This window comes from Vanessa tameamea, chromosome 25, assembly GCF_037043105.1.
Source record: "Vanessa tameamea isolate UH-Manoa-2023 chromosome 25, ilVanTame1 primary haplotype, whole genome shotgun sequence".
Lineage (NCBI taxonomy): Eukaryota > Metazoa > Arthropoda > Insecta > Lepidoptera > Nymphalidae > Vanessa > Vanessa tameamea.
In genome coordinates this window covers 3,231,872-3,353,767 of record NC_087333.1, presented here as the reverse complement: position 1 = coordinate 3,353,767, position 121,896 = coordinate 3,231,872, and the positions used below count along the sequence as shown (strand labels likewise).

The window sequence follows — 121,896 nt, the reverse complement described above, 5'->3', positions numbered from 1 at the left end:
AAAATAGGAGAACTTATAGTATTTTTATGTTATGAAACGATCAGTCGCAACAATAGATTTTTTTAAGTTCTTAAAACGATACCAAATAAGTACTATTTATTCATAAGTATACTTGGTTAGCTAAACAACAAAAGAAATATTGGAAAATTTAAAGACGACAATCAGACAGCATTTTTGAAGTATCCGATGATCGCTGGTCAGAAATATTTGGTCCAAGAAAGCATTCTCTTTTTTAAAAGAAAGGTCAGTTATATCATCTCAAAGTTTATCATCGGAACTATTTATCTAGAATATCTTTCTTGCAAGTAATTTAACTATCAAGAAAAAACTTATTCATAAATAAGAAAGTATTGTAAGAATTGAAAGAAACGAAAACAGCTTAAAATTAGTTCTAAATGTAGGTACACAGAAATCCTTTAAGGATTGTTTTTTTAAATGATCCCCAATAGGATAATAGGCATAGAATTTCAACAAGTTTCTTTTAATACATTAAATTTTATCAAACACATTCGCAATTACAATTTCCTTTGTTCTTAGTAGCCGTCGTTCTTCATTCTTCATTGCTGATAGTCCAGCTTCAAAAGCCATCGTTGTTTTTGGCTTTATCATTGTCTTTGGCTTTTCTAATAACAGTTGATATAGGGCAGCAAATCTATGTTTCCAAGTTATAGAGTTTTCTCTTAAAAGTATGACAGAATAAAGTGAGTACTTCTTGGAAACAAGAAGTCTATATTAATTTAATGTTGAGTCATAGTTGCTTCAAGATGGCTCTATTCAATTTGTCGTATGCAACAAATCAATCTTCAACACTGTATGGTGTTGAAGATTGATTTTTTGCATCCGAACAAAATCTGTTTCATCCGCCCGATATATAAATCGTGAGATTTTATGGAAACTTTAGATTTTTTTTTTCATTTTTAAACCTTTTTCATAAAATGATACGTATCGGCAGTTTGCGATCGTGTTTTAAAATGAACTGAATACGATTTTACAACACGTGTAAGTTCTCACATGACTTCGATTTCGATATGTCGTTTATGCAGATTTTCTGGAGAAGTTCCCGAGCGATGCTGAGTGATATGTGTGTGCGGGAACTAGCTAGTTTCGACGGTTTGGCGTCCTGTGATCAAAGAAAATATGATTTCCAATACACATATGTTTAAGTGTTTTCTTATATAATGAGAAAACTTATTCCTTCAGATAAATATTTTCTAAAAATTACGAAACTGAACGATCAACTGTCTTCTTAAATGTTTGGACGTAAATTTATTTATTTTATGTATAAGTTGTTTTCGGATCAATTTTTATTTAAAAAGGTTTTCCCTGGTATTGGTATAATGTCATCTCCTAATGAGTTTCGTTTAAAAAACTAACATTATGAAGTGTGTTTTTGTCCATTGCACTGAATTCACGTACTTTAGTTTTTTTTTATGAACTTTAAATTCATCAAATGTAAAATACATAATAAAATATAATATATTTATAAGGTACTGATAAATTAATTATAACAAAATCAAAATATTCTTTATTCAATTAGCCTCATAAAAGCACTTTTGAATCGACACGTTACAGTATCGAATTAAATTTAAAAGCTACTAAACAAGACAATACTATATATACATAAACAGTGTATATATTGAACGTGTCAAAATTTACTAAAGCAAATATTAATTTCCATCATTGTGGTGACCTTGAGAGTATCGTGGGAGGAAACATTTACAAACAAAGGCTTACGTCAAGCTTTTGACAGAAGCTCTTTCGTTAATTTTAATGAAATTCGATCAAGTTTGATTTAATTAATCGAACAAATGGAACGCCTATTTATTCAGAGAATGCTTTTCATGAATTTCGTTAATTTAATTAAAAATATTTAATAAAATTTTATGAAGTGTTGCCTTCAAATTTAATAAAGGAAATATAAACAATATATATATATATATATATATATATATATGATTTGTATCGATGCTCCATTATAAGGAATTACAAATAATTAATATAGGGGGTATATTTCTTTCTCTTTCTATCTCTATTTCTTTCCTCTACCTTAAGGTTACCTGGAAGAGATCGCTGTTTTAGCGATAAGGCCGTCTCTTGTGTGTGACGTGATCTTTCCTGGATGTGACTAAAGTATGTGTTTATTGGTATACAATAAAGAGTATTTTGATTTGATTAATATTTACAGGATTATTGTCAGGATCGAACCTGCTAATTTTTACATCGCTAGACACCGCTTAAACTATTTCGCCATAAGTTGATATGGCTTTGTGCAGGTCACACACCTATAATTATTCTATTGCCAAAAATTAATACTCATATTATTGTGCTTCGAGTTGTAGAGTAAACTGGTATTTGGAACATCTTAGATTCCGTGTTTTGCGGTGCGTTGATGGTGTGAAGAGTAATTTTGTTCTGATCTCTCTTTCTGTCACCAATGATTTGACAATCAAAAGAAAAAGACGCACCATTGCTAACGCCGTATATTTCTTAAGATTATTAAAATAAAATTTTATGGAGGTTTTTTTTTAAATGTTAACTGCTTAAAATTTTACTATATTGTAATACACAAACGTACATATTTCACAAAGGCAAGTTTAATCCTAGAAGCATTCTTTATTAGCCAAGTTACGGACGTACAAGAGGTTTGTAACTGTTCAAAAAAATAAGAATTCCTACTTTGTATAATTTACTAGAAATAAAACCTCATTTTTAAATCTACATTTTTACTAAAAAAAAAAATACCTAGACGGGTACTCCCCTTTTAACTATCTCATTCATCCTTTGCATTTGCTAAAAGAGTGCTGAAATATATTTTCAACGTCAAAAACACACTTTTAGGAACAGACATAAAGGCACATTTATTTCACTTGATATGAAAATAAATGGATATATTTCTGTACGTTAGAAAACCAAAAAAAATAACCAAAAAGAACTAAATGAATTCAGTATTTATTTTCGGATTAAACTAACTTACTTTAATTCATAAATTATATTATTGTAGTATCGTAACGTAATTTCGTAGGAACTCGACGTGATTTCAAATGTAATTTTAACTTTAAAAAGATCAACTACAATAATATATTGCTCCATAAAACTTATAAATTTAAACCTCAATAGAGATCTGTTTTATTAATTCATAGCTAAGGTTTCTGTTATATGAGTTATTTACTAGTAGTAGTTTTATTTTTACTGCCGGCTCTCAGATCCTAACTCTCCTTGAGAAAGCTTTTGCTAGGGGATTGTCCCGATACGGGTGGTTTAGGTGTATACGTGCCAAATGTTTCTGCTTAACAAAAAATCCCTTAGTCGACACGATATCTAGAATTTGTTATGATGTGACTACATTCTCCTATGCTGGAAGCTCTTTACACAGTTAAAATAGAATTTAGTTATTATATGTTACCTAAGGTACGTAACTCAATAATAATTGATTGACGTATTTTCGATAAAATAATACAAGTTTAATAGTAAATATTAATATTCAATAAAGCTTTTTTATTTAATCATACCATTTTGTTCATATATCATATTTAGAAATAGACATATTTAGATGACACCAGTAAACAATTGTGCATTTCAATCTCATTTTGCCTTTAAAAAGTATTTAAACTACTAATTTTGCAACATGAGTGAACATTTAGCAAAATATATTTAAAACTATTTAAAATAAATTTATTTTTTAAGCACGATCACGATCCGTAATATTCAAGAGTCCACGTTAAAAAAGATCAAAGGGGAAAACCTTTTTTCGTAATTTTTTTCTACCTTTCATACGTCTAATGAGATTAATAGGAAGATATTCACCTGTTTCCCACTTTTCTTTGCATGTTTTTTATCACGGCTCTCTTTCAATCGTATCTGTTTCAGGATGCCGACAAGCAGCTCGTCTACATTATGCTGGATTCCAGATGATGTCTCAATGAATTTGCAGTCCTTTGTCGTCGCCAGAGCTTTGCCCTCTGCAACAATAAGCCTAATATAATAACACGGTAGACCGTAAATTAACTTTTCGAGAATTTTATTTTTTGTAATGATTGTTTTATCGTATCGTATTTAATTAATATTTAGTCTTCAATTGATATTTCAGTTCTCTCGTGTAACTTATTTTTTTTATTTTTACTTTTAATTTTCTTGTTTATTTTAGAAAGCTAACGAATGTTTAATGTGTGGTCATTGATCTGAACACAAAATCTGATATCTAAACACAATACTTCCTACAGCATTGTTGGGTAGACTAGTATGAATCTACAGCCATGCAAATATTTACTATAAGGAATTAGCTAGATACTACTTCATATTCATCGGCCACTAACCATGAAGTGGTTCATTTAAACTATGCTAACTTTGGTCATGAATAATTGTAATGATACATAAATTTAAATTCTACCAAATATAAATGCAAATCACTCACCATTTGTAGAAACTTGTCTGGCTCTCGCCAAATCAGCCTTATTACCGACGAGGACCACAGTTCTGTCCACTGTGAATTGCTCTCTGGCCAAGTAGGATAGAAGTTCTCCAGCTCTGACGAAGGAACTCTTGGCAACAACGGAGTATACCACCACGCACGCGTGCGGCTCATACGTCGATAGACAATTTTCAACCTATGAGAAATATATGGTATTTTTGTACCTTATTATTGAATAATTATTAGCGTGAAATATTTTAACTTTTACTCCAATATATGTAATTATATTTTATTTAATATGTTATGTTAAATATATTTATTTTAATGTTTGAAATGTCACATCTTTATTGATATTGCAAGTTCATAGGATCTTATGTGAATAATCTTTTCCTTTCGTAGGGTTTAGAGTTAAGGAATATTCTTACACTTCCACTTACATATTCTTACTTATATTCTACACATTTTATTCTTCGTAATGCACGTTTTAAGGGACGATAATGAAATAGAGATGGCCCAGTGGTTAGGACACGTGCATCTTAACCGATGATTTCGAGTTCAAACCCAGGCAAGCACCACTGAATTTTCATGTGCTTAATTTGTGTTTATAATTCATCTCGTGCTCGGCGGTGAAGGAAAACATCGTGAGGAAACCTGCATGTGTCTAATTTCAACGAAATTCTGCCACATGTGTATTCCACCAACCCGCATTGGAGCAGCGTGGTGGAATATGCTCCAAACTTTCTCCTCAAATGGAGAGGAGGCCATAGCCCAGTAGTGGGAAATTTACAGGCTGCTTATGTTATGTTATGGTAATGAAATAGAATTAATTGTTGTTAAGTACAAATTGCCTGAACGTGAAACAAATAAACCCAATGCGTATATTTTTACTTTAATATTACATTCTTATTCTGTATGTATGCTGTTCTCAAAGGATATTTATGTTCTAAATTTAAATTATTTGGAAACATTATTCAATTTGTTTATTTTTTTATAAAAATATAAGCAAAGGGAAAATATAACACGTATAACTGTAACGAAAAAGGATTTACTTGAAATATTATATTTTAACTGTAAATATACTCTTTTAACTTCTACCATAATAAATATTGATTTAAATTTACCCGGAAATGTAATGTTATTTTTATGAATACAATTTTAAATCAACCTTTTAAGTCAACGCAATCAAATGTATATCACTCTGACTCGCAAGGGAATTAATTCGTTATGATATTCATTGGTAATACAGAAACCTCCGTGCGAGAGTCTGACTCGCACTTGCCGAGTTTTTTTTACATGAATTTTATTAATAGTCCATAGGACATCACCGATACTTATAACCTGTATATTTTAGGGTAATGAAGTTGTAATTAAAAATAATAATAAAGTTTATGTAGTTATTTATAAAGAAGTTTCTAGATCAATGCCTCCAAGTTGCAGACAATCGTTAGACAAGGATAGCTAATTTATTATCCTTGGCTTGTATCGACGATGTGAAATTTTAGATTTATCCCATTATTAAAGCAATTGTCTTTTAATGTATGTATAAAATAAAAAAGAGGTTTAGGGTATACGTGGGGGTCGAAGAAATCTTGAAGATTTCGTATGATGTATTAAACTATTAAATGCCATGAAACTAAGAATTATGATAGCGTTCATCATAAACCATCAAAAATAATTATCACATGAATCTATATTATATTTCGTACGCTTCATTCTTTGATATAAATATATACTGTAGTCCTTTTATTGTGCTGGCAACTTCGCACGGTTTTTTAGGGATAAAAGTAACTAATTTGACTTTTTCCCTTTCTACCACATAGCATGCTGCGCACGAGTTTGTCATTCTTTTATCGTGCGAGGCAACGAAAACACGGTTACCTGAAAACTTTATTTAAATAATAGTAAAATGCCTAAACGAAGTGCTGAAGAAAAAATTAATTACTATAATGCAAAAATCGAAAAGTTGAAAACTAAGCGAACGGATAAAAAATATCATCGTGTGATAACGTATTCTTCGTCGGATTCAGAAATAAACCTAGGTAAGTTTATTTATTACTAAGTTGTTAGTGAAGTGAGATATTTTAAAACATTTCAACAAACCAGCGTCAGTAAGATTTCCTGGGAGTTAACTGCGAGTTAACACGACGGTTAAGCAGACGTTCAAAAAAAGCATAAGCCTGAGGGTTGACTGCGAGTCAACACGAAGGTGTAACTTTGAAGTTAAAACGTTGAAAGTGTTAAATAATTAATTAGAGAAAAATTGTTCCTTTCTTTCCATCTACCCTATGAATATTTATTTTTAATATTTTTCTTCCTTTGTCGAATAGAAAACGAAACCGAGGGCAATGGTACGTCGCCATTATGTGAATTCGAACTTCGTTCACCTACACCAGCACCGTCACTGCCTGTGCAGACTTCACATAGACACCGTTCGCCGACGTCACCTCATGTACAACCGGAACTAGACATAAATCAAGAGCCTGAACCCGAACTCGACTCTGAGTTACTAGAGGCCTTGGGTGATGCTTCTGAAGAGAGCTTATGGCCCCAAGATTCATTATAAGTTAGCACAACGATGGCTTCCGATCCTTAAAAAAGGCTTACCCTCTGAAACAAAAGAAAGACTTTTAAAAGAATATACCATACCTGATAACTGTAGGTTGTTGAAAGCACCGATTGTGAACCCAGAGCTTACAGCGGCGGTTACAGAAATTGTAAAGAATCGAGACAAGAAGATTCAAATCGAGCAAGATCAACTAGGTCTGGGCATAGCCGCGGTTAACCGGGCGATGACATTACTTTTGTCTCATGACGAAAAGGTTCAAGCAATAAAAATATTATCAGACGGGTGCAGAATCCTTACTGATCTCCATTATGTTCAAACACAAGTAAGAACAAAACTTATTACTCGGGGTCTGGACAAATCTTTTCTTGCTGTTATACAGGATCAAAATCGAGACGAGACTTTATTTGGTAAGGATTTACCTGAAAAAATAAAAGCTTCTAAGGCGATCGAACGACAGGGGCTTCAGATTAAAAAAGCCCCAACCACGAAGTCATCAACATCCAGCGCTCCTATTCAGTCGGCAGGGCTCCGTAATCGCTACCAGGGAAACTGGTCAGGTTATACTTTATAGCCCTCCCGCCCGAAGCCCAAAATTAAAATTTTGAGTAAATAATTGTATCTAAAAAGAATAACAAACTCGAGCGCAGCATGCTATGTGGTAGAAAGGGAAAAAGTCAAATTAGTTACTTTTATCCCTAAAAAACCGTGCGAAGTTGCCAGCACAATAAAAGGACTACAGTATATATTTATATCTTCGAATGAAGCGTACTCATATAATATCGATCGAACTTCACTTTGTAAGTTCGTTTGATCATATAATATGATTAACTTACTATCTAACCAATCTGATAATTGTAATAAAAATATCGGTTTGAATTTTTTTTTTTTTAAATCTTCTATTATACCTGGGAGTTTAGTCAACAGATTGACTAATCACCCCCGTACAAGCAAAACACAATATCATAACACAATAATCACGGTTTGAAATTAAGATGTTAAGTCTATCATTTGTAACCTTAATTTAATCACTTATATATTTAATCATTTCTATACGTTGGATTACGGTTATGGATGTTTTTTTTTATTATTTGTAATTAGATCATTTATATAAGGGATCTCCTTGGTTGCCGTTTGTGCCCTAGAAGTATTTATATTCAACGCGACTTCTCTATTGTCGAAGTAAAATATGAAGTTTTTTGTATGAAGGAATATTACAATCAAAACTCCCTCGTGATACATTAGATGACGCTGAGTGTCGAAGAATTCAATAAGTTTTATATCCTATGGTTTGGTATTAAAAGGTACTGATGCTAAACTTATACGAATACGATATATGAATACATACGCGATTCGATATTTCTCCTATTCCTCGAAACAAGAAAACACTCATCAGTCACTCAAACACAATCAGGGTCATTACCCTTTAACCGAGTGTCTGTCTATGACCTATTTATTACAAACACAAACTAAACGACACACGTCATTCGTAATCCGTAAGTTATAATGAAAACAATGGATGGCGCTTTAGTGCTGTCAGATCGTTTCCTTTGTCGAGATAGATTTTGAAAAGAAAAATATATTTTTATACATTAAACTAACATTTTTTTATATTATTTATTTTCTAATTTATTTAAATAATTGTCATTCGTATGATTCCACAAGGGGTTCGATTTTTGAAAAAAATATATTCTCATCAAACGATGTTCCTTAGTGAGATATCTTATGCTTGTTCGTTTATACGTGTATTGGTGGGCGTGTACGTTAGTATGTATGTTCTTTCTCTAAAGCAAATTATTCTATAAATCTATATATATATATATATTATTAAAACCACTATAAAACATTAACAATAATATTATATAATTACGATTGAACCACATTGTTTCATTTCTTACCGACATCTCAGTGCTGGGATGGTCAATAAATATGAGCTCTGATTCTTCGCCATCCAACAGCACCGACACAGATTTCTCGCCGAACTCGTCATCTGAAACAACAACATTATCAAAATATGATCGAAAAAATCGACACTGTGTTAATAATTACGTATCAAGGAAAGACAAATGTGTGAAATGAAGGTGTCGTTAAAATCACCGCATATATGATATCAGTTCTACAGTATTTCGATTATTTTCCGTAACAGTCTCCTAGAACTAATCGTTATAGGTCTACACTTATAGCGATTATTGTTAGCAGGCTAATTTTCCAAACCGATTTGCAAGCACATTACAGCTTGTATCAATGAAATTGCGCTTGATCTTTTTCTGCTCGTGTTATCTTTGATTTCATGTGCATGCATGTGTTATTAAATGTACTAGGTATAAACGTATTCTTTAACTAGTTTATTATTTTCTAGCACCAATGAGAACAAAATCTTTGACGATTTTTAAAGGCACAACAAATAGACGGAATTACCAAGAGCGGATATGGCTTAGTGGAATCTTAACCAAACATTATCAATTCAATACACGATACAGACTCAGAATTTACATATGTTTAATTCATAATTATAATTCATTTTAAAAGGCGTAAGTAACCGTGCCTGTCTTTGGCGTAATTCTACCTTGTGTGTATATAATCCTTCTCAACCAATTTCACTCACCTTTGTGCTAGTTTACCTCACTGAAAATCACTTGTGAATTGACAAAGACATCGTGGATAAACATAAAAAAAAATCTGGGCATATATAGGTACAGCGGAAAGGTTTTCATGCAAACTTTTGAGTAATTTAAGAATATATATATTTTTTTTAATATATTGCCGTAGAGTTATTTATATACGACCTCCGTGCCTTTGATATATCTCATTTAAGTTATTTTAACATGTATGTTTTTATTGCCAGCCATCACAAAATAAATGTTTGGGATTGCAAAATTGATACTGAGGCCCTCTTCATTGTTTGATTGAATGAATGACTGAAAGATTGAAATAATTTTGAAATCGAACCGTAGTCAATAGATAGAACAACGTTTCCAATTAATTGATAGTTCCTCATTATCAACAAGTCAATACTAATCATGCGAACTTCCGCTCACTAATTACAAGATTGGAACAATTTTGAGCGTTTGATCCGAAATTACCAGAACGTAACACTCGTATAATTGTTTGCATATAGTTTTGGCTATATGCAAACAACCATAATTATGCTATATCGTTCAATAGTATATTCGAATTGACATATGGGGAAAATGCGTGCTATACATGTATAATGTTATTAAACAATACCGCGGATTCCAAAGTCCTGGGTTCAAGCCCGGGTCTGACAAATAAAAAATATTGTGTTCAATGGGTTGTTTTTGATTGTGAGGATTTCAGCACAGAAAGTTAACTCGTAGACACATAATTGTGATATAAATAATATGTGTAATGGTTTGTGGAAGCCCGTTTGGGTAGGTGGGTATCAAACATACTACTGCTAAACAGCAATACTATTGGTGTGATCCAGTTTATAGGGTGAGTGAGCGCAACTACACGCACAACTTCTTAGTTCCGAAGTTTGGTGGTTTGATTAATATTCCTAACATGATCTGCTGATGTTCAGTAAAAATATAAAATAACGCCACAATTTATAAAAATAAAATGTAAAAAAAGGCACGGGCAACTGTGAGCCTGTGGATGTTGTAAAGTAAATAAAAAAATATATATATTCCTAACAGTCAATTGCTATGGGCGGTTCTGGTCACTTACCATCAGGTGACCAATTTGACCGTCAGCTAGCTATATCATAACAAAGGAAAGGCAAAACTCTGTAACAACATGATTATGAATATGCTATGTTTTATTAACTACTAGCGAGCCGCCCCGGTTTCGCATGGGAACAATTTATTAATACACCAAAGTATTCAGGAATAATATAGTTACCGCCTACACACAAGCGAACATATTTGATCTCTTTATAATATGAATTCAGATAATTAAGACACCATTGAATTTGTTGTAATTTTATATTCTATAGGTGGTTTCAAAAGCAAAATATAAAAAAATAAAACAATCATGTTCAAAAAGGGTATTAACATAAACTGTCGAACATTATATGTAGTATATAAAGTGGCATTTGTATACCCACAGCCGCTTGCCGCTTACCCACGTCATGAATTAAAGCTCTCAGTTTTTCCGAGCGTTAATAATAAATGAAATATAAAGAAGAATTCAATTTATTCTCGTCATTTCATTTATTTTAGAAGCAAACAGTTCAAGATATAATATATAAAAATAATCCTATCTTGTATCACATTTCGTGTTTTACAATAATATAAAATGGCCAAGTATAGTAATTACAGATACTATAATTAAACTTTTAAAATATGATTCACAATGTTTATAGGCGAAGGTGAAAATAAATAAAAAAAAAAAACTGGCGAAATATTTAATTATTTTCAAACATACAAAAACCATTGACTTTTCGTGAAATACTACGCAGGCAGTCTAAGCTGTACATTCGACATCAGCAGAGTGTTTTCTCTTAACCACTAATTGGGTATTCTACTTGCTGCTAATGAGATACTTATAATATATGTATTTGTGTGTGTATAATTTTATCACGCATGTATAATTGTATACACCATATATACGAGTGTGAGTAGTTTTATTATACGTATACACAGACACATAAATCATGAAATATGATTTATTGTATAATTTTATTCGTATCGTGTAAACGGTATTATTATTAAAATTAAAACAGAGCAACAAAGCTGTGAGCCGTGATGTGACACATATTTCATACGACTGGATAAATTCTCTCTTTAAAAGTTTTAGAGTTTATTCCATCACGCGACTCCAGTTAGATAATGGATATACATCGAACACATGCAGGTTTACTCACGACGTTTTCCTTTGCTGAGCACGAGATCAATTATAAAGACTTATAAAATAAGCACGTGAAAAATCAACGGGGCTTATCGGGGTTTGAACTCGCAATCATCAGCTCAGATTAAGTGTTTAGTGACGGAGCCATTTGGGCTAGATCTAATTGATCAGTATATTATATTAATGACATATTGATGAAAATTAATATATAGAATAAAGATCAACATAAAACCCTTATACGTTTAATACTAATATATACACCACATGCCAATAAAGCTCTTAGTAGCAAATTACACAAAACCGATGTGAATTATATACCTAATCTATTCATAATATATATAATGGATGGAGTAATTTCCATTGATGAAAATTGGTGAGCCGTGTGAAAATCTGTTCCGTAGCTTCTGAGTTTAGTCTACAGACAGACAAATGCGGGACTTTATTTTGTAATATGTATATACATATAATATTTTGTAATATTATCTAAGCAAAGTTTTCAAGTCTACTCAATACTTTAAAAGAGAAATACATTATAAGTTTTCATCTCGACTGAAGTACTTTTACCTTCATTAGGTCGGAGTTCACTTCAAGGGTCCTAAAAAACTTCGTTTTATCGAATAATGATAAATTCATGTTTTTCTCAGAAATGCGTATCTGTTATTTTTACCGGTAGTAGCTGTGTGCCTATCTGAATAGATATAATTAAAACTAAATAAACCATATTCAAATAGACTTTAACAATCTCAATTATCAAACGATATCAAGATAAAATTCATGAGTACGTTGTTTTCGTTACTTAAGTCAACATAGCATCGAATTATTTAGTGATAATTTCTTAACGAAAAATACCATTGATTTTTTCCTGACCCGATGCAAACCCGAGGCTTTTATGACGTATTTTTGGTACTGTATGTGGTAGCAATGTGTGTGTAAAATACTGAAAATATAAATCTATATCTAAACTCAATTTATCGACACGCTATGAAAACACAATTGACATATTGTACAGTTATGCTAAACGGCTCTGTTCCATTACGTTGTAAATATGCATAAAGTTGCCATCACTATTATCTAACGTATATTCGCATTTACCTAAAGAGACATTTGACATGTGTGACAAGGATGCCTGTGTGTGTGACAGTATGTTTATGTGTGGGTAACTGATACGGATAAAAAACAATTGAAATACACTATCCTTATCAAAACAAATATTATAAATGTGAAAGTAACTCTGTCTGTTATCTCTCCACGCTTAAACTGCTGAACCGATTTAGATGAAATTTTCTATGAAAACAGATTGAGTAAGGATGTGAAAAGGAAATCGAAGTTTGTATGGGGAATTAATCCACATATGTATGTATGAGAGTAAAATGGGGTAAGGGTTTATTATAATTATTATTTGATGTCATATCCTATATGAGCCGAGATGGCCCAGCGGTTAGAACGCGTGCATCTTAACCGATGACTTCGGGTTCAAACCCAGGCAAGGACCACTGAATTTTCATGTTATTAATTTGTGTTTATAATTCATCTCCTACTCGGCGGTGAAGGAAAACATCGTGTGGAAACCTGAATGTGTCTAATTTCAACGAAATTCTGCCACACGTTTATTCCACCAACCCGCATTGGTGCAGCGTGGTGGAATATGCTCCAAACCTTCTCCTCAAAGGGAGAGGAGGCCTGAGCCCAGCCGTGGAAAATTTACGGGCTGTTAATGTATGTATGTCATATCCTAAGTTACATAGAAAAAAAGTCTAAGATTTAGTTGATTAGTAATTTAGATGTCGAATAAGTTTAAGTTACTGATGACCACCATTTGATTCATTGTAAATGATTTATGTTCTTTTATGCACAAATCAAGACACAAGGGAAATAACAGCTTGGACGTGAGGACAATGCATCGACATAATTAAAAAAGTTATTAAAATAAATGTTTATGTCGCTATGTTATATACAGACGGAGGCAAGGAATACGAAGACGGACTTATTATGAAACACGAAAATATAACATCTATTATCTGAAATAAACACAGAAAACATCAGATCTAAAGCAATCATTCGATCGCAGTATCAATAAAAATATTGACATGCACGCACTAACGTTCTACTGTAGTCTGTTAGATTTTGTAAAATAAAGTATAATGCTGGCACACCAGAAATTGATCAAACAAAAAAAAAAATCAAATATATTTTGTTTTATTACTCAGTCCATACTCACTTGAAAGATTAACATACATTTAATATATTTAGTCAGATTCTGACCACGGTATTGATGTGTATGTCAAAACGTCACGCGAAATAATTTAAAAAAAGAAACTGATGTCATGAAGTTTTATCGATAATATTCAAGCCAAAATAAAACATAGGTTTCAAAACGAATTTCATGCATAAATAAACATCTTAACATAACACAAATGCTACTACTGTCTACATGTGTCAGTTAAACATAAACATTCAAAAGGAAACTGAACTTACCGCGTTTAGCTTCACCAGATAGCAAGTAAAAAGAAGTAATGTTATTTACAAAAGAGCAATAGCCAGCCAAATACAAGATACAACTAAACACTAAGATTGTTTTACATATTTATAATATTTCCATTGTGTTATTTAATCTGTCACAATTTCAGCATAGTTTACTAGTCTTAAAATAAAACCAGGAATATTATATCATGCATATAGAATACAATAACAATTTAAAAAAACGTAATTTTATTTAAAATACATTTAAAATTAAAGCTTTTTTAGATTTAACTTATAATTAAATCAGACAAAACTTTATATATTTCATAAGTCGTAAATAAAAAACACGCATACTAAATAGCTATTCATTTTATTAACTTAAAATGTTTCATAGACTTTGTGCGCGAACAAATGTAATCCAAATTTTACTAAAGCATTAAAACACTAGGTAAGGATTACTGTATGTCACTTAACACGTTCTATAGGGTAATATGAATTAAGAAATTTACTTTGCCTTTTTTTATAACAATTAAAAAAAATAAAGATACATAGGTAATTATATTTCTCGATAGTAGATTTAGAGCCTTAGACCACATACAAATCAGTCATGTTACCGCAATAAACCAGTACTCCATCAAAATCAAAACATACGTAATTTAAGTTACCTACGTAGCATCTTTGACCTTCATTAGATAGGATTATATCAAATGCAAAGCTACAACGGGTTCGTTATTTAAATTTTGCAAAGAAGAAACGGCGAGAAACACACTAGTTATTCTTTCCCATGTAATGGCTCTGTTCCAGTTACAAAGTTGAATAACCAGTGTAATTACTGGAACCAGACACATAAACGCTGTAAGGAGAGATTTTTCCTTCTTATACGAGCGAGAGAGATCTCTCGGGTGGCCCATTTATTTGTTTCCCTTCTAAATAATAATAGAATCAGGGGTCAATTAAAGAAGAATTGATTATAAATATCATTGAACAAGAGTCAATGGCGCAATTTAAGGGTCACCTAGCGATGTAAAAAGTCGCAGATTCGATCCTGACCTCTTGGGCCATTGTCGTCCCCATTCCTAGCATAAGCTTTAAGCTCAATTAAGGGGTAAATAGGAATGTCAGTAATTCCCAAAAAAGGGTCATTGCTTTTATTATTTTTACTAGCTTACGTGTTATTACGGGTCTAAGCATGAATGACACAAAGGAAAGATAAAATACACGGAAGTCGACAATGCGGTAAGCTAAATTCCATTAATAAATGATTGTATTTTGTTCGTTATATTTCATTTAAAAAGATTTAATGTAACATTAACGACGCTCGGTAAAATATGCTGGTAATATATTGATGTCCTGCTCTAATTCTTGATTTGGTAACATATGTGAAAAAGATGACTGTATTTTTAGCCTAATGGAATTCAGCTTGAATACAAGGTGCACATGTTTTTTTATGTAATCAAATTATATTATATTACATCATTATATAGTATAGTCGCTGCGCTTTTAAATTATCTTTTATGAAAAGATTAACCAGGAAAGAATGATGTTTTGAATACCAGCGAATTTTTTTTCGGAACTTTGGAAGTAACATTAAAGTGTATTTATGCAGTTTTTAACACTATTTTCTTAGAAATAATAGAAATATTTATTAAGAATTTATAGTGAAAAATTTAGAAGAGCAATTAGCAAATCTCACAATCTAATAAGTACTAGAACGATGGCTTCGTTGAAATTGTTAAGTTCAAAAATTATTTTGTGTTCAAGTACTTTTAAAAAAGAACATGTGAAATTAAGTGCTTATGAAAACGTATAGTGCATAACATCTTAAGTGCTTATGCATGTTTATGTAAATCTTGAAGATCACTGCATACAAAACAGAGATCAGCTTACTATCACGGACTTTCGAGTTTGTTTACCTTTCGTCTCGTTTGAAAGTGCTAGTTGTCACGCCATGTATTAAAACGATGTCTCGTTTCATTTCAAGCATTGACGGACGGATTAAAAATTACTCATATGTATATTTGGCTTTATTAACAAAGCCAATCGTAGCTAGAAAGTTATATGCGTTAATCGTTTGATTACGTCACTAAGTTCTAATATAAATTGATCTAGATTTATGGTTCTTAGATTCTTATTGAATTTCCTGTGTGAAGAACTTAAATAATAGTCAAAATAATTTAGTTATGATGTCAGTTTGATGATATTCAATTAAAAAATCTTGGCATTTTAGTCATTCAAGTTATTGAAGTCATAGTTACTATTTTGATATTAATCTCTGGATCTACAGAAAACTTAACGTTAAAAAACGAACATTGAAATATCGCATGTTATATATTAAGTGTATAGTTTTTTTTTATAAGTCGAACTGTCAATTTTATCGAGGTTAATGACCGCAATGGTTACGTTACGGTTACGCAAAACTGTTACGAAACATTAAACAATGACACCGTAATCAGTGATTTTGGTAATGAGGTGGATTTAACTGGTAAGTCAAAATCGATAATAATTTTAATTCTGGTGATGATGATGGACATTCTTCATCATGTCCAGACAACTGCACAGGGGATATAATGTAAATTGCGTATATCATCAATTTACAGGTACTCCATCTATTCCTTCATTAGTTATAACATTACATTAACATAAATACCAATTATTTACGGTACGCACACAAATAACTTCTGTCGTGCGTTTTGATTGGTCAAAATATTTGGTGACCTTTTTTCAGCCAGTTAAGAATTCTATTGAATTGACCTTACCTAATCAAAGGATAATAAGTGAATTTTACATAAAAGTAATTAATTTAAACGAATGTGTGCAATTACATTGGAACCAATTAGCTCTGTATGCAATTAAGACGATTTACAAAGCTCATCATTTTTTTGATATCATCTTTTTTATTAGTGTTCCTGAAAAAGGTAGATGAGGTACCCGATGGTAAGTGGACACGACCGTATAGTACACGTATCATAGACAAGACACAAGAAATACTAACCATCCCTCCCTCACATAGTCAATGAGAGAACTATAATGTTATATTCCCTGTGCATTTACATCGGCTCACTAACCCTTTGAAGCGGATCACAAAAATACTAAGTAAGCTTGAAGGTGAAACATGTGTGGTTGCTACCCAGACCCGTCTTGTACTGATTGGTCATAAACAACCCAGGAATTGACAAATCACATTCTTTACAATGTTCAATGCTCAATGTTCTTTACAATGTACAAATGATCAATTTTTATTATTATTTTATAATTATTATTACTAATATTATAAATACGATATCTGTTTGGATGTATAATCTAAATATAATTTGACACAGGGTTTTTTATACAGACAATTTTTTTTTATTCTTGACACAGATCATACTCTATATTATAATAGCACTTTTTAAGCCCTGCACCCAACCTCCGAGTTATTCATGAATTAATAATAATCAAATGATTATTTTTTAGATTTTTAGATTATTAGAGCCGAGATGGCCCAGTGGTTAGAACGCGTGCATCTTAACCGATGATTTCGGGTTCAAACCCAGGCAGGCACCACTGAATTTTCATGTGCTTAATTTGCGTTTATAATTCATCTCGTGCTCGGCGGTGAAGGAAAACATCGTGAGGAAACCTGCATGTGTCTAATTTCAACGAAATTCTGCCACATGTGTATTCCGCCAACCCGCATTGGAGCAGCGTGGTGGAATATGATCCAAACCTTCTCCCCAAAGGGAGAGGAGGCCTTTAGCCCAGCAGTGGGAAATTTACAGGCTGCTAATGCATAATAAATGATTATTAATGCTGTTTAAATGAAAATTTAAGTAAAAAAATCTTAGCATCGACGTCTATAAATTCCTTATTCTAGTTTTATATGCAATTAAAATAAATATAAAACCATTAAATTAATCATATTTGAGTTTTCAATGATGAAGTTATCAAATTTTCTTAGAAACCAAACTATATTAAATATGTTTGTAAAGTATACGCTTGTGTTTATAATTAATTTTCAAGCGCTACGTCAAACCTACGTGAGCTCTACAACTGCTACGTCAATGCTACGCAGGGTTGACAGAGTTTATAATTAAATGCAAATTGTGAATTTATCACATCTACTCGTAGGTTTGACCTTTTTAGTTTTTTAGATTATGTATTGAAATGCTTATTGATACCTAATTGCAGGCCTAATGCCTGTATCAATAAGCATTAGATAGTAGAATAAATTAAAGTATTTCTTTATATACATATATTTATTTCAAGTACATATAAAAACGCGCCTCGTTTTAACCTATGTATAATAGCATAATATATATTAATTCAACTTTTATTACATAGATTAAACAGTTAAAATTTAAATAACAACCAAATTATTTGGATCAAACCGCATTGTAGCAGCGTAGTGGAATTAGCTCCAAACCTTATCTTCAAATAGCTCTTTAGTTTGTTTTGTTTTTATGCGTGAATAATTTTTCTAAGAGCGCCAAATCGACATTTGATTACAACTTTGGAACTTTTATTTATAATGCTATTAAAACTTTGAGTGTGTGTAAGCCATTGTAATTATATGCACAAGAGAAATTCCATCATAGCTTCAAACGACGTGAGGAATGCTTCAAGTATGCCCAGAGATATTGAATTTCAGGAAGCATACCTTACATTTCCAATGTGCTACCAACCCTAAGTATTAGGTTTTATATATTCAATAACATTAATTACACTAGCTCACTCAAACAGTACACTAGAAAATAGCAATAATCTTAATATAATAATAAGTTAGACAATTTGCATTCGACGAATGTCTTCGCTTTTTCATTTTCGTCTTCATTATTCAATTCAATACGTCAATTACGTGATAAATCGAATGAATATGTCATTTCCATATATTTCCAACCTTTCCCGTCTAAAAGTGAAATCGACAATCGCTATGTGATTCGACTAGGCCCGCTTATCGATGATTGATGTCTAAAAGTAAAAAGGTAACCGAGATATATATTAAAAAAAAGAACTGTCAGAATAATTTCATTCAACTTTACTTATAGAACCTTTGTACTCAAATTCGACCTTGAAATCATAAAGAAAATTAACGTAATTTTTATTCTATTGTTGTGTATTTATGTAATCTAATAAGTGTACTGCTTCTTAGTCGATTCGATTTTGAAAGTTTCGAAGTAGACCGGAATTTGATGAACATGCTTGTTGTACTTAGTATAACTATCTAAACAATGAAACATTATTTATCTCAAACAACAGTTTCAGAAATTAAACAGGCAAACTACCAAACTTGAACAACAATTGATGCCATATTAAGTAACTAGTTAATTAGGTAATAATTATTATTTATATATATATTATAATAATCTCGGTTGTTTTACATAATTTACGTAGATGGACGCCCAGCTCATGGTAAGTGGTCACCAAAACTCTTCGATATTGACACTGTAAGAACTATTAACCATTCCTTACATTGCCAATGCGCCACCAAGCATGATGAACCATTTATCCTTGTTTTTTTTATATATATATTCTAGGTGGCAAATGAGCAGGAGGGTCACCTGATGGAAAGTAATTACCTTCCCCATTTATTTGTAACTCCAGTGAGCTTGCAGGCGGGGGCTTTAAGGAATGAGTACGCTCTTTTCTTGAAGATTCCCAAGTCGTATCGGTTCGGAATAACCGCCGGCGAAAGCTGGTTCCACAGAGTGGTTGTGCGAGGCAGAAAATGTTTTAAAAATCGCGCTGTTGTGGATTTTCGGACATCTAGGTGGTGCGGGTGAAACTTTGAGTTTTGACGAGATGTCCGAAGATGAAATTCAGCAACCGGGATTAATCCAAACAATTCCTCGGAACATAGCCCGGGAAAAAATCGGTAGAAGTCCCACAGTGATCCAACAACTCTACGCAAAGCCAAAGGATCAAGCAGATCGGAAAGGGCTTTATCGTCGATAATTCGAGCCGCTCTGCGTTGCATGCTGGATATGGTAAAATGGAAGGAGCTGGTACTGGGGAGCATCCGCTCAGAGGTGAGAGCAGTACTCCATGTGAGGTCCAATTTACGCCTTGTCTTAGGCGATGGGCCGACGTGAAATATTGTCTTGGCTTTCTTTTTGCCGAGCTTTTTACCGAGCTCTTTTGATGCCAATTTGGCTTTACCTTGCAATTGACCGCGGAACTGAACGAGGCTTGAAACATCAACGACAAGTATTCCGATACTAGCTGTGGCGGCTAACGGAATGTTCCCAAATCGTGGATATACGACAAATGGTGATTTTTAGCGGTTAATGCGCAAACTTGCGTCTGTTTGGGATTGAACTTTGTTTAACGAAGAGTTTGTTCCGGTTTTCGTCGACATTTTTCCGAAAATATTAGCACGGCCGATATATAAGGTGTCTACGGTATTGTCGTCGGCATGGCAGTGAGTGTTCCTGATTTGCAATAAGTCATTGATATGCAGAAGAACCAGAGTGGGCGATAGAATGCAGCCTCGTGGAACACTAGAATTGACTAATTTTAAGTCAAAGCATGCACCGTCGACAACGACCTTGATGCTCCGATCAGCCAAAAAGCTGGTGATCCAATTGCATTATTTATTTCTTAATTCATGTAGTTAAACTGGCTCACTCATCCTTCACACTGGAACTCAACAATCCGAAGTATTGCTATTCAACGGTAGCATATGTGATGAGTGGGTGGTACACAAACCGGCTTGCACAAAGCTATACCATCAAATAAAGTAATCAATTAATTTATTTTTTCGCCCATTGAGTTATTAAAAAGTTCTGGTAGTTAATATCGTAGCTTATTTGATACAAAGTTTATTTATATTTGATAATTCAAGACAAGAAATACTCAACAGATATTGGCTTAGAGCGTCATAAGCCTGAATATAAAATTATCTGTCGCAGAGTGACGCGCTATATAATGTATTTATAGCGTTTACGTGATTTCAATGTAAGGCATATTTTTTTACGAAGAACTAAGAAAATAAAATCAGAGTCATTGTCATTTTAAAGATTTAAATTATATAAAAAATAGTCATATATATACATACATAAAATTGGAACATTTTTTGCCAAATTGGTAATACGAAGTCTACATGATACACCACAATTAGACAATTTCCCTCCAAACTACTACTAACTACAGTCAAGTCAATGTACAAGGGTTGTAGCAGAAAAGGGGTCACAGCTCATACTACGCTGAAAGCTTAAAAATTATTACTACAGCAATTACTGTGCAACTAGACTAGATAAACTACAAGACTTTTTATTTTTGAGATCTTCGTAAAAACTAAAAAAAAGCACTCAAATTTTAGTAACTTTTAAAACGGCTTCTCAATTCAGCATTCAAAATCGTTAAGAATTCCTATAACAGCATATTCTATCTATATATGATATTTATCTAAATAACAATGTCAAAAGAGAATCCCTATGTCAGTTAAGTTAAATTTTAAATGTTACTATTGTTATTATATATTTATTTTATTTAAATATTAATGTTGTTATTTTATGTTTATTTTAAATCTTAACAAAGACAGATTGCCACATTCCACATCTACATAGGGAGCCATTGAAAATCAACGAGCGTGGGGTTATATTGTATTGTAACCTGATCGGTCACTCGAAGACAGCGCAATGATATTGTACTACACGTACTCTATTTCCTCAGTTTCATTATCAACTGGGACGGGAAACTGACACTACTAATGTCAGTCACGGGAAAAACGACTCGCTCTTCAAGGAATAAGATTATAAATTGCCAACATCTCAACTTGGATCTACTAATCATAATTCCTCGATAGAAAAACCGGTTAATTTTTATTGACCCTACTCGGAATTCATCCAAGAAACTCGGATTCTCAAATCTACTCCATAAGCTAGCTAGATACCAAGAAGGCGGTATAGTTACTAGCTTACTTTTTATATGTTGGTCGTTTTTGTTGCTAAACATGCTACAAAATAATAACAATGCAGAGCCTTATCATTATTAAAAGATCAAATAATTTCACATACCATTAATAATAAAAGACTAGATTAATAAATTAGAGTAATATCTTTTGATGGTATACCGAAGAGATTACATATATTTATTATAGTAAAACTGCGTAATACCTTTCTTTTAATAATATTAATAGTAGGAATAGAATATTTACAGTCGTATATTTATCGTGTATGTCGAAATGATGAATAAAAAGTGCTTAAGTAAATCAAGTGTAGTTTATTTTGGTCTAATAATAATCTTTGACTATATATACGATGTCTTGCTACTTAATCGTTGTATGTTTGGCAACTGGTTTATGTTATCGATGCGATATATATCACACAACTTCCAAAACTTCATGTCAACATAGTATATTAAATTGAGTAGCGATATCCCAAATGTTACGATTACATATATGTACATTGCTATTTCTACTAGTATTATATACATATATGAGTGACATAATATAGTATATATTAGGTTTATTTGTCTATACTAATATTATAAAGTATTATAAATATATATATATATATATATTATATATATACGTATAAAAAAAAACACTGTCGAAAAGGTACATGATTGCTGAGTGCATAGGGTGTAAATTATATTTATGTATATCATTTCATTTCCCGAGCAAAGTAGGAGCGGGTCGCTAGTTAAATATCTATATTATCAGACTTTTGTGTTCGTATTATTTCTAATATTTAATTTATTTTCTTTTTTTTTATTATTATTTTATCTGTTAATCTGAGAGTGTAATTTCGTTAAAAGGGACGGAATTGTGCAACAGGAAGCCAGAGAAACGCGCGCTATTGATTTGACCAATGAGCGCGAGCTGTTCTATATAATATCGTCACTGGCAACCCATTTTCCGTGAGGATATAATGTTAATGTTGCTTATTATCAAGATATTATGTCATATACTATACGTTATATACGTCAAATGTAAGGCTCTTTCGTTTTTTTTTTGTTCTTACTGCCGTTCCGTTTGTTTGTTTGTGTTAATTATTGAGTAATATTTATACTATTCATTTGACTCACTATAAATTGTTCATCAACGGTAAGAATGACCGAAGTCGGTTAGTAAATATAGTGTGTTATATTAAATCAACCAATAAATGACAGTTGTTAGTCAAACTGTGTTATTCAATAGTAAACTATGACTTAATCCCCTTGAATACAAGCGACCTTTAAGGCACTATATCAAAGATACGACAAATATCAACTGAAGCCGCAAAGAAGCTCAAATGCCAACAGACACTTGGATAAAGTTACTCCGCGCAGCAAGAGTTATTTACTAAGTCAAGAAACTTGTACAACATGATGGATTATAAGATCTTTGTTATCTAGAAATGAAGGTAATCTTCAATTATTATATTTGTATGTATTTAATGGCAGGACTTGTAGTTTTAAATATGACTATTTTTTATTTATTTTATCTTATTTTATTTTTTTTATCTCTACATAATTATCAGTCAAGGTTTTATGGAGAAGAAAAAATACACTCAGCATCTGAACTTTATATATCTTTACATATACTTTGTAAGAGATATATAAAACGAAGCCGCTTCCCGCCGTCTGTACGCTTAGATCCATTTAACTACGCAAGAGATTTTAATTCGGTTTTCATCAATAAACAGAGTGATTTAAGATGAAGGTTTAAATGTCTAATAGATGAATATTATAGTATAGGGAAGCCGAAAGTTTCAACTTTCAACTTCTCTCCGGTAAAAAACTTTTTATGTTTGTTTTTCTGTGTAAAAGTTGTATATAGACCTTTATTATATATTGTAAATAATATGTGTTACATACAGAATAAAAGATAGCTGTTTTATTAGTCGCTTTTATTCTGAGCACATATACGTATGTAGAAATTTGTAATGGTCGAATGGAAACAAAATCCATTAAACAAGATGGACAAGGGAATTAATTAGACTGTCTGATACCGACAATCCTACCAAAGCCCGCATCTTCAGATAGTTTTATTTCTCGAGTGAATAAGGATCAAAATAATGACATTGAAATCAATAGACGTTGCACAATGAATGTCGGAACGATATTTCGCTTCATTTAACGTTTGATACATCTTTTATATATGTCTCCGTAAAATTGTAAATACCCTTAGATTTTAATCTATCTCGCGAGATTGTGAACAGTCGAAAGATTGTGAACCGTAACACACTGCTTACAATTTTCGGTAGATTGTAATCTACCGAAGTTAATTAAAGTTAAATTTGTATCGAAATTTTTGACGTTTTATTTTGAGTTAAATAACCGTTTACAAAATTATTGAAACTTAATTTTTGTTATATTTTTATTTTATACGTGATTTTTTAAAACAATTTTATCATTATCATTTATTTTTTAATTCATATCATAGCAAAAACAATTTTGTTCCTGCTGAGAGTCCAACGATACCTCTCGCTTTTGAACAAAGTTTTAGAAGAATTTTTTTTTTTATAAAAATTCAGTTTGCTGTGTATGTATAGCGCCCTAAATACACCTTAATGGTTCTTAATAAAGTGCAAAATATTGAATACTCCACCAAAATTTACCTTAATTATGCTAAAAATCTCAAAAAGTCCATCCTTAAGTTCAAAGTAAACGAACAAACGAAGAAACACGAGAAGTGACTTCGTTTTATTTACTATTTAAAAAATCACAGGACTTTCGCATTTACCTTCTTGTACATAAGATACATTTCAGAAAATCACATTTACAAGTATTTATGTACATAAACTTAAATTTCTCGTTTGATCTCTGCGGAATTGAAAAACGTGCTTAAGCGAATCGATCGAGGCGTACAGCATTATTTATTTCAAATGAAACTGACCTCATTCTCAAGAACGAAGTAGTCTTGCTTCTTATAAGAATTTGTTTTGTATATCGGTTTAAAATATAATCAGTGATTTCAATATATACGATACAATAATTTAAATCGTGATGCTCCCTGACAATAAAATGCAGGCACAATAAAATATCATAATAATTGTAAACAATTTGATGTATGATGATATTTCACGACCTCCGTGTTCGAGTAGTGTGTACACCGGTGTTCATGGGTACGCCACTCCGAGGTCCCGGGTTCGACTCCCGACCGAGTCGATGTAGAAAAAATTCATTAGTTTTCTATGTTGTCTTGGTTCTGGGTGTTTTTGGTACCGTCGTTACTTCTGATTTTCCATAACACAAGTGCTTTAGATACTTACATTGGGATCAGAGTAATGTTTGTGATGTTGTCCAATATTTATTTATTTCAAAAAATTGATATTATATGTCTGTGGAGAAATAATAATACATAAAACATATATATTATACCATATACAATTCTGTTTGACTTGCAAATGAAAAACAAAGAAAACTAGGAAATATCTTATCTGTCCTATAAGCCAACATCTTAAAGACCCTAAGGAGCCAGCCCATGAATTGACAACTTCTCATCTTGCGTGCACTGCATAATATGCTTCTAAACAATTGACGACCACGACCGTTATTCTCGAAATACACTAGCCGACAGAGCAGGACATATTGTGCACGAGTGTGTGCGCAAACACAGGCACATTCTATTCCCTCGCACTTAAAATCTCTTACGACGGCAAAGTGGACACGTCCGGGTGGAGTTCAGACACTGAAACAACGGATTGACGTGCTTTCTAGGGCACGAGGTGTAAATGTATTGCCAAATTCCTGTCTACTATACTATTAAGAATATTTTGACGAATCCGAAAGAACCCAATAACATTTTACTGAACCAGAATTTGACCTTGAGCTTAGCTACTAAACGATTGAGTGCAGTGTGTACTATTAATAAACAATTATACGCTTATTCAATTTTTAAATCGGCGTGGAATAGCTTTTCATTAGCGAACTAATATACAAAAGAAATTCAAATTAGTGTAGCCAAAACAATTAAATTAACTAGGTTAAAAGGATTATTATCTAATTTGAAACAAGCGTAAACCCGGTTTTGTTAACTCTTATGTAAACAATTTTCGTAACATGTTAAAACAAAAATGTTTACTTAATCAATGTATCAAATTGTTTGAACAATGAACAATGTAAATATTTGTTGTTTTTGTTTAGTGAATAAAAGGAACGGAGATTTTAATTTCGATATATTATTTGTTAATTTAATACAATATATTTTTAATTACTTAATTAATTCATAATTTTAATGAATAATGAATGAAGAGTTGAGATGGTCCAGAACTTGAGAATCTTAAGCGAAGATTGGGTTGGTTTGATCCCGGGTAAGCATCACTAAATTATCCTAAGAAATAGTTATTGGTAAGTGGTCACCACTGCTCATAGACATTGTAAGTAATATGAACTATTCCTTAATTTGCCAATTCGCCACTAACCTATTGTGCACAAGGGACATTATGTCTCAGTCCGCAAACTTGAATAACAGAGTCGCACTGGTTCTCTCACTCTTCAAACGAGAACACAAAAATATTAAGTATTTCTGTTTGGCGGCGGAATATCTGATGAGCGGGTGGTACCTACTCAGGCGAGCTTGCATAAAGGACCAAGTATTTATACTAATATTAATAGTTGGTGCATTAAGCTGAGTTGGAAGGAATTATTCCAAATACGTGGTATGTATCCGCCTACTCGTATTGGAATATCCATCAGTATTATAAATATTAGTCTATTATAATATGTAATTACGGAATTTAAATTTATTTTTTCATTTTTTTTTATTAGATTTATAAACTAAAAATAATTGTTCAAAAGAAATAAATCTAATGAGACATTCATTTAATCTGTTAAATTTATAGGTCAATTATTTAAATGGGATTTTAAGCAACTGCTATCCAATCTCATAGAATCGAAATATTTCTAACAGTTTTGGTACTGCTGAAAAAACTATTCCGATATTCACTAAATATAAGTTTTCGTTACAAATTAAAATAATAACTCGTTTGAACTATTCATTCTCATCATTTTTTAAATAATGAAATATTCGAAAAAAATCATCAGAAACACTTTAATGAACAAAATAAGGGCATTATTCTGTAGACTAACTACTTCATTCGAGATGAAAGCTCCGTGCTCCGAAGCGATTTTCTAATAGTGGTAGGCGTGACCAAGCACATTTGAAGTCACGTTCAGAAGCCATAGTCTAATAATAGAGAACAATGCTGCGCGCTTCTATTTACAAAAGACATTTTATAATACGAGGGACGGTATTCATAAATGTATTGGACGATTGTTTTTAGTGATATTTTTGGTAAAAACTTTATGCTTCATAAAAACTTTAATGTTTTTAAGCAAATGTATTAATTACTGAAACAAAATCAAAATATACTTTATTCAAGTATCTTTTACAAGTACAATTGAATCGTCATTTTATAGAACTGTATCAAACAAAAAGCTACCAACGAGTTCGGAATTTACTAAGAAGAATCGAACATCTTTTCCAAGTATAAACATACAAATTTTTGTCAGTTGAATACAATTATATATCCCAAAAGTCAACGAGTATTATCTCCACAGGTTTTCATATCATCTATAAAATTTATATAATGAATAATTTGCCCAGAGGATCGGAATTGCGATTCAACGGGGAAATGCTGCTAGCATTCTTGCCACCATTCCAAGCGGTCAAGATGTATACAGTAACTATTTTTAATTCATATTTGTAAATATTTAAGCACTTAATGCTATCAATTCTCATGTTAATAAATTTACTTAATACATTTAATTGCCTTAATTATGAATGTTATTTAATAAACGATTTGAATTTATAAATCAACAAAGTTAAAATTATATCTATAAAAATTCTTTGTTCTTTTTTTCATCACTAATAATCAGTAATTTGTATAAGTATGTAAATATTTATATACAAATTAAATACAAGACATAACGGCATATTGGCAACGGATTATTTAATTGCCAGAATTATCGGCAAATGGATACTATCTAAAGGGGTGTTAAATTTATTAAATCAAATATAAAAATATATATTTAACATCTGGAAATGGAAACTGTAAATATAACACGGCCCGGTTAAGGAGTTTTTACTTTTGAGAAGAAGGTTTACTTTGCCTTATAGTTTTACTTTGCAAGAACTTTTACACATTGGAAGACTTTGAGATGTACGCGTTAGCCTAGTGCCTAGTCTTTAAAATGCTGCTCTATTGGTTTTCCCAAGATTAAAATTGCTATGCGTAAAATTAGTTTGGACTTTTTTATTCCATTATCAAAAATAAAATCTTATACAGAACACATGTTCTTCAATACCGTATATGAGTTCGTTGACGAATTAAGATTTTTTTTAAATACATATGTATTAGTTACGTAATTCTATAATTCATTACATTCTACACAATTATGATAATTTAAAGCAATAATTTTCTCATAATTAATTATTTTATTATAATATAAATTCTCCTATCCAGGATACCACAATAATATACAGGATATAACAACCAGGTTGCGACAAGCTTTTATCCGAGAATAATAAATTATTTATCGTCCTCTAACAAACGATAAAGGCAATACTTTAAAGAACATTCTAGACGCTGCAATAATGATTTTAATAACGAATGCGACGTAATCAATGATCTCAAATTCAAATTTCGATTGTATTCTATATATTCGTTCTTAAATTAATGTAATTAATTAATTCGAAACATTTAATTACGGATCTGAAATTATCTTATCAAAGTAAGGGAATTTTCCTCGAGATATTGTTGTTAAGTTTCCATTAACTGTATTAGGACTTTACCTCAGTGTAGACACCGTATCTGTTTATGAAATATCTCTAGAATTACCTCTGTTGTCGTACCGATGTTTAAAATCAGTAAAGTTTAAATATAAATTCAGTTTTATTAAGTTTTTTTTCTAAAAAAGATTTGATTCGAATTTAATTACATAAGTATATTAGTTATTTTGTAAATAGTGGCTATTTATTTAGTATACATGGCTAGCGAGCCGCTTCACCCCTTTTTTAGCAATACTGTTCCTATCCTGAGAGCTGTGGCGTGATGTTGTTACCAGTATATTTTTTTCCTAATAAATGTTATCTATGAATATTTGTTCAAATTTGGATGAGGTAATCGCGTTTAATTTAACAATCTCAATCAGATTTTATAGATCAAGTCAAGTTAGATGAAATCGATTTTGAATCGATGAGCTCCTAAATAAATTATGAATGTATGTAAGTCTAAATATAAATATATGTACGTCATATTTCATTAATACGGACATTGTAAGAGGTCATCTATATATCACCATAAGCGAAACTCTAGTGCCACCGGGTGGCGCTGAGTCTGGATAGCGAGTGGTCGGCCTGCTTTTTTCTTTTTTGTTCAGTTGCTTTGCTCCGTATTGTTGTGTTCCGGTTAGAAGGGTGAGTGAGCCAGAGTAATTACAGACACAAGGGACATTACATCATAGTTCCCAAGGTTGGTGGCGCATAGGTGATGTAAGGAATGGTTAATATTTCTTACAGCGCCTTTGTCTATGGGCGGTGGTGACCACTTACCATCAGGTGGCCCATATGCTCGTCCGCCAACCAATGCGATAAAAAAATAATTAAAAAAAAAAGAAAAAAGAAAGTTGCTTGCTTCTGCACTTCAACGATCGGTCTTTATTTATGTTGTAGTTATTTGTGACTATTTGAAAATACAGTGTTATTATTGAAACATTATTTTATTTGCACGATACTCACGTAGGTACACAATGTCGACCGAAGACGTAGGCTTTCATCCATTTCAGAACTAATATCCTACGTGTATATATGTACTAAAAACAATGAGGCATCAAACAAAGGGACAAGGATAGGTAGAGTAAGAGAGAGAGAGAGAGAGAGAGAGAAATATTAAAATTCCCAATTTATTATTATTATTTTATGATATAGGTTGGACGAGCATATGGGCCACCTATTGGTAAGTGGTCACAATCGCCCATATGTCTATGGCGCTTTAAGAAATATTAACCATTCTTTAGATAGCCAATGCGCCACCAACCTTGGGAACTAAGATGTTATGTCCCTTGTGCCTGTAGCTACACTAACTAACTCACCTTTCAAACCGGAACACAACAATACTGAGTAGAATATCTGATGAGTGGGTGGTACCTTCCAGACGGGCTTGCACAAAGCCCTGCCACCAAGTAATAGTCCACAAATCGGGCCATTTAAATATGGAAGTTAAAAAAAATGTTTGAGTCTTCGTCAATCATATTTATTTCTGCCACTTATGTGTAAATACATTATTATTCAAAATAATTCTACGTGTTTGAATAAAGCCTGCCATAGTATTGATCGATATTATACTGGTGAAAATGTCGATTATCTTTTATAACCGAAAAGGTTTCTACGAAACAGCCAAAATTTAATATCAGAGGTAAAATTGAAGCGTGTCAAATACTACGCAAGCAATCAAATTACTATAATTGTTTTGCGTGATTAAATCATAATAGATTTACAAGTAAAATGTGTTAATTTGTTTATATTTAACAAAAATATTTCGAAAATAGGAATGTCTTCTATCTTTAATCTATAGGAAATATTAACCATTCCTTATATCGCCAATGTGCCTTTAATAATAATGGGAAATAAGATGTTACGCCTGTAGTACACTGGCTCACTCGCCCGTCAAACCATAATAACATAATAAAACTAAGTGCATAAAATTATTGTTTGGCGGACGAATATCTAATCATTTGTGCAAATGTACTGAATGTACTGAACGTATCGGTGCGAGACTACAGCCAATCGACGCGTAACCGTCCATAGATAGTTAATTTAATTGTGATTTTTGATGCTTCCTTTTTTTTATTTAATGCCTAGCGGTCGTATAACAGCCAGTATTTAGTAAAATATATTATGTTGTGAAGGTTTCTATTCTAAAAATGTTACTAAAAAAACTATTTCCTTCTTTTTCACACAGTGGAAACCCACACAATAAAAACAATTGAGTTGTGTGGAATTTCTATCCACTGACACCACTGCGATGGCCGTCTTCACCCAAAAGTGGGTACGACAATAGGTCACTGGACTTCGCGTATATCATTGAGCTAGTGATGTTTTTTATGTCAATTGATTGAATTACTACAGATAAAAAAATTAGTTAATTGTTTTTTTTTTTTTTAATGTGTGTATTCTAAGCTAACGATAATTAGAATAACATACAATTTCGATGAAAAAATATCACTATAATTGTATTAATGTTACGTAATATTTTAATATTATATTATTATTTATAAAGACGCTCGCTCATATTTTTTCTAGCGTTACATATGCTTATTATTACTGGATAAATATAATAGATAAATTGAAAAATAAAAGTGAGAATTCTTTATACTTTTTATAATATATACGTTATTTAAAAATGTTATTTCAACTAGATACCATGGCAAAAACTATTTACGGCATAAAAAAAATAATCGATTAAATTCAATTAAAATGTTACACCAGCAAACGACACGCCTTGGACTACTACGTTTTAAGGCACGCCTTAACTGCTAGAGCGTTAAAAAATAGAAAATCTTTGCTCGCAGTTCTATTTATGAGGAAGTTTGGTGTTTGAGGTACTATTTTTGGAGTAATTTTAAATAAAGAATATAAAAATTTGATGCTATGGCTGGCATCGCCCTAGGACAGAACCGTTGGAAGTGTGCCGTACGTGGGCGTTTGGTCTATGCGAGTAGTCTTATGATATATAGTTATGCATGTATATACATTTATATATGACAAGTAAATGATAACGATAAACTTTTTTTTGTACAGGGTGATACTGAATTTTTACTGAACGGGGTTTTTTTTGTCTGTTGACAGTGTTCGTTTGATAGCTGCGCAGAGGAAGTTACGACGTTTTTACAACTTAGAACATCATGGAGCCGTTCTATTAAAACACGCAATGGTTTCAAAAACACGATGCAACATCATACACTGATCGGCAATCAATGTGAGTTGTACAAGAATTGTTAGGTAATCGTGTGGTCTCAAGATTCGGTAACGTTCTCTGCCTCTGGATGGCCTGATTTCTCTGTTTGCGATTTTTTCTTGTGATTTTTCTAGAGTGTACACAAATCAACCAAGTAATCTGGATGAGTTAATATAGTGAAACCAGGATGACATTTGATGAAACAGTATCATATGCTGGCTATGATCTTGCAGTGGTTAACGAGGGATTCAAAAGAAAATTTGTAGAATAAATTCTTATAGGTGGGTAGCATATATGTCATCTATGAGATAAAAAAAGATAAATTCAATAAATGAACTCCGTGGTCGAGTTGTGTGTACACCGGTTTTCATGGGTACGCCACTCCGAGGTCCCGGGTTCGATTCCCGGTCGAATCGATGTAGAAAAGTTTAAGTTTTCTATATTGTCTTGGGTCTGGGTGTATGTGGTACCGTCGTTACTTCTGATTTTCCATAACACAAGTGCTTTAGCTACTTACATTGAGATCAGAGTAATGTATGTGATGTTGTCCAATATTTATTTATTTATTTATTATTATTATTATTAAATGGCAAATTAAATGGAAATATAAATATTCTTCCTTCGATCTTGGTTTTATTGAATTGTTAAAATTCCTTTTTTTATATGTGCCACACATTTTTTTTATTTATAAAGATATTTATGTCTGAAGACGTCATACGCGAATATTAATTCATTTTTATTTTAATAATGCTAAAGGAAGTAATTTTGTGTAGCAATCTACCACGGATAGAGTTATTATTTTCAACCTACCAAAAACGTAACCTTCAATCCGTGATAAATAAATAGTATTGAATTCATATTGTAATAAAATATCCAGAATCATATGAGCCGAATAAATATGAAAAGAAAATCCTTTTGTCACATAAAGGCAATACATGCTTCATCGTGACTGGCAAATTGTCGCTGAAACGTTATTTTACGGATCCTTCGCGGAGTGGTTCGAATAGCCGAAACTTATTGATATTGGCTGAGAGGAAATTGTTTCCTCAAAATGTTTTATGGGAACGCAATGAGATGGGATTTTATTAACGACTACACGATGTAACTGAAAGGTTATTGAACCCTGTTCTAAAAAAAAAACTTGTATAACGATGTATTAATTTTTAAAGGATCATATAGATGATATACTTCTAGATTTTACTTTTAAGAAATTTATCCCGCATTCGTATTCTCAGTAATTCCTTTCAATTGATACCCATATTATATATTAAAACACGTACTTTCTGTTAACGACTGACGTTTTATTTGAGAGATACAACATATCAATAAAACAGAGGAGGCGCTACTTGTCTTTAATGAAATATTTTGATACATATAATTATAACAAGGCAAGCACTAAAAACTTACTCTCCCATATTATTTTACAGTGATGTCACTTGATTTTTTGACTTATTCTTAGTAAACCCTTTCAGTTGATACCCATATTATAGGAATGATGAAAAAAAATATATCCGCCATCTTGGGTGTTCCGCCAAGCGAGCTGTTCTGCTCTGCAAGTTAAATAAAAGTTTGTAATATAAAAATGGGGTTAGTCTTCGTTGATTGCCATACATAGTAAATAAGAATTCAATTGTTTTCATTCATCAATGTAACCGATTGTCAGAAGGAGTGCCTAATGAGTTTTTCCTGGTAGAAGAGTTTTCGTATTCCTTTAATATGACGATTCAAATTTGCAAGCAAGAGTCCACTTGGATAAAATTTATTTAGATTTTATTACATATGACCGAAACTAGAAAAAAATCTAACTTAATACTGAAACACTTGCAAAGAAAACCTTATCCCTCTTACTTGGAGTCAGTGTCCAGGTTCGAGTAAATCGAATCGACAAGACATATGGATAACCCATATACTAAAAGTGTGACTTAAGCCTACAAATACACCACTGCCAGACGAAGACCGCAACACATACTAAAGGTTTGTTTTTTTATGGCATAGACAGCAAACGAGTAGGAGGGTCATTTGATGGGAAGTGACTACCACCGCCCATGGTTCGACGACAAATTCAGAGTCAATTGCTTATGTGACCATACTGCACGAATGCTAATATATGGAATAACATATGGCAGAATATGTTAATCCATATACAAGCTCAAATTAGATACATGAAAATAAATAAAATACATTAAACCGGATAGCCTGAAGGTGTCCAAAGTGGGCAGAGTCGGTATGTAAAAGGTCAATGCCATTGCTCTTCTACAAAATGTATATTATATATTGGAGTTACCTAGCCACTACTCCATTTTGACTCAACTTTAAGTTAATGATTTAAATTACTGTGTTATTTCTATAATTGTTTATCCACGAAGCTGTATCAATGTAAATTGAACTTTATGTCTGATATTCATAAGGTTCCTTTTTGTGCGAGATACATTAAATCGATACAGGACTTTGTAGAACAGAATATCGGGTGACAGAGCTTACCGTAATCGGGCGCGCGTAAATTATATTTCACTAAAAGCTGGAATGGAATTATTAAGGTGAAGTAAGTTGTGTTTATATTTATATATCGTATTTTTTACTTAATATTAGAATACAGGATATTATATAAATATTTATAAATACACATAAAAGTTAAAGTAAAAACAATACGTTAATAATATTAAATTAAACCAATAAAAATTCAAATAATACCGTCCGTCTGTCCTGTGTTTTCCTGTCTCAACAAGAACTTTTGTTATTTTGCTATGGTTTTCGTTGCCGAAAAAAGTCAGAAGGACATATGAGATGTCATCCGTTTTATACTTTTTGCAGTTAATAATATATATGACTATAATTTATTAAATATGACTACAACTAATTACACAAAGTCAACTAAATATTTGTTATTCTTTAGAATTACTTCATATTATTGTTCAATGTCAATGCGTGAAAAGTCGAAAGTCACGGCTAGTATTTATATGCGAATTGGGCTGCCGCCTGTCATTATGACGTCTTCTGAAGACATGACATCAAACGGGGACATTTGACACTTTATAAATATGTCACAAGCGACCCTCGGTATCCTATTACCTTAACATTAATGTGCTCGAGGCACAAGTAAATCTTTAATAAAAGTAAATTTTATTGAATGTTTAATTAATTATATTGAACTTAATTAGTTTCGCGTGCTATTTATTTTATTTTTTATGTAAAACATCTATTAACGCTTGACGGGGTGTTATCTGTCCTGCCAAGACGTTTTCCGACCCGTAAACCTTGACGTCAAACGTCACGATGTTTTCTTATGCCGGCATGACCCCTCTCTGCCACCGCTCTCATCTCATTATATATATATATAGTATACTATGTATAAACTTCATTGCTACATATATATTTGACAAGAAAAATATATTCATTGCATAAACGACAGTATTTTTTATTTATTTTAGCCCACATTTCTTTTTTGGCTTATGTTAAAACATATTTATGTCTAACAGTAAATACTGATGCAATCTAAGATGGAACGCACTTTTCTAGAAGATGCTCTCATGATGATTCACAATCTTTTTTAAGATAGTTGATTATAATCAGTAAACCCAGAGGCACCTTGAAGTGAAGAAACAAAATGCTTCGTGTGCTTAATTATTATGTCGGTGATGTAGGTTTGTAATCCTTTACGTCCGCTAGTTGTCCTATATTAGAAGAGTAACGTATATTTTTAGTCCGAAACTCCCACACACTCTCCAAACAGTAACCTGCAGAAATTCGACGGTACATTACGATGATTGAATCTGCAATGTATTGTTGATGATCATAATTCTATTATTCCTTGTATGAGTACATACGCTAGTGGATTGGACTCAAGACATTTGTGGTAACCAGATGATCACTTGATTAGATGGTACCTCGTACCATTCATAAAAAATAACAAATGTAAATATGTATCTAAAATAGCACGACTAACAACAATATGACATTACATGGCGAACGTTTTAGAGCACGCTGTATAAGCTAATATTATTATTTTGATATTACCCAAACGTAATACTGTTAGGTTAAATTTACATGAGTCAATTTCATTTGATACTATGTATGTAATGTGATGTATATTGAATACATGGTTAATTATGTATTTTAATCGTTCGTTGTATAATTTTATGTCGAGAGGGAAGCGTCTATAGTCAAATCTGATGAAAATGTACTTCATTTAAGTAGACTGTTATAAGAATTATCGAATCAGAAAGTCAATATAGATTTTCAAAAATAAAAGGTAAAAGGAGAAGGCTGTTTATCAGACATTTTACCGTCTTGGTTGAAACTTAATTTTACATTATAGACGAATATTTCCTATGGGCTTTTTTCGCCATCATAAAAATAGGAGTAAATTATGGTTTTTACTAAACTTGAGCTCCGTCATAAGATGAAAATTGTAATTATATACGTTTTTCCGACAGGTGCGGACAGAATTCAGGCGCAAGGCCGTCGTTTCAATGCCTTACAAAGCATTTCCAACTGCCAACTTCCACACTATAGACTTTTATTGAGGTTTTTTGATTAACCCGAAATCTGGATTTGATCTGCGTGTAATCATAATCTGCCTTTTACGGTATAGTTTTTATAACGAGAGAAATGTTTTTAGTGATTTGTACAGGTGAGATATGTTTATACAGATTGCTTCTCAAAGAGACTTCTGATTCAGTTTTAAATTAAATTTTTTGAAGTCATAATAAAAACTCCCGACGTCACGTTCATTACTTTTTGCGCCAAAGAGCTACAGTGCGACTAATCAGACTAATAAAAAAAAAATGGCGTGAGGGCTTTGTGCAAGTCCATCATAGTAGGTACTACCCACTTATCACATATTAACAGCAGGAATACCAAGTAGACTGCTGGTCCGATTTGAATGGTTCATTGTAACCATTTGCATAAGAGACAACATATTTGCCCCCTATGTTTGGTAGTGCTTTGACGATATAAATGTTTCTTAAATCTCCAATACATATTGGCAGTGGTTAGTGGATCTATATCAAATATAAAATAAGAAGATATGGTTAAGGAACAAAATTAATTTAATGATTTATTTAAAACTCGAAGATCTGTGCAATTCTTAAGAATGGATTCTATGTTCGAAAATGTTCCAACAAATACTGTCTCTAGAAACCTCCTTTATTAAGGAAGAAGACCTTTTCTATGCTCGAAAGCGTTTCACCAAAAGAATGCTTAGTTATGCCCTTGACAGTTACCTACGATCACTTTGAAATTTTCTTTAATGATATCGCCAAAGGTATAAAAATAATTGTAAAAATATTATTTCTGACAAATGTTGGAACATCTTCAAATTGTCTTGGATACTTTAAGCTATTCGCTTTTTTTATTCAATTGACAACTTCTTTAGACGCGTTAAACGAATATCAACATATGAAACCTTATAATGGTTGCTCGATAGATATGAAAACCAGACCAACTTTAATAATTTTAATTCCCAGTTACAAAAAACAATGATTCTATAATTAATCTAAAAATGACAAACACGATGTTAGTTTGTAGTTTTAAGTTTTCACTTCTGGTTCCTATGACTGTCTATGTTATAACAACTGAGTGTCTAAAATTTCACAAGTGAGATACGAGAATGTACATTCGCAACTGACCACAAATTGAATCAACCGCTCCATTGACCATTCAATATGTTAATTCAACATATAGTAAGATCGACGTGAAATTTAACACATGGAAAGACGCCAACATGCCTCAAACCGCGTGCGTGCGTTTATTGCACTGATTTCATTCAGTGCAAAAAACGCAACTTGTGTCAGAGTGTGCGTAGTGAAATATTTGTTTACAATAAACCTCTTTAATAATATAAACACTTTGTTTTTGGAACGAAGTTCTTTTACGCGGCTTACGGTACATTGAACTCGCAGACATCGTCATGTAAGGAAAAAGGTTATGCTCCCTTCAGGTGACCTTTTCCTCTCTTTCTCTTTATCTCTGTCTTTTTCTACTATGTATGGTTTTATATAGATATATATTTATTTTATTTTTTGTAATATTTATATATTATAATATAGCAAATGCAGCTTCGTGGCAATCGGGCGTTGCACGACACACCTCTTTTTTATCTGGTTTTAGCTGTGGAATCTATAATCCAAAACGATTGTGACTTTACAATTAATTTTAATGATAAAAACTCATAAATTAAAAGTGCTTATAAGTGTACTTATGAAATACAGGAAGTAGATCCAGAGATTTCAACAAAATAAATTAATTAATAATAAAATTCTGTATATGTATAGATAGTAATTGTCTTTATAAGTATTCTGTTTACAATTGTAGGCATGTTTCACATTAAAAGCGTAGCAATAGTAAATTACCAGACGTGCGACATGCATTCTAAGACCTATTTATTTGTTTATAATATATATTATTATTAATTTTACGAATGTACGTGTATTCTAGAAGCTGTGATATTATTTAATAAAACATTACTTTATAAGAACATAGACGAAAACAATTAAATAAAAAACTGTCAATATTTAAAGCGTGAAATTTATAAACTCTACATAAATATGATACTTCATATATATTATTATGCTAGGTTCAGACTATTTTCAAATTTACAACGTGATCGTCCAACCATAAATCAACCTTTGATTATATCTTGGTGTTGATCTTCAATTAAAGTAAACACGTCGAAGATGATTCGAACTTTATAATTATATTTGTTTAAGTAATATTAGGCTGACTACGGTTTGCACTTTATGACTTGGGTTGCTAAATTTGATTGGTTAATAATTTCAAGTAGAAGTGCCAGTATAATTAGAGTGACCAGTAGCAGAATCTCTAAATCCAAATTGACCAATTGTATCAAGCCCGAACAACTGCCAATACTCTTTTCAGTCAGAATTATTGACAATAATTATTGGGACTAGTGACGATGGTTGGACAATCATATTTGTCAAATTTGACAGTTCGTTATTAAACATCTTAAATCGGCCTTTGACATTTTAGACGTCTAAAATTATATTCAAAAACTTACCAAGACTCGCGTCGTATGTATTCATGTACTCTGATGTCATGAATTGTGATACGAGGGCCGTTTTTCCGACACCCGCGTCACCGAGCAGGACCACCCGATATTTTGGTATCTATGGAGGCAGGAAACAGCTATTTATATATAATTGTATATATGATGATATAGTTAGCATAGCTTAGTATGACGCTAGGCTACAGTTATGCTACGTGTTTATGTGTCATTCTAGTTCAGAGGTTTATAGTTAAAGAAATATGTTTAACTATTTATTTTAATGAAAAACATAAACAAAAGACCGTCATTATTACTTTATCAATATTATTACAGAAAGCCAAGACATAGACAAGGGTTTTACTATCGAAAAGTTTCAGCACGGAGTCTGGAATTTTGAAGTGTGTGACTAGCGTATCTCGGAAAGATTTGCCCTCCCATCGGATTATGAAAGTGGAGGAGTAGACAGTGCACCTTTGTTTGCATTATAATTATATATTATATATATTTTGTCGTGCATAGTTGGCTGGTCTCCCTTGAGTTTAGCCGCCGTAGCCGACATACTTCAGGCCGACAATAGTTAGAATTTTACATTATGTTAATTTCAGAATTGTATTTTAATATATAATATATTCAATTATCTATTAACATTGATTTACGACTAAGGAATGAATATCAACTAACAATGTAACTCAACTCGCTGACCCACGCTCATTAATTTTAAAAGCGAACAAAACTATATTGTCTCGCTGGAAACCTTTATAAAACTTTATTTCCCCTGTATATATGAAATTATGTTTAACGACTTCCTATCCTACTCGATTAACTTTGTATGTCAGCTTGAATTTTCCGAACGAGTAATATGCTATTGACAATGAAAAGGGATATCATTTAAAAGTATTAGATATTATCTTCTTTTATCTGATTTTGGTTATCAATTAATCGATTTGTATTCTCCGTAATAGTTTCACAAGATTGAAAACTGATCGTTATTTGATCGGTGCAATTTTAAAAACACCCACAGACTAATAATAAGCATAAAAAAATTGACAATATCAGTTACTTTTGGATACGTTCAATTTAAATAGGTTTTTCTTGTGATAACTAATCTATTCGTGTTCCTTTAGCTGTGGAATTAGTTTTCATTTGTATTTGTTTTCTAATATTAGATCAGTCTACAAAATCATACTCAGAATAATTCACTTATACGACCATAAGTTTTTTTCATTCACGAAGGTTCGAAATCCTGTCGCAAAGAAATTTTTTTCTTCAATTAAAAACGCTTTATGAAAATCCTCATTCTACCAGTGCAAAGCCGGAACAGGTAGCTAGTATTTTAATAAACTCATGAAATTTTGGTGTACGAAATATTATAGGTAGGTTAACTCCATTAGACAGAACTTTTAATCGCCTGTATTCGCTAAATAAATTAAAAAAACAAAAACTATTACTGAATATAAGGTAATTAGATAAGATTGGCATGTAAAACTGACACTGTATCATTTTGTTCCCGTTCCTGGTATTTAAAATCTTTCTACAGACTAGATATATCATTATTTATTATGTCACAGAGTTTTTTATTAACTTTGTATGTTACCGGATCAAGGTCATCTTCGTCAGGTGTGTCTAAGCTGGCGGAGTCGACTGGTCGGTAGCCGGAGCAGCACGAACCATCGAACGGTGATCTGTCAGATGCTCTGCGAATAAAATATTTTAATACAGTATATTTAAAATTAGTACTACCTCGAGTGCGAAAATCTTTCGATTTGAAAAATATATACACAAAAGGCCATATAACCCAAAAACATCCACTAGGCTGAGATAAAGATTTGGAACTTGTTCCAACACCACTGCAATCAGGTTTTGTTTATTTTCTGATTAAAATTGGAAATTTTCTAGTAGGCTTGTAAGAATGAGCACTTTTGATACTTAATTTGACAAAATTATGTTACTATAAAGATATTCTACCAAGATATCCGTCTTGGTGGAATCGTCAAGAACCTAGATTATTGTTTCTTTTACCGGTTTTTCTCAGGCTATAATTCTATCAAAAAACAAGCTAAATTTTTACTTCTATATATTTAATAAGATTCTGTCTTTGACTTGGCTTTGTCTATGAGAAATTCGCCAAATTTACGCTTTCCTGCGATGTTAATCTTCACCCAAATCTTCACCTAAATGAATTACGTCACGAAACTACATACATAAATTAGTAGTACGTGTCCGGATTTAAACCTACCTACGTTTAGATCCACTGCTATTCACTGAGACAAAAAATGAGCTCATAATTAATTACTAATCATTGAACTCTTTCAAAGAAGCTGGTGGTCTTGACGACTACTTAAAGTACTAGAAGCTTCTATGGGCAATGCATTATATACGCAAAAATAATGCATTATAATGTTTGATAAGAAATGATATATGACGGCGCGCGCAGAATGCGGTGCCGTCTAATTGATTTATCCCGAATTAAATTGTAAGGTTTCGATTATTGGACGAGGGTGAGTCAAGCTTGCTCTGGTGGAACGTTTGACGGACAGCGACGCTAGATGGTTGATATTACGAAGGCAACGAATAAAAACCGGTAATGACGGTGTATGTCACGCGAACGGATCACCGACGTCTATAATAGTTGGAATCCCAGTTAATTATTCGATTTAACTATTAAAAATTATTGTACGTACGCGTGTAAAACATGAGCCGAGATGGCCCAGTGGTTAGAACGCGTGCATCTTAACCGATGATTTCGGGTTCAAACCCAGGCAGGCACCACTGAATTTACATGTGCTTAATTTGTTTATAATTCATCTCGTGCTCGGCGGTGAAGGAAAACATCGTGAGGAAACCTGCATGTATCTAATTTCAACGAAATTCTGCCACATGTGTATTCCACCAACCCGCATTGGAGCAGCGTGGTGGAATATGCTCCATACCTTCTCCTCAACGGGAGAGGAGGCCTTAGCCCAGCAGTGGGACATTTACAGGCTGATTATGTTATGTTTATGTGTAAAACATTACAACATTATAATTTAACGAAACCAACTTTTATTTCCGGAATTAATTACAACATTCCCGCGCACTCGTGATGAGTGAAATAAATCATATATTGAGTAACAAAGATGATAACGGCGCTCCTGTCAATAGCCGAGTGCCTTCAAATATTAAAGAATTCATTTTTTGCCTCTTTATCTACTAAAAATATATGTTCCAGTACCAAATGGGTACTAAATGATTCAGTAATTACAATTGCACAAGTCAGATCCCTTATGCGAAAATTATAAATGGCCGATCATCTTGATAAAAAGATTGAGCATTTTAGTTATTATTTTTTTGGTTTCTGTATAAGTACCGTATATTTAAAAGAAGATACTAAATAGTACGAAAATGGTACTAAGTGCTGGCATTATTTTAAAGTTGATCTGCCGCTTTGTACAGTCATTCTAATGCATGCAGGTTATCTACCGAACTAATGATCTGTTTAAAAAAAAACACTGGTAGAAAAGTACATTATACCTGAGTGCTTTATTAATAAATTGCACCTAAGCGAAGCCGAATTGGGTCGCTAGTATTTAATAAAAATTAAAGTTACGATGACAATCTGCGTGTGAAAAAAAAACATAGTAAGTCTTCAAGCTCTAATAAAGATATCGTGGTAAAGATACCAGGACATCATCAATTACAAAGAACTATTACGTATATTTGTAAAGAGAACAGCAACCAAATAGGTCGGCTGTGGTCACGCAACTTTGTAATCAAGTACGAAAATCAGATTAACGGTTCGAGCGTATTAAAGAAAATACGCAAGAAGTTTTTTAGATAGTCTTTTGTTAGACTTGTTTCCAGAGTGTTTTGACGGATTGAAGTGATTTTGTTAAAGACTAGCTGTGCCCGCGCCTTCGTGCGCGTTGTTTGAATTTAAGTTATTTGGATATTGTAGCGTGGTTTTATTTTTATTCTATATATAATTCTAAAATAAAAGTAACCTAAGTTACTCATCATTACATCCGCTATCTGCCAGTGAAAGTCGCGTCGAAATCGGTACAGCCGTTCCAGAAATAAGCCGGAACAAACAGACAGATAGACAAAAATTGTAAAAAATGTTATTTTGGTATATGTACCGTGTATACATACATATGCATTTAGTAAAATGGGTTTGATATTTTAATATTATAAACAGACACTCCAATATTATTATATGTATAGATAATTCTGTTTGAGTTAAATTTTATTATATCTGATCGTTTTATAAAATCTAATCAAAACACAACGGGCGGAGCTCTTACTTTTTACGCTAAATGATTTCTTTTACTTTTTATAGTATGTATGTTGACAAGCAAATGGATCACCTGTTGGTAAGTGGTCACCATCACCTATAGACACTGTAAGATATTAACAATTACTTACATAGTCAATCTTGGGAACTAAGATGTTATATCCCTTGAGCCTGTATTTACACGGGCTCACTTACCCTTCAAATCGGAACACAACAATCCTAACTATTACTGTTTAGTGATGGAATATCTCCTATACCACCACCAGTAGTAGTATTAATGGTACCACCAAGTATGAAAATAAAATTAATAGTATGCTTAATTTGTGTTCATAATTTATCTCTAGCTGGACGGTGAAGGAAATATCGTGAGAAAACTTGTAAGTGTCGGATTAAAATGTGCAACGTGTGTGTGACCGCAGCAGTGTGGTTGAATGAACTCTCAACTCGCCATCTCTGGAGTAGATTTACAATCCAATAAAATTAGTAATATGTTTTTTTAACAGTGCTACAAATGGATATTGCAACTATTTGTTGCCTGTCTTATTTCTGAATTTTTGGTCGGTTAGGTTTTGACATAAAAAGTATGCCTTAGTGTAAAAGCCTATGCTCTTCCTTGGAGATCAAGCTTGCTTCATAAATTTCATCAAATTCGGTTCAGTAATTTGTCCGTGAATCAGCAACAGACAGACCGAATTACTTGCAAAAGTAATTCGGTCTGGCTGTTGATTTACAACATTAATATAGATGTTTGTGTTAGGATTGAATGCTTCAATAGCTAAAGGAGTTAGTAAGCGGCCTCTATAGCATTGCTCATTGGCCTTATAAATTTAAAAATAGAAACAAAATTAAAAAAAATACATATATATATATATATACCTGCTATTGGTAGAATTAACGGATGTGTTAGAACGACTGCGACGGTTGCAAATTGAATCACCACAGTTCACCACACCGCCTTTTGTTGTTATGGAGAATGTCCGAAGCCTGTACAGGTCGTCCGATAGTCTAGGGTTATATGGCTTCTCAGGCAGCGAACAGACTCTCGGTCTGGAGTGCTCGACGACTGTAAAAAAATATTCCAATAAAAAACATTCATTATAAATTAATTATGAATTACACAGATCCAGAACATTTTCACGACAACAATGAGGTATATAATAAGTACAATATTAAGAATAATAATTGAAATATTTATTTTATTATTTTTATTTATGTGTTTTATTGTAAAACTAATTAGTGTATTTTTCCCTTATTAAACAATCTTTCATCTCATACGAATTGCATTATTTTTCTGAGGACACATTATTTATAAAATTATAATTGGACACAGAAAAGTATCAAAAATTTTATATTTAAGTTATATAATATTATTTTATTCATATTAGCAATAATTAGTATTTTGAACATATATTTTCATTCTAATAGTTATCATGTTGTACTAGCTGTGTGTCTTAATAAAAAGTTTCCGCGTCATAATAATAAATTTATAAAATTAAAAAAAAAAGACATTTCAGACTTAAACATATCTATTCTCTACCTTATTATATATATATTATATATATCTGTCAGTATATAAAAGTGATAAAGAATACGTACGAATGAGTAGGAATTCATGGAGTAGGTTTTTATAACGGTTTTATATAGTACTAGTTGTCGCCTGCATCGTTCGTGTTTTACGGGTTGGTTGTCAGATGTTAGAAATAAAATAGTAACATATATAGCTTATTCCAATGAAAGTAGGAAAAAAGATAAACAAACCAAATTTACGTATTTCATGCGATTTGCTAATAAATCAGCTATATTGTGTTCTACTAAGAGTTTATGATTAATATATATTTATTTATAATACAACACTATAACACTTAACTACTTATTTCCACTTTAATTTTACTTCCAAAATTCCGATAAAAGTTTCTTCGACGTTCAAAACGCCATTTTTCCGCAAATCCATAGTGAATATCATAGATTAATCGAGCTCTCTACCAATGATATCGCGTCAATTTGCTGTCAAATTTTGTTTATTTGGCTTTTTTCCTTTCATGGATGGAATAATGTGTATATATATATGTCCTTTCTTGCAGATTCACTGCTCCATACCAAATTTCATTAAATCCGGTTCAGTACTTTGGTCGTAAAAGAACAACAGACAGAGTTACTTTTACATTTCTAATATTAGTATAGACGAGGTGCTCGTGCCGACTTCACGCGGGTAGCATGAGGATATTTATAAATTTTATTATTGAAGAACAAATATAAAAATAAAAAATATTAGCTTTCATTTTCCGGTAAAGAAAGATGAAATTCTTGGCTTTTCTCTGCTATAAAATGCACGTATTTCACATTCAGACCTTACCTTCGCTCTGTTTATTGAAGAAAACCGCATTAAAACCATTTGCGTAGTTTAGATTATCTAAGCGAATTTATTTTGCATTGTAGTACAGATTAACTTGTCATGTAAACTTATACAAATCAAAATTTAAAAACATGGCCGCGTAGCAAGAATCCTGCGTTTCTTCGAATAATTGTAAACCCTATACGAAAAATATTTTGTAGAGTAGTATTTTTTTATTTCGATTTGTAAATTATATAATTATGTCATGTTTAGGTGTTTTGCGTTAATCCGTTATTTAAATGACAATATTGAAATATATTTTGCTAAATTAACAGGTAATTAGAAAAGGGTATTTTTTTAGTTTAGTGTCGGTTTTTGGGTACTTTTTAAAATAACAATAATAAAAAATTTTTTTTTTTTTTAACCTTAGTATAGCAGAAGTGACAAGATCCTACTGGAGGCAAGATATGGCGCAATAGACAACTGTCGTTTAAAATCTTGCATATTAAATCTCTTGTTTTATAATCAAATTAGCTTACCAATGCTTCAAACCGAAACAAAGCAAAATAAATTGCTGTTTAGCGGTAGCATAAATGTAGAGTAAATACTACCTAATATAAGTAAACTATTCAACAGTGCTTAAAAGAATATACTCGCATAAAATACCTATACCTACGTTGATTTTGATGAAATATATAAAGGAAGTGACCGAACGGGCGTATTATCATACGACTTGCAAAATCCTTGATGAATTTTCATGTGGTATAAATTTTATTAACGTTTAGATTTTCAACGAGCTTTAAATAAATATTTTCATCTGAATATATGAATACTAGAGAGATACCGACGTTTTATCATTAAGTCAGATAAGCCGCTTTAAGACCGAAATAAGCCGAACATTTAGATACTTCAAAACTTAACAAAGAATTGTTTGTAAATCACTCCCGTAGGAAAAGAGGATCGCTGTAGATATTATATAAATATTTATTTATGAAATTTTGCTTGCTATAGATATATTGAAAGTAAAGGAGACACTACGAATAAACTATTCTGCAATAAAAATGTGACAGGATACATAAACTTAGTTCAATGTCAATTTTCTTTTGTTTTAATGGTAGGGCGGGCTAGCGGGTCGCCTGATCGTAAACGGTCACCAGCCAGGTAGCCAGCACAACTAACCTTACGAACTAAGCTGTTACGCTCCTTTTGCCTGTAGTTCAATCCTCATCATTCAAACTGGACTCAAGAACATTAAGTATGGCGGTAGAATATATGATGAGTGGTTGGTACCAATCCAGGCTGCGCAAAGCCCTACCCTAAGTAAATATAGTTCAATGGAGACTAAAAAAATAAGTGATGTTTATCTGGCTGTGAAATCGAAATTACGGGTACAGTTCACGTGTTCCAGCCACTTTGTCATTTCGGCACCTTCATTTAGTGTGATTAAAACAAACGCCTGGAGGTTGCAATGCCGTATATATATTTTCCAAATTTAAATATCAGAACGTTCTATTTTTTTTTATTACTCACCAGCAACCTTCACGCGAGTGTATTAACTGCGCAAAGTTTCAACTCGATAGGATGAACGATGCACGAGCGCTTAAAATACGGACAAAGCTCTATAATACCCAATTAATTACAAATAATAATGTTCTTTTTTAATATAGGCGTGTTTAATATTTCCGCAGTTTATTATTAATTACTTTAAATTTAACTCATGTTGTATGCAATATTGTATAATAACAGATACCGATGGATATTTAAGTTTAATTTGTGTAACAGAGGCCGACATTTATACTAATATTATAATAAACGCGAAAGTAACTATTTTAACTGTTCACGCTTAAACCGCTGAACCGATATAGATGAAATTTGGTGTGGAGATAGTTTGAGTACGGGGATTGATATAGGCACCTTTTTTAATTCACCCCTCAAGGGGGTGAAATTGGGGGTGACGATGACGGTTAATGTGTTACAGGTAAAATTTTATCAATTTCGCGCGGGTAAAGCCGCGGTTAGAGTTAGTTTACGTATAAATTATTTTGATTATTTACATATGTCTCGATAGACTGTCGCGTTGAAAAAATAGTGCCAACAGTGAGCCATTAAGTACACGCACACTAGTAAATTGATATAGGTACGTTCGGCGACCGTAGTTCAAGCGTAACTGTCACCCACGCCAAGATAAAAAAGTTGGCTCGTTTGTTTTCAGTTCTGTTGAACTGCGATGTGAGTCTTCATATATAAATAATCTAAGATAAGTTCATATCAATTCTAAAGATCTTTTCAAACGCAAGATTTTTTTCGAATTTACTGCAAAATAATACCGGCCGCTTAGAAGCATTATGAAAGACCTGACGAGTACAGATAGAACTATCTCCAACTAGTAAAACACTTATATGGTTTCGTGAACACGATTTACAATGGACTCAATGGGTAGAAACTTAATGCTCCAGTTCCTTTACTAAGGTGGATAAAACCAGTAATGCAATATAAAAAAGCGTCTGATAGCGCAGTATCGCGCTATATATTTACGGAATAAATAGTATTGCATATTACATAAAAACAGTGAAAACCATGGAGTTAGCTAGCTGCGTGGTATTTATGGTGTATGATGTTTGATTAAGATTAAAATTGTTCGTTAATTGTTAATTAAATAAAAAAAATTAAAACGAAATAAAAAAGGAATCCAAAATATATTTTAGTCCTGTAATATCAATTACTTTCAAATTACTAAATTTAAAGATTTTTTTTAATTTGTTTTCTTGACGTGTTTTTTTTTTGTTAGTTGTAAACCAATGACAATTTTAGTGACAAAGTTGTCATTGTAGAAAATCTTGTTTTGTGTCAACTCCTTGTCAACACCTTATGAAGTAATAACGTCTACGAAAAATAGAACATCACAATTATCTTTTATTAATTACTAGTGGCCGCCCGCGGCTTCGCTCGTGTTTTACAGTTTGGTTGTCAAATGTTAAGCATAAATCGTTCCTTGCTTCATACCAAATTTCATCAAATTCGGTTCAGTGGCTAAGTCGTGAAAGAGCAACAGACAAACAGACAGACAGAGTTACTTTCGTACTTATAATATTATAGTATAGATTAGGATAGATTATTATGTTACGATATCGAAGCCATATATCGCTTCTTCCTTCTGATATCCTTTAAATGCGTATTTTTTTTTATAATACACGTAGATGAATGGGCAAATTGGCCACTTGATGGTTAGTGGTCACCACTGCCTATAGATATTGGCACTATAAAACGGCACCAACCTTGGATGGTAAATGCTAAGTCTTATGCGTATAGTTCCATTGGCTCAATCACCTTTCAAACCGGAGCACAAAGAATTTACTACTAAGAATTACTTCTTGGCGGTAGAATATCGGATGAGTGGATGGGACCTACCGGTCACCTACCTATCATTCGGCTTTGCATCGAGGCCTTTCTCAAAGTAAGTAAACTTTATATTATTATTCTTATAAAGGATAAAATGATAGATTTCTATTGGTGGTGAATTCAAATGGAGCTAGTTAAGCTTTTCCAATGAGACAAATCGTTCCCTTACATATTTTTTCTACATAATTCATAATTAAAGAACAAAATTATTTTATTTATAAACTGTTTTAATTTATTTTGTACATGAAATATAATTTGAAAATATAATCAAAAAAATAAAATTATAATGTGGAAATTAAAACGAAAATGTAAATGTTTTTATTGATCAAATAATATTCTTTCGCTATGATCGAATAGGGCATTGCCCTCTCCGAAAAGCCCTTAACGACAAAATTATTGGATGGAATTCTAAGGTAAATATTTGTCCCCGATACAGTGACGAGTTTTCATTGTGAAGCGCTATACTAATACGAATCTATACATGGTTGTATTTTGGCTGGTGAATGTGACGAAATCTAAATAAATTTCTGGTTACTATTTTTTTTTTAATACAAATTTTACATAGTGTAAGATAAAGTTTATTTCATCTTTGACGTAAAAACTAGTTATTTTCTATTGTTATTATTACATAGTATAAAACAAAGTCCCTTACCGCTGTCTGCGCCAGTGTATGCTTTGATCTTTAAAATTACATAATGGATTTTGTTGCGGTTTTTTTAGTTTTAATAGATATATTGATTCAAGAGGAAGGTTTATATGTATAATACATGCACAATATAGTAGTGAAACACTGATAATTTTAGATGTTTCTAAAGTGATGTAAAAAAACTCATTTTTTTGCGTTTACATTGCAAACGCTGTCCCTACTAGATAGACCAAAATAATGTACTACAGTATGGTACACCTTAAAAAGATCTTCAAAAAAGTCCGGAATGATATATGTCTTAGGGATAACCCACGATAACTATTTTTTATCCTTTAATTTTTACGAGAAACAATAGCTTATTTTCGAAGCGAGTTTCAGCAATACAGCATCAATCCTTATCCAATTAAGTACCTTAAATACATTGTGCATTTAATATGGATCAATATCGCCCTTTACAGCATGTCATTTAAACGAATATTTTCGAAGATATTACAGATTTAAAACACAGGGACATAGCGGTTTGCATTGTCTAATGACTGAAAAACTGTGAACGTTGTAAGACATTCTGTAGTATATTTGGTATCAGCATTAAACCGGTGCGAAGCCGGGGCGGGTCGCTAGTATCTGTATAAATATGAATCTGTGTGTTAGTAATTTAACTTAAATAATGCTTAAATTAAATGTAAGATCACTTTTATTTCTTTTAAATGTTCTCACCTGGCAACTCCAAAAAGTTTGAGGTCCGCCTTTGACGACCACGCATAGTATTTTGGAAATTAAGTGGCCCAATATCTTCTACTGAATCACAATTGGACACCGTTGACTCTCGTGAACCTCGTCTACTCGCCAGATAAGCCAGTCCACCTTTCATCGACCCTCGACGCATCGGAGAACATGGTCTACTTATACTCGTAGAACGAGTTTGGGGTGTATCGTCAGTTAAATCTGTCAGATCAGATGTGGACTTTCTAATCCGAGAAGATGTTTCTGTGGCTTCATCATCAGCGTCGTTGATGACCGCAGATGGTGTGCCAAGCATTGCATCAATAGAATCATCCGTTTGGCTTGAGATTATACTCGGCGATGTCACCAGCCGAGGTGAGCTCACTGTGGAGGTAGAGCTATATAGTTTCCTCGTTCGATTAGGTGATACGTAACCAGGATTGGTATGAATATGCACTGGTGGAGGCTTCGGTGATCTAGACTTCTCACGGCGGCTGTGTTTCAGAGATGTGGTGTAATGAAGGCCGTGATGGGATCGCTCGAAGTTGCATGGACTCGTGCGTTCAGGTAGTGGTTCAGCAACTTGCGGGAAGTGGAAGTGCCTTGGACTTACCGGACTCCTGTGCCCGTGAGCGATCGGACTCTTTGGGGGAACATGTTTATCATAGCTACAGCCAGATTGAGGAGTATAGTACCCAGACGACGATGTGCTGGAAGTAATGGATGGACTCTTTTGAGGAAAAATGAAATGTCGGGGACTTTTTGGAGTGAGAGGCTTCGGAGAGAGTGGGGGATATCCACTAGGGCTGTTCACTGCCATTATTAGATTTTCACCTTTAACGCCACGGCGTAAGATTCATTTCCTCGAGATCTGAAAAGAAAAGAAATATCTCATAAGCACATAACGTCACAAAATTTAATAAATTTATTTGTTTGCATTACAGAATTAAGGTAAAAATCAAAATATTCTATTTTTAAGTAGGTTCATAAAATCATTTTTGAATCGTCATATTATAGTGCTGATTTAAATGTAAACCACAACTACTACCCCCGGTTCGGAAAGATGATTCTTCCGAGAATAATCTGCTAGATATTCAGTAGTTACTCTTCTGCACCATTTCGATTCCATTTTCCACGCTTTTCATTAATATAATCTTGTATTGAGTAATATACCTTATATGACTATGTCTTACTAGTTAATTAAACGGATTTTCTCTTTAATGGAATACACATTAAAAATGAGACTTTCATTTTAGCTAAGATATTAAACTTGAGTGTTTTAAATTAAAATATCTATAGTCTACACCAATATTTACCGTATATGCAAAAAAAGGACCAAAACCAAGTGACAATAAGTATATAGATGGTCCAAGTCAATGAGAACTCAAAATTACGGTCTGAAACCCCGGCATGCAACTTTGTTTTTACAAATTTCAAGCTCGATCTGCAAATCTCAAGCTAGATCTCGTGTTAGTACACTATTGTATGTATATATGTAAAATAGGAAGTACGCAAGACTTAGACTTCTAGCTCTTTTCTTTGCACTGAAATGCAATGCAGTTGCATAACTATCATCTGAAACTATAGGATTTAAATGTTGATCTCTTTTGTCTATTAAAAAACATTACTTCCTTTATAAATAAGGAATTGTTTGAAAAAATAAAATAGATATTTATTCCGTTGCAAATTTTAAAGAAAGAAAAATAATAAATATAAGTTATTAACCAAATATAACATTATAAATTGATCGAAGTTTTTTTATAAAACATCAAAGTAACTAATAGCTTTACGAGGTATTTACCGACAACATTCGGCGCCAAGTTATTTTTTTTTAATGTTTAAATTTCGTACAAAAATTAGGACGAATTGACCACAGGTGACACACTAATTTAAATTGTAAAAAAAGAGATACATATTAGCTTTACACTTTGGATTTTGTAAACAACATTTCGTCAAAGTAAAAAGTTTTCCTTTTAAAAAATAAAATAAGTAATAGTAGTACAAATAGTAATTAATATTAGAAATTCAATCAACTTATACTGAATGTTGGGTTGAATAATTTTCATAGCTCCGTATCTGATATACGGAGTTAATAATTAAAATCACTCGCAAAAATTGAGAGTAAATTTCGTTAAGTTACGATCCCGACTTGTTTGATAATGAATTAAAAGCAACGTGAATTCTAAACCCGAGTGCGGTACATTATATTATCGAGATAATTCTGTCGTAAGGGCTTTCACACAAATTGACTACGTATTAAAACTTTTATATACGCAAGACCTCTTTAGAAATAAATAAGACTAAAGAGACAGTCTGTGATTTTAAAATAATTAGCTTTTTTTGAAATTACTTTTTTTCGTCTGTCTGTTTTTTCGGGTTGTTCTTCAAAATTGATAAAATCACATTATTAAATTTGGTGTGGTAAAATTAATATAATCCTTTAATGGCTTAAGGTTAATAATATTAGCTACAGGGATTTAGGGGAGCGCAGCCGGGGCAACCAATCTGGGGCCTCCACAAGATTCCGACGAGTTAACAAAAATCAAAATATAGTCAATTTATAAAAATGTTACTAATTACTGTTTTAAAAGTTACCAATATAAGAAAATAAATTAAACAAACATAATTGTTCTACATACATTAAAAACGAATTTTGCTTGTTTAGGAAATTAATAACTTAACTTAAGAGTAAGGCTTGCGCTAAATTTGGGTACAGAAATTGTCAAAGGTCGACTTGCGATTAAAATATTAATTATTAACACATAAATTACTCTATTATGTCTGTAGTGTACACAGATCTATAATAACATATTAATTGGTTTTGGATTTATATTTTATTTTAATATATATTATCTGTGTATGCATCTGTCATCTCGAGGGACAAACATGGCGAAAGCGCGGGAAAATAACATATGTATGTTTAAAATTTGGCGCGCGGTGAAGACGGCTTGTGTGCACAGCGAGCTGATATTTAAATATAATATCTATTTAATCTAATTTTTAAGTCGACTTTACATCTGAACGTTACCATATCTATTAAGATATATCAAAATCAAAATCAAAATATACTTTATTCAAGTAGGCTTTTACAAGCACTTTTGAATCGTCATTTAACAAACTATTTAAAGTAAACCTATCACCGTTTCGGTATGTAGATTCTACCGAGAAGAACCGGCAAGAAACGTTATATACCACGATTATAAATAAATTGTTGTGTGACGTCAACGTAAAAATACGAAGGCAATTTTACAAAAATATCACGCGAACAGATTTAACGATAGGTAAAATAAATTGGTAAAAAAATATATATTTCACGTATAATTTTTATACAAATGATAACTTCAAAAACTGAGAGTCGGACAACTTGCGTAGGTATTACTTAGTTTCCCGTTGTTATATTAAATATAACTTCCCCTGCCGACTTTAAGTATATAATATAGAGTTTATTTTTATCTAAAAAATCTCCACGAAGCGAGCATTGTTAGTTACCTAATTTGATGTTATACTATATACATATGCATATATGGTATCACGTAACTAAAAGAGTGATGAGCATGAGCGTAGAGGGAGGGAGGGGTAGAGGACGACCTAAGAAGACATAGACGGAATTTCTGAGGGATACGATAGAGATGGATTTGATCAGATGACGAATAATAGAGGAGGTGAAGGGAAGTACATGCTGCGTCGACCCAAAATAGATTGGACAGGGAAAAGATACATATATGCCGGAATAAAATTAATTGGTCTAATATATCCAATATCGGTCCAGAGCAATGACATATTCATTAAATGGTTGCCCTTAATAGGAGAGAATGACCTCGCTCAGATGTTATATATTTTTACTATTCCGTTTCAATAATATATTAGACTTTTCTATCTGAATTGGTTATTTGATGTGACTCCAGCCCTGACCCTCAAATACGTTAGTGGTAAAATATATGCAATCCACTCATTATTTGTCCTGTCGTCAAACAGTAAAATATCTTCAGTTTTATATTCCAGTTCGAAGTTTGAACGAGTACATTTTCAGGAACAAGAAACAAATTTTTAGTTACCCAGGTTGGTGGCACATTGGTGATTCGAGTGTTTACAGTGCAAATGTCTATTGCCAGAGGTAAAAACTTACCATCAGTTGGTTAATTTACCTACCCTTTACCTTTTAAAAAATAATATAGATTTTCATGATTAATAATCGTGCTTAGATTTCTATATGTATTGAAAAAGTAAAGGATTACACGTCAAACATAAGGTCTATTAGAATTGGTTTCTAGAATCTTCGGCTAGGGTCTATATTAGGGTTTTTTTTTTCTAAGGATCAAAGATGGCGCATCACACAGAGAAAAAGTTATAATTATAATAATAATTCAAGAAAGAAATGGAGATTGATCCCATTTAAATTTGAAGAAAACATTTGACTTCATTTATTTTAAGGTTGTTTTTTTAATAATATTATTTAAACAAAATTCTTATTGTATTTTTACTTCACATGAATAATGTTCTTTTTGTTTGATTGAATACTTAATGCTACCTGCCAAAATTAGACATGTGAAATTTTAAAAAGTAAATTCGACTCTACGTAGAAGCAATATCTTGCTTTAACGCAAAGTTTAAGTCGTTGTGTGCCTTCAATATAAAAAAAAAATACTTCATACTATTTAATACTTTTAAATTATCCAATATGAACCACACTCCGTCTATTGTTTTTCTAGTTCAATAGCACTATTTTCAAGAAATTACTATCAGTTCAAGTTTTGTCCCATTTGAATTATTACGTAAAACGTCTTTAAATAAAAGTTATCAAGGAATCTGCAACTAGGAATATGAGACTGGATTTCGTCAACATAATTGAGATAGTTTTTCACCGTTACTTTTGACAGAAACATGCCAAGGGATCAGTGAAGGGAAACAGATATCTGGCTTCAAACGCCCTTAATTTACTGCAGCGTTTTGAAAACATATTAATAGTAGCCAAGCGATATTGGACGCTATACATTATTTCTACAGTATTTCTGCAGTCGATTTTTCTCTGGTGAACGCAGTAATAAATGAAAATATACTTCTTTAAAAATTAGGTGCTATTTTTAAATGCTTGACAATTTTTTTATGTCCTCGTATGATCGATTTCGGTTGTGGCAGCCTTTTTTAATGGAGACTGTTCAAATACGCAGGACACATTGCACACACAAGTGTCTGTGCAGACACAGATACATCCTCGATTCCTAATCCGATAGGAAGATAATAGTTCGACACGACTGGAAAGAGTTCAGAAACAGGCCTAACAACTAACGTTATTTGTGAGGCTTGGGAATGCATACAATGGCAGCAATGTATTGGCATAGTATCATTCATAGGCCTGAGTATATGTTTGAATCTGAATTTGAGTTTTAAACTAAATATCTGTCAAATCGTTACATAAGAATTAACAAGAAACTTAATAATAATGTCTCTTTTAAACATATCTAACTACATATATCCGCCATTTAATAAGAATTTAATTTATATATCGTGCATAAAATTCAACAAATCTCACGTCCAAGCTTATCTATCAATTATATCAGTCGATGAGAAAAATATTAAACAAAATTTTAAAAGAATATTTCTTTGATCGATATGTGTAGTTTGATACTTTATAAATAATTAATATTTTATACGCTGACAACAATGTCGTGTATCAAAAATTTCTTTATGCTCTACTTATGTCATACTCTTACACTGTCGTTTACCTGGGTGTAACGTAACTGTGCACCGTAAAACCTACTAAGGATTTGCACTGACTTCCTTTTATTTTATTTCTCATTTTAGTCTAATAATAGAATCTTATATAGAAAATATGTGCCGTGTCTTATAATTATTTTATTTTTATTAAAAATATACGAGATGGCAAAGGTGTAAATGTTTGCGGCTTTTTTATAGATTCGAATTCAGTTGTGAGGGTTGTTCACAAAAAGAGAAGGAATCTCTAAAAGAAAACAGATACTATTAATAAGCTATTCCAAATGCCTCAATGATGATACTCTGTTTAATGTGAACATATTTTTTAAGCGACATGGGCGCTGTGTATTGCTAAATATTGTTATCGTCGTTTTTTGTCTGGCAAACGCAGACAGCGCTTCCATAACATAGACGAGATACTCGGCTCGATGTAACCCACTTTAAACGCTACTGCTCCGCCGTCGTTATTATTATTAATAAATGGGCTGTGCGAAACTGAAAATTTTCTTTAAATCTAATATTTTGTAGATTTTTAGAGTTGAAACAAACTCTTCAGCGTTATATATTAAGGTTACTCATCACTTATTTATAAGACCTTTGATTGGTCAATTATTTGCCGAATATTTGCATATAACGTTTCTTAAAAAATAAAATAAAAATATTATTTTTAGTCTGTACGCAGTAAGTGTAACAGCGGAACGTAAGCTCGTTATTTTTTATAGGTATATTATAATATAATTTTACAATAAGAAACTCATATTTTTTTAATAATTTTACACAAAGGAACATTTTACAATGTACAAAAGGTTAGCATAACATTATTACATTCCCCACAAATCAATTTTTTTAATCCTTTTTTCCACGATTTTTATTTCTACTATTTTTTAAATTACAATTAATAAATTCTTCTGATACTGAGCAGGGGCCCGATCTCAGCACTGGTACACCTTACACACAGGGCTACTACAGGGCTGGTATCATTATTATTATTTAAAAAAAAAATTCTATATTATATTTAAGTAGATACTCATGATGGTGAACAGAATTTATAATAACATATATAATATTTCTTTATTTTGCTTCAAAATCGAAAAAAAATCAAGCAAATCTTCATCTTATACATTACTGTCCAAGCTTACTTCGTACTGAGTTTCATGACAGGTTAAAACGGAGTTACTTTCGCAATTATGTTATTATAGATTTAATTTTATAACCTTCTTCGGAGATTCTGTTTATCTCTGGACGTGGATTTACCTGAATATGAACAGTTCATCAATTTCTTAACAATTTATCTTATGCATAAGGAAATAGTTTTGCTGCAAGTATAACATTTTATTACGACTGCAACAATATATATATATATAATTGTCTCGGTTGGTTCTTCTCGGTAGAATCTACATTCCGAACCGGTGGTAGCTTTACTTTAAATAGTTTGTTAAAAATGCTTGTCAAAAGTGCTTGTAAAAGCCTACTTGAATAAAGTATATTTTGATTTGATTTGAATATCGGCTAGTTAATAAAATATTTATTAAAATATTTAAAAAAAAAACTTTTATACCAATGAATTGCCATACTAGCCGTATTAAGCAGAAATAGTATATTGTTTGTGTGTGTGTTTAATCGGACATGTTTAGCTTTATGTAGTCGTGTCCGGATAAAAACTGTGTGCGAGGCTTCACCAGATTTTCTTTTGGACACTCAGTCTCTGCGTTAATGTGAATAAACGAAAATAATGTTTTAAAAATAATGCTCCTCCAAACAAAAAAAATATACGTTTGATCATTATGGATATACGTTCAGCCTTATTAAATACTGAGACTGACTTCTACGTTTTTCGGTCCTGGCAACCCTGGGAATAAAGAATGTTTTAAAAGACTATTGGTATTAGAAACGCTTAAATTTGTTAACTTGTTGGTAGGGCTCTGAGTAATGTGTTGGTACCTATGAGTGGTCTCATATAATTTACACTACCTTGAAACCGCAATACTTATATTGATGTGTTCCAATTTGAAGCTTGAGTAAAGCAATATAGACATATAGAACATGGCATTTGAGTTCCTAAGGTCTATGGCGCATTGGCGTAGCGAGGAAAGATTATTATTAGGATAATTATTATGCGATAGTTCCAAATACAATCAGCTGGAACAATCCAATCCGCCATCTTATATAAAATAAAAAAAAAACTGACATATAACTTTATTTTACCTTTCTAATGTTTATATGTACCTACATATACTTTGTAAAATATTAAAGCCTATCTACATATGTATATAATAATCAGCTTTTGCTGATTCTAATTAATTTTTGTGCAAAATAAATATGCGTTTGTTTTTATTTTTTGCACATCTCTAATATTATTTGCTTGGTATAAAAGTAAATATTACTTACGACTTGGTCTTCTGATTCCAATAGAAATAAATGTTATTTTTACAAAGAAATAAAGTATGAAAAATAAGCTTATTAGTTTCCAACCTGAAATATTTACTAAGAAATTCCTTTTTGTTCTGTCGCAAAGAGCTCAAACAAAAAGTTCCACCGTTTGAATATGGTTACGGTCGAGGCGTAACCATATTCAAACGGCGGAACTTATATACAAATGGGATTTAGTTGTAGAAAAATTCTAAGGTATATTTTCTTTTATTTTATATAATTTGTACATGATTGAATTTACGCATGCAAATGATACGGAACTGAAGCATATTTATATTAAATATCATACACTTTTTGATTCGTTTAATTTATTATACTAATTAACAAACTTAATTATTTTAATTACCCTTTCTGTTAGTGTACCGTTTTTCGAGTACATTTACTTTTGTGGATATACTAGTTATGGGTTAGTCATATAAAATCACAAAACACAAACTATTTATTGTACAAACGGTGGGCACAATGCTAAGAGAATGGTTTACCAGTGAACCTTAGGAAGTGCAAGATAGAATGTTTGTGAGTTGTAAGTGCAAAATAAATACTAATACGAAAATATATATGTTATTTATTCCCTCCTGAGTGGGTGTCATGATATGTTAGTTTATAAGTGTACAACCTAAAATATAAGTTTAATGCTTCTAATTCTAAAAATTCTAAACATGACAATACTTTCAACAACTTACAACCTTTCATCCCCCTTTTCAACACTTTTTTCAAATAAAAAGTAGCCTATGTCCTTTCTCAGGCATAGGCTACTAGACTATTTGTGTACCAAATTTCATTTCAATCAGTCCAGTAGTTTTGGTGTGAAAGCGAGACAGACAGACAGACAGAGTTACTTTCGCATTTATAATATGAAATAATAGTATAGTATGGAAGTATGGATTGTTATTTCCCTCGCTAGAGAGCTCCGATAATAACCGCGTCCGATCGCTGCTAAATTCAAAGTGCTACAGGGAGAACCGCGTTTTTTTTGTATCTTGATTGAGTAGTGCTGTTGGCCCTACTGGCCTTTACAGCCTGACCGAACGTTGGGGCGAGTGTTAAAACTCTGCTTAAGGTGAACCCTTTTGGGCTCGAGAGTGACGTTCGTCCTGAGGGTGTATCCTATGAGATCGCACCTCGGCTCAGAACGTAGTCGGTGGGGAGAGAACCGCGGCCTCCGACGCGCTATTTATAGGCACGTTACCGCCGCCCCTGCCGGCCGGTACCACCGCAAACGCTACGTTCCGCAATTTTTAAAACTGTAATATCTTCGAAAATATTCATTTAAATTACATACTGTAAAGGGCCATATTGATCTATATTGAATGCACAATTTATTTAAGGTACTTAATTGGATAAGGATTAATGCTATATTGCTTAAAATAGCTTCGAAAATAAGTCATTATTTCTCGTAAAAAGTAAACGATAAAAAATGTTTATTGTGGGTTATCTTTAAGAGATAGACATATACCATCGTGGACGTTTTTGTAGACATTTTTGAGGTGTACTATTCTGTAGTACATTATTTTGATCTATCTAGTAGGGTTCAGCCAGTGTTTACAATGTAAGCGCAAAAAATGTATACATTTACGACATCACATTAGAAACTTTAAAAATTATCAGTGTTACTTAACTATATTGTCTATGTATTGTATATAAAAACCTTCCTCTCGAATCACTTTATCTATTAAAAAAAACCGCATCAAAATCCGTTGCGTAGTTTTAAAGATTTAAGCATACAAAGGGACAAAGAAAGCGACTTTGTTTTATACTATGTAAAGATTAAAAAACAAGTGCTTGTCTGTGATACTAAGTACTGTATTTTTAATATTTTGGACAGGATTGAAATGTGAACTTTGCGCAGGTCTATTCTATACTTTGTTAATGCACACTAAAACTGTCTATTGCTGAGTTCCAGTCTTTGGGCAGAGGGAAAAGGAAGGTTAAGGCACCACGTGATATCTTGTAACCCATTTGTTCACCTGCCGTCCCAGAATAAATAAATGTCTCCAATTACTTAAAAGACTAATTTCTAAAATTTATAGCTCTTTAGCGTCTTTTTTAAGTGTTGGGCTTTTATCCAACAATTCAGAGTAAACACTTCCATTATCATTTTACCTTATACCCTAAATTTCTCTTTTCGCTGTTTATTAAACCACAAATTGTAAAGAGCGGATCTAATTTGTCTTTCGAGCCCTACGCCGACACAAGCAGAAATCAACATCAAAGAAAACCAAGCCAATATCAGGAGACCTCTAGACCGGTCCATTATTGAAGGCGGATAGCTCTTACGTCGAGAACATAAAATTCATAATAATAATCGGTATAATAAAAAGAGTGGGTCAACGTAAACTGGAATTTGAAGGCACTTTAATTTGAAACGTATGCTAATACTGTGATAGCAGTTTCATTGTACGATGACTCTATTCAATGGCTTTTTTTCTAAGCAATCTAGCTGAATATTAAGTTGGTCGGTTCATTGACACGCCAAATTTTTACTTAACTATGACCAGATATAGCTAAGGGGAGTATTGAATCCATTGAGTAAACTGTTAACACTATTATTTAATGTGCAATTAAATTTAGTATGCTGCCAAATTTATGAATTTATTTAGAATTACACATTCAGTTTCGAATATTACAAGCTCCTCAGTCCACGAATCCAACCAAGAGTTTCCAAGTCCAAAAAATATCTTATAGAACCAACCATCATCAATCAAACAACCATGTCCAGATTTAGTCAAATCTGCAATGCACACGTGGCATAATTTTATCTGACACATACAAATTCAAAATCTTATACAAGAGTTTGTATATTTAATACAATTTTAAATTATTTACAATATTCAATAAATATATACAAGCTCAAGAATACCAAAGGCGTATGACTGAAGAGTTTCTATTAAAGTTGTTTTCAACAAACAATTTTAAAAGCACGTCAAGCCAATAAAGTGAGACAGTTATAAAATATTAAATATTTGCTCAGAAAATAACTCAGCAGTTTAGTAAATAACGACAGTAAATGCGACTTTAATGTCTTTATAGTATATAGCATTTATAGTATGATGTACCTTCGACTTTTATGTGTTCGTTAGCTTGAAAAGGGTTCTTTATTTACAGAGAACACGACAGTACCAAGTTTTATGCTATCGTGACCAGACGGGGTAAGGGTAGTCCTAGAGGAGTCGGGCGTTATTAACCCATCGTATACAAGCCACCTTATTGGTATAGTGGCTAGGTAATAAAAGGGTAATTCCCAATGTCACAGGTTCGAACAACGGGTTATATTCATTCAAAAAATATTCGTCATCAACATTTTTTGGAGTAAATAGTTTTAATGCAATCTAAAAATTATTAAGACTGCCAATATCAAAACTAGTCTTGAGACTTGTGCTCTTGTTTGAAGGGTGAGTAACAATGTAAATACAGGCACAAAAGTTTGGTGGTGAATTGGATATGTTAAGAAATGGTTAAAATTGCATACGGTGCCAATGTCTATGGACAGTGGTGAACACAAATCAGGTGGAAAAAAATCCCGTTCGCCTACCAACGCTATAAAAAGGCGTCAAAATGGTAGTGTTTAAATTGGTAACATTTTGCAAAACTCCGATGTGAGCTGTGCTCTGGGTGAGATCAAGATTGCACAAAGTTTATGTCAGTATAAATAATGTATTAAGCTATCAACATTCACTTAATTCCTTTATTATTATTTTTTTTTTGGTTATCAGTGTAAAAATCGCATTAACTTTACCATTAAAAATCTTTACTAATTTTTTTTTAGTTTACCAATTTTACTAATTTTTTTTTAGTTTACCATTTTTACGAGAACATTTACCAATGTTGATAAATATACTTTATGAGAAAAAGGGTTGAAATTTATTTTAATATTTTATAATAAAAAATCCTTTTAACAATTTAAGAATTCCCGAATGATCGAGCGTTATTGATACAAATCTTTCGTGAGAAGTGATTTTTGAGGCGACGGACGTTGATTGATATTCTAACAATGATAACGATCACAAATTAATGAAAAATTGTTCAAACAAATTTATTTATTACAAGCTGCGTTCACAACTTCGTTTGTTTTGATTTCGTGACAAATAAATTGATGAATGATCAAAAATCTTCATTTGAGTTCACGACCTACTCGTACAGGTAAACTGTTTTTTTTTTATTTTAGCTCATACTTTTTGTAATTTAACAAGATTTGACATATTCACAAGCCGAGATGATACCAAGATAATACAAACCGCAGAAAAACCAAAAAAGGTAATGTAACAGCCTGTCAGAACCACTGCTGTGCCTGAACTCCCTTTGAGACGAAGGTTTTTATTAAGACGCGTCGCGTAACGTCATTGGTTAAGATGCCTTCTAACAACTTAGCCATCCCAGATCTTCGAGCAACATTGAATTTTCGTGTGCCTAAATTGTGAATTAATGTATGTTCGGCTTGTCCGGTGTCCAACCCACACTCTCAGTTAAAATTCACGTACAACTTGCTCATATTTGGGTCTATTAATAAGGTATAGCAAGGTTATAGATATAGATATATAGTTAATATTAGTTTTGAAGAAGTGTACGAATATCTATAAATATTTTACGCCATTGAATTCATGGCGACACAGCAGTTATGTAACGAAGGGTATGACGCATACTTTTTTGCCCATTTAAGGCATTAGCTATAAATGTATTTTAAGGCTATTACGGCTACGACCTCACCCTATTTATCTAAAATTCCCAATTACAATGTTGCGTGTCTCAAAGAAATTATTTTATCAAAATTAAGGTTACGCTATTGAATTTCTTATGAGACATTAAAAGATTACATCCAGTAATGTACTAGGTAATCACAATTTAATACATTTGAAACAATGTTCACAATAATGTATGTTACATTACAGTTTATAACTAAATAATATTTTCAATAAAATCTTATTACACTTAATTTAAACAAGTTCAAATGAGTTTCTATAACTTTTGAATTACTTTTGAATCATAACTTTTACAAGATTAAATTAAGCGTAAATTAAGAGTCTGTTCGAAGTATACCGAGATTCTGAAGTATACTCAACGGTAGGGCTATGTACAAGTCTGAGTAGGTAACACGACACACATCCTACCGTAAAACAGCTGCGTTGTGTTCCGTTTTGAAGGGTGACTGAGCCAGTTTAAATACAGGCACTAGGGACATAATATCTTAGTTCCGAAGATGGTGGCGTGATGGCGATGTAAGGAATGGCTAAATTGTTTTACAGTGCCATTGTCTATGGATGGCGGTGACCATCTACCATGTCGCCAAATCTCCACCAACCTATTTCATAAAAATAATAATAAATAAATATATCTAGATCACAAATAAAGAATAATAAAAATGTTTGACATTGGTACATCAAATGGAACAATATTATTAAAACCTCTTTTTTATTAAAACATTATTATTAATTTAAATTTCCATAAAGAAATATTATAAAGGGATATATATCGACTGTACAAGAGGTTATATAAATTTAAAAAAAGGAGTCATTATTTTTATTATAAAAAAAAATTAACAACTGTTTGAAACCAGTGTCAGAAGTGTTTGAAGAATTTTAAATTCTCTTTGTAAATTCACAAACCGTTTAATAATAGAATACCTGGAACTTACCTTAATCGAATAATATTTTAAACATACAAATCGGTCCACCCGTATTCTAGTCATCGGTGAAAATACATACATTCATAAACATATTTCCCCCTTTTTGACGTGAGAATTTATTCCTTGATTGACATCCAGGATGTAAGATGAATGGATGATGTTAACCACTTCTGTCTATAGCTACTGAGTTTTTTATCGGTTCTCGTTAGAATATGTGTACATTCAGTAGTGGTTGTAACTTTGAGTTTAATATTTTAAAATTACGTTCAAGATAACATTTGAATAAAGCTTATTTTGATTTTCATAAAGTTTTTGACAAGTAAAATTTTGCTATTTAATAGAGCCGAGGGTTTTATAACACGATATTGTGATTTAATATTATAACACAAAAAAAGTTAAAACCATAGACTGATTAATGAGCCGAGATGGCCCAATGGTTAGAACACGTGCATCTTAACCGATGATTTCGGGTTCAAACCCAGGCAGATACCACTGAATTTTCATTTGCTTAATTTGTGTTTATAATTCATCTCGTGCTCGGCGGTGAAGGAAAACATCGTGAGGAAACCTGCATGTGTCTAATTTCAATGAAATTCTGCCACATGTGTATTCCACCAACCCGCACTGGAGCAGCGTGGTGGAATATGCTCCGAACCTTCTCCTCAAAGGGAGAGGAGGCCTTAGCCCAGCAGTGGGAAATTTACAGGCTGTTAATGAAATGTAATGTAAATAGACTTTGGAAAAGTTACGTTCTGAAATTTAGGAATATTATCGTCTATAATTCTTATCAAATATTCAATAATTTATCATCGATATCAACATAACAAATACGTGATTTTCAGATAAAAAGATGAGCCGCAAGGTTTGGCATGGGTGGCAAACCTTGCCCTTAAAAATAATACCCTAAAATGTATTCTTAAGTAAGCAACTTTTTCGCTTCTCAATAGTCTGGTAAAATAACACCGTATCGTATTATCAAACAACAATATTATCAGCCGATAAAATTATCGATTTTCCAATCTTTAATCGACGCGGCCATCGAAAACATTTATTACTCATATTAACAATATTGACGGAATCTCCGCATTGTTCGATAACCGTTAAATAAAATCGTAAAATCGTTTTATATGTATGCATTTCGCGATTCCGAACATCGCTTTCGTCTAAATTATTGTATTTATAACGTAAATTGTCGATCTGTCAAAATATGAAATTACTTTATTCGAGTAAGCATATTTGAATAGTCATTATACATGATTTAGATTACATACATAAATTTTGGCTGGTCCACTAATGGTAACTCGACAATCGCGATGTAATTTTGTCTAGGCCAACTGGAATATAAACGCCTAAATAAAATTTCGTTTGATTCGCAAAAGAACATCGTAACTGTCTTATGTTAAAAATAATAATATAATAAAAATAGTAATATATTTTTGTATAAATTGTCCGTCTTTTATTTATTTTTGAAATGTTATCATGTATTAAAAAAAAACGTTTCATAAAATGGAACTATACCAATATATGAAAAAGCATATATTAAATATCTGCTAACTGGAACAAAACACGGGAAGCCTGTCATATGTTCCTTAAAAAGTGACCCTATTTTCATCGGGCATACATCAATATAAATCTCATTTTAACAAATAAAATACACATTGAATACAGGCTGAAACTGAAATCAGTATGAAAATTCACACGTGTGGAAATCTGACCTCATAAAATCCAATTACAGAACACCGAGCTGGGGGGCAAAATTGACGGTCGTATCCACTTTATCCTTTAAATATTTCTAGCCAGGTTTTGCAATCATCTCGATAAACTTTGAATGATAAATTAAAAAAAGAATATCACTAAGATACTGTTAAAAAATCAAGTGTTTGTTATTTTTCCAATAACTACCCCAACTACTTAATAATATACTAGAAGTAGTTTATATGTTATAAACTCTACTGTATATATATATACAGTGGAGTTTCCAACATATTAAGAGGACAGTCCTTGCGGAACGCCTAAATAGCGCTTACTGTTTTCGAAATATCTTAAAACTGGAGCATTGATTATGGATGAAAAAAAACATTCAGTATCTTAATAGATAGATCTCAAGTTTCACCGCATGATATTTATAAAATTTGTATAAATAACTCAGTAAATTTATCGTCAACATCACTCCAAACACTGAAATCGACCTTTTCTATTAACGTTTTTTAAGCTATTTAGCTGCTAGTTTATACATGTATTTTTGGTTAAATGGGGACACAAAAGTGTAAATAATAAGTTCACCGTGTTAAATTTCTATTATATCACATAATATTATAGTAATTTTTATTTAAATATTGCTTACTTTTTGGCATTCGTCGTCCATACTTTTTAGTATGGAGAAAATCATTTGACGGTTTTGACTTATTATTCGACATCGCTGTCAATAAATTTTCAGTCCCTCCCCAGATCTCAAGGTGGGAGCACGTCAGTTTTTATTTCGAGCCGAGTCTTATAATTTCGCGAATCGTCTACGCACACATAGACAAGTTAGCATAAGGGTGGGGCGCGAGTGTCGTGGGATGCAATTGTTAATTTTTACTTTTCAAGATTTATCGACTATTAGTCAAGTCACATATTATTAAGTTAGTTCTTTGATAAATAAATATTTTTGTAATAATTAATAAAAATTGAACGATTTTAATTGGCTTTTTAATTACCCTGTATGAATCTACCCCATGGCGTACGTATTTACCGCATTTACTGTACGAACCTACCCCTACCATACCAATACGTGGGGTACATTCGTACAATTATTTTCTGTAGAAAAAAGCCTATAACCCTTTAACCTTTTGTCATAAGAATTTTGAACTTTTTTGTAACAAACTATAATATATTTGTTATACTTAAGCACATAAACTAGGTAAATACGACAATTAATCACATCGTAAAAAAATAAAATCTGAAAAGTGTACGAAGGGTAACTATTTTCCCCTAATGTCGAATTAAAAGTACAAAATTATAAGGATGAACATAGTGAATACCCGAATGAACCTGAATGTAATGTAATTTTTGCACTATCCTGCTTATTTTTTTCTCTTAATACGAAATTTAAAACAAACGCCAACTCATACCCAAACTCATGTCGTTTAGTTCGTCTGCTTAATTCCTAATTATTTAAATGCTTAATTAAAATAGTGCATAGTGCTAAGCAAAAACGGTTGATATACATTCCATTTTATACTGATGCTATACTTAGTTAGTACCTTTCATGACCAGATACCGTCAGCGGGCCGCCCCCCTGATTTTTTTGTAATATAAAATAATTTTAATTGACTTGTTTAACCAAGAAGATTTATGTCTTTAGTTAATTAAAAAAAAACTGATTAATATTTACCTCCATTATTTTTATTTATAAAATTTAAGTAAGTGATTATTTAATGTGTCTTAACGCCCTAATTCGTTATACCTACCAACCTTAAAATATCCAGAAAATAATTATTTAGTTAGAGGAGAGCAGTAGAATCAATAAAAATCATAATGTATATGAAGCATCTTAATGCACTCTGACCGCACCCTATGCTAACAAATAATTTATAATTGTGTTTGCGAGTGACAACCTTATAGCTAATACATTACTCATAAATAAATGTATTTTTATAAATCCTACGTTATGAACGCGCAATGAAAATTTAATTTATTCGTTGCAACGAAAACAAGCAACTAATTGTCTAGGGGGTGCGTACGATACACTGCACAATGCAAGTGTATTATTGGAAAGTACCTATGTGTGTGTTCTAAAATAAATTCCCACGCTGACAAACTATGCTCTTAAATAAATAAATGCGATGTACAAAGATATGCCCGTACATTATAGATTCTAATTTTATACAAAAAAAATATATTTACATTTTTTACAATTTCATGAGGAGTTAATGACATCGTCACCATCTGTATTAAATCTTAACGTATTATTAATAAACAAAAATCTGAATGAATCATCAAAATGTTTTTATGATCGAACGAGCCGTGTAGCCGATGGGATATCGCATCGAAAACTATTTTCACTAACATCAAAAATAACAAACTTCCATGCATATTTTCATTAAAGGTTTTTCCCACGTTAGTGAATTAAAAAAATCACTTTTACGAATATCTTTTACCCAGAAATTAAAGCTCAGTTAATCATCCAGGACCGACGATTAATTTCCAAAAATGATTTAAAAAAAATCTATAACTCACTAACATAAACCTAAATACTGTTTTCGATACGATTACGATACGATAGATGAGTTTAAAAAAAAAAAACCGCAACGCAAAATTTCGTCCCGTTATACTTACTGGTTATTGTGTATCAGTCAGTCATTTTAAAAATGTATTTAGTCGATTATTTATTTATAGTAATTAAATTAAAAAAAAGCCTTCTGGTAGTTGCAACTTCGCTCACTTATTTCATCGACAAAAAAATAATTAACATTTTATGATTTCTAAAGAAAGGATGTAAATAAAATAGATTATAGCAAATCAACACAATTATATCCCTACAAGTAGAAGTATACTATTGCTACATTGTGTATGAAGCTTTATTTAAAGAGATAGAAAAACTTGGATCTTCATACTTACTTTTAACGTGCTATTGCAATTAATAGTATTTCATACAGTCTACAATGAAAATAAAACAACTGGCATTGGGAACTTGTACAAAATTTTATGATAGATAAAAGTTATAAAACTTTTGAATAATAAAATCCGCCAGAGTGAATGTCAGCATCAGTAGCCAATCTTAAAGACCAGCCAGACTGCACAGAAAATGTTATAATGGTTCATTAATCACATTTGCACTCTATTCCATTATGCGACAATCCGATAGAACAAGAACTTAAAGCGTCAATAGCGCAATGGTTTACGGGCCGCCTAGCGATGTAAAAAGTCGCAGGATCGATCCTGACCCCTTAGGCTATTGTCGTACCCACTCCCGGCCCAAGTGATAAGCTTAAAAGGTGGGGTAAATAGGAATATTAGTAATTCCTTAATTAATTTGGGTCATTGCTAGTATTCGTTAGAAAATAAAAAATAAAAAGCGCAAGAGCACCAGTTTTATATGCTTTCCGACGTAACAACTACCTCACTAGATCGTAAGGGTGCTGCACAAGACATATGTTTATAATTAAAATGATTAGATGCAACTGATAACCAAATTTAATACCTAACAATCTTCTTAATGCACTACATGAAACAAATAGCGAATCTTGCCATCGCGATGCAGAATTGTTAGACTTGACATACGAGCAGCGCCATCTAGTGCTCAGCGGTAGCAATCAATTCGTAAATAACGTTATTTCCGCACGTGTACACCACGAAAATAAAGTACTGATAATTCACAACACCTACCTGCTACCGAGAATGTCGATTTAAATGTAATATTTTGCAATTCTTGTTTTCATACAGTGACAATAAATATATTTTCGTCATTTGAAACAGCCTGGAGGCGATCATCTCATTTCCAAGGTGTGCAATCAACTAAAACGTCCTTCTTTAGTAATATCTTTAGCAAAAAAAAACGCTCTTCAATGTATAATTTTTTATTTTAACACTTGAAATGCCGATTGGCAAGTTTAAATTTAATGTAAAACTACCTGCGTTGTCGTACAGAATGTGGATTCTACCGTGATGTCGAGAAATCCAGTAGACTTTACACTTACGTAGTAACGTGAACTTTGCAGATACATAAACAAGTTATATAACCAGCGAGGCAGTTTAAATAATGACCATAAAATATCCCTAAATCTTTAGCCGTCGACCCCCGATCACGTGACCCAAATAACTCCAAAAACATGGTCAATTAATCTCTGTCTCACCGTGTCCTCATCTGCCGTACAATTTGACGAATAACTTCAATAAAACTGACCGGTTCGGATTAAGTCGTGAATTTATTACATTATTATATCAAATTAGGACGAAATGCCTGCCACGGTTCATTTTAAATTGTAACGAATTGTACTAATACATTACGCAATAAATTTGAATTCGTTTCAGAATTATTTAATGCTTCGTGACATTGCTGAAACAATATGTGCCCTATGTAAGTAATTAACCTATTTCTAGCGGCTTCGTACGAAACTGTTTATGCTATGCTAGAAGTATGTGGTATCATCATCATCGCCATTTAATCTCAATCCAATGCTCTCGACACGGCTTCTTTCAAGGTGCGACAAAGCTCCCGGCCGTCTGTTTCTAATATTACACATGTAGATATACAGCGAATTTTCGTGCCGATGGTAAATTTAATATATTTTTTTAAATATAATAAATTACATAAAATATTAAATATATAAATTAGCTTATATTAATATGTTTAATTCATAAATTCAATATTAGATGGTACTGTAACAATTTAAGCTATCCTTAGCATTTATTATTAGTATATAATGTGCATTGTCAAGATGTGATCATCCGGCTGAGGGTTATACGACTCGCCCTCCCCCGGTAACGCTGTAGAGGCCTCTATGACTAACGACTGCAATCAGTACGAAAAGCAAAAATGTTGACGTTGGTTATTTGATAATAATAAAGGTGTAACTTGAAATACGTTTTTTTTATTGTGAACCTTATTAACAAGTGCAGTAAGGTGAGAGTGCGATATCGAACACATATAAGATAACTATGTTATATATAAAAAGGATTATAAATGTATTTAAATGTATTCCAAGTGCACTCTCCGCCTCTTGTTTTATATTATAGTATTATGTACACCCTACACATTAAGTGCTGAATATATGTAAAGAGAAAATCAAAGTCAAAGTAAGAAGGTAAACAAAATTAACAATAAAACATATTTTTATTTTCATCTACAATGTAAAATACATAGAAAATTTTGGTTTCAAATCCGAACTAGCCTCACTGAGTAATACAGTTTCTAAAATTGCGTTTATAATTTATATCGTGCTTTTCGGTGCGTTAAATCTACGTCACGTGAAATTCTAATGTGAAATTTACATGTATATGTACATATTTATTACTATAAGTATTTAAAGAAAGAATAAAAAACATGGTAAATATTCCGTATTTACCATGTTTTTTATTCTTGTCTCGTGAACAAGACATTCGTAGATAATGTCGAAATATCGAGCTCCACCAAATAAAAGTAAAATAACCATGTTAATTTTAAATCTTATGTACGTATATGAACGTACGTATGTATTGTATGTATATGATATTTTATTTTATTGTATGTATATGACTTAACTCCTCTGAAACGGTTCGATCGATTTCGATATTTAAGATTGGACCAGATAGGTGGCGCTGTGATTGGAAAATTAATAAAATACTTATTACTTTCAGACGAAGTCGGGATGGGTAGCTAGTTACATAGTAATTAGAATCCATTGCCAAAACATTCATTGGATTGTGACGAAACATTCTGCCATACAAAGGTTCTATATAAAGACTTACTGTACCTCTGCGAAGCGAATCGGCCAATGTATCCATAGGTGTCATATTAACTACTGCTCTTTAATATATAATGGGTGGTAAGGCTTTGTGCAAGCCCGTCTGGGTAGGTGTCACCCATTCAGGTTTTCTACCGCCTAACAATATATATATATATATGTACAATAGTACTAAGTATTTTTGTGTTCCGGTTTGAAGGGTGAGCGAGGGATTTAACATAGTTCCCACGGTTGGTGGCGCATTGGCGATGTAATAATGGCTAAAATATCAGCGCTTTTGTCTATGGGCGGTGGTGACCACTTACCATCATGTGGCCCATTTGCTCGTCGGCCAATCTATGTCATAAAAATAATAATAAATAAATAAATCTACCTTACTAGGTATGTCTTATCTTGTTTCTCGAATTATAATTATTGTTCTTAAATTAAGTATAAAATTAAAAGTTTCTGATTTAATTTTATTATTTTCTCTAGTACAAAGTTTCTTGCAAGAGATCTTTGTCCTGGAAATAAGTAGATACAATTTAGCGAGAAAGATTATTTATCGTGGAACTTTGCAACGCATGCCGGAGGTTAGGCTTTAATAAAATTCTACCTCGTAATCTAGATTTAATTGATTCAACTTGATAAAGACGGGATGCTTGTGCTGTGCTTTGAAATGCAGAGGCTAGAACAGGGGAATCTTAACCGAAGATAGTGAATTCAAACACGAGTAAACAACACTGTGTTTTACCCTGCATCGTCTAAGTTTATAATTCATCTCGTCCTCAGAAATGAAAGAAGACATAGTCCAACAACTCGCATTGGAACAACGTGTGTATAAGTACCTTATTCCTGCGCCTCAATGGCACCTTAAAGGCGTCCGTTAAAACTAGCGCAGATGTACGTTCGCCTGCCTTCATTGAGAAGTCTCAGGCCCGAGCCGAGCATACGCGTGAATTTAAACATACGCCCTTACATACTATCAAAATCAAAACATACTTTGTTCAAGTAGGCTTTTACAAGAACTTTTGAATCGTCATTTAACAAACTTTATTAAGTGAAGCTACCTAGGAGAACCGGCCAGTAACTCAGTTGTTACTCTTTATCAACATTTAAAAATACAAAGTCGTGTTAGTTAAATACATATGTATATCCTCCACGCTTTTTATCATCTACATAATCTTGTTTTAAATAATATGCCTTCTTTACCAATGAATTTTTTTACAAATGATCTGAATTTATGAATCGGCAAAGTTAAAAATTACTTACATTACTTGTCTTCTAGTTTGTTCGTGCCTATGTGCGGCGTTGATGGTACCATAAGGCTTGACCCATTGCCACTAATAGTACAGTACAAAATCATTTTCGTTAAGAAATTCATCAGAATTTTCAATTTTCTATTGTTGGCAGTAGTCGGCTTTATACGAGGCATTAAATTCACCTTATATTGTCAATACCAATCCACCCGTATTGTCTAAGTGGTTACATGGCTCGTTGCAGTAATAACCCCGGCTCATGTTGCACCGATGTTTGTCGGTGAAATAATTGGTCTTCAGTTGTGACTTAAGCGGACTTGCGCTGAGTGATCTAGTCCTACCATATGCCGGGTCGTTAGTTTGTATATGTATATTTAGAGCTATAGCCCACGACTTCGCACGATTTCAATTTTTTAATATAGAATTGATATGATTTATTTATAATTGGTACCCTATAGACTGAGAAATAATATCGCTTTATACTAGTTAAAAAAATTTAGTTAGGTCGTTCGTTCCGGAGATTACACGCAAACAAATAAACTTTACCATTTTATAATATTAATGAAGGTACATCTTTTATGTAAAAATGGTTGTGATGTTTGGGAATTTGACGCCGTTAGACGTTAGAGATATTAATATCGTTAAGATGTCTATGTCTTTATAGAGATTTATTTTTACTACTACTATACTATATGTACTATCAATATAGTAAATCATAATAATAGATGCCGCTGCGGCATATCAGCATATATCTATAGACAGTGGATATAAGTAAACAGTGAAGCCAGTGTCATTATATGGAATATGGGGTATATAGTAAGGGAATTAAAAGCGAATCTGTTGTTGTGCACACACTTGTCCAGTATAACATGCCCTGCCTAGATGGTTGATCTCCTTTGATGGTGCTTACTGTGGCCGAAATCGCTTAGCGCTACATAATTATTCTATTATTATTATTAATTACGAATCGTTTGGATGTTAAACGCATTTTTTAGAAATTCTAAACGAACATTTCTTTTTTCAAGAGTTGAAATTATTATTTCTAGGAAATTATGTTTCATGTTTGATCAGCTTCTACACAAGATTATATAGAACATCATCAACCCCCGTATTATACGTATTTTCATTTCAAAATTAAAAATAATAATAATTAAGATGTCTTCGGATACATTTTCCTTTTATTTCGTATATTATAAGACATTACACTTGATTCAAATTTATGTACAGAAGGATTATGTTTTCTGCCGCCTGGATTTCAACAAAACACTTTATATTGATGGAAAGTGTTACGAAAAAAAAAACATGCAGATGGAAATAACAATTCCCAAGTTTCCTTTACTCGAATCACTCTAGGAAGTAAAAAGTTCCCGTGGCCCAGTTCCGTCCGAAATTAACAAACTTTCTAATAAGCTTCAGATGAGTGTACATTTCCATAACTTATATTCTGTTTTTTATAGAAAAAAGATAATGATCCCATAAAATATTTTATATTAAAGAATATATAGATATAAGAGAAATGAGTGGTTAGAACGCATGCATCTTAACCAACACTTGCGGATTCAACCACATGGAAACATTACTGCATTTTCATGTTTTTAATTAGTGTTTTATATACATAATTAGTCTCGTACTCGAGGGTGAACGATAACATCGTAAAGAAACCGGTATGTGTCTAATTTCATTGAAATTCTTCAGCATATGTATATACGAACCCCCATTGGAACAACTTGCTGGAATAAACTTCAAATTCTTCTCCTCAAAGGGAGAGGAGGTCTTTGCCCAGCAGTGGGATATTAACAGGCTGTTATTTACATTATATAGAGATAAAGAAAAGCTGCTATAAATTTCTGTCTTAAAGTATGTCTACCTAAATGTTTGAATTATTTATAACTATATTATAAATTAGTTTTAATTAATCGTAATTACTTAACAATCGAATGACAACTAGTAATTAGTAAACGCGAATGTCATATCGGGTAGATTATTTGCGACTTTCTTGATTTTTTTATTTTTATAATTAATTTTAGTGGTATAAATAATATAAGATTTAATAATAAACTTGATTTTATCTTAGATTACTATTTATTTTCACAATGCAAATAGTATTTTTTATTTTAACTAAAGTCTAGTGACTTTCTTGCCGCTTTTCCTCGGTAAATCATACTTCCGTAGTAGAAGCTACGAATATCCGTAAAACGCCTTCTTATTCCGTTTTGTTCATAAATATATAAAATTAAAACTGCAAATGAGCGGCTATGCCACATAGACTATAACAACCGTTATGGCAACTTTACTTGCAAAATATAAGTCTCTAAATGGACTTCCGACGGCTATGGTAAATAACATTATATGTAACCATAAAGAAAAAAATCCTTATATAGAAATAAGCCCGGCGGTTTTTATTCCTGCCCTCGTTTGTTTTAATTTTGTTATTTATCTGTGACTATCAAAAACATTGCTCAATTGAAAATATTCTTACGAGATCAATTTTAAACACTTTTGCACAGGAGCACTTGGCCGAATTCGAATCGACGATCAGATTTTCAATTTGATGTTTTTACCACTAAGCAAATAAGTCGTTCTCTTTGGAAACGTATCTTAAATCATTGTTAAGAATACCCAAAACAAACACGACATTAAAACGGTTCAAGTAAATTACGTTTTCTTTAGCAACGTGCCTATTTTTATGACTGACACGCGTTTTCCGATACTTTCAATAAAATGTAACGACTTCTGTAACAAGCTATTTGTTTTTACAGCCGGCGTTAAATTGAGGTCTTACTCGTTAATGTTACAGAACGAATGTAAATTAATTTCATTAAAAAAGTTTTTATTTTTTAAGGCGGTTAATTTATATGCGTAAATACGTAAATGAGTTTTAAAACTTGTTTGTAACAATTGTTAACGAGACAACTTTGCAGGAGACATAAGTGTATGCGCACTCTCCCTATTCCCTCAGCCATAATACGAGAGACCGATAATCAGAGGAGAGAGTTTAGCGGTGGAAGCTTTATATGCTTTCATGGACACTGTCGACTACCAAATTTCTTGCTACTATTGAAAAGTTTTTCAAAGTAAAATACAATAGATCAACGAGGCTTTTGAGGTGTTTCACAATTAAATTCATCATCAAATCATAATCCACTGCTGGATTGCCTGACCCAAAGTGCACTAATGCTCCCGGTTCTCCGCATGCAGTCGGATCCCGCCACCATCCTCGAATCATCGGTTCTCCTGGCTGAGGTGTAAATAGTCCCACCGTTCCTGCGACCGCTACCGTATATGGTACTAGCGGGCCTGTCGGGAACAGGTGTCCTTTAATCTTGCACACTTGCCATAGAAGGTATTGTCCGTGCTCACCACGCTAGGCAGTTGGCGTCCACAGCGGGATGTGAGAGGAATTGTGAAGAGGACGCTACTCAGTCCCCCGATTGACGCTGTCCCATAATAACCATGGAAAGAGACGAAAGAGTGCTCTTCAAACACACCCAGCCAGTCTTCAAACCTGAACACAATCATACTAAGTATTGCTATTTGGCGGTGGAATATTTGATGAGTGGATGGTACCTACCATAAATTGTCTTGCCTTGCATAAAGCCAAATTAATCTTGCCAACCGGTATGTAACGTAAGATTGAGGTATCTCATTCTTAGGGATCATTTTTGTAGTATATAATAAAGAAAGAAGGAAAAGAACTACTAGGGAAAAGACATAATAGACTAGCTGAGGCTTACCCGCGCGAAATTTATAAAACACAAACTTTCAAACCCCGTTTTACCCCCTTAGGGTTTCGTAAACACGCTATAAGGAAGCTATCTGCCAAATTTCAAATTTATTGGTGTTATAGTTTCTGAGATTTCGTGATTAATCAGTGAGTGATATATGTGAGCGAAGATCAAGAAAGCTACATATAACATAATTAAGAGTAATTCATTATCGAACTATTTTAGCCGTTCTATCCATAGAATACGGTCATGTTATTCATTCCAATCAACCAATCAACGAACTCCTAGGCGGTCCCAATAAAACTACGGGAGACGTAATTGGCATAAAATGACGACAGTATTATACAATGCAGTTTTAATAGTGGCATAAAAAAACACGCGCAATAAAACAATTGTAATATTATGATAGGCAAATTATCGTAAAATACTTAGTGTGTACTCAAAGGCTTAAATTAAAACCACGTTTATTTGTAGAATAGTCTTTATACAATAGTCAAAAATATACATTAACCACTAAAATTTAACCCGTAGGTCTGATATTATTTTCCTTTGTCAAAATTTATAAAAAAATAATAATCAAGAAATCGTGTAATTAATAATCCTGTGTATGTGTCTACTTAAATGCGTTATATTTACCTGTTATGATGATAATCGACTTTATTTATTAATTCCAAGATTTTTATAAAATAATTTTATTTAAAGATTAGTAAATATTTGTGTGAAACGTTTAAACCAATAAGAAGCTCGTCTGTCGAACTTAATCTTTATTAAAATATTTATTCATTGGAAATAAATAAATTAACTGATTCTACATCGAAATCATTTTCAATTCGAATATATTTAATTCAATTATTCAGACGTCATTGAAGAACAACGTACAAGGACCATATTGCGTGGTAGATCTTGGGCATAGACATCGATGTATATAGAGGTAGGGATCGACCATTTCGAGGGATTGTGTGCTAGACGATATGGCTAGAAAGAATGTTACTTGTGAGATGATGTCAGACAGAGAAGTACGAGCCGAACCCATTATATATACCTATAAAATTGGAATAAGGGCAGGAGGATGATGATGATGATGAACATAACTATGCTTCGCTTTCAAAGTGTACAATAATACTTACTTGGTGTATTTGCCAAATACTTCCATGCATTCTTCACAAACAAAAACTCAAACGAGCTAATCTCGCTGTGTTGATATATAGGCTCAGTTTTTCACAAATTATGAGGTACCTTTTCGAATCTAGAATCGGTATTTTGGCACGTATGCAAGCATCGGGAGGATTATAGTCCTCTCTCTCAGAACGTGTCTTAAAGGCTTACCGACTGAAATGTTTTTTTTTTTTTGTTTAATTTGTTTTTCCACAGACATGTTGTATATTTGCCTTTATTATATTTTATCTATAATTTGTAATTATTTATTTTTTGTGTGCAGCGTCACAATTTAATTTTGAGGATGTTTTTTTTTATTATTTTTTACCGTCTAATTGAACTTTAACTGTAAAGACTGCACTCACTAATGTACTGGATGTCCTATGCTAATAACTATTCTTTATTAAGAATGATCGCTGTAATCAGTCAAAAGGAGATCTTCACAAATCAACAGTCATCGCTCTGAATAGCGGACTATAAAAGCCGAGCAAAATCGAAAAATCAAATTGTTAAGCCTTGGATTGGCATCATACAATGATGACATCATACAACTTATTTCACACACGTGATGATTTATAGTTTACCACATACATACATAGATTATATAACCTTACTATATAATACATATATAGTGAAGGGAATATATGTACCTTAAAAGCTATCTAACTAAAAAGAGAGAGAAAAACAAATCAATGATCGTATAAAACCAGTAAATCCAATACAGCTATTCGTATTCGCCAATTTCCACTGAGGCAAGGATCATCTTTCATTCAGCCCAAGCTGACCTTTAACGGTATTGCCGATCCGTACTGCAACCGCTTTCTTACAAATCGTCGTATTTTTATTTTTTATTTTCTTCTTCATTTGTAACTATATTTATTTATATTTGTTTTTACTTACTTATAAAAAATACTAAAAAGTTTGCTCCATAATGTCAAAAGGCAACAAACATGGACTTAAAAATTTGTTAAATACAATCAAAACTCATCAATAACACACGTAATATTTAAGCAGAGTAGAGCTATGCGATGTTGTAGCTTCGTTATACTTACGTTAAATTATATTGTATCACATAATATTAACTAAAAACCGATCTCCGACCACGCTATTACATGTTAAAGTTTACAGCGGTTTTTACATAATACGCGTTCATAAAAAACAGCGATCTTTTTATATATATTGATTGAAAAAATTGTCCAGTGACGTTTTATTAAAATTATATTTATACAGTGTAAAATTAAAATAATATGACGTATAATTGAGTAATAGACAGCTTATCTTGCGTCATCCCTTGCATTAATTTGAAATTATAAATTCTGATTCTTTGTAAAAACAGAATATCTCAGACGGCATAACTTATAACCATGTAAATTTTCATTCAAATTTGCATTACATCCATTCAGTATTATGTCTATCAATATCCATAATAATATTATACAATAATAATAATTATTTTCATATTAATTTTAGGACTTATGCTGTGATACCTATGTCATAAATTGCAATATTTTGAATAACTCAACGTACACAAATTAATAAACTATAAGACTAAAAGATTATTCAGTGCATTCAATTATCTTTATATTATTATTTAACAGACCTAACCAAAAATTTAAAGTTTGCATATATATATACATTTTTGAGATTAGACGAACGTATTGAAAACAAAATAATATTTATTTTTCCACTGGACAAACATCATCGTGTAGTCACTATATGTTTCGACACCTCCCGCGCATTAAGTTGTATGATGAAACTTGTGATTTTTCTGGGAGGGAGAGGGATTTTTAACTTTCGTCTTTGTATTACTCAGTCACCAAATACAGTTTATGATTAATTTTGGAACACAGCACTGATTGTAGGTTAGAGAGTATAATAAGGCATTTTCATTCAATAAAAAATTCATATTTTAGTAAAAATGGGTAAAAATAAAAGCTTACGACTTTATTCTTTAATATTAAACGACGTATAAGTTTTATTTACGACGTATAATCCACAAACATCGACCACGCATAAAATCTCAACTTCCGTGTTGCAAAATTTTGCGTCGAAAATATGTCATTTTTTTACAAAATATTAAAATATAAAGGACGAACAAGTTTCTTGTATTTTTAGATTTTTAAACACCGTAGTAAGATGTATAGTATTTGTATAATATTACATTATAGTACCAAAATCTCATTTTGCCAAAAAAAACGTGTTATGACTCTTTGCGTGGAGGGTGCCTGTGATGGCCCAGTGGTTTAAAGATTGAAACTTAACTGATGATTCTGAGTACTTTTGCGATGCGATTAATTTTTATTTAAGATTCATCACGTGCTCAATGTTGAAGGAAAACATTGTGATGAAACCTACAAGTGACACGTCACGTCACCAACCCGCATTGAAGCCATTGGATAAACTCCAAATGTTTTCCTCAAATTTACAGTCTGTTAGTTTACTACAATATACAAGTAACATATTATAATATAATAAAATATATATTGGACAACATCACATACACTACTCTGATCCCAATGTAAGTAGCTATTAGCACTTGTGTTATGGAAAATCAGAAGTAACGTCGGTACCACATACACCCAGACCCAAGATAACATAAAAAACTAGTTAAATTTTTCTACATCGACTCGGCCGGGAATCGAACCCGGGACCTCGGAGTGGCGTACCCATGAAAACCGGTGTACACACTACTCGACCACGGAGGTCGTCAAATTTCGGTGTCGGTTATTTTTATGTTGTATTTCGAATAATAATATAACAAAAAAAAAATGATATTCTACAATTATTGTAAATTCAGAAAATAAAAAATAATGCCTTAAATTATTGAAGGCAAAATAGTCTTAATAGGAACAAGTTAATTTGAAAACTTTAGGAAATGAGATAAGTCGACTAAATATTTGCCAAGTAATTGCCACAAGCACTTCATTTTAATAATCTGTTTTTATAATAAATTTATTAATCGAATCGACTGCGATCGAGAACCGATAATGAGTTTCGAAGTTATACTTACTTTGTGGTAGGTACCACCCATTTATCAGTTATTCTACTGATAGAAAGACAGACGGAGTTTCGCATTTATAAGTTTAAATTATGATTCAGAATTGTTTGTTGAAGAGTTAACAGACATACTTACTTTCTCATCTATAATATTAGTATAGAAATGTAGCTAATATGTTGTAAAGGTTGTTCTAAGTAATATAAACAATTATTCAAATAAAAAATATAACGCTACATGTTATGTTCAGACTTCAGACTAAACCGAACAAAAAAATCACTGAATTTAACTTATTTCTTTTATATAATATAAATGCGTACATGCTTGTCTCGTGCGCTTTCCTAAAGTATATTATTGTGGACTCGCTAATGAATCTTTTTGACATAAAAAATAATAATTCAACGTGTATCGCAAGTGTGGCGCTCGATTTACATCCGACAATGTTACATTAAACAATATAAAACGGAATTGTAAATTAGCAACGCAACCCCAGCATTCAAATCACATCAAATAATTTACATTTAATTACCGTTTAATGCAAATTACTAAATTAAACATAGAAATTACGAATGCCCGTTTAATATAACAAGTAATCTACTTTATATATTTGACGGCGCATGGTGCGCCATCTTGTTTAGTCATACGGTTGGAAAAGAGTGTCAATGGGAGTTGAACGGCGCTCTAGTGAAGCGTCGCGTCGATGGTAGCGTGGCAGCCATCTTGGATCGACAGTTACATTCAAGATTTCCCGCGCACCACGAATGCGACGAATCGCTAATTTCCATACATTATCTTTATTCTTTTGTAATAGATTCAGTAATTTATGTGTGTTTGTGTATATGATTTATTAACGAATCGATATTGATGACTATTGTGAATATATCTGTTTAATTAAAAACTTACTGAATTTGTGAATCGTTCATATATAAAATCGTTTGAATATAAGCCCACTTACCTTGAATAATCCTAATATTACCAATTAAATATATATATATTCATATGTTAATCGTTTCACACACACAAAGACATCGTGTAAGCACGAATATCGCACATACTAATACGATGAGTAAATAGATCTATAGCTAGAAGTATAACAAACAAAATATTATATAAATGTATCAAAATATTAATCTCGCTGAAATGTAAATTAATTACAAAATTAAAACAAACGTAAAACTCTACCTTGTTGATAAGTAAATTAAAACTTCTCAAGCTAAGATTAAGATAAGATCTTTCATTCATTTTATTAGAAACTCAGATCAAATAGCACGCTTCAATTGGTTTGGTTTGATCGGCATTTCTAAGATAAATGAACGGATATATTACGGATGCCCATTTGATTAGTGATATTATACTTACAGACCAGAAGTTACTTTATAATATCAACAAATAAGCAATAATAACATTAATTACTTTAAATGAATGATGATTAATAATAAAAATCAATTAAAGTTACCAATTTTCTATGAATACAGTGTAACTATATGCACAATGGACATAACATCTTAGTTCCCAAGGTGGATGAAGTGCATTGGCTATCTAAGGAATGTTTAATATTTCTTATACCGCTATTATCTATGGGCGGTGGTGACCACTTACGATAAAAAATATTATATCTTTATCGATTGTATAAAACCAATAAATCGACTATCTCATAGTAACGTAAGCCTTATTATTTCGTTAATTTATATAATTCGAGAAAAAACTAAAAGAGAGAACAAAATAAATATTAATCATTCAGTTCTTTAGAAATGTAAGTGAATCTTAACCGATAATTCTTAGTTCACGACCAGGTTTACACACAATTCATTTCTTGCTCGGCGGTGAAGAAAAACATTGTGATTAAGTATTTAATTAAACCTACACGTGACTGTCGAGAATATACTACGTGTATCCATTAACCCATTGGAACAGCCTGCTGGGGGAAGCTGCAAGGCTTCACCTATAAAGGGAGAGGAAGCCTTTGCCCAGTGGGACGTAACAGGTATACTATATACTATGAATAGGTAATAAAAAAGTACCTAATAAAAAAATAATCATATATCGTACTCAAAGTACTTTTCAGTCGGATGGCCTTGAGCTGCCATACTTACTTGAGCGTAGTTTGGAGAAACATCGAAGGGCAAACATATGAAGAAAAAAAATCTTCCCTTCTTAGGAGAACTCCACCGAGACACTGGGGTGCTTTACATTGGAATGATCCCGTGACTATCTCCGATCGGTGTCAAGGATGGCCAATGCAGATTTATAGAAGTAAAAAGGTATATTTGACAGAGAATTTCTCTTTCGAGATAAAAAAGCAACATCGCGAGCCACATTACATTCTTCGCAAAATACTGGTTATTTTTGAGAATATAGAAGTCGTACCGTTTAAATAAACCAAATTCATTCTATAGCATTTTTAATTTTATACGAACATGTTTTAATTGTTACTAAACCGTTACTAAACAAAATTATAAAATTTTAGAGGAGAGCCAATGTTAGAAAAAGTCACTATTTTTTCTCAATTATGTCCTCTTTCAGGGTTCTATAAGACGTTTAATGAGAGTCTATATAGATCTCTGTTTACATTATGGCATGTGATTAAAAAAAAGTTATATATTTTTTTTAATTGTATTTTTTTTTATGTTATAGCTGGCAAACGAGCAGGAGGCTCACACCGGGGGGGCTTGCAGGTGCGTTGCCGGCCTTTAAGGAAGAAGTACGCTCTTTTACGTATGTATTTTAGATAGATGGCTTTGATAACTCAATTTATGAAAATTTTCGTTTCGTAACTTTTTTACTTTAAAGGTGCGTTATATATTTAAGTACTATATTTTTTATTTAAGCACTGTATATTCTACAATCATCTGGCCATTCTTTATAACTATCTATACTAATATTATAAATGCAAAAGTATCTGTCCGTCTCTTGCTCTTTCACGGCGAAACCTAAACTATATTTTATGCTTTGAATCAAACAAGATTGAACTCCAATACCTAACAGCTGACATCCAACCCCTAAAAGTGAGCGAAGCCGCAGGCGACAACTAGTTAAAGATATTATAGCCTCCAATCATTACGCTTACGCCAGTAACGAAGTAATCGGCACCTCGCGCGTTTGCCAAAACAATAGAATTGATAAACAGCAATTTTATTCAGATTCACTGAACTGATTTGGCGAGCAGCCATTCATTGACTTGAACCTTATCAAAAGTTGACTCGCCATCGTCCGATCGGTTCACACCACTGTTCTACCTTTATTTTTTCACTTCGCTAAGTGATCCGTATCACACTGTGTGTACTGGAAACTTGACAAGTCTTCCTGGCTGTTATTAATATTTAAAATTATTATTGTTATTATTTGTACGTATTTTATTTGTATGCAATAAATAAATAAATAAAATCTCGGCTAACCTTTCTAAAAACTATACAAGCTACAAATTGTTTTTCTTTATAACATACTAGCTACGCATCACGGCTTTGCCGTAATATCGTAATATATATAAATATATCAGTTTACGCAGCAGATAACAGTAAAGCTTCTAGTCAGCATATTTTTTCCGACATCTTCAATAATCATCATCATATTGCGGGCAATTTACACACAAACTTCAATTATTGATACGAAACAAATAAAAAATCACTCCGTTCATGGTAAAGAACCGTATGCAAATCTGTTATTAATTTTTTAGTTGATATTCACACAGACAGACGGAAGCAGCGGGGGGACTTCGTATTATAATATGTATTTAAATAAACTTAAGGAAAAGTTAAAAATGATCGATGAAATAACTACAAACAAAATTCGAACCTTAAATTACCTTTCCAACGTTGTTGAATGAAAAAAATGAATTAAATGTCCAATTATTGGGTGTCCGATAAGGAAAATGGATACTTTTGTGACTTTTAATCTGTTATTTAAATATTTCACAAGTATATTCACATTCAAGTTATTGCATTCGAGTCCAGATCGTATTATCGCTTCGAACAGATGACTTTATACGGAAATATAATATGAATATTCAAATGTTTGCGTGAAATATCTATATGTAACCTTTTTCAGATAACATTATTTTAAAACACTGTTTCTGTGTGTGTGTTCGTGATAGACAACTGATTCAACAAATACAGAGATATTCGCGAGCACGATCAAGGTGTATTATTTAGAATTATTCTACGTAAATTAATTAAGATATCATAATAATTGTGAGAAAAATATTTATTATGTTAATCAGATCGAAAAAATAAGTTAATACTGTGATAAGGTTGCGTGATTTATATATAGCGCCACATTATATTTACCATACAAATGTATAGTTGTATACATTGATAACTGGGAAGGGGTTTACTGGATTAAAATGGTAGTATTTCGAGTTTTACCTCGCGACTTCCTACTTCGAAAAATAAAAAACTTAGAAACAGTATGTGCTTAACAACAGCGAAACATTAGTGAACTTAACGACACTAATCGAAGTACTAGCGAAAGCATGTCGGGTGTTTATTTAATCCAACTGTGTTTCTTTTTTTCATTTAATATAGAAAAGCAACTGTCTCTTTATATTAAATTAGTTACACTAAGGAACTGATGTGAGACTAGATGGCCCAGTGGTTAGAACGCGTGCATCTTAACCGATGATTACGGGTTCAATCCACCCAGGCAAGCACGACTGAATTTTCATGTGCTTAATTTGTGTTTATAATTCATCTCGTGCTCGGCGGTGAATGAAAACATCGTAGGAAACCTGCATGTGTCTAATTTCAACGAAATTCTGCCACATGTGAATCCACCAACCAGCATTGGAGCAGCGTGGTGGAATATGCTCCAAACCTTCTCCTCAAAGGGTGAGGAGGCCTTCGCCCAGCAGTGGGAAATTTACAGGTTGTTAATGTAACAATGTAATGTAAAAGGAACTAAGGATCTTCTAAAGGTCATAATTGCAAATTCACATTAAAACCATAAATGTAACGTCCACCATGGGAACTGAGATGTTATTTCCATATAATTGGAACTGCACCCATCTTGGCACGTTCATTTTGTGGTAGGGTTTTGTATAATCCCGCCTGGGTAGGCGCCACTCACTCATCATATATTTTACCGCAAAGCAGCAATATTTAGTTTTGTTGTGTTCGGACACAAGAGACACAATATTGGTTAATAATGTTTACATTGACATTTTTCATTTTCCCATTTCATAAATTCAAATCATTTATAAAAAATATATTAGTAAAGAAGCCATATTATTCAATAGAAGATTATACAGAAGATAAAAAAGCGTGGAGTTAACACTTGTTTACTTCCAGGCAGAATATATTACAGACATTTATTAAAAAGAGTAACTGCTGAGTTTCTTGCCGGTTCTTCTCGGTAGAATCTACATTCGATGGTAGCTTCACTTAATATAGTTTGTTAAATGACGATTCAAAAGTGCTTGTAAAAGCCTACTTGAATAAAGTATATTTTGATTTGATTTAAATCGCAAATGTCTATGAGTGTTGGTGACCACTTACCACCAGGTCACCCATTTGCCCGTCGCCTTAAAATAATGGTATGGGTGATACCAGACCAGATACGCTTTCGCTTAGCTCTACATCGATTCAATTAATCGAGTCAATTACAACTGAAATATTAATACATATGAATATTTCAAAACCATGTGTTGAATTGTATACTACCCGTTTCAACTACGCACGAATACATAAAACGTTTTATTGAAGGACTACCCAGGAACTTTAACGTGCTCAGTGGTACGTACGTGCGAACGTTTAATAAGTCGCAAAAGTTTCATCAACATACAAACATTCATTTTTATTAATTCAAAGAAAAAGATCAAAAGTTAAAATTTTAGTGTTTGATAACATCAAGCCAATCACACCATGTCACCAATCAAAATAAAAACTAAGATTTACTCGAACAAACATTCTTATGGAGTATGCGTAGTAAACATTTGCAAAAATCAACTAGTCATATTATACTATGAGTACATAAACGTAAACGGTATACCGCAGAGCTAAAAATATATATTGTTGAATAAATCAAAATGTGAACGAATCCCCAGGAACAAAGTCTTGGCTACGGCTTACGTACCTACCTATCTACAGTACAGTCATCCCCAATAACATCTTTAAGTTGCCATCTAATCAATAAAGTGTCTGTATTCATATTTGATCTAAATAAATGCAAATCAATTCCATCCTCGGCAAAAATATATCACACAGTTAAATATTTGTCTCATAGCTCAAATGTCGAATTCGAGCAAAGACTATTTTATAAATTAAAATTGTATAGCTATACGAAGGCGTCCACGTTAAGATTTTATATCGGCTTGCATTAGTGTTAGTGCTTACAAGATGTATTTGTTTGCGTGAGACAACTAAAAAAAAACAAATAAGATTATATTTTTTAAGTTTATTTTATTAAAAAAATAATTAATTTCGTGTGAAAACTGAACAATTTAATTTAAATGTTATTTATGAAAACACAGTTGCTGTTTTGACTAAATGATAATCTACATTTAAAAGTAAAATTCGTTGCTCGAAAAGAAATTATAGATTCAATTTACTTATTTTTATTTATTTAATGTTATTTTATTACCGTCGATTACAAGTTGTTTTATTTAACAGAACGAATGAATAAATTAAGTAGATTTGTAAATTAAAGTAAATGAAATTATTTGAAAGAAGGTATATGAAATTTACATTTATTCGTAGCTGATTGTATATACTGCTCGTGTACAATTGTACAGCTACCTACGCTCCAGCATCCATTCTTCCTCGTGTAGATGGTCTTACACACGAAGGACTCGGCTTAGGATCTATTGAGTCATGAATAAAATACCCACTCTACATATAATTTTACACAAAAGCTGTTTATTCTGCTGACTGACAAATAAACTTATCATATAAATAAAAAGTTTATCGTAATACAATCGATTGTCAAATGTCTTTTAAAATCAACTATAATAAAGTGATTTTAAGCATATACATCTTTTAACATCTATTAAATATTCCAATCAAAGAAAAAATAAAGAAAAACTATCTCAGATATAGGTTTTCGATGATTGTTACATGTTAGTAATAAACACAATTCCGCTTAAATACTTATATTTTATTATTCAAGATGATGAACTGATTTGATACAGGATCAATTGCTTTACAGGATTTCCATATCTTCCAGACTTCGAACTGCTAATAATTATAATTACCGTTTCAAAACCCATTTATTTTAGGCTCCACTCGGGGTTTGTCCCAAGGCCGTCGGATTCCTGAAGATTCCGATTCCTTATATGGTACCATAAGTTCAACGAGGCATGGTGAAGAAATAGCATCAACCAATTCCCCATCTGTACTCAGCTACTCACGCACTGCTTATAAATATACAAATATACACAGACAGACAGACAGAAAATATATCTATATATCTTCAAAACTATATTAAACTACACTTATTTTTTGTTTTATTTAAAACTAGCTGAACTCGCAATACATAAACTTTACGAACTTTATAGTACATAACTGATTGGTCAAAAACAATAAAGGTTTAAATTATGAGTTTTATATCCCTTACTTAAGCAATGGGTTATTTCCATATAAATTTTCACAGGCGGTCAAATGACCCCCCCCCCCCATCTTCATCCTCACCATCTCCATCACCTCCATCTAAATTGATTCAGATATTTTAGCGTGAGGAGGTAATCGCGTGATTGGCAAATGGGCAACCTAATGGAAAAGATTTTCACCATCGCCCATAAACAATAACATTGTACGAAATAAAACCCATCCCTTACATCGCCCCGCGTCAATTCACCTTCGAAAATAAGATGTTACGTCCCTTGTGCCTGTAGCAACACTGGCTCATTCACTCTTCTAATCAGAACGCAACATTGCATACATATTCACGTTTGGTGGAAGAATATGTGGTACCTACCCAGACGAGCTTGCACAAAACTCTACCAGAAAGCTTAGATGTACTCTGTTCCAACCATAGGAGAAGAATAAAGAACATTTGTGAGCAAATTGACGCGATATCATTGGTCGAGAGCGTGATTAATCTAGGGAAAAAATGTCGTTTTGAGCGTCCACGAAATTGTTATCGGAATTTTGGAAATAATATTAAAGTGGAAATAAGTAGTTAAGTGTAATAGTGTTGTATTATAAGTATAGATATATATGTAATAGAGGATTGTTTTTCTTTTTTCCTAGGAAAATAGGTATCGAAAACTCGATCTAAATAATGATCACTTTTGAGACGTCATTAGCGTTACCAAGATTATTTTATCTTTCTTTTTCATATTTTTCTAAGACATTAACTTCGTTTATTCACATCTATTTTATCACAAAATATGAGATATCATTTGCAAATATAAAGAAACACAAAGGCGATTCGGTACATAAATATAAATTGTTAAAGACTCCTTTTTCTTCTCGTTTTGACAGCCGAATTACATTTATTTTGGTTCGGTAGGTAATGAGGAGCTTTAACGATATCATTTGACAATATTGCAATTAAAATGGAGAAACAAAAAAAATTCAAAGAATTTTCGAAACGTACAAATGATTGTCTAAAATTTTCAATAGAGATGATAGTAGAATTTAAACCACGGAAAAATACTAGTTTGATACTAACCTCAAAACGCCATTTTTTTTTTATTAAAAAGTGGCGTTGAAATCTATCAATAAAATTTATTAGCTATATATGTACACGTAAAATGTAACTAGTACTCCCAGTAATATTATATATGCGACGGATAATATATTTGTCTAATGTCTAATGGTCTACTAATGTTACATTTCAAAACGAAATATATATTATTTATGACATAGCAAACTGGCAAATCTGATGGTGTGTGGCCCATATACCTACGTTTCGCGTGGAAAGAAATATCTATTAAACAATAGCATTCCTTCCATCGCCATTATGCGCTACCAACCTTGGGAACTAAGATATTGTGTCCTAATAATAAAAATTAAAAATAATTGTAAAAACTTTTCATTCGTTTTTTAGTTAACGTCAAATGTGTTCAAAATTTTAAACGTATAATTATTAGATCGAATACAAAAATCAACTACTGGTGAGAGCGTATGCGTTAACAGTCATGAGAAAAATGGACTAAGACGGAAGCAACTCAGCCAAAACATACGGAAAAATATAAGAGTATTTTAAAGTAACATCTGAAAAGTTCCGCTTTTTCTCAAAGCCTCCTCGGCTCTTGAGGGTAAAGTTAGACGCGTATACAACCACGCTCTTCCAATACATGTCGGTGGACGAAAATGTGGCAGAGTTTCATCCGATAGGTTATAGTAACTAATTAAGTACTTTAAAACTCCTTGGAGCTTCGTTTAAGATATACATGTTCTTGAGCCACTTCAAACGTGATGAGGTTAGGATACTTGAATGTTAACCTATGATTTTGAACTCCGAACCCGGGCAAGCACTACTGAATTTATATATGCTTAACTTCTGTTCATAATTTATCTCGTGTTCGATGGCGATCCTTCAAACATCGTGAAACCTGCACGAGGCTGATAAGATACTGGCACAGGTCCACCAACACATTTTGGAGCAGCGTGGGTGATTAAATTTCAAACCGTCTTCTTGAACCTTGTTGATTAAAGGAGACGGATTAGAGGAGACTTTAGCCCAGCAGTGGGATTACAGAATGTTTAGCCACTGAGTTGTAACGGTTCATCTTACTATTCACTCACGAGCTCTTACTAGTTAAATTATGCGTATTAGTGTGATCGAATGATGCTCGTACTCACAAGATTTCTTAATGTGGATGAGACATCTAAGAATAAACATAAAATAATATACAGACAATATTATATTTGTTACGTTTATTTTATTAAAAAATAGTTTAACGTGATTGAATAGATCTATACCATGTAGGAATTTGCGGTATAAACGCTTATAAAGCCGCGGCAGCGATGGACCGGCGATGCGGTTTTCATATGTATACAGCTTTATTCTTCGTTAAATAAAACTTTGCTACGGTGTACACGAAGATTTAACTAAGATGTCATTTTTAGAAAGTTATTTAACCTGTCTTTATGTCTATTTGAGTATCACTTAAAATTCACAGAATATATTTCAACTTAACTCAACTTACAGTTAAGCCACGGTAAGTTAATCTGTACTTATATGTACAGCTGAAGAGTTTGTTTTTTTTAATTTTAGAACGTAAAGATCCTGTTTGAACATCTATAAAATCACGCTAAGGCGTATAGAGGTGGAGCGGTAGCGGTAAAGCCTTAATGCGGAAAACCGCACGAAGCAATTAAAAATATGTAGGTATAATAATTGTTACTCTAATTACTAGCATTTCTAGACGATATTAACAAATATTATATAATTGTAATCTAGAATAGTTTTAATCACACATAAATCCAAATGGAGTCTGTATAAACCAAGTTTAAATTATTTATTTAATACTTTATTGTCCAGTAAATATCAAATAAATTCAACAAGTCAAGCTCAGGAAGTACAAGAAAGAACCTTTGTGTGTTTGCAAAAGGAAAAAACATAAATTTAAAAAAGACATTTTTCATACATAAGTACACAAATCTGTAATGAATATGAAACAAAGAAACGTCACAGATAAGAACTAGTTATAATACATACACTCTGGGCTATCAATCTGTTTCATAGCTCGTAATGTGCGTGGGTCGCCGATGCACGTATTGATTTTCACCAATAGAGATAGCGGCCGTCTGATTTGGAGATAAATGAAAATGTTAGCAGGATCGAGTCTCGATTTGCGCTTTTTGTTCTCGTTGCATTATAAAAAGCGTGGAATTATAGCATTTGTATTATTTCAAGAACTCTTTTTCAAATGAACATTTATAACCGATACGCTTTGGAACGCATAGGGCCTGATAATAATAAAAATGAATATTTTATACATATTGATTTATTAGTTCGGTCTTAATGTAATTAAATGATAAATGGGGAGTTAATAAACGAAATGATTTTTTCAATGAATAAGTCTATTAGATTAAATAAGAATTAAATAAAGTCAAAGTTTAATTATTCATCACCTTACAAAAATAGCTATTTAAACTACGGATCTGTAATATCTTTTGGCCCGATTTTGATTTTATTTAAAAGGTTGAAACATTTTTAAGAGATTTTTGTAACATTAAAATAATATCGATTCAAATATTTAATGCAAAGTATTTTACAATGTTCCGTGCGATAATTCGAATCCGGATTTATTTCCTTAGTTATATTAATTAATTGCTTACTTACTTATAATTAAGGAATTAATTAAAGTAAAGCCAGATTCGGATATCTTATTTGAATTATTAAGAAACAGTCATTCTCGAATAATTTTGGATGAAACTTTTGTTTAACCAGTCATTATAAAATGTCTTGAGTTTAATTATTTGTAACGAATTAAACCGATTTTGTAATGTATGTTTAACTAAAATAGAATAGGCACAAGTTCAGATAATAAGATCTGAAATAGCCTAGTGGTTAGAACGTGTGCATCTTTACCGATGATTGCAAGTTCAAAACCAGGCAAGCATCATTGAATGTTCATGTTCTTAATTTCTGTTTATAATTCATGTCGTGTTCGGCAGTGAAAGAAAACATTTTGAGGCAACCCACATGTGTTTTATTCCAATGATATTCTGGCCGTTGTTTTACTTTACCTTTAAATTTTAAATAATATGGATAAGTGAAGTAAAAATATTTTTTTAGGAATGACTGTAACTTTTACAACGCTTGATGCTCTTTTTCTGAACTATATAAAACCTTATTTTTAATTTATTTGATTGTAACCTTTATGTTATTAACTGATCCGGACCGATCACGCTTGTACTGCCCTTTGATTACAATATTGAAACTCCAATCCTATTAACGGTCAAACAATAACGTCAAAACATCCAAGATCCTATTTGAAATGTTCTCTTCGATATAAATTTAGATAAAAGCGACATTTTAGCTGACCTTTCCTGAACGTGCTATAGGTGGAGCAAGAACGTACACTTGAATTGAAGTACCGAGTCTTGAAAAAGTTAACTTAAAGAATTTTTCAGGGTTATACTATATACAAAGACTATACGATCAAGTATCACAGAATATTTTCGATAGATATAGATAGATAAGTTTCAAAGTATCTGTTGACAGGAAAATGAACGCTTCTTCTGATGTAAATTTAGTTTCATGGTTTCTGTAGGCGGTATTGGTTTCGTGACTGACTTTAAAGACGATTTAAGCTTGGATTATCTCGATTCTGATAAAATTAAAATATATTTACTAACGTAATTAAAATTAAAGAATTATTGTTTGAACCTCTAGTTCTCGATATCCTATTATGTTCTGTCTTCTCTAAAAAAGAATTTATTTTCACAAAGAAACGAAACATCCACTTACAGAAAAAACAATAATTTTAATTATTACGTTAATCACAATCAAACAGTAGTAATGTTATTTTGCAATAGGTCTAAAAATATAAATTCAAAAAACACAGGAATAACTAATACTGTCATCGTTCGGTACTCACAATTATCAATCTACCCTGCACGTTATCTAGTCTTCTTAATAATTAGTCATTATTATTGTTGATAGACAAAATGGTATGATAATTATATTTAAAAAAAACCGATGCCCAAAAATTATAAGGCTGTTTGATAGTCTTTATATTTCAGAAAAAGAGGATGAATTACTATTTATAAAATACTTTTCGGTTTGTTTGAATGATAGTTTGGCAAAGTATGAATGAATGAAAGATGAATCTTTAAGTAAATGTTAATTAGAAAGAAAGAAGAAGAAAGAAAAAACATTTATTGACATACACACATATAAAGAAAAAAAAAATATATATACAAAAATGGATATAAAAACAATATAATAATAAAGAAAAAATAATTAAATATAATTAATATGACACTTGTGTGCAGTCAAAAGGAGACAGCTCAGGCTATGAGAGATTTTTATCCCTCTGCTGATTTTCAGCTGTCTCCCTTGTAGCCACGCAATGACAGTATCAACTTGAAAAAAAAAAAAAAGAAAAACATTTGAGGGGCACGGGACGCAAGGCGCAGGCTGTTTGATGGCTTTTATATTTCAAAAAAACAGAATGAACCATTAATAAAATACTTTTTGGTTAGTTTCAATGATAGTTTGGCGAAGTTAAGATGAATCTTTAAGTGAATGTTAATTAAAATATGAAATCATATTCGATTTATCCGTTAATTCGCTTACAGGTTCTAATAAATGATCCGCGATGTTTTGTGGCTTCTTGCTCGTTGAAGCTTGATTACCAAATTATAAGTATGCATGTGACTGTTGCCTACGTCTTGCTTAGCTCGATATTATTAAATGGTAGCATTTTAACCACCTAATCAATTTCGATATTCCAATTACGTACTTCTAATATAATATTGCCAGCATGCAGTTAGGCAAATATTTAAGCGAATATTTCAATCATTTGACATTATTTACGAAATGTAGATGATTGTTTATATATTATTATCTGTTTTTGTATTCAAAATGAAATAGATAAAGCAAAAAAAAGTAAAATTGGCTGTCTAAAAAGTACGAAGCAAGAAATTATTCTTGTCCGGTATTCTCATCTAGAAACTGTTATAAATAATTATCATTTTATAATAGGCTATTTGACTGGTTTTTAAAATCCATTTTATATTATTTAGTAGAAGTTAAGAAACCCAGTAAAAGTTGTTTTTATTAATTCTAATACATATTTGCTGAAAAATATCAAATTAAAAATTCCATATTTAAAAAGCGCGCGATAACGCTTCTTTGACAATATGGCGCTGCAATGGGGTCGGTGACGTCACTTGCATGTATTGTAATCTGTGGCACATATAATCCACATACAGTAGGCAAACGAGTTTAACAAGCAAGTGACGTCATCATAAACCCGATCAATCAGGATCATTGTGTCACGTGACAAACGTTTAAAAAAATGCATTTTTATTTATGGATTTTTGAATTAATGAATAACCATTTTTAAACACATAATGTGTACTGATTACAATAATTGACACTTTATTTTTCGCATTGTCAAATAGCCTATTAGAATTTTTTTATAAATACCTTCCAATTTAATACGTTTACTACGTATTAAATTGTAATGTATGTATGTATGTGTAAATTTTGAGGAGACGTGGTCACGTGCTACCTTGTCAAAATCATCGCTTACAACTGTTTCGTTTTAATTTATTGTAATACTATAAATGTATTATTTTGTAAGTAATGTTAGGATCAGACGAATAACAATCGAATTATGATAAGTTGTTTAGAAGTGGTACAGAAGCAAATGAACATACTCAATGTATGTTCACTTCGTGGTAGGGCTTTATGCAAGGCCGTCTGGGTGGATACCAGGTGGTATCCACCCAGTAGAATATCTGGTGAGTAGGTACTCACCAGATATTCTACCACCAAATAGCAGTACTCAGTATTGTTGTATTCCGGTTTAAAGGGTGAGTAAGCCAGTGTAACTACAGACACAAGGGACATAACATCTTAGTTCCCAAGGATGGTGGCGCATTGGTGATGTAAGGAAGGGTTAATATTTCTTACAGCACCATTGTCTATGGGCGGTGGTGACCACTTACCATCATATGGCCTATTTGCTCGTCCACTTACCGTGATTATAAAAAAAATTAACAATTAGTTCAGAGTCAAGTTATGTACCTAAAAAGTTATCGATGTAATTTCTTCCGCGTTTACAATGTTAGTATGACTTGCAGCCATATCTGCTCGGGGACATAAACACACTGAAAGAGAAAATAGGTAAAACCTGTAACGATAGCAATGCGCTTATAACTGCGAGCGATGCGTGGTTTTATGTGGTCCTCGATCCTAAAATTAGAAATGTTTAACAGAATTTAATTTTAGCACATACTTTGCATTAGCAGCAGATATAATATTATGTAATTTAAATGTCCCACAATTTCGTTGGAGGTAGTTTCCGGTGAGGCTTTATGTGATAAACATGTACTACTATTTTATCAACTTAAAAATAATTCCTTTAATTGATTATTATTTTTTTATTTTGATTAATTCTGTGATTACGCGCAGAAGTGACAATTACTCTTTATTTCCGTGCTTGACGCATTACCGATATAAGAAATGGTTTATACATCTCACAATGCCAGTATCTATGAGCGACAGTGACCGCTTAGCGTCAAGTTGCCAACTAATTTTTGATAGGGTTTTTTCTAGCCAGTCTGAGTAGACACCCCCCACTGATTACATATTCTACCGCCAAGCAATACTACTTAGTATTATTATATTACAGATACAAGGGACATAAAATCTTATTTCCAAAGTTGGCGGAGCAATTTTATTGTAAGGAATGCTTAATATTTCCTACTACGATTTTCCTTTTTATTATTTTGGCCAATTTTATTTGCTACTCATCTATTTTATATAAAACAATATATACCAATTCTAAATAAAATGAAAATAACAAATGACTACACGCGTAATTGAGAAGACGTTTATTTTGTAATGCCGAAATGAAAAAATTACTGAACTATAAAAAACATAATACTTGTAACAGAAAATGCAACGCACTTCGCAGAAAGGTTAAGAGTAGTCTATTACACCAAAAGCTGTGCTTCGCTGTGTCACCCTTACGATTTAAACTATTGACGCGGCAAGTGTAAATTACACGTGAATTTGCCCAAAATAATACACAGAACCTAATTCGTTTTATAAACTTTTTTTTCTAGAACGTATTCTTATTTTAAATGTAAAAAAATCCCACCAAATCCAAAACAAACCCGAATCAAATGATAAATAAAATACAGTCCTATAAAAAACTGGTATGTGCAAGAGCACTGGTACTTTTAGCTTAACTTTTGAGTATCCACAGAATAACTAAGCTTTTTATGACCGTATGTCTTGCACCTTAAAGGCTATTTTCCTTTGCTTATCATTGACGTACAATCCGTTCGTTCAGAAATACGATTGTATCGAAATAGAATAATAGACTGTTTAATGCAATGTCGTGAAAATAGTTTATTTGTGGTTATTGATTGAAACGTGACGAATTGATTAAACGATGTTATTGAGAATACGATGAAATACAAATTTCTGGAATAAAAAGTCGGCGTGTAGATCGTATAAACTACTTTAAGGAGAAGTGTGGTGGAATATGCTCCAAACCTTCTCCTCAAAGGGAGAGGAGGCCTTAGCCCAGCAGTGAGACATTTACAGGCAGTTAATGTTACATCAATACAGAACTTTTACACTTGCTTATTGAGTGTCAAAAAGTATCTTGTTCAATAATAAATATTACAGATATGTAATGACCTTCTGAATATTTTTTAGCAATATTAATTGTAAGTGGTCACCACCGCCCATAGACAATGGCGCTGTAAGAAATATTAATCATTCCTTACATCGCCAATGCGCCAGCCTTGGGAACTAAGACGTTATGTCCCTTGTGCCTGTAGCTTCAATGTATATTATTTTAATATTTGAAAATCAACATAGGCTCATTTTCCATTTCGTTAGTGTGAGATTAATTTCTTTCCCAGAACCTGAAAATAAAAGGTTATTGTAATAAAGAAGCGAAAAGTCAAAACAAATTCCTTAAATACTGAAGTAAACATTTTGATACATCTAGAATAATCTTCTCATAGCTTATAATCGTTATATTAGCTAAGCTTAATACAAATCCGAACTACAAGGGATAACAGAAAATGTTTAAATAAGTCTCGGAAAACTAGAGCTATTTCAGTTTTAGAATTTGCAATACTTATTTTTCTAGCGGGCAATCGAGCTAATTGAATTTGTTAAAAAAAACACATCCTGTATATTTAATAATAACATTTTAGGCTGTATATGCAATATTAAATAGAGAACACAAACAATCATATTTTCTATTTCTCTTACGTAACTATTCAAATGCTTCTACAAAACATTACTATTTCAATACATAATTGATAATCATTGTAACAATTCTGTATATCAATAATAATTGATATACAGATCAGTTATTTATAAATACTAATTTATTCCAATTACTGTATGATAAAGGCAAATAAACAACTTTGCCATTGAATTCACGCGTTATCATCGGTCGAGATCTTGACTAAAGACGTAATCTGTGTTACGGTTTCGTGAAAAAATGGCGTTTTTAATGTCAGTTAAGTTTTTATTGGAAATTTTACTTACTAGTCCACTTTACTTATAGTAAGTAAATAAATACTAAGCAAGATCTGTTTGTATCACCATTAGCAAATCACATGGAATAATCTGACAATCTTATTTTTTTTTCTGTACACTTTCTTTTATTTGAATAGGCTATACATAGTTATATGAATAGAAATAAAATAATTAATAAATAATTATCATCTAAAAAAGAGCGTGATAATTTCTTACAGTGAAACTTTCTTCCTCGTCTATTTCCGTCGATGAAATGGGTCATAATCACATTTACATAATTTCATAAGAAAAAAACACAGAAAATTACTACATTAATTATCCTACGTTGAATTTAGTGGATTCCTGTGTAATCCTGTGTATTAAATTATATCGAGTGTAACTTATGATCGCTATTCCTGAAATCGTAATGTATATAAAGAAATATTATTTTCTATAATTATATAAAATAAAATAAAAATTACACACTCATTTTATACTAGACCGGATGGAAACCAGATTAGATTTTCTTTAAAACGCAAATTGCAAATATTTCAAAAATCGTAAATGGAACAAAAATAAAAAGAAAATTGTTGTCGCAATTAAATTTTTATTCCATAAAGTAAGAGTCTAAAAATTACACACTGAAGTCCTGTTATCCTTCTAAGGGGGCCTTAACGTTGGGGCCTAATCCACAATGCTATTCCAATTCGGGTTACTGGAAATACATGTAGGATACAAATTTCCTCACAATTTTTTCCTTTATCTTCAAGCACTATATCAATTATGTATTATGAAAAATCTGATCACTCTAGCAATAAAAATGACTGAATTATCTCGACTCTCCGTAATCAAATATATTTCAGTCACATTTTGTATTTCTTATCGTATACTGTTAATTAGATTTTGTATAATAGATTGTTCCTCTTACTTACGTCATTTTTCTTCTATTAAATCTGATATATCTTTAAGTGATAAGTCTGCCTTTTACGATTAATTCTCTTATTTTTCTTCAATCGGGACGATCAGTTAGTTTACCATTGAATATCTACCACAATTCAATATTACATTACTGTCTAGCGAAATAACAGTTATTTGTAAATATTGATCACTCGTCCGCGTTTAAACAACAATACGCGCACGAAGTCGCGGGTACAGCTAGTTTAAAAATAAAAGTAACCTAAGTTATTCCTTATTGAAATAGCTATCTGCCAGTGAAAGTCCGGTCCAGAGATTAGCCGGAACAAACAGACAGACACAAATTGTCAAAAATGTTATTTTGCTATACGTATGCATTTAGTAAAAAGCGGTTATTTCAATATTACAAACAGACACTCCAATTTTATAATATGTAGGTATAGATGATGTTCAGTATTCGACTAACCTAATGAATTGGCTTACGTTCCCGTGGAATGTTTGTCCACCAATCTCGTAAAGTGTTGAACAAATTCTTACTATTCCGGTTGCTTTTCTGGTATTTAAGGAAACATTTAAAAATTAGAATGTCAATGACCTGTAACTTAATCCCGTTTACTATATACAAGAAACGTGAACCATTAGTATCTGTTATCTTCGTTAATTCTGCCTACTATCCGTAATTAGTAGGCTTGTAACCTAATGATCCGTAAGTAGCGAACTAATGGCAGCTTCTCGCGTCGTACCGGCTTAAAATAGACAGGTTACTAAAGCAAACGAATGTAAGAAAACAATGGAGCCGACACGTTTGTGAACATCTTAAATAGGTAAACTAAACGAACAGCCAGATTCGCGATTTGTAACAATTTTAAACGTCAATCACAAAAAATAAATATGGTTATAATTTGTCGTAGCGGCCGATGATGATTTAAGGCAACTCGAATACTTACACCTCTTTCTGTGACAAGTCTCTGAATAATTTTAGACGATCAGCTCAAATGAAGTCATGGCCTTAAAAAAAAAAAACTTGAACCTGATTAGTTTTGAAAAAAATATTGTGCTGCTATAAATTTTATTTAGTCAAACATGCTAATCTTGATATTATGTTGAAATAAATTGATATTTTGATGCTTGAGACAGTATTCGAGGACGCCAAATTGTTTAATTATAGTATGTGTTGATTATAGTGAAATAAAACGTAATTAAAAGTTGCCGCCATGTTTTTTTATTTAATACTCGTTCAACCACAGATAACAGTGTGAATCTAAAATTACGGAGGACATCTAGTGATGTATTTATAAACTACAGATGTAAAAATCAATAAAGAGGAAGCTATTTAAAAATATAATATAGATAATTCAATAGTATGTTTATATTTTATTGTACACCACGCAGAGAAAATAAATAAATACAACATAGATCCAGCCTTAATAAAAGACGCGTACAATTTCGGTGACCGTATCGCTACATAGCGATCTATTCCAGACAATGAACAGTAGTTCATATAATAAAGTTTAAATAATATGTATAAAATATAATATTACATATTTAGAAAGACAGTTTTTTTCAATAATATAATTACGGACCAAGTACCTTTAAGACGTCATTAAAAATTGTTTCTATAAAAAAAAATTTCAAGCAAAGCGTCTCAAAACACGTTGATTTTAATTTTTACATTGTAACAAGACTATTCAAAAGTGCTTTACCCTACTTGAATAAATAATATTTTGATATTTGAGAATAGGACTTCTTTAGCGGATCGTTACTCGTAACACAAAATTGATCGGAAATTGACGTACTGAACTTTCATAAAATAGAAGAACAGGAAGTTTCACATACATACAGGTAGGAATACACTTCGGCCAATTCTATAGGAATTATTCTTGGATTATTGTTGTAAAATCGTAAAACCAACAGGCTAAATTATAGCGAATTTTCATTAGCAAACGCTGATCTTTCTATATCATGTTATTAAAACAAGCTGGATAGACAGTAACAGCTCATAAATACTCATTCCACCACATCCATTGCGGTTGATATACTTGTTGCAGATGTACAGATTGTACCTTACGTATAAAGCAGTGCTGTTATATGTGAACTCACATCCCATATCCCATTCGTCAAATGTGAAATGTAAATAACCACCTTACAATGATACGCTATTATGATACATGTAAACTTTAAATATCATAACATTCGTAGTCAATATCGCGTATCAATTTCTGACATTTCACGATTATGTTCTGCGGTGAATTTCCTATTTGTACGTACAGGATAGCTCTACTGGTATCATCGAGATGTTTTCCTTAACCGTTGATCTTGAAGTTAACTATAAATACAAATGATGTTCACTTACTCGTACACTAAGACCGGAAGTGAACCCGCAAACTTCGATTAATATATACGTATTTTATTCAAGTTATCTCGACTAAAATTTTATTCCCGAAATTGATCTCATCTCAGTCGAATAAAAGTTCACAAGTCATATTCTACGTCGTATACAACTTTGACTTTTATTAAGTTTATTTATTATAAGTATCTCTGTCCTCAGTTTCGTTCGTGTCATTAAATTGTGGTCTAGTTTACCTTCGGACCCTTGAGATCTATTCTCGTTCCTGAATAGAACTTACCGAACACGTACCTAGCATGACACGAGGAATGAAACGATCCCGACTTCATCAAACAGCCTTTGCTAGAGTTTATGCGAGTAAATATCACATATTCACGTACCCGCACAAGAAATGAAGAGAGCCTTCGCGAGTAATCAGTCTACATATACCTATGTAAGAATTTCGTGATTCATATAAAATGAAAAGTACGTGTGAATCACATGGCCTCCATTTTTTATGTCAGTCAAAAAGAACATACGTCCCATGCAAAACTTCATTTAAAAGTAACACCTCTTTAAATAGTCCAGTGTTGGGCTAAAACTTCATCCACCATGCGTATCATTATCAACATCGCGCGTTGATAAATACAAATATGGCAGACTTACATCCGACGGAACGAAATGAATTATTATACAAATTTAGGACATCAAAATTGAATAGTGTTTGCGCGGGTTTTACCTATTGTAACCTCAGGCCATCTCATTTCATTTATATGAAGTAATCTTATATTAAATAAGTTTGGTTTTTATATAAATCGAAATATGATTTATGACATAATTATAAATCAATAATGTCACCTAAGATTCATATTTTCAATCCTACTGATCCTACTTATATTACTTACTTGTTATTATTTACTTGGTGGTAGGGCTTTGTGCTAGCCAGTTTGGGTAGGTACCACCCACTCATCAGATATTCTACCGCCAAATAACAGTATTATGTATTGTTGTGTTCCGGTTAGAAGGATGAGTGAGCCAGTGTAATCACAGGCACAAGGGACATAACATCTTAGTTCCCAAGATTGGTGGCGCATTGGCGGTGTGAGGAATGGTTAATATTTCTTACAGCGCCATTGCCTATGGGCGGTGGTGACCACTTAACATCAGGTGGCCTATTTGCTCGTCCGCCTACCTATATCATAAAAAAAATATATGTAAAAGTTTGTAAGTTTTTTTGTTTTAAAATATGTGTACATGTTTGTTCGTAAGTCACGCAAAAACAGCTCGACACATTTAGAATAAATACAGCTAGTACCCTGACGTTACACTTAGGGTACTTAGCAACCAAACTCTTAACCTCCCCTTCTAACTTCAGCATGGTAAAGTCGCGGGCGGAAGCCAGTTACTTTTAAAACTTTCTGCGTCTTCTAATACATTCAATAATATAATATATAATATAATACATTTAATATTTTACTTGTACAATAATAATTTATTCTAATTCTGATCCTGTGGTTTATGTCCAAAAAGGTTCCTAATTAAAATGTTTTATTACAGAAAATTCCTTCTATGATTAATAAATCGCAGATTTATTGAACTAAACTGAGATTAAAAACTCATCATATTAAAAATTTTAGTCGTCCTACACTTTGTAGGATAATAATTTTGTTTGCGTGTTTTTTTCTTTATAGTTCGTTTTATTTTAATTAGCATTAATATCAAATAATTATTATATAAATAATTTATTTACGCAGTACCTAGATTATATTCAATAATAACGTCATAATAATTTATGTTATTATCAAAACATACTTCTGTTCAAACACGCGTTCAAACCATTTGCCAAATTTTTCGTCTCGTGTCTATATGAGTAATACGGGCCTAATAGTTACGTGCTCATGAACCGATCAATATCGTGAACAAAATCAAGCGTATGTAAACATAAACGATTATTTTATTAAACATCGTTCATTCATTCGTTCGTTCATTTCGTATTTTAAAATGAACCGCTTCCCTATTACATCTTTTCAATTTGAGATACTAAGCAACAGGTATACGCGTGACCTTGAACAAAATGATCACTCACCGTGAAATAAACGCACGCTTTCACGCTAACCACGTCACACGAAACTGAAATGTGCCGACAGATATTTCACACAGAAAAACAGGTTTTATCACATAAATCGTTAGAGGAGCGAGCGACACGTCCGCCCTCTACCGCGTCTCGGAGACTACTGGGACTTGGGAGTTTGTAGGATGTTATTATGAGATTCAAGGGAAAAGAATCCTTTTCAGCCTAATCGTCGGCGGTGTAATTCGAACGTGACGGGATTTTTTTACTGAGTACTATTGAAATAAAGTTCAATATTGTATATTCTTTCAGGTGATGAAATTCATGCGTGGTCCTTATTCCGCCACATATGAGATACGTATAAAATACGAATAAATAACAGTAAAACCGCAGCTAAATAAATAAACTTATAGATTTACGGATTATTTGAAGAAATTACACTTTATGCTTTTATTTGTAGCGTACCTTAGCGTTTGATTGAGTGCGGCTGCTTTGGGGAGTTTGCTAAGAAATGTAACCAATACGGAGGTTGAATATTTTATAAGTTCAGTATTTTTATATCGAAGTTGTAAAGTTAGGCTAGTTTGCATATTCTTTCTTTATTTCAAATAGATAGATAGACTGGCGCATGGGTCACCTGATGGTAAGTGTTCACCACCGCCCAGAGTCTTTGGCACTGTAAGTAAAATGTCTTACATAAATTCACCGTAACAATCCCTTAAATTGTAATAGTATCGCTGCTTGACGTTAGAATTTATGATGGTACCCAGTAGAGCCAAAGCCCTACCATGCAAATGTATGGTACACATAAAATACAACGAATAATAAACTCCTTATTTATTTTTAAGCTACCATCGTAACGTGTACAAAAGCGGAAATACTTGAGTAGGATCCAAACTTAATTAAGTTTCCTTTTAATTATTTGTACATGACATTTCAATACGCATATTGTCTTAAAAACTCAAACAAACAAGTAATTTCAAAAATACTGGCAATCTTTATAAAAAAAATAAAAACGCAATTTTTTTACGTAACGACGAAAGTGGCAACTTAGAAACGAGAAATGTAGGATATCTCTAATACCGCAACAAGCTGTCGACTTGCGTGCATCGTAAAATAATATTAAGTAAAAAATAAAAAATAAGTTGACATTACTGCCTCCTTGTAATAATCTACATTAACAGCCTGTAAATTTCCCACTGCTGGGCTAAGTTTGGAGCATATTCCACCGTGATGAATTATAAACACAAATTAAGCACATGAAAATTCAGTGGTGCTTGCCGTTCTTCTTAGTGTAATTGTCCTTTTAATTATGAATTTATAAGTTCCATATTTACCTAATATAGTAATTTTAAAACGTATTTTTTTCGATTTAATTACGTTTATTAGTTGTCTAAATAAAATAAAACATACCTACATAATAAAATTAGTTATGTTCGATATTGTCGACTTTTTAATAAAAAAAAAATAACCTAAAGAGAAAAATCTTTGGTGATTTCCGGCTAGGACAGTTGATATTCGTGGCTTTTCTCTACTTTAATATGCATGTTTAATTTAACATTCCTCTTGAATCACTCTGCTTATTGAAGTAATATATAAAGTTGTTCAAAATCGAAAAGGAATAATTAAAGCTAAGTAAATCAACAGTTTTATTTACAGTTATATTTTTATTAATCGCGTTCGATATACGCAAAATTTTTGTTGTTGTTAACAATATTGTATTTACGGACTTGCTGTCTAGTAAATAATGTGTCTGCTTTATAATAATGTCCAGGCGACTAATCTCGAGGGAGACTAGACCACTACGCAGGACATACTATAGTGCACTAGGATGTACACAAATACAAGTGCGCTCTCATAGTTCGATCAGACGGAAAATACAACACGACCGGAAAGTGTTCAAGCGCTGGACCAAAGACTTCACGCACCAACTTCCGGACAACGGGCTGCTACTGAGTTTTTTGACAGAATCGTTTAACTTTAATCGGTTCGACCTGGGGTTTGAACCCAGGATCTCAGGATATTTTATAAATAACATTAGCAGCCTGTAAATTTCCCACTGCTGGGCTAAGGCCTCCTCTCCCTTTGAGGAGAAGGTTTTTGGAGCATATTCCACCACGTTGCTCCAATGCGGGATGGTGGAATACACATGTGGCAGAATTTCGTTGAAATTAGACACATGCAGGTTTCCTCGCGATGTTTTCCTTCACCGCCGAGCACGAGATGAATTATAAACACAAATTAAGCACATGAAAATTCAGTGGTGCCTGCCTGGGTTTGAGCCCGAAATCATCGGTAAAGATGCACGCGTTCTAACCACTGGGCCATCTCGGCTCGGAGCTACATAATCCCTATATTCTCTCGTAGCCGCTCCGTAACCGTAATGACCAGGCGTTTTCTATATTAAAATCCTGCAGATGTTTTTGTCAATTAATAAATTGAAATGTTTTTTTATTCTCATACATACTCTAATTGAAGCGTTTTCTATCGTTTTACTTTCAATAATAATCGGTTATAGTAAGATGATACTCTCCGTTTTGAGGAGGATGTGCACGAGATGAATTATAGAAACACAAAACATTAAGCACGTGAAAATTCGGTGGACAGGCCCTTTGAATCACCGGTTAAGATACACGTGTTATAACACCAGGGCCATCTCGGCAAAATAAAAGTATATTTAACTGTCGGAAAATAGTAACTACTTAGTTAATTGCCGGTTTTTCACGGAAGGATCTACATTCCGTGAAGAACCGGCAATAAACTTAGTAATTAACTTAGCGGTAACTTTAAATTTAAATAACACGTGTTGATTGACGGATCAACAGTAGTTCTAAAAGGCTACTTGAATAAAGGATAATTTGATATGATTTGTTAAATATATACATATGTATATTTCTACACATATTGGTGTTGTCTATTAACGAACTTATCACATGTCATACTTGGTGGTAGGGCTTTGTGCAAGCCCGTCTGGGTAGGTACCACCCACTCATCAGATATTCTACCGCCAAACAGCAGTGCTCAGTACTGTTGTGTTCCGGTTTGAAGGAGCCAGTTTAACTACAGGCACAAGGGACATAACATCATAGTTCCCAAGGTTGGTGGCGCATTGGTGATGTTAGGAATGGTTAATATTTCTTACGCTGGTGACAACTTACTAACAGTTCGTCCATTTGCCAGTCCGCCTATCTATTACCTAAAAAAAGCATTGATCTTAGCATAGTGACAGTAACTTATATCACAATCCGACTATAATTTTATACGTTTGTGTTATTGCGTATTGTTCTAGATTATACGGATAGATTGAATTTTACCGTACGCAACTTGTTTTGACATAAATTACAAATATACTGAAAAAATTATATATCTATATTGTAATTTTCCTCCTAATGCAAATATAAATATTTTATTTGATATAAGGCTTTTTGCCATTCTGGGTAGGTTATTATACATTCTACCGTCAAGTTTCAAAGGTATGTTTCCAAGCACATTGGATATGAGGAATGGCGAAAAGGGCCTTACCAGGTTTCCATGTCAAATCTGCACTGGCGTTTTATGACATTGGTTCCTTATTCCTTTTTGCAATCGTCCCAAAATATGTCAAAAAAAGACGCCGTTGCAGTTTGACATGGAAACCCAGTGAGACCCTTTCTTACTGCTGCCAATCAGTACCATCAGCCCAATTAAACCATAACAAACAATGAAAAAGCCTAGTGCAAAAATATCTTTAGAAACCATTCAAACCCAAATACGATTTCATATTGTGATGAGAAAAAATAGATAGATAAATTGCTTTAAATATTTTATTGTGCTTTTCGATAAAACACATTATAATAACGGCTGTCTCTCTCGAGATAAATAGCGTATTGATTGCCTTCACTTCTTCACTGTCAGTCTTTAATCGCCGCCTACATTTATTTATTGCTCTGTAAGTTGTTTCTTTTAGGAAAACTTTAATATATTTTTATTGCTTAAAGAATAATATATAAAATTAATTACCAATGTGAATATGTAAGTAATGAACGCAGCTGTTTTATAAAATAAATTGGTCACCTGATGGTAAGTGGTCACCACCACCAATAGACTTAATATTTACCATGAAATTGGAGAACTAAGATTGACATCTTAGTGTATCGCTTGTGCTTGCACTCACTCACTAACCCTTCAAACCGGAACACAATAATACTAAGGTTTGCTGTATGGGGGTAGAATAAGTCATGTGTGGGTGACATTACCCAGAAGGGCGAAAATACAAACAGCTCTACATATCATACTAATGTTATAAATATGTCAGTTATATTTCTATGTTTTTCGTCGAGATATGCTATCCATCGAGCATTGTAAATACACGTAAAGACGTTGTTCCTGCGCTTAAACTTCTCGAATGTACGAAATATCACTCATTAGTGAATTAAAATATGTCCTGCGAGGCTTGTCTCCCTTGTGAATGGTCGTACCAACAATTGGTCAAAGATCATTGACACATTTGCTATAGTCACATCAGCCCTTCGCTTGAAATGTCACTGAACTGAGTTTTTTCTCGTTAACATTGACACAGCGCGGATAAAATAAACATACACTGTGCGGTCCGAAATTCGCCGTGTGTGCGTGTGAGCGCTGTAAAAATACGCCAGTGGTGTAACTGGCACGGAAATTTTAAAAAATTTCACATTTTTTATATTAAATCGAAATAGACTTATTGGCTTGATAATCAAATATACTATCTCGTACGAATCGTTTACACAGTAATGTAGCCTAAAACATCTCATGATTAGAAAGCTCAAGTAATCAATTATAATCAAGACTACAAAGGGATTTAAAAAATATAGCCAATCAGATTATAGTTTTTAAATGAATAATAAAACAAAGCATTATTTTTTCATATAGCCCTTTTATAGTCTTGATTGCAATTAATAATTCCTTTGCTATATTCAAAAAATATCAATTAAAAGCAATGCATGAAAATGGACCATTTTTATTGTTCACGGAATACTCTATTATTGTCTATGATTGGAAAAGATTATAAATAGTTTTTAAATAAAAATCCTTCAATGCTTTTTTCGTGTCTTCACTTCACTCGGATGTGATTTCATAAGTTAATGAACAAAATTTCATTAATAAAAAATATAGCCATATTAACATTTATTAAGCACAGATAAAAAAATATTTATTTTATTTTTTGTCTACTGTAATGAAAAATGATATCCTATGTTCTTTTTTAAATTAATTTATTAGAATTTCTCAATTTTTCAATTTAATTACATTTTAAAATTACTAATTCTTATCTATAAATTCTACGAACAGTCAAAACTTTAAGTACTATTATAATTAAAATTATATCAATCAAGATTAATGTAGTAAACCCTTTCTCAAGCTACGATTTAGTTTAAGGCTTAGGCTAAAAGGTGAGATTAAGCGACTTACCATTTGATATGCCCTGTAGGTAACAAAAACATTTTATTCGCCGAAACAAAAATTGTTGATCACGTGGTACCCTGCAAATCTGATACATCGTAATTGGTTATTAATGAAAGAAAACCATTTAATAATTTTTTGATAAAATAATTTTATTGATCTTTTTTTATATAGGAATACATTACAGAAATAAAGTATTGTAAACGAGCCACGCTCACACGAGCTGAGAACGGTGGAGAAGAGGGTGCTAAGGAAGGATATCTTACCATACCATCGCGACACACTCCCCCCATACTCACCCCATGGCGTACCAGCATGTTTCACTTCAAAACAAAAAAGGCAATGCAGTAAATGTTCGCATTTACAATCTATTGAAAAAAATAAAAAATAATCTATACTAATATTATAAAAACAAATGTAACTCTGTCTATATATGTATCTGTCCGAAGGTACGAAGCAAACTTGAACTCCGAGAAAGGATATACATACATAAGGCTTGTGTATCAATATATTATAATACACGGGCGACTAATTTAATAATAAATACAATCTGATTATGAATTATTGAGAAATTCAAATGTTTTATTAATAAGTAAGTGTTCATAAATAATTATAAATAATTTAGTTTTCATGTAAATTATATAAAGAGGAATACTCGACGTGTTACCATTATAGAGCTCTGAAATTTCCGTGAAAAGTGAATCTTAACCAAATGAAATAAGTGAGACCGGATAAATAATAATAACCTGCAAGCCACCCGGTGTTGCAGATGTCCATGGGCGGTGGAAGTCACTTTCCATCAGGTGATTGACGACCGCCGTGGTCGAGTAGTGTGTACACCGGTTTTCATGGGTACGCCATTCCGAGGTCCCGGGTTCGATTCCCGGCCGAGTCGATGTAGAAAAAGTTCATTAGTTTTCTATGTTGTCTTGGGTCTGGGTGTTTGTGGTACCGTCGTTACTTCTGATTTGCATAACACAAGTGCTTTAGCTACTTACATTGGGATCAGAGTAATGTATGTGATGTTGTCCAATAAGGTGAACCTCATGCTCGTTTGCCACATATGGCATAAAAAAAAATTGTAAACAATGCAATCGCTTTATGACGTCACGGATAGTAGGACATCGTCATGAAGAATCCCTCCTTCCTTCAGAAGTCCCTTGGCTTCTAAGCTTAGGAGCATTCTGTGCAAGGCACGCGTACTTTATAATAGAAATATTTAAAAAAATACGAATAATATATTAGCTTCAAGAATTTCAACATAAGTCAGCTTTTAAATTACTTATTTGAAATATTTCTACCAAAATTATAAAACGGACCGAGAATTTATGTCAGTATACATTTTTATCAATTTAGTATCACGGCACGTGTAAGTTTCTAAGAGATACTTATCACAAAACTCCCAACGTTCCGTAAGGAACCGAGTCAAATAAATTATGTAATTGAATTTGTTTGAAATAAACGACTTGTTACGAAATCCGATAAACAATGATAACTTTTAACTTTGTGGTAAAGCTTTTGTAAAACCGTCTGAACAGACACCATTACATATTCTATTTCTTACAAAGGCTATTTCTATTATTATTATTATCCCTTATTAATGCCTATTTTTAATTAAAAAAACCCAAATCGGACTGTAGAATAAATATTTGTAATATGCCTTATTTTAATTATGTTTTCTAAAAAAACATTTCAATTTATTAATTGACAAAAACATCTGCAGGATTTTAATATAAAAAACGCCTGGTCATTACGGTTACGGAGCGGCTACGAGAGAATATAGGGATTATGTAGCTCCGAGCCGAGATGGCCCAGTGGTTAGAATACGCGCATCTTAACCGATGATATCGGGTTCAAAACCAGGCAAGTACCACTGAATTTTCATGTACTTAATTTGTATTTATAATTCATCTCGTGCTCGGCGGTGAATGAAAACATCGCGAGGAAACCTGCATGTGTCTAATTTCAACGAAATTCTGCCACATGTGTATTCCACCAACCCGCATTAGACAGCGTGGAATATGCTCCAAAGCTTATCCTCAAAGGGAAACGAGCCCAGCAGTGGGAAATTTACAGGCTGTTAATGTAATGTGGAGCTCCGTAACCGTAATCGCAACTAACGAATATCCGAAATACAAATCTGTTCGGAACCTTAACCGAAACCGATAAAAAAATGTTTTGCAAAAAAAATATGATAATATTAAAGAAAGTAGATAATTGTATTTTAATGTTATTGGTTCCTTTTTCCGTGATTATATCTGATACTAAATAATAGCCAACAAATAAAGACAAACAATATCTATTATTTTTTCTTTCCTTCTACAGTTTCTAAATAATCTAAAATATCCGTAACCAAAACTATCCGAAACAATCGGTTAATCTGAAATCCATCCAAAATTACATATGCATAACATCCCTGAACAAATACCTTGCCCCGGGAATCATTTACTAACTTTGTGGATAATATTTTGTTATGAATAAGAGTATTAAAGAAAACTTGTGTTATAAAATTATATTATATCATATTAGAAGGATGTTGAATAAAAAAATATACTCAATAAAGCTTTTTCTTAAACAGGACACTAGCGTTACGCACATTCTGCCATGATGATTATTAGAGAGAGAGAACAATATCATATCTGTCTCATATATTACATTGTCTATTATATTCCATTCCGTTCAACAATATTATATTTGTATTGGTATTTGTTAAAAGTTTTCAATCACATACATATATGATTGTGGATACAATCCGTCTAGAGGATTCTCGGTTCACCTAAATAAGGATTACCCTCAATCTCAACGTCTTACTAACTTAAGGCCCTTAAGGATATTCCTACATTAGTCAAAACAGGCTTCAAGCTAACTTATCAGTCGAAACATTCTCTATGAAATTGTAATTTTATTCCGTATATATTTATTTGTTGTTATAAAGTATCTTGGGCGTAAAATCAGGTCATGTTTTCTATTAAAATGCATTATCGACGGAACTGAAAGAACATTGAACATATCAATCCGTAGGATCAGAGGAACTGGAACCTTTGCACCCTAAGAAAACTGCAAGGTGAATATAACCTTGTAAGTAATATTAAAATGTTCAGAAAAAATTATGCCACTTAAAGGTCTATCATTTTAATATTTGGTAAATAAGATGGCACACAACATCTGGCTTAACGAAGAAATCGAAAATATTAATAAAATAATATCAGAAGACTAAAAGCTACAATCAACACATTGTACTTAGCAATAAGTAAACCTTAAATTTCTGGAAAATAAAAATGCAGGCACTTAAATAATTATCTTTATTAAAAAAAAAGAATAGATATACCAAGATCAAGGGCAATCAGTCTATTGGATGGATATTTTTTTAAGCGATAACGTGTTCTGTTTTTAATCCTACTGGATATAGAAATTCATTCACGAAGGCGCATAGTATAAGTCTGCTGATGCTAACAAGGTTTTAGTGTGCCTCAGACAACTAAGAGTAAAGACAGCAAAAAGTAACCAAATAAAATTGATTTGTTAAATTTATTTTATCCAAAACTAATCAATTTAACGTATAATGAAGTGAATAGATTAGACCTAGTATAGCTACGTATTAAACGAAAACGACCCCAAAAACTAATCTTGTTCCTTGAATATCGCAAACAAACAGCTCATATTATAATGAATTAATCAAATATTTGAATAAAATCGATCGATTTGAATCTTTAAGGATTAATGGTTTAATTTTTCCCATTTAGTCCTCACTTATCACTCAACGGGTAGCTTTTACTCTGTGAAGTTATCTTGCGTTTAAAATTCGATTTACCAAGCTATCTCGGTAGCGGTTGATTATCAAGTTTGACTGACCGCCAGGAAATTAAATTTTAAATGCGACTAATGACTTGACTTCAACGCCTTACCTCGTTTAAAATTCATTCGTGGAAGATGAAAACGTAAATTGAAAAAGAATATTATACTAGAGCCCTGCTCCTCCTACAGATAAATATAATTATGGGTATATTTATAACTAAATCAGTTTTTATGTTGAAGACGATATTTTACAAAATTACCTTTGATTCAACTGTTCCGTAACTATTCAAATAATCTGTGGTCCACTGTAGGCTACAAATTTGTGCAAAAATTTTAGAGAGTATAGTTTATTTCAATCAAAATATTTATTTACTTCGAAAATTTGAAGGTCCATACATATGTATAAGGTACTCTTTTGTCTTTTGCTTAATTGGGAGGACTCCGTTAATGCTCCTAAATAGTTTATACACCCTCCCTGTTTTGGCTGTGAGCTTGCGTTTTCAGTAATTATACGTTAGGGTATTGTTACCGTAGTACACAATGCTAAAAGTGATTTACTTAAGGTGCTGTATAAATTCTTCGCATAACCTATATCATGTCACTTTATCACCGTACATACATTACTTTGCTTGTCAAGGTCACGCCTTCTCTCTTCCTCAAAGATTCTATTGTTACTATGTTTCCCATATCGCTAGTAATGTTCACCTAGTTTTAATTTTTTAATAAAACTAAAATAGTAAAATAACGTCTTCAAGTGTTCCACTGCTGGTTAAAGACCTTCTCTTAAAAATAAGGTTTGGAGTTTATTTATTTTTTATTAGTTTTTTATTTATGTTGCTGTAAAGCGAGCTTTTTTACATTCAACAACTATCTATAAACAAATGCGTTTGCGTTATGCGTTTTTCACAGGCACAAACATATATACGCAGCTTCAGATTTAAACTACTAAAATATACCAGATCATAGCTAAGATACATCAGTAATCATAACAATATGTTATCAATCATACAGCAGTGAGCCTACGCACTTACAATCTAAGCCAATCGAAGAATTAGTGAGAACGTACCTTAAATTTACATAATATTCCATTTTATTTTATGAAATGGGTAGGGGCACGAACAAATGGGTCAGCTGATGGTTAGTGGTCGGTATGAAACAGTTCTTGATTAATATATTATCTTTGTTTCTAATACGAAACTATTCCACTCCAAAAAACCTTGCTAACATTAAAAGCGACATTCGAGATCTCGACCGATGATTTCATTCAATTCAATGTCAAAAATGTTTGTTTGTCTTTAAGTCTCCTGTAAATGGAATAGGTTATACTACAGATGTATCGTTTCAGATTCACACGAAAAAGTGATAAAGTTAGAAAAGGCTGATCGATTGGTTGCCTCTAAGATAAATCACAGTCCGGAAGAACGTTAACCGTAACTTTTTATAGAGAAAACCGAAACGAAACGATCTATCATACCTGTACGTCGTGCGAAGATTTTGTACAGTGTAGTACCGTTTAAATGGTCGTGTAATTTCTTATAATAATTAAACGGAACCTGCTGAGGTGCTATACCTCTAATAAACAAGCCGTGGTAGCTCAATGGTGCTGACTTGTAAATTTTAATTGAAGATTGCGGATTTAATCGTAGTTAAGGACTGAATTTTGGTAAATGTGCTTAATTTGTGTTCGTAGCTCATCTCGAGCTCGGCGGTGAAGAGCCACAATAACACTATTTGGAAACCTGCCCGCGATAGTAAAAAACTGCAATATATTTTTCCACCAACCGGCATTGCGTCAGCGTATACGAATATGCTAAAAAACCTCCTCGACGGAGATGCCCAGCAGTGGGACTTTCGCCTTTATAAAAATGGTTTAGTTGTGGGACTATTTTCACATAATATTGCATATTACGTTTTGACTTTTCACGAACGCGTTTCGTATTTTATTTTACAAAATAAGTCCACAGATCTTCGTTAATAGTAAAGTTCATTAACCGACAACATTTGTTCCAAAGAGATTAATATTTATTAGCCGACTAAACGGGTTAATATGTAAAATGGATTAGACAACCATGGATGTAAAACAGGAAAATAACCATTAATATTCTTGAAAATAAAGGTCTTCTACACATGATATACATATATGGTTAAGGGAAATGTTTATTTTATAGTAATATACTTACGATTTGTTATATATTTACGTTCGCTTTCGTTATTTAAATATATTATTTATATAACGAAGATAATACTATCTATCCTATTATATAGTACTATAAGAAAAAGTATTTGCTGGCGCTTTGAAGCCTACATAATGTATACCCTTCGTGTTCATGGGTAGATTTTCTTCCTTCCTTCCACCAGACGATTTGTTCGCTTGCTATGTATATCCTGATGGTAATGGAAGACGCACATTACCACTCTCTGAAACCAACTTTTGCCGGTCATTTTTCCGAAACAATACGACTTAGGAACCTTCCAGAAAAAAAAACCTACTCATTTCTTTAAGCCCAACAATGCACCTTCAAATATTCAGATGTTGCTGATACCCAGGAGCACTAGTCACTTTCCATCAGATGAGTCTCCTGCTCATTTGCCATCTCTGCCAGGAAAATTAAAAAACAAAGGATCCATTTGTTAGCTCATACTCATAGGTTAAAATTAACAAACCCATCTATTTTTATGCTGCCGTAAACCACACGACTTTTACAAGCTCATATGCACGATTTAACCAACGTTAAACATTTCTTCTCTAAGTAGTTAGTACCGTGATATTATGAAAGTCTATATATTATAACCCTTCATAATAAATTGGCTGTCCAATGCTAAAACATTTATCCCTTTAAATATAATATTATTTCTTTGATTAATTAGAAATAAATCTTTTCAGACGCAGAAATATTTGTTTTTTTTTTTTGGAGCCGAGATTGTCCAAGTATCCAATGGTTAGAACGCGTGTCAACCGATGATTGCAAATTGATTTAGAATAGTCGTTTTTCAACTATGAATTTGTAATTATTCTGCAGTAATGGAATGATGCTAACATTCAGAAAAAACATAGTTAATGGTTTTTCTTTGTAAATGATTTTATTTTTTATATTATAAGCACTAGGAACATAACATCTTAGTTGACGGCGCATTAAATATCTAAATATGACATACAAGTTATTTAAGAATAATGAATCTTGTTAAAGTATGAATTAAAGCATATTGTAGTCTTACACTCGAACAATTAATTATAGTTCCTAACGACTAAGTACCCCGTAATATGTCACGTCTAACACTGGTAGTGTCAAGGGTGGCTTATTAAAGCCTTACATAGGAACATAATAGATTCACAGCTGCATAGCGAAGATACATATTTGATATTCAATGTGCTTCCTTGGGACGTTTCGCTATTCATACTGATGAGATATTTCCTATAGACGAGATATTATATCCACCTATCATCATTATAGAGACTTATAGTTCTTTTAGTCTTCTATTTATAAAATACAGATTTCCAGTACAATGCCTATTAATTATAATATTATTTTAAATTTCGAATAAAATTATGTTTCATGAGAGATTCAAATCGATTTCAAATTTCTGTTCGGGGCCAATAAAAATTTATTGGACTTAACGTGTATTCGATAACATGTTAAACTGTTTCTTTTGCATCTGAATTATATCTGATCATGAAGGAGGGATCGGTTAGTAAAAAAGGAAAACAGTTTCAGGTGCACTGTATTTCATGGTTTTCGTATATGCTTTTTCAAGCAGTTGAATAATTTTGAAAACGACCAGAAAGACTACTAAGGAAAACCGACGTTTTCTTTTTATTTACATTACTAAGCATTACAATTAAATACCATATGAACGAATACCAATAGCATGTTACAAAACCATGACATTCTTAAACAGTCTACTTTATTATCTGTATTAAAGTAGTATGTATTAAAGTAAGGTTTGATATAAGGCCACAGATCCTAACGTTCTGATTTCAAACCTCAGGTCATGCGATAAAAAGTTATTGAATTTGAACTGTCAAAAAATTCTCAGCAACAGCCCGAAGTCTGGCAGTTGGGAGGTTGTACACTCTCGTGCCTCTGAAAGCACGTGAAGCCGTCAGTCCTGAGCCTGAACTGAATTTGCAGTCCATCGGATTATGTGAGAGAGTGCACCTATATTTGTTCTCTATAATATGTAGTACAATAGGCTCCCATTACATTGACCGTGACCGAAATCGGCCAGAAAGCATCATAAAGTCCAAACACATCAATAAAAATAAATAAAAAGATACCTATATAAATTGCAAATTCAATTCAACCGAATTTTAACCTATAACCTTTTACAGCTCTAACGAGTTGTTTTCACGTGTCACTTTACCGTGCCAGGATTCTAGGAAAAATCAAAGCTACCAAACTCAACGCCACAAAGGCGCCGATATTAAATGCATATTTACAAAAAAAAATTCCTCCCGTTCACGCTCAACGTAGTGAGCTTAAAACCCTTTGATAGTCTAGCTGAAACGAATGACGGGCTTGAATTTCCAAAAAATCTCCTGGATACCGCATTTTATAATAGCCGGATTAAACTAGATTTTGTATTTTAAATCCGCAAAATGTCAAATTTTTTCGTATCGATTTTATATTGAGATAAATCATCATTTACATATTTCTAAGATATTTACCAGACTGACTCCTCTGATTTAATGTAAATTTCTATTATTCTCATAATAATCGTCGATGGTAAAGAGGTTTTAGAGTTATAAAAAAAAAAAACAAAATTGTAATCCAAAATATACAAACGGGTTTATTATACTAGTTACCGCCCGTCCACTTGAGAGTACAATCAAAATTTCTAATAAACTTTTTATAATATTTTGAAGTAATTCGATTATACAGATCTAATTTTGTTTTTGTGCTTCGTTATTATTTCTTGTCTCACGGACACTAATACATATGCACAAGTGTCACTCACTCATACTAACGCACCCCAATAATAATTTAAAGCCTTCGTGAGTGAATAGATCTATGTATATAGGCTCTCATTTTATTTAGAATATAACGGAGTACTGTACACTGTTTTTTGTATCTCGTGCTCAATCGTCACGAATACACTTGAATACACTTACGTATAAATTTTAATTTTGACTGAAATGGTCTTTTCGCTGAGCAGGCCTTAGTTAAGAACACGTTTAACGAAATTCAACTCCCAAGAGTGTTAAGGGAGTGTTCAATGTTCAAAATCCCAGTACTTAATTATAAATCCTACAGTACTGGAACTTAGCAGCGAGATTTTTGTATTATAACGTAACACACTTTATTTTTAAGTCCAACATTATTTATCAACTAACGATAATTTATTATATGGCATAAGTATAATTTACAAATCGTGTATACTCAACTTTAACCCTTAAAATATAATAATAATTAAAACTATATATTTAAAAGTCAGTGTAATAAAAAATACCAATGGGTTCGTACTTGCAAATACCATCAAATCATTTGTCAATTTAGTTTCGAGACTAACAATAACAAAGAAATAGTTCAACATTTGCTAAGTCTAATCAATTTAGAACAATAAAATAAAATCAACTAACTTTATCATTCATTCATTCATTCATTTTATGTAATTAATCTAAAATTTGAGTTAACTTATTCAGAAAATAAGCTTGTTTTGAAATTACACCTAAAATAAATTAATCTACCAGAGCCTCATAACGTGTAGGAGATGCTACGAAAATTTGGTATGTAAACGAGGGGTAACATCGTTCCACGTATTTAAACGGCTAAAGCAACAGGTATAATTCATCGTATACTAAACTAAGCTCTATCTTCATTGCTTTATGGCTTAAATTGATTAAATTCGAAAAATTCAAAGTCTACATTTACAAAATTTAGTCATTCCGTTTTTCAGAGATAATTCCTTGATAAAATATTCAATTCCTTTGTCAGCGTACTTTGAGAATTTGCGGAGATAATTCATTGGTATAATATTTACATATTATTATTATAGTATACTATTGCATAAAGATACACATATTATATACATTTTAATACTATGAGAGGAGATTACCAACAAGGTTCTAGTTTGAATGCGTGACTCGTTTGTCTAATAGATGTACGAGTGTATGACTACGGGTATTACATTATATTCCATCGGTATGATAAATAGAATTACACTTTAAATAAGTCATTTGTATGAAGTTAAATATAAGAGGTTGCAATGCGGCTCCGAAAGTTAATTATTTTGTAATACACTTAAGTAGACAGGGAAATGGACCATTTGACGAAAATGGACAATGGAAAATGGACAATGCCCATCCAATTCCTCACATCACCAATGCGCTATCGACCTTGGGAGCTATGATATTATGTCCATGACCATTCAGGTGACAATGGACGCGAAAGTCTATCAGCAGACCAGCGCCTTCGAGACATTGAAGCGACGGGAGCACTGGAGGGTGTCGTGGCGCGATCATCTTCACGAGGAGCGGTTCACATGCAAAGGCGTCTTCGAAGCTATCCTGTCGGCATTGGAAGCCTGTTTGAGAGAAAACCGACGCATAAAACTTTTTACTAATATGATATTTTCCATATACAGCGGTTCTGCTAGTATTTCATAAATGTCAAATATCATTAATTATAGTTGTAATCAGTTTTAAAAGGAATGTCATGAAGTCGTAGATAGAAGTAGTTTATAAAAAACTGTAACAAATTCAAACGAAAATTGTCTATTTTATATTTTCTTACGAACATAACAGTTGTAATGCTCTGCATTCGTAAAAGGTTATTTCCGTGGTTTTTGACCTAATTGCATGACCTCAAGTGAAGAGTAAAGTCGTGCTTATATGCGAATCGAGGGAAATAAGAAATTTAAAAGTTTTTAAAACGAGAGTTCTACAATTTTCATGTTTTTTTTTTTTCTTTAAATACAATTTCTTACGTAAACTTTATAGTTTTTCAATGAATACGACCCAATAAAAAGTTACTGATCTTTGCGGCAATAAATTCTCAGTAACGGGCCGAGGTTTCAAAGTTGACAGTGATAACACCGTGCCTCGGAAAGAACTTAAAGCCGGTGGTCTAGCGCCTAAACTCTCTGCTGCAATGATTCATTCTTCTCCTCTCTGATAATGAGACTGAAGAAACAATAAGACAAGTGTGTGCGATATTTATTGTACATATTATTATTTAGTCTATTAGTGTATGCGCAACTGAATTTTGAACAATTTTATAGTATGTAATTGAGTTAAACACATAAAGGACATTAAATATTGTAATCTAACGTAATCAAAATCCTTGATGTACTTTTAATCCCTTCATAATATGTTTATATCAAATCATAGAATATTAATTTGATTGTGTATTCATAATGAGATGGTAGAGTCATATGATTCCGCCCTCACCGTTTAGCTTTTATATAGAAACATTTTATATTCAAAGGTAAATTGATGAATTTATTAAAATAAATAAATATTTAATCTTTTCCTTTAGTAATTCAAAAATGTTCATAGATAGAAATAAATCTTCATATTTTTAAAAATATTAATGAATATACGAACGAACTCGTAAGAGAAAGACGTGAGTTGGTGAGAAAGATTAAAACGAGATAAGCTCAGCTCAGCTAGAAGAACGCATCGTTAAGCCCGTACTTCTAGTACTGTACTATATGAATATGCTGAACACTTAAAAAGTGCACTTAAATTCAGTTACAAATAGGGTATAGAGTAATCTTGAATCGTTCTTTCTATACGTTGGTTACGTAAGAATAGCTGCATTTAAAAACCATTAACTGGTTGGAAATAAGTAGATATAAAATGAATAGTGAAACTGGAATGACAATTTAGGTGTATTCATCCGAATTGTAAAACGAAACCTTCATTTAGTATTTGCGTGTTTTAACTGGTGGGCCTTTTTAGCTAGCAAGCAAAGGACAATACATCACAAAAAATCTATATCTTACTCGTTTCAATGTATTACTTTTTTTTTATATCATTTGTGGCAAACGTTTACACAGTGACTCACTCATTCATCAAACTAGAACAGAACAATATTTTATTATTGTTTTTTAGTAGTAGAATATTTAATGGTGGTCAATACCTACACTTACATAAATCTCTAACAATCCTGTAAATTTCGTAAATAAATCATTGTATTCTAGGATTTTTCTAATTGAATTTTCAAAAATTCTTTACGAAAGGAATTTCATTGGAATTTGACTTTTATACATAACGTATGTCAACACAGCATCTCCAGGGTTGTAAAACATTAATGTGCGTCCTGTCCCGGCTGTCACAACCCTCTTCAGGAATCAACTTAGGTATTCGCATGTGTTTTGAATTTTAAAAAGATAGATGTCAACTTTGACGTGAAAAGACATCTTGACAGATGTAGACTATTTGGCGGGAAATTTCAGAAATATTTAAACCCAGAAAAATGAACGTCTGTATACGCGCTAGAAACTAGTAGACCAAGATTTACTTATATTGATTATAATATACTCTGTTCATTATTGTGTTCAATATTATATATAATATACTGTGTTCATTATTGTGAGTCACGTGATTTGTAGTGAGGCTTATATAAGTGATGGAAGCTCGGTACAGAACACTTCGAGTTTTACTTTACACTTTTTTCTTCTTGGAGCAGCAAGGTGCTAACATTTAAGGTACGATATAATTTTGTGATATATATAGTATAATTGTTATTGCTTGTTAAATTATTGATGAATATATATATGAATTGTGTTTTTGCAATTATCAATATACAAAGTTAGTATTATATATACAAAGTTAGTATAATTGTATTTAACTAACATGACTGTATTTTTGGATATTGAAAAATAGTAACTACTGAGTTTCTTGCCGGTTCTTCTCGGTAGAATCTACATTCCGAACCGGTGGTAGCTTTACTTTAAATAGTTTGTTAAATGACGATTCAAAAGTGCTTGTAAAAGCCTACTTGAATAAAGTATATTTTGATTTTGATAATGGCTAAATAAATATTTGTGTTTCATATATAATCTTTTATTGTCTTAAAACCTTAAAATAATCAGCCTGTAAATTTCCCACTGCTGGGCTAAGGCCTCCTCTCCCGTTGAGGAGAAGGTATGGAGCACATTCCACCACGCTGCTCCAATGCGGGTTGGTGGAATACACATGTGGCAGAATTTCGTTGAAATTAGACACATGCAGGTTTCCTCACGATGTTTTCCTTCACCGCCGAGCACGAGATGAATTATAAACACAAATTAAGCACATGAAAATTCAGTGGTGCCTGCCTGGGTTTGAACCCGAAATCATCGGTTAAGATGCACGCGTTCTAACCACTGGGCCATCTCGGCTCTTAACCTCAAACCTTAAAATATAATAAAATAATAAAGAAATAGAAATTATTCTAAAAAAATCCTGACATAATGTATTAAGTCTCTCTATGAGACATTCGTAGATAATGTCAAAATATCGAGCTCCACCAAATAAAAATAAAAAACATGGTAAATATCCCG

The 121,896-nt window shown here is 32.3% G+C and overlaps 1 protein-coding gene across 1 annotated transcript; it reads right to left on the bottom strand.

Annotated features, from left to right (window-relative positions):
- Positions 1 to 910: 910 nt before the first annotated feature.
- Positions 911 to 103,355, bottom strand: LOC113403521 (uncharacterized). Its single transcript, XM_026644105.2, has 9 exons — positions 103,216 to 103,355; positions 50,472 to 51,348; positions 44,254 to 44,440; positions 40,702 to 40,801; positions 39,120 to 39,228; positions 8,870 to 8,961; positions 4,412 to 4,604; positions 3,805 to 3,959; positions 911 to 1,120 (listed from the first exon to the last, which is right to left on the bottom strand). Exons 2-9 carry the CDS (start codon positions 51,295 to 51,297, stop codon positions 989 to 991), a joined length of 1,794 nt encoding a protein of 597 aa, XP_026499890.1. The 5' UTR covers positions 51,298 to 51,348; positions 103,216 to 103,355; the 3' UTR covers positions 911 to 988.
- Positions 103,356 to 121,896: the final 18,541 nt, after the last annotated feature.

Excerpts from the sequence above, each read along its gene's own strand:
- LOC113403521 (XM_026644105.2), bottom strand. The coding sequence starts at position 51,297 with ATGGCAGTGAACAGCCCTAGTGGATATCCCCCACTCTCTCCGAAGCCT. Across the intron at positions 44,441-50,471 it reads AAACTTTTTGGAGTTGCCAG|TCGTCGAGCACTCCAGACCG; the intron begins GTGAGAACATTT and ends ATTTTTTTACAG. Across the intron at positions 40,802-44,253 it reads GTTAATTCTACCAATAGCAG|AGCATCTGACAGATCACCGT; the intron begins GTATATATATAT and ends TTTTATTCGCAG.